At 41.5% G+C, this 107,872-nt stretch overlaps 3 protein-coding genes across 6 annotated transcripts in view; 1 reads left to right on the top strand and 2 right to left on the bottom strand.

Moving 5' to 3' along the window:
* Positions 1-3,994: 3,994 nt before the first annotated feature.
* smarcb1a (SWI/SNF related BAF chromatin remodeling complex subunit B1a) lies at positions 3,995-14,544 on the bottom strand. The gene is made up of 9 exons (XM_075467171.1): positions 14,425-14,544; positions 13,209-13,320; positions 12,037-12,166; positions 11,574-11,711; positions 9,079-9,206; positions 8,826-8,992; positions 7,706-7,896; positions 5,390-5,521; positions 3,995-4,431 (listed from the first exon to the last, which is right to left on the bottom strand). The coding sequence occupies exons 1-9, from the start codon at positions 14,506-14,508 to the stop codon at positions 4,392-4,394; spliced, it is 1,122 nt and encodes a 373-aa protein (XP_075323286.1). The 5' UTR covers positions 14,509-14,544; the 3' UTR covers positions 3,995-4,391.
* A 690-nt stretch (positions 14,545-15,234) lies between these two features.
* ralgds (ral guanine nucleotide dissociation stimulator) lies at positions 15,235-96,193 on the bottom strand. Of its 4 annotated transcripts, none has more exons than XM_075467169.1 (18): positions 95,597-96,193; positions 39,740-40,044; positions 38,068-38,142; positions 35,689-35,882; positions 34,224-34,348; positions 31,556-31,771; positions 31,363-31,466; positions 31,193-31,277; positions 27,560-27,637; positions 25,642-25,728; positions 25,516-25,548; positions 25,296-25,417; positions 23,923-24,018; positions 23,540-23,747; positions 22,248-22,322; positions 21,081-21,347; positions 20,876-20,990; positions 15,235-19,387 (listed from the first exon to the last, which is right to left on the bottom strand). In XM_075467169.1, the coding sequence occupies exons 1-18, from the start codon at positions 95,657-95,659 to the stop codon at positions 19,212-19,214; spliced, it is 2,424 nt and encodes an 807-aa protein (XP_075323284.1). In that variant the 5' UTR covers positions 95,660-96,193; the 3' UTR covers positions 15,235-19,211. The 4 variants fall into 4 exon arrangements, with proteins under 4 accessions (XP_075323284.1, XP_075323282.1, XP_075323283.1 ...); XM_075467167.1 differs by lacking the exon at positions 95,597-96,193 and adding an exon at positions 84,402-84,699; XM_075467168.1 differs by lacking the exon at positions 95,597-96,193 and adding an exon at positions 74,855-75,242.
* A 4,013-nt stretch (positions 96,194-100,206) lies between these two features.
* Positions 100,207-107,872, top strand: part of ptgesl (prostaglandin E synthase 2-like) — an 8,314-nt gene continuing 648 nt past the window's right edge. The window contains exons 1-7 of the mRNA XM_075468904.1: positions 100,207-100,536; positions 101,239-101,427; positions 101,600-101,655; positions 102,073-102,225; positions 104,388-104,588; positions 104,667-104,784; positions 107,254-107,872. The exon at positions 107,254-107,872 is cut by the window's right edge and continues 648 nt beyond it. Of these exons, the coding sequence (XP_075325019.1) occupies positions 100,246-100,536; positions 101,239-101,427; positions 101,600-101,655; positions 102,073-102,225; positions 104,388-104,588; positions 104,667-104,784; positions 107,254-107,400 (1,155 nt within the window). The 5' untranslated portion in view covers positions 100,207-100,245 and the 3' untranslated portion in view covers positions 107,401-107,872. The remainder of the gene's footprint in view (positions 100,537-101,238; positions 101,428-101,599; positions 101,656-102,072; positions 102,226-104,387; positions 104,589-104,666; positions 104,785-107,253) is intronic.

The following is a 107,872-nucleotide window of genomic DNA, read 5'->3' as shown; positions in this document are numbered from 1 at the left end:
ACAAAATTGTAAACAGCCGGTATTTTGTCAGGTTTTCAACACATTGGGGATCTAAACGACTACTTTCTCACCTGAAAATGTTTCAAATGTTGCTAAAGTTTACAGAGTTTAGAGCTTAAGCGAAATCAGCTTCAGGCCGGCTGATTTCGGCTCGGGCAGGAGCGAGATGCATTGTGGGTAAACGCTCTGCATACTGTCTGACCGATGAGTATGCAGTATGGAAGTATGTAGTATGTAGTAGGCAGTTTCGAACACAGCCATAGTCTTCTTCTGCTCTAAAAGCAGTCAGACTGCGGTGGTCAAATAACCAAACTGGAGTCTTTCCACCCAATGGGACACAGCATGTCATCTACGTCTGCTACATGTTTGTTCAGATTAAAGTAAAACAGAAAGAAAGTGGAAAAAAATCAGCTGGCTAACCTTAGCTCGTCTCAGGCCTGTAAATCCTGAGACTTTTCTCCCATCGGCTGCTTTTTCAGAAACTCAGATCCATGATCCCATTCGCAGCCCAGCAGACACCAAACGGCACCTTGTGTTTTTATCTATGACAAAAATAAAACACAAAAAAAAGAGTAAAGAGCTCAAACTCCACCCTACATCATAGCTGAATGTATTTATTTGCTGTGTTATATTTTGTAATTCTAAAAGAACTGAACAGAAAAAAGCAACAATTATTGTTAAAAAGAGCAGCTTTTTTGCAGTCTACATGAAACCACCAATTAAAAGTAATATTATTTTGAGTGTGAGTTGAGATGTTGAACTGTTTATTTAAGCTGTGAGAACACCCAGAGGCTTTTTGTGTTGTGCTGCCAAGAAACGATGAAGAAATGGGACTTCTCTCCTGCACCAGACGGGATCATTTATCATCCGGGCAGTTAACAGAGTCTCTGCTCTGGATAAACCTTCAGTTTTCCCCTAGCCCGTCTATCCTGCAGTGATGATGCTGAAGTGTAAAAATAGAAAGATGCAGGAAGAAAAAGGTGCAAAAAGAGGGAAGGAGAATGTGCTCGATGGCAAACTTACAGCAGATTTAAACACTCTTACAGCATTAAAACTAGGACGAGTTAACTCGTTAATTATTTAACGCCAATAAAAAAAAATTGTATGGCGCATTAACGCAGGTTTTATCATTTATTTTATTATTGCAAAAGTCTGTTGCTCACAGGCTTTTATTTTGTAAAAGTCTGCACCTAAATAAACAACAAAGTTAAGGTAATTAAAACAAAAGCATGAGTGCATCAATAAATCATGAAATTAAGGGTTGATTAAAGAACAATGTAAAAAAAGAACATTGACATTGAAGTTCCTCTTAATCCTTTCCAGTTAATGAAATCGGGGGAAAAAAATAGTTATTAACTTTTCTGCTTTGCTTCGATTAGCTTGATCTGTGTTTTAGCTCCTTACGTTTTCCTTTCTGGGGAATGAATAAGTAAATTAACAAATATATGAACACATAAAAACAAAGATAAACACACATACTGACCAGAGACAGTGGGACTTTATTGCGTTTATACTGTCTGAATTTAACTTTTGTTAAAAATACGTTAAATGCATTTTAGATACAAATAAAAGGCACAGAATTATATTATCTTTGATTTTTATGTCACTGCAGACAGTATGAATCGATAATTATGAGTGTTTTTTTTCAAATCAACTTAATTTGATTTGTTAAGTTTAGAGCTGGGCGAGTTAACTCGTTAATTATTTAACGCCCATAAATATTTTATCGCACATTAACGCAGGTTTTATTATTTATTTTATTATTGTAAAAGTCTGTTGCTCACAGGCTTTTATTTTGTAAAAGTCTGCTGCTGTCTGCTGTGGAACAGGAAAAGAAAGTAATCGGCGGATCCACCAAACATGGAGAAGGGTACGGAACTTTTACTCGGCCATTTTCATTTTAAAGTTCTTCCAGACGGCGGAGTCGACAGAACCAAAGTCATCTGTAAACACTGCCAAGTTGAATTGTCTTCTCAGCGTAGTAGTTCCAGTCTAAAATATCACTTAAAGGCAAAACACACAACTGATAGCAGCAAGTCATTCAAGGAAACAGACAGTGGAGCGAGGCTTCTACATAAAAACTACAGAAAGATGCTGATGTTAAAAGTGTGTTTGCACAACAAATGTTATGGCACTTTCATTCATATGGCAGCACATTTAAAATAAAGCTAAATGCTAAAAGCTATACACTACTTTTGGATTCATTTTTGGATTTTGCGTACAAATGTGATTAATCGTGATTAATCAGGGAAATCATGTGATTAATTAGATTAAACATGTTAATGGTTGCCCAGCCCTAGTTAAAACCAAAGCAGGTATTTCTAAGTTGCTTTTGGAGTGAAAGCACCGGGCCGGAGCAGAACTGCCGACGGCCTGAAAACCCGGCGGCTCCCTCTGCACACGCTGCACTTTCACCCGCTGCCTTTGTGAGCCGAACACTGGCAGCAAAATGGAAAATGCTTAGCAGCACAACACGCAAACAAGCCTCGGACAGACAACAAAACGCGCGCTTCATGGTCCCCCCGGGCCTGCTGATAAACCAGCGTGGGTCCCAGTCATCTCTAAAGGGTCTAAAGCAACATTAAAGTTGGACAGAAAACTGCTTTAAATGAAGAATTCTTTCACACAAATCCTTCTCATCTGAATAAAACTGCAGCTCACATTAGTTTGCTTTAACTCGGCATGTTTGGCAACAATTGTTTTAATTTATTTCCCATATTTAATGCTGATAGTCAGCTTCAGAAATAGATAATCCAGTATTTTACAAATGTTGAGTATAACTCATCAGTCATACGAGGTGATACTGTTGGTTTATTTTGCTTTAGCTTTTCTTTATATTGAGAATTGTACTTTTATTTCACAGTTAATCATGAAGGTTAAGCTTTTATATAAAACTTAGAGTTTGCATAAGTTCATTTATCTGGTTTTACCCAACAAGTTATCACGAGAGAAGCGACATCACAGGCTTGGAAATTAGCAGTTTCTGAGTGAACATCTAATCTGATCGTTGTTAGGGCAGTTTGAGGAGGATCTATAACATGGAGGCAGGGCAGGAGTGTGGATCTGTTTTCTGCACAGAAAAACAGAAAAACTTTACTCTGCAGAACTGAATCACTTATTCTATCCTTCTGGGGTCAGGACGTGATTAAAAACAAGCTTTCATATCTGAAACAGTCTTATGTGAAAGGCTGAATGCTCACAGTACAGTCTGTGTAAAGTTTACCAGCTTTAATAGTTGTTCGATTCTGTGACGGACCTCTAAAAAAACCGTCTTCTACGGAAGCCCAGAGCGGACGTGGTACGTATAAACTTGTTTTGGATGGTTTTATCAAGATAACGAGTTAATTTACCGATGGTTTTTCGCCCCAGTCCGAGTTCCAGCCTCGTTTTGGCGTTGACGAAAGTAGTCCTGGCTAGTTAGCTGGGATCACAAAAATAAAGCAGGCAGTGATACGAAGGGAGAGAAAATAGGACCAAGCGATTGTGAGGTCTGACTTTTCCTGGAGAACGATTTTGTGATGCAAATGTATTACTCTTTTGAACGCATATTGTTTTGAAAAGCAAAACGCTTTATTTTTGTGGCCCCAGCCAACTAGCCGGACTACCTTCATCAACTCCAAAACGAGGCTGGAACTCTGCTCACAGGACGCAGCAGGGGGTAAGAAGATGTTCATAAATGATGTTGCTAATATGGGATGTCATACAGCTTCATGTCAAAAGAGGCGAACTATCCCTTTAGAATAGAATAGAAAAATACTTTATTCATCCCCCAATGGGGGAAATTCAAATTAGTCAAATAGCTCAAAAAATGATTTACAATGATTGTATATTAACAACAATAATAATAATACCAAATCTAATAAAAATACTACTACTAACAATAATAATAAATGACTATATAAATACATTTAAATAAAAAATAAGATGTTTTAAGTCTTTAACATGTTTCAATCCAGAAGAAACGTTAAACGTGTTAAAAACCAGACGGCAGAAAAGTTCTTTCATGTTCTTTTTTTTTTTATTTTGTAAGAATTATTAAAATGTACAAAAAGACAACAAATACAACAAAACAATATATTATCTGCGACCGGTGTGTGTGTGTGTTTTCTCCCTCTGTGGTCGGCGGGTAAAGAGAGTCAGTGGTCAAAGAGAGCAGCTTCTCCACGGGGGCGGGGCTTTAACTAACGGGGCCTTCGACAAACAGAATATCAAGAAAAATAAACAGAAACAGAAACACGGCGAGCGGCTGATTGAGATCGCACGCCGAGCAGCCGGGAGGAGGACTTCCTGCGCCAAGATGGAGGAGCATCTCCGTTCCCGATGTGGCAGACCGTGGCAGCGCCATGCCTCGATCACACGCCTTCCTGTAGGGGGCGCCGGTGCTGCGGCGTCTACCACGCAGGCGCCGTGTTCGCCAGTCGCCTCATTCGCCTGTGGAGCAGACAGGAAGTGGACAAACCGATGAAACACCGAGCTGTCTCGTCTTTTTATTCAACTTTAACGACAAACTCTCGAATCAGGGATCCTTCATCTGCTGATTAATTGATGATGAAAAGCCGGAAAAATGGGAAAATGTCCCATATATTTAGCAAAGTTCACATATTTTCCTCTAAAAACCACAGGAGGTGATGTCATCGGGACGTTAAACAGCTGCAACATCTCACACCCCACAAACTTTAACAATAAAGCAATAAATGATCAATATCATTCACTGCATGAGTATCAATAAGCAGCATCTCTAAATATTTAGATTATCTGGTTCCAGGCTCTGAAGTATATTATTATTATTATGGTAATATCTATGGAAATGAGCAGAATATTTATATTGTGATGACATCACGATGAGCTGCCAGCTGGTAACTTTTAGTCAGAACGCTCTGGAAACATTTCTATCCGTATTTATTTCACCAGCTGTGCTCCTTTCAGATACTTTGGAATTTACATCATGACAGAAAAAGATTTTTATCTCTTCTGTTCGTGCAGAAAAGTCATAATTTCAACAAATCTATGTGAAAAACATATTTCCATGATATGTGAATATCAGCAGGAGCTGAACTTTTATGAAGTTATTTCAGTAAAAGTTAGACACTAACAGACCCGAGTTAAAATAACCAAATTTTATGAGCTAAATATTTATTTTAATCCAGAAAACTGTGGATGAAGCGCTCAAAATAAAACTTAGTTGCATCCCTGCTGGTAAATGGACATCATTCAATCCATGAAAGTTCTGGAAAAAACATGAATCCAGGCGTTGCAGCTGCAGCACATGTCAAACATCCAGCTGTGCCCTAAAACATCCAGCTGTGCCCCAAACATCCAGCTGTGCCCCAAACATCCAGCTGTGCCCCAAACATCCAGCTGTGCCCTAAAACATCCAGCTGTGACTCACCTTGTGTTTCTGTCCTGGTCTCTGATCTTCTTCTCCATCTCTGCGTCTGTCAGGGTCTCCAGCAGGGGGCACCACTGGTCAGCATCCCCCGTGTTTCTGATGGCGATCTCCACCGTGGGCAGAGGGTTCTCACTGCAACACACCGAGCAAACGCCTCAGTTTCACCCAGCTGAAACCTTAAACCTTAACCTGAAACCTTAAACTTTAACCTGAAACCTTAACCTGAAACCTTAAACTTTAACCTGAAACCTTAAACTTTAACCTGAAACCTGAAACCTTAAACTTTAACCTGAAACTTTAACCTGAAACCTTAAACTTTAACCTGAAACCTTAAACTACGCGTTTACGACTCCCTTTGGAGCACAACGGTCCCCCTGAGGCACATTACCGAGCCTGAAACTGCCCCGGAAACTTTGGTTTACATCACTTTACTTTACGTTCGCTCCACATTTTGAGGGCTTTTGTTGTGCGGCGTTTGCCTTTAACGTGGCTCAGATCAAGTTTTCTGCTCCGTTTGAAACTCGTTTAAACCTCCGGAGGCACGTAATCTGTACCTGAAGCCTCCGGGACAGACTTCTTTTAGTGGTTTATCGTGTTCTCCACGGCCTGGAGAACCAGCACGAAGGACAGATTGGGCCTCATGCAACAACCGTTCGTACGCACTGATTTGTTCTTAAATCGTGCGTACGAGTGATTTAAGAGAACTTTCACCAATCTGTTCGTATTTTCCGTTTTCTTTTCATCATTTACGCAGGTCGTTTACACACTTTTTCCCAAGTTAAGAGCGTTTGTAGAATCTGACGTGGCCTGTTCGTACGAGACTTTCGTACGAAAAAAGTGAGAGAAATTTAGAATAAAAATACGAAAATGTTCTTGCATGAGACCCAATGAGATGATGAAAGTAAAAAAGAGGAGAAACAACTGTTTGTTTTCTGAATGTGAGCGTCACGATGAGGCCGTACTGGTGCAGAAAACTCTGCACACTGTGACTCAGGCACAACCTTTGGTCAAACTGAGCATCATTAATCACCAGGAAACAAGCAGCAAAGCGAACGGTCCAGAAGCTTTTCTCCAGAGACCGGAGCTGCCGTCTGGGTTTTTTGGAGACGTTTCATCATTTATTTCACATCCTGTGAGACATTTCACCCAAAGAAACAAAGAGCCAACAGGGTCTGGAGTTAACCCCGTTTGACCTCGGGCAGGGAAACACAATAGAAAGGAGGTGGAAGATCACAGCCCCGGCAACAAAAACCCACAGCTTCACTCACATTAAGGCCTTCTTAGACTGAAACATATTCATCAAAGTGTGAAAACGATCATCGAACCTGAACTCAAACACGCGAGCTCGACCTCTAAGATCATCACAGCTGGAAGCAGGAAGGAAAAGTCCCATAAAATCTCTTTGAGGAAGCTCAGACGCTGGGTTTGAAAGTCTTTATCTGCTGTTCCCTCAAATCTAAATAATCATCAAATACTCATAAACTCCCTTTGAAGAGCCGTGAGGGACATTTGACGAGCTTCAACTGTTGCTATGACGTGCTTTAATAACTCGTTTAAATGTGTGTTACTGAAGTTTTCCATTTAAAATCAATCAAAGCAGAAAAGTGTCTAACACTCCCGGGCCGGGCCTCCCTGGGGTGAAACATGCAGCCGTCTCGCCTTTATATCCATCCAAGCAGATTCTCAGCATATAGTTCACTTTTGAAAGAAATTAGAAAATTATAATGAGGCTCAACGTGGTGTTTTGTCTTAGGTTTTATGACCCAAAAACTCAATATGACTTCTAATAGGTGTTCAGGGTCAGGTGATAAAAATGTTGGTGAAACTGTCGGCAGGCGGCAGCAGGCAGTGATACGAAGGGAGAGAAAATAGTGCCAAGCGATTGTGAGGTCTGACTTTTTCCTGGAGAACCATTTTGTGATGCAAATGTATTACTCTTTTGAACGCATATTGTTTTGAGAAGAAAAACGCTTTATTTTTTAAACCCCAGCCAACTAGCCGGACGACCTTCATCAACACCAAAACGAGGCTGGAACTCTGCTCACAGGACGCAGCAGGGGGTAAGAAGATGTTCATAAATGATGTTGCTAATATGGGATGTCATACAGCTTCATGTCAAAAGAGGCGAACTATCCCTTTAATGGAGTTGTGTCTAACTGGAGCATAAAGCTGCTGGCTAGACGTCACCGTTCTGAGGTGCAGCCTTAACAACCTGGATACAAGATGGCTCCTAAAACAGGAATCAGTGCCTGGAGGGCTTGGATAACAGCCCGAGCTCCCGCCCGCTCGCTCAGCTGTGAGGCGGTGGTTCCGTACCTGAAGGCGTACGTCCTCTGGTGCCAGCTCAGCTGACCCCGGATGCTGTAAGCGATGGTGGTGACGAACTCTCCGCCCAGGCCGAGCTCGGAGCACAGCTTCAGGGCGAACTTCTCCGGAGAGTTCTCCCTCTCCGACATGTCCCACTCGAACTGGTCCACCAGAGAGATGTTCCCCACGTGGATGTTCAGCTGGAAGATGTTTAATTCAGTGAGAGGTCGGCACAAACATGAAAAGGCGAAGGCTGTGTTCGAAACCGCATACTTCTCCTACTACTCATACTAACTTTTTGAGTTAGTATGCGAGTTTGAGTAAGCGAGAAGTTCCCGGATGCATACTAGATTCTCCGAAATGTTGGGTATGCATCATGAGGTCACTACTCATACTCAAACTACCCAAGATGCAACGTAACGTGACGTCGCCGATCGTCATTTCCTGTCAAAACGGCAGTTTCAAGCTAGCTACAACGAGGGTAGGTTCACTTCCTGTTTTCAAAACAAAAGCTCCAATTGTATCGTAATGGCTTTCCCTGTGATAAAAGCCAACGGGTATTTTATTTTGTGAAAATAACCGGAAGTGCGTTGCTCACTGCGGCTAGCTTTAGTAGCGCCGAATTCGTGGGAACAAAATTGTAAACAGCCGGTATTTTGTCAGGTTTTCAACACATTGGGGATCTAAACGACTACTTTCTCGCCTGAAAATGTTTCAAATGTTGCTAAAGTTTACAGAGTTTAGAGCTTAAGCGAAATCAGCTTCAGGCCGGCTGATTTCGGCTCGGGCAGGAGCGAAATGCATTGTGGGTAAACGCTCTGCATACTGTCTGATCGATGAGTATGTAGTATGGAAGTATGTAGGTATGTAGGTATGTAGTATGTAAGTATGTAAGTATGTAAGTATGTAGTATGTAAGTATGTAAGTATGTAAGTATGTAGTATGTAAGTATGTAAGTATGTAAGTATGCAAGTATGTAGTATGTAAGTATGTAAGTATGTAAGTATGTAGTATGTAAGTATGTAAGTATGTAGTATGTAGTAAGTATGTAAGTATGTAAGTATGTAGTATGCAGTATGTAGTATGCGGTTTCGAACACAGCCGAAGACATGCAGGCGCAGGGCGTCACCTTGATGATCACCCTCTGGTCCGTCTGCTCCTCCAGGATGCTGTCCGTCGGGTACGACTCGATCTGCTGCCGGATGGCGGAGGCGATGGCGGGCACGAAGGCCAGCGGGTTCAGGTCCAGATCGTCGCACAGGATCTCGGCGAACATCTCCGGAGTCATGAGCTTCTCTGAAGGGAACAAACAAAGGTTAAAGCCTCGGCTCTGATCGCTCGCCTGCAGGGTAAAGCGAGGGGAAGCGCAGGCGGGACGCTACCGTTCATGTTCCAGGTGAACGCGTCCCTGAGCTTCTGACCCTCGATCTCCATGTCCAGGCGGATCGGAACCAGGACTTCAGCCTGAGTGGCGTTTTCGTGTATCACCGCTGGATCGTGGTCGTCAAAGCTGCGCGAGACAAAGAAGGAATTAACCCACAGATAGTTTAACGGGTCAAAGTCTGACAGCATGCGGAGGGGGAGCCACTTTAACCCAGAAAAAAGCTGATTCAATGCAAAGTTCTTATGGATTTATGCTTTCTCAACATGTCGGAGGAAGTGATGGATGCTCCCGCCTCTGTGGATAACTAGGGGTGGGAATCACCAGAGACGCCACGATACGATATTAGCACAATATTTAAGTCACGATACGATATTAGCACGATATTTAAGCCACGATGCGATATTATCACGATACAATATTATCACGATATTATCGCGATGTTTTAGTCACAATGCGACAGTATCAAGATATTTAAGTCACGGTACGATATTATCACGATATTTATGTCACGATATGATACTATCACACTATTTAAGTCACGATACTATCACAATATTTAAGTCACGATACTATCAAGCTATTTAAGTCACAATACGATATTGTCACGATATTTAAGTAACGATATGATATTATCACAATATTTAAGTCACGATACTATCACGATATTTAAGTCACGATACTATCAAGCTATTTAAGTCACAATACGATATTATCACAATATTTAAGTCACGATATTTAAGTCACGATGCGATATTATTACGATGTTTATTTATCACGATATTTAAGTCACAATACGATATTATCACAATATTTAAGTCACAATACGATATTTTCACAATATTTAAGTCACGATACTATCACGATATTTAAGTCACGATACTATCAAGCTATTTAAGTCACAATACGATATTATCACAATATTTAAGTCACGATATTTAAGTCACGATGCGATATTATTACGATGTTTATTTATCACGATATTTAAGTCACAATACGATATTATCACAATATTTAAGTCACAATACGATATTTTCACAATATTTAAGTTACGGTGCGATATTATCACAATATTTAAGTCACGGTACGATGTTATCACAATATTTAAGTCACAATACGATATTATCACGATATTTAAGTCACAATACGATATTATCACGATATTTAAGTCACAATACGATATTATCACAATATTTAAGTTACGGTACGATATTATCACGATATTTAAGTCACGGTACGATGTTATCACGATATTTAAGTCACGGTACGATGTTATCACGATATTTAAGTCACGATATTTAAGTCACAATACGATATTATCACGATATTTAAGTTACGATGCGATGTTATCATGATATTTAAGTCGCAATACGATATCGCGGTATTTAGGTCACGATACGATATTTACGTCGCGGTACGATATTATCACAATGTTTAGGTCACAATACGATATTATCATGATATTGCGATATGCTGAGTATTGCTATACCGAATATCACGATGTATAGCAAAATTTTCAGCTGCAAAGGATACCAACATAATTAATCTTCATCAATATGCTTATCTGTTAAAAAAAAGTTCAGTCAATTCATCTTACTTCAAATATTTATTCCAACAAAATGGACAGCTCATTCAACAAGTGCAAACACTCAATTAAAACTGAAAAGAAAAATAAAACGTCTGTCTTTTCCCGACCACGATAGAAAAACTACAATAGAAAATGTCCTCTTTACCTGACCAACGTAACTGTTTGTATTTCAGTAAAGTGAATTTCTTCCGCGTGAGCGATGTCCGTCTCATTCAAAGTGGAGATTTCACTGCCACTCCTTCTCACTTCGGGAGACAACAGGGTTGCACAAACTGCAGGCTGTTGTTCAAGAAACCTCAGAAGCATTTTGTATGCACTATTCCATCATGTGGTTACGTCAGTTTTGAGTTTGTGGCTCGGACGCTGCAGCGTGGTTTTGCTAATCTCAGAGTGTCCAGTGTCGGTTGATTTTTTTTTTTTTGCAAGCGCTGGTTTCGTTTGCCCCCCCTCTCTTTGTTCAAAAGTCCAAAAAAAGTCCAGACATTTGATTTAAACCTTGAAGGCGCATTTATCAGTTCTCCTTCCTACATGTTGCTGTGCTCACCTATGACCTTGGCCACGTGCCAGCCAGATCTCACGAGAGCTGCGCTTCGCTGTGTTGAGCTCAGCAGACAGTGAACGGTTAGCACCATCTAGTGGACTAAAGCAGCAATTGATTTTATTTTGGTGCATAATAAAGAGTTTATTTTTTTATGTGTATGTGACCAAAATATCGATATTTGGTGTCTCTGAATCGATACAATATCGCCACGCGAAATATCACGATATGTCCCTGTATCGATATTTTCCCCCACCCCTATTGATAACACATTTTCCTGTGACGTGATTTATTTCTGCCTCACTCTGACTTCACGCTGCTCTCCCATGAGGTAAAACTGCGCCTGGTCCTTTCAAACAGAACTGCTCACCACAGGGGGAAGGTCCTCTTCTTGTCTCGGCCCAGCCGGCTGCGGTTGATGGTGGTGGAGCAGGGCACCGCGTCCAGGTGGTGGGAGCTGTTGGGCAGCGTGGGAACCCACTGGCTGTTCCTCTTCGCCTTCTGTTCCCTGGGCGACGGACCAAAACAAAGAGCCAGAGATGCGTTTACGTTAACCGTCTGCTGCCCCAACAGACCTGAACCCTCCTCATCATTTCAACAGGAATGAAATCACTGTTTTTTTAATCATCCAAGTGGCTAATGCACACATTTTTAAGTTAAATCTAAAAAGCTGAACACTGAAAAGCGATAAAATAGGTTGAATTTTAGACACTTAGCAGACATAACCACCTTTACTTCCTGTTTCTTTTATTTTATAAACATCTTTAGTGAGGTTTTGCCTTCTTGGTTGACGTCAGAATTACTGAGACATCAGGTAGAGATTTTACGGGTACCTGAGGTAGGCGGGTGGCTCGGTGCTGATGGACACAGCTTTGTACTTCTCATCGTTTCCTTCAAGGATCTCTTCGACTTCTGAGGCCTTCAACAGCGTGACGCTGGTGGCCAGCTGAGTGTAACCGTGATCTGAAGGACAAGAAGAACCAGTCAGATCGTCAATGAAGCAACAACTGAAGGTGTGAACATGAGCGGGAGCTTCCCGGAGAAATGGATCCACATTTGAATTAGGGCTGGGCAACGATTAAAGTCTTTAATCTAATTAATCACATGATTTTCCTGATTAATCGCATTTGTACGCAAAATCCAAAAATGAATCCAAAAGTAGTGTATAGCTTTTAGCATTTAGTTTTATTTTAAATGTGCTGCCATATGAATGAAAGTGCCATAACATTTGTTGTGCAAACACACTTTTAACATCAGCATCTTTCTGTAGTTTTTATGTAGAAGCCTCGCTCCACTGTCTGTTTCCTTGAATGACTTGCTGCTATCAGTTGTGTGTTTTGCCTTTAAGTGATATTTTAGACTGGAACTACTACGCTGAGAAGACAATTCAACTTGGCAGTGTTTACAGATGACTTTGGTTCTGTCGACTCCGCCGTCTGGAAGAACTTTAAAATGAAAATGGCCGAGTAAAAGTTCCGTACCCTTCTCCATGTTTGGTGGATCCGCCGATTACTTTCTTTTCCGGTTCCGCAGCAGACAGCAACAGACTTTTACAAAATAAAAGCCTGTGAGCAACAGACTTTTACAATAATAAAATAAATAATAAAACAGGGGTGGTCCGTGGCGTAGTGGGTTGAGCAGGCGCCCCATGTACAGAGGCTATAGTCCTCGCCGCAGCCGGTTCGAGTCCCGCATTGACGGCCCTGTGCTGCGTGTTGTTCCCCCTCTCTCTGCCTCCTGCTTCCTGTCTCTCTGAACTTTCCTATCCATTAAAGGCACAAAAGCCCCCAAAAAACAAAACTTTTTTTTTTAAATAAAAAAATAAAACCTGCGTTAATGCGCGATAAAATATTTATCGGCGTTAAGTAATTAACGAGATAACGCGATAATAACGAGTTAACTCGCCCAGCCCTAATTTTAACATCCAGGTAACTCATCTAAGACAGCCTTTTATATTACAGGAAACACATCAGCTGGATGAAATGCCTGCTCAGCTTCTACTCACCGTGTGACGACTCTACGATCTTCTTTCTTTCTTCTACCGATGCCAGTTTTCTCCATAGCGACGGGTACCTTTTATAGAGGGAGCCTCTGAACATGCGGAGGTAGTTTCCCACCTGAACTCGCAAAGAATCAAACATTTTGGGGGGGTTTTAATGTCAGAAGAACACTTCACAACCTTTGAATACTCATCTTAAATATCACCCACATGACAGGAGAGCAGAAACGAGTAAAATACACAAACAGACGGGCAAATATGGACATTAAGTGGACCAAAATGGCAGAACTGGATCAGAAACAATCAAATGTGAACACATGCTGGTGGTGCGGTTTGCATGAACGTAACGACAGAAATCCAAGAATAAATAAAAAAAATAACTATATTTTAAACTAATTCAACAGAGAAAGACAACTATAAGACAAAAAAAGAATTCAGGAAACTAAATGTCAGAATACTCATGTCTGACATGATTTGTCTGTTTAGTTTTGGCTTTATTGTTGCATCTGAATATTAGTTTCTTTGCATAAATCAATGAAAAGTTTTTACAAACATGCCTATAATGTGAAAAAAATCTACAGTTTTCACTGTAGAATTAATGCAAGATTCAATATAAGTGTTTCAAATGACTTTTCCATTCAAAAAGTGCATTTGTAGTATCCTGGTGAAGAAACACTTTTAATTTAATACGTGTGATCTGCGAGCTACCGTCGTGTAACAACTCCACGACAAATTAAGATGTTATTAATCCCATTTGAGCCTGTAATCTCAGTTCAGAGCTGTGCTTCAGAACCCTGCATGCGCCGAATAAACCAGTCATCTGTACAGGGTTGGTGAAATAAATGGGATTGAAAAGCAGTCGTTTAAACCACCTCGTAGGAACATTTGCGTAAATTTAGCTCTTTGTTTGGGTCTATGCTGGCAAAGTAGCATTCCCTCGCATGCTAATGCTAAGCTAACTGAGACGAATGAAACAGGGGACCCTTCCAGAGACAGACAAATGTGTTTTAAGAACAAACTTCACACTCTTACACCCTCATATTGATCAACATATTCGACCCTGTTCTGAGGCAAATCAATGAATGACCCTTCACGCCCGGCCTAGCAATCAGAGCTAAGCTAAAAGCTAGCGGCTAACGGACCTGCTGCCAGGTTAAACCGCCAATCTCTGCCTAAATACGCAAATCCTCAGAAACAACAGCTTGGGACGTGAAATACTGACCTCGGATCCAATCATATAAAAGTCTCCATCCTCTTCGAGCTGAAATTTGACCGGTTTTTGTCCAAACGTCTTGCTGAGCGCCATACTGAAACGAAATAACAAAGCTAAGAGCCACTGCGCAGGCGTGAGAAAGCAAACTCTGTCGCAGTCAAATGACGAACGACTTAATCCCTGTAACAATCAACGAATAAATTAAATAATAAATAATAATACTGATAATAATAATAATAATAATAATAATAATAATAAATTAAATAATTTAATTTGTGTGTTTCTGTAAAAATCAAAAATATTTATAACATTTATTTAATTGAAAATAACCAAACTTATTATCATATTGCAAATACGGTGGCCCCCGAGGCTCAAAACACAGCAATATTAACGCATCTTCTGATGGACTTCCACTCAGAAATGGTTTGATTTGAGCCTAAAATCATTAGTTTTCAGCATTCAGTCTCTGTAAAGATGGAAAAATGTATTTCACAACCGGTCCTTCACCAAGCTGAGATGGCAGCAGATTCTTCAGCCTTTAATACCTGGGAAATGTGATAAGATTGCAAAGAGTTTTCTTTTTTAAAATAAAATAAATAAAAATACCCGCACAAGTCTAAATGGGTCTGAAATTTAAGGAGCTGTTTGGAAGGATTTTCCAGGAATCTCGTCCGCAACCAGAGAGCCGTCAGTGGAAACTGGAAAGGATTTTAAAACCCCCTCTGGGTGAGCCGTGTCCAAAATGTGGAGCAAATACACCCAAAATAAGATGGTTGTAAAAAGGGAAACATGCAGGTCAAAGCATCAGGACAGAGAATGTTCAACAAAAGAAATGAACAAACTTTATTTAAGCTGTCAGAGGAGACGAAACAAAATATTTTCCTCCTCTTGATCCGAAGAAAATGCAAAAAAAATTCACATTTTTATTTAATTTCTTTAAGTATGTTTTACAAAGCCAGAGAGTTCAGCTGCTATAAATACATCCGTTTGATTTCCTTTACAAAATAAAATCAGGTAAATTAATCTTTAAATCTTTACTGGGGGGGCTCGTTGGTGAGAACTCCTTCCAAACAGTTGGAAAAGCTGCCGGAGACGTCCTCGTAAAAGCTGGCGTGAGAAGATTAGGAGCGAGTCTGAAGAAGGGAACAATCTAAATCTGTGTCAGTTTGGGGTCCTAACAGGTGCCGAAACTTCTGCCTGTTCTGTCATGAAGAGTTTGAATTCATTTCCGAGTCTTAAAATGACCAAAAAGTTGCTTCATGACGAGACAAAACACAACATTTTACTTTTATAAACTTAATGTTTATTCATATATACATGAATATATTAATCTATAACCAAGAAAGGAGGGAATGTACAATGCAAAACAAATCGTCTATATACAAATCAATAAATAAACAAAGACGGCGTATTTTTTCTACACAGGTTTTTGTGTTCTCGAGGGGGGGGGGGAGTAAACCAAAGATGAAACTGCAGTTAGAAAAAGTTCTGAAATCCTTCTGTTGAAATGGAGAATGGCACCTGAGCACAGTTCAGGAGAACTAAACGAAACAAAGACGATAAACACACACACACACACGCCAGCTGGTTTCCAGTTTGGATTCTTTTTCTTCTTGTAAACTCAGCCTTTTTTTTTTTGTTCAAACTCGCACAGAATCGGGGTCAAATCACGAAAAAGGTACGTCATTTTCAACACGGAGGCAAAGACGACACACACACACACACACACACACACACGGACGGGTCCATCACATCAACCTCACGGGGGTCAGAAATTCATCAGCAGACGGGAAGCTGCTGCAGAAACTCTCCAGAAGGTTTTTAACTCGAACCAAACGGAGCAGAACGGAGACGCTGGGCTCAGGGGATGTTCGGAGACGTGGTTAACACCAGCAAAACGTGGATTAATCCACCACTTCGCCTCCTTCAGGGCAGTTAGAAGCAGTCTGAAGCACTAAAACAGCTCGTTTCGTGGGAGTTAAGAGTAAAAAATAAAGGATAGTTCCGCCAAATCTTTCCCAAAATGGAACAAATCGGTTAGAAAGTGACTTTTAAAAACATTAGATTCGTCATCGACAGTCTGCAGCCAATAAAAGACATCAAGTAGGAGTGGAAAAAAGACTTTGTGATGCATGTAGCACAAAAAAAACCGGCTGTTTTACTTCACTCAGAGCCGTGGTTTTAATCGTTTTAGTCTGCAACACACTGAATGTTCGCCTCTTTGGTTTTTGCTGACTTGGATGAAACGTTTGGCTGGAGTTCAAATCTAAAAAGGTGGAGTTTCTACATCAGCTCCATCCGCAGCTCCTGAAACAAACAGTCGAATTCTCCACAGCGAAACAGGTCCAGGCTTATTATTTTTTTATGTTTTTACTTTTTCCAGAGTGTTCTCACCCTTTTTTTTTTTGCTTTTTTTTTTTTTAATAAAAATGTGACAACAGTAAACATAGAAACTTGATTTTTTAGTTTTTTTTTAACCCCCCACTGTGAAAGACGAGCGGCCTCATCTGTTCATTTTTCTCTGATTTCGCTCCGACTTTTGGCACGTGTCGGGCCGAGCCTGCCGCCGCAGCGCTCGACGGGACGCGAGAGGGCAGAGTGAAAAGGTCGAAGGTCACAGTGTTCAGCAGCGTCCCGCCCGCTGCTCATCACCACGTTGCTTCCGCAGGCGTTCGATGTTTTGATCGATAAAATCGTTGTGGACTTCATGCAGATGGAAACGACGACGAGAAGAGAAAAGAAAAGAAAAGGCAACGCAGGTAGTGTTCTGCACGGCGATGTGGGGAAAATCCAACCTTTCACCCGTTCAGTGAACACACCCTTTAAAGGTGATTTCCCACAAACCCACTGTGCACTCAGCAGCTCGGCACGAAATTTAAGTGCCAGAACAGCAGCGACAAACAGTTTCAGGAGGAAAGTTTTACCCGGCAAACCCGCCAACATTCTCCCTGCAAACTGCAAACTAAACCAGTAGAAGAAGAAGAAGAAGAAGAAGAAGAAGAAGAAGAAGAAGCTTCTGGTCGGGGGCCTGAAAACCCTGAAAGCTCTCCATGTCTTTTAGCTGTTGGAAACATTTTTGAGGTCCCAGAAACATGGGGGGACACATGCTGGAAAGTGCATCGGTTTTTTTAAAAACAGCTTCTTTTTTTTTTAGAAACAGTGGCAAGAGTTTGAGGTTGGATTTTTCCCTTAAAAAAAAAAGAAGAAAAGAACAGAAGAAGAAAGAAAGAAAGAAGAGCATCGTGTCTGGGGTTCCACGCACAGCCTCAGAACTTTTAAATGTGCGTTTGATACATGAAAATCATCAATATCTATTATTCCTACTGTTAGTAAAGGCCCAGAGAGGAGCTGCTGTCAGCAGCCGACAGGAAAGTGCTGCTGATGGATGTGAGCCGCCATGTTGGATTTACTTACTCAGGCGCAGTGGGAGGAAACCTGCTCAATAATTATTATTATTTATTATTCTCACAAACGTTCCTCCTGTGCAGGTTTCTGTGAGATGATGTCACAGTGGATTATTCTGATGTAAAAACAACCTGAAGAAGAAGCTGAAGCAAAAGATCAAACTCCCGTTTTGGTGACTTTTCAAAGAGAAAAAACAAGCCAGTTATTAAAGTAATGTTTAAATCGCATGAATATATTTGGGGTAAATACTGTTAAGTTGTTAAAAATTCAAAGAAGTTGGCAGTTTTAGGTAATCGGTGGAAAGATGAAGTGAACCTGGCGTTTTTTAACTGGTGAATGTTTGATTTTTTTCTTTAACTTGCTGCTCTACTCAGCTCTAATTGTAGGTATTCTCAGAGTTATTCAGGAGTAAATATTTTGCTGTTCCAGCAGCAGGTCAGAGCTTCTGTTTGCTTCCAACATGGCGGCCGGGTGGCGAGGAAAGAGAAAGAGATGGGAAGCAGCACCATAATCAGAGCACAGAGAGAGATGCAAACAAAGTGCTCAAAGCTAAATCAAAAGGGTCAAAAGTGTTGATATCGTGATGAGTCTATGAACAAAAATCACATTTCAAAAGAATATACTGCACAGATGGTGTTAACTGATATATACACTCGGCTTTTTTTTAGTTTTGTTTTCAGCTCGTTTTTTTCTGTCCCAGTGAAGAAGTGCGATCAGTCCGTCCTTCACAATGTAGTGGTTACGATTCGTTAATACAAAAAGGAAAAAGACAGCGGCGCCCGCCGGGTTCTGACGCCACATCGCAGTTTTTTTTTTCCAACACGGCGGCGTTCAGGAGAGCTCGGGATCCGTCCTGAAGCTCCCTGAAGAAGAGGAACACATTCCAACGCCTGGCAGGGAACACACACACGTTTGTGTCGGGTCACAATGGCGTCGCGCTGTCCGCTCACGTGGTCTCAGGAAGGTTCGAAGGATGAAGAGCGTGATGCGGGGAGCGGGGAAAATGAAGGCTGCCAGAAGATTCTGGGGGGTTTAAAAAGAAAGTGCAAGCATCCGAACCCAGGAAGAAGAGCCGACTGGGTGGCGTTGAGATGTAAACGGTTGTAAACAAAACGTAATGATCAGGAAGTCGAACGCTTTCCCACCAGCTCAAAAAGTCCGAGCCGGAGTTTAAACTCCTCCAAGGGTCCCGAAGACATGGCGGCTGCAGCTAAGTGCTAAAGTGCTCCTCCGCCTCTCCTCTGACATCTTTGTCCGAACCCAAACTCCGACGCTTCGGGCTACACGCCCCGACGCCAAAACGCCACTTCTGAGGAGCGGAGACCGGTCGTGGGGGGGTTTAAGGGGGGTCGGTGGGCAGGAGGCAGAAAGTGGCGAGTTCCCCCCCCCCCTCAGAAAATCCCTTTGGCGATTTTCAGTCCCTTCTGCTTCATGCGCGGCAGCGTGGAGCTGGCCACGTTCTTGGCCCGCACCGGCCGGGCCGGGCCGCGCTTCTTCAGCACGAAGTCGTAGTTGGCAGTGGAGTTCATGGCGTAGAACACGTTGGCGTTGTCCGGGATACGGAGCTCTGCGGGACAAGAAGAGACAAAACATGCAGCCAATGAGGAGCTGATGAGTGATGAGGTTTAATTTAGGGCCGGGCGAGTTAACTCGTTATTATCGCGTTAACTTGTTGGTTATTTAACGCCGATAAATATTTTATCGCACATTAACGCAGTTTTTTATTTATCTATTTATTTTATTATTTTTTGGGGCTTTAGTGCCTTTAACGATTTTTAGGGATTTTAACTTTAACTATGTCCGATTTAAAAAAAAAAATAAAAAAATAAATCCTTAATTTCTGAATCCCCTTTTAAAAAGACCTAAGAACATCGTATATTAATATTTTTTTCCACTTTTTTTTCCTCATAAATCTTTTATTCCACTTCAGCTCTGATCATAACTACCAAGTTTTCAATTATTTTCAAAATGAAAAATCCCTAAAAATCAATGTTGTTGCTGATCATTGACATATCCCAGACCATAATTATCCCTGCTCAATAATTCCACTTTGCATTCTATATAATTAAAATATAGCAGTTTTTGTCGTTTTTTTTTTTAAACAGAAATTGGCGTTTACATCATATAAACCTGTATTTAAAGGGTTCAATTTTGGAAAATAATTGAAAACTTGGTAGTTATGATCAGAACTGAAGTGGAAGAAAAGATATACGAAAAAAATATATAAACATAAGATGTTTTTAGGTCGTTTTAAAAAAAAAAAAAAAAAGGGACAAAAATGTCCCTTTTAGGAAAATTAAGTTCCAGTCTAAAAAAATATATTAAATAAATAAATAAATAATAATAATAATAATAATAATAATAATAATAACAATAATAATGATAATAAAATATCACTTAAAGGCAAAACACACAACTGATAGCAGCAAGTCATTCAAGGAAACAGACAGTGGAGCGAGGCTTCTACATAAAAACTACAGAAAGATGCTGATGTTAAAAGTGTGTTTGCACAACAAATGTTATGGCACTTTCATTCATATGGCAGCACATTTAAAATAAAACTAAATGCTAAAAGCTATACGCTACTTTTGGATTCATTTTTGGATTTTGCGTACAAATGCGATTAATCGTGATTAATCAGGGAAATCATGTGATTAATTAGATTAAACATAATCTTTTCCCAGCCCTATTTTCAAGTTGTTTTCCACGGAGGAAAAAAGTGATGTTTCCGTACCTTCTTAAAAGGTAAAACAACTTAAAAACATCATATGTTAATCATTTTTTTCACTTTTTTCCCCCATAAATCTTTTATTCCACTTCAGTTCTGATCATAACTACCAAGTTTTCAAATATTTTAAAAAATTTAACCCTTTAAATACTGGTTTATATGATGTAAACGCCAGTTTCTGTTAAAACACACACAAAAACTGCTATATTTTCAATATATAGAATGCAAAGTGAAATATTCTATGGGGGATTATTAGGTCTGGGATATGTCATTGATTTGAAATTTTTTAACCGTTGCCCAGCCCTAGTTTTATTTACTGTAATTCACCTTTGTCCTCTGAGATTTTCTGCATCAGCTCGTAGTCCTCGGCCTTCTCTCGCTCCAGGTTGTGTTTGATCATGGCCTTCCTGATGACCGCCGGCGTCTTGTCCTGACTCGTCACCTGAACCACAGAAGCAGAACGTCCCACAGCTGCATCAAAACTGCATCAAAACTAACCCGAGCGTTTGTTTTTCCGCCGCTCGTTCCTCACCAGGATGCTCTTGTACATGTTGCCGTTCTCCACGTCCAGGCTGACCCTGATGATGCAGCAGTCGTCCACCTGCTGGTTGTAGAGCGGCAGCGACAGCGTGGAGTAGTTGGACACCACCGACACTGAGCGTTTGTGCGAGCGCGAGGCCGACAGCGGGGTGGAGGAGGAGACCGAGGAGGAGGAGGCGGTGCTGGAGCCCGAGGCCGAGCCGGAGCTGGAGCCCATCCCGGAGGTGTCCAGGGACGACAGCGACGTGCACTCCCAGAACTGAGGGGGGCGGCGGCAGAGCACAGGGGGGGTTACAGGGCTGGTACAGAGAGTCGTTTTTTAACAGACCGTCATCACATAAAAGCAAATCAAATCAAATTTATTTGTACTTTCCTATCCATTAAAGGCACAAAAGCCCCCAAAAAATAATAAATGCATTAAATAATCAACGAGTTCACTCGATAATAACGCGTTAACTCGCCCAGCCCTAGTTATTACTTAACATCCATCAGGGGAAAAGACCAATAAACTGTAAATGTTTTAAAAATCTGGCCCTGAAAACCAGATTTTATGTTGATTTCCTCTGACATGAGGATTTACTGGATTATTCTCTCATTTCCCGTCATAGATGTGTTCCTACTCGGGTGGTTTTGATTTACAAATTTAAAATCAAATCAAGTTGTTTTCTTTAGCACATTTCATGTACAAAACAATTCAAAGTGCTTCACATGAAATAAAAGCATTGCAGCAGGGAGTGGAAGAAGCATTAAAAATACATAAAAGAATATAAAGAGAAACAAATAAAATGATTTAAATTAATTTAAAAACAGATAAGTTCAAAGATATCGTGCAGATTTCATGCATAGACACATGAGAAAAGAAATGCTTTTAACCTGGATTTAAAAATGTCTCCATTTGGTGAAAGTTTAAAACTTAAAGAGCTTCAGTTTCTCACTATGAGGGTTTTTTCTGCTGTTTAAATTAAATTAAATTAAATTAAATTAAAAATACATAAAAGAATATAAAGAGAAACAAATAAAATATATTTAATTAATTTAAAAATAATAAAAGCTTCACGTGTTTCCCATAAAGTGCTTTTCCTTTTCTAACGTGGTGTAAAACCCATTTCTGATCAGGTTTTCTGCCTTACATAAAAGCAAAAATACACATAAAACTTACCGTTGAGGTGGTGTCTGCTGCCGAGGCTTCTCTCCCCAACGCAGAGACGGTTAGTTTCACAGAGGGAGTCGACGTCTGGAGACGGACAAAGGAAGAAAAAGCTCAGTTCAGACGTGTCTGCAGCCTCTTTTAAAGCAAACCGACTGTTTAACGACAATAATAAGAGGTTTTAATGATCTAATAATCAAAAAAAGATTGATGCAGACGCCATTATGTCATCACAAATGATCGCCTTTGCCCCAGTGAGGGGATTAACCCTGATTTATCGTCTGTTTAATGGTGCATGGAGCCGTCGTTTCCAGAAGGAAAATCAAAATGCATTAAACAAGACTCGAATCAAGTAAATTAGACAATAAACTTGTTATAATAATATTTCCTGAAGTGATAAATAGGGTCATTATCTGATAGAAAACAACCGGACATGTATTTGTTTTTGGTCATCTTCTGCCCCCTGCTGGCCATTAGATAGAATGCAGGTGTTAAAGCTTTTATAAACAACCTACATCTATATGAACAAATATGAAAAGCATGTGCGTATCGAGCTGTGGGGCGACTTTGGGGAACAGTCTGGAGACAGAAATAAAACAAAGTGCAAACATAATTCTATTTAAAAGAAAAGTATAAAAAATATTTTTTAAATAAGTACGTGGAAGAGGGATAAATATATGAAAAGAATAGGGTTAATGGTTATATTGTAATTTAATTAGTATATGGTATATATCTATTTATGGAGATAGTTATATATTCATATTTATATTTACAAGGATATGTGTGTAGTATATATTTATTTATATATTATTTTTATATATTATTTATATATATTTATATTTATTTTTGTGATTATATATTTATTTAGATATTTAGGAAGTGTATATAGGGCATATATTTATATAGGTGTATTGTAGTTAGGATATTTACAAACTGAAGAGTAGTTAAAAAGGGGCGGGAAACTAAAAAAGTATTGTACTTCTTCCCATTCCTTTTTCCAACAATGTGCGGTGTTTTGTTATGTATGAGCACTTTATGGGATTTAATTTTTTATTATTATTATTTTTTTTAATTTCTCTTTCTCTTTCTTTTGTATGTACAAATACTTACATACATTTTGTTTTTTATACATGTTCGAAAATAAAAATCTATCAATCAATCAATCAATCAATCAATAAATAAATATATGTGAAGTAATAAATCTGACTGATGCATTACAAATCATTTTAAGTCCATTCATCATTCATTAATACGGCCTAAAACTGGATTAAATCGATTGAAAACTCTTTTGTTTTGTTTTTTACCTTTCTCTCGTGTCCCTCTGGGGAGTCGGACAGGAAGCTGGGGTTCACGTCCTCCAGGTCGGACCCGCTGGAGCTGACGGAGGTGACGCTGAGCGCGTCGCCGCTGTCTCCGCCCCCCCCGCCCCCTCCTTGGTATGGTCTGTAGTGCGAGTGGTCGAAGGACTTGGAGTGAGAGCCTGCGCTGGAGCCGGCCTCCGTCAACTGCCGGCTGAACGGGAAATCAAGAAAACGGGACTCAGTCACTTATCTCAGAGCTTTAGATGGTCATGATGTGCTCAGAAACGGATTTAATTTGCCCCGAAGCCCACATGTGGGGACATTCTGTGCAGAAATGATGCTTTCCCCTCCCCGATCGGCACATTCTGGGTCCGATCGGCACTTACTCGCTCCAGCGCTTCATGATTCCTCCGTTCTTCTTGGCTCTGAGCGTGTTGCTGGCTGACTCTGACAGAGGCTCGATCTCACAGGACAGATTGTAGCTGCAGCAGGAGGAGGAGAGACAAAACTTTATTTAAACAAACAGAAATGATCTCGTTATAATCGCTACTTTTAGCCGATTTAATTCTGACCATCAGCGTCACATTTTGATGAAAGCAGCACTAAATTAGCTGAAAACACAAATGTTTTAGTCTCTTAGTGTCGGTAAAGAAGAGAAACTGAATGTTTGAAGAGCATCAAACTCAATTAATTCAAAGCTATTAGAAAAAAACCTAAAATTATTGATCAAAAACTAGGGCTGGGCGAGTTAACGCGCTAATTATTTAAGGCCGATAAATATTTTATCGCCCATTAACACAGGTTTTATTTATTTAATTAAAAATAATATTAATAATAATTAAAATTAAAAAAAATGTTTTGGGCTTTTGTGCCTTTAATGGATAGGAAAGTTCAGAGAGACAGGAAACAGGGGGCAGAGAGAGGGGGAACGACACGCAGCACAGGGCCGTCCGATGCGAGACTCGATCCGGGGCCAGCTGCAGCGAGGACTACTTAATCACATTTTAACTAATGATTTTATCTGATTTTATCTATTGTTCTCATTTCTTTCTTTTTTGTTTAAAATTTAAATCATGCTTTTTATTTTTACTGTTTTAATGTATCTGTAAAGCACTTTGAATCACCTTGTTGTTGAATTGTGCTGCACAAATAAACTTGCCTTGCCTCTTGTACATGGGGCGCCTGCTCAACCCATTACGCCACAAACCACCCCTGTTTTATTATTTATTTTATTTTGTAAAAGTCTGTTGCTCACAGGCTTTTATTTTGTAAAAGTCTGCTGCGGAACCGGAAAAGAAAGTAATCGGCGGATCCACCAAACATGGAGAAGGGTACGGAACTATTACTCGGCCATTTTCATTTTATTATTTCATTCATATGGCAGCACATTTAAAATAAAACTAAATGCTAAAAGCTATACGCTACTTTTGGATTCATTTTTGGATTTTGCGTACAAACGTGATTAATTGTGATTAATCAGGGAAATCATGCGATTAATTAGATTAAACATTTTAATCGTTGCCCAGCCCTATCAAAAACACAATGTTGCATTTAAAGTCTCGACCTTCAGAAAGCCTGGAGAACGCCTGCTTTAAAGGATTAACAAAAAGTCTGGCTGCAGAGAAATGAGGGTGAACAGAGCGCTTTTGGCCGCATTTCTGTCTGTAATATAATTTAATCATCTCTTTGCTGGTTTATTTGCACAGAAGAAACAACAAACTACTGAAAGATGAAGATATCAAGAAGCTTCTGGGTTTACCTTTCCGCCTCGCTGAGCTTCTCCACGCCTGCAAACCACTCCCTGAAGTGACCGTCCTGCGTGAAGCTGTAGTTGTTTGAAGCCAGCTGGAGCAGTTTGATCTGAGCGATCACCTCAAACTCCTGCGAGCAGAGACAGGAAAGCAGATAGTTTTAGTCCCACCTGCAGAAATGTTCCTCTCCGCCAACACTTCCATCAAAAACAGGGAACTGTGGGTCACCTTTCTTCTCTTCTCAAAGTTGATCAGACCACCCTGAAGGAGGAGATTAAAAAAAGCATCAGCAATGATGGTGGGATTTAAAAAAAAAAAAAGCTGCAGGAAGAGGAGACAACACCAAACTCTGACCTCAGTGTAGTCCTTCATGGCAGTGTCCATCATCACCAGGTCTGTGAGGAAGGTTCCCAGGTAAGGGATCGTCCCCTGCATCACTCCCTAATCACACAGGGACAGTCAGGAGGTAAACATGGGCTGTGTTCCAAACCGCATACTACTCTTACTACTCCTACTAACTTTTTGAGTTAGTATGCGAGTTTGAGTAAGCGAGAAGTTCCCGGATGCATACTAGATTCTCCGAAATGTTGGGTATGCATCATGAGGTTACTACTCATACTCAAACTACCCAAGATGCAACGTAACGTGACGTCGCCGATCGTCATTTCCTGTCAAAACGGCAGTTTCAAGCTAGCTACAACGAGGGTAGGTTCACTTCCTGTTTTCAAAACAAAAGCACCAATTGTATCGTAATGGCTTTCCCTGTGATAAAAGGCAACGGGTATTTTATTTTGTGAAAATAACCGGAAGTGCGTTGCTCACTGCGGCTAGCTTTAGTAGCGCCGAATTCGTGGGAACAAAATTGTAAATAGCCGGTATTTTCTCAGGTTTTCAACACGTTGGGGATCTAAACGACTACTTTCTCACCTGAAAATGTTTCAAATGTTGCTAAAGTTTACAGAGTTTAGAGCTTAAAGGGAAATCAGCTTCAGGCCGGCTGATTTCGGCTCGGGCAGGAGCGAAATGCAATGTGGGTAAACGCTCTGCATACTGTCTGATCCATGAGTATGCCGTATGGAAGTATGCAGTATGTAGTATGCGGTTTCGAACACAGCAATGGAGGCTGCAACCAATGTTCCCTCTAAGGTGCGCACAAGAAAATCTATGCAACGCATAAAATAAAATTCACCATAAACTTTTTAATTAATATGTAATACTCAACCTAATCTAATTAATTAGACCGATAATGTGTTTTTCTGTAACATTTTTCAATATATCGCAGTGAGTGACAGGTGTTCAGCCAATGATACGGTTTACATACGCTATGCAGCCAATCAGAGCACTGATGGAGCATATGTGCCCTGCCCATACGCGCCGTGCAGGTTAGCTAGCTAACAACAGTGATTTTTGCCCTTTAATTTGTTGTGAGATAGGTGTTTAATGTTAATTTAGTCTCTCCAGTACTTTATTTTGAAGGTCAGCTTGTGTATGAAACAGGAAATGTGCAATCTTCTTTAGTTTTCAGTCAGCCACATGTGAATAAGTTCATCCACTGCAATCTGCCGTCTGTAAGTTTTGATTTAATATTCAGAAGTACAATTTATTTAAGCTTTATTTGTGGAGAATCTTTACAGTAAATGTGAAGTTTGATGACAATATGATGCCTATGGGTTCATATTAGTTTGTTTAAAGTAAACATGGTATTTTGATTTTCTGTTTGACTTTTTTTAAATAATGCTAAACTAAAAGGAGCAATTTTATTTCTGTCCTACAGTTTTACTCCATGTTAAAACGTGTACGTGGTTCATCAAATTAAAGTGGAGCTAAGGAAGCTGCAACCTGACTTATTCATTCGACTGGAGTTAGGCTTAGACACACACAAGGAGAGCAGAATAACAAGATTTCTGTCTTTTTCATTTTAAGCGGGCCAAATCGCTCATATTAAAAGTAAACTAATGAAAATCGCTGCTGTGATTTGATTCTTTTAATAAGCAGTGTAACTTGCTATGATCCTAAGGTTGTGAACAGGTGTGTGGCCACAGCGTGCACATCTGATGCTGCTCACAGTGGTCCTCAGTGTGCGCAGGGAGCTGGTGTGTCTGCCCAGACACATGAAAAATTAGAGGGAACATTGGCTGCAATTGACATTAAGGAGTTCAGATCAAACAGAGCGTCTGAATGTGGTATGAAGCGGACAGACTGCAGTGCCTCCTTCCGCCTGCAGGTGGCAGAAGTGAGGCAGAGAGCTGGGATGTGCAGCGGGTGGACTCACCAGGTCTCTCTGCTGCTGGTGCCTCCTCTGAGCGCGCTTTGGGTTGATTTCCAAGGTTGCAAACTTGGAGGTGCCCTCCTGCAGACAAGCAACAAAAAAACAAAAAAAAACAGCTTTTGTTAACTGAAAAAAGAAGTAAAACGCTTATAAACGCTATTTATTACCAGCGCCTGGCAGCCAGTGAAGGAAAAAGTAGATTTACTGCTCTAATGAAAGAACAGAAAAATGATGAGACAACAACTTATCTTACAGTTCATGTATGTAAAGAGTAAAAGAAGCTTTATTATCCAGCCACACCGGGTGAAATGAACGTCGTTTCCCTTTAAAAACAATCTGGATCTGGCCTGGAAGTGAAAGAAATGTGGCTTCTGTGCTCAGTTTGGTTAAAAGGGAACCTTCCTGCATGTTGCTTTGTTTAACAGAGCCTGGAAAACTTCCACAAGCTTCCACTGTTCACCCCCCCCCCATCCGTCTGTTTTTCAACAGTTTTACGGCTGAATCGGAGCACGACATTCGAGGAAAAACGAGCGTTAACTCCTCGGATAAAGTAACCGTCACAAAGCACCCAGCGAGCAGCTGAAACCTCATTCAGGGGGAAAGAAGCCGAGAAAAAGTGGGAGGAAATCCACCTCCTGGCATTCCCTTCACATTCCTCCGAGTGATGCAACACCGGGACCCTCTGCAGCTCTGTAACTGGATCAGGCCGAGCGCAGCCTGGCCCGAGCAGATAGAGGAAGGAGGAGGCGACGCCCCGAGCCGTTATCGCCACCCGCCTCAGGTTCCCTCTGACGTCAGCGGGGATTCCCTCAGAGTTCGGCGTTACATCACCGAACCCCGCAGGTTAAAAACATGCGGCGACACGTTCATCCCCGTCACATCGACCTACTCCAGATCTTCAAAACACTCAGATCTCTCCGTGTTCGTGCAGATGTTTGCACCACATCTGGCTCTCATCTTACAGCTCAGTCCTGCTGCCACCGGAGCGCCTCATCCGGACCAATCCGCTCGGGAAAATAGTGCCGACCGAAAGCATCTGTTATTCCCTTTGTGATGTTAAGAAAAGTGTAATACAAATAAAGTTTGTCCAAATGTGAGTTTGGATCATTACAGAGTTCAGCTTTCATTCTTGAAACTCTTTGTTTTACAGCTACTTAAAGGGATAGTTCGCCTCTTTTTGACATGAAGCTCAGAATCAGAATCAGAAAAGATTTTATTGTAGTAATTTTCACATTAGAAGGAATTTGTTCTGGTCTGATTGGTGCAATAAAACAATAAATATATAATAATAAATAAATAAAATATAAAATAATAAAAATATATGTGGACAGGGGACTGCTCGGTCTACACAGCAGGCACTGATACGAAGGGAGAGAAAATAGGGCCAAGCGATTGTGAGGTCTGACTTTTTCCCGGAGAACGATTTTGTGATGCAAATGTATTACTCTTTTGAACGTATATTGTTTTGAGAAGCAAAACGCTTTATTTTTTAAACCCCAGCCAACTAGCCGGGACTACTTTCATCAACACCAAAACGAGGCTGGAACTCTGCTCACAGGACGCAGCAGGGGGTAAGAAAATGTTCAGAAATGATGTTGCTGATATGGGATGTCATACAGCTTCATGTCAAAAGAGGCGAACGATACCTTTAAGTAGCTGTAAAACAAATAGTTTCAAGAATTAAAGCTGAACTCTGTAATGATTCTTCTCACATTTGGGCACGTCAGGAGGACTTTATATAAAAAAAATCATAATAAACTTAATTTGTATTGCACTTTTCTTAGTGTAAACTTTCCCTTTAAGAGGACCGTGAGCTGATTTTTCTGATGGAAAGCAGGAGTTCCTGTTCTGTCGGATTGTTAATATTCATATTAAAGTATGATTCCCAGTTCTAAAGAGCGTCATTTTATCAGATTATTGAGCTGTTTTTTAAACAAAGTGATCGAGATAAGGAGCTCTTAGAAACATGTCGATGGGACCTCAGGAGTTGTTTGTGTCCCTGTTCAGACTGAAGAGGGCGCGACAACAAACCAAGGACACATCCTGACGTAACTGGCTGTTTTTGGGGCTCGTGTTTGGGTTTATGCAACATGTTGACCGTCCTCAGTCCCGTTTCCCAGCGAACGAGCTGCTGCCGTCCTCGTGTCGAGTGCGTCACCGCGAGCTGCAGAGCACTCAGGTGTCCACGCCGCTCTGCATCCAACCCCCATAAATCACAGTAATGATGACAACAATCTGTCAGCCACCCAGGAGCGGCGCACGGATTCGGACCGCCGGTACGAGGTGTGCTGGCGGCAGGATGTTCCAGATGTGACGAAGGGCGACGGGGAGAAAGGGTCACGAGGCCGAGCATCCTGCTCAGCTGGCACATTATGCAACTCACACAGGTCCAGCACCGCCTTAAATGAGTCTCACCTCATTTAAGGTGCTTTTTACGTGGAAATGAAGCTCGTTACCGTGGAAACGGTGAAATAACTGCCAAAGGATCAACTTTAGTTCCTCCTTTTAAAGGAGATCGGATGAAATATGTCATTTATCAGTTGGAAGACGTAAAACTAATCCTTTAATATGATTTCATATCACTAAATTACTCACGCTTCTCTCTTTAAATCTGTATTCTGTCCCCTTTTCTTTCAAATACTGATGAAAATGAGAATTAATTTCCATTTAAAGCCAAAGATTTAAGCTGTAAATAGTCTTTTATCTCATGAAAATGCTCAAAAAGGTGGATTTAAGACTAATAACACCCGAGAAGCAGAGTCTCACCTCACTCATTATGCTCTACGAGTAAATGTCCGCTGATTCTGAAGCTCGTTACCGTAGAAACGGTGAAAAAAACTGTCCAAAGGATCAACGTTAGTTCCTCCTTTTTAAGGAGATCGGATGAAAAAGTGTCATTTATCAGTTGGAAGACGTAAAACTTGGTAACAAAACCAAATATTGTTATTTAGGGCTTCAGTTTTTTTTTTTTACGACTGATCGAATGAATAGAATAAATCATTTGGCTCATAAACAGTTCCTAAACCTAAAGATAACTTATAAGGAAGCTGGAATCAGCTCATGTGAGAATTCATTTCCATTTGAAGCCAAAGATTTAAGCTGTAAATAGTGTTTTATCTCATGAAAATGCTCAAAAAGGTGGATTTAAGACTAATAACACCTTGAGAAGCAGAGTCTCACTTCACTCATTATGCTCTACGAGTAAATGTCCGCTGATTCTGAAGCTTGTTACCATGGTAACGGTGAAAAAGCTGCCAAAGGATCAACGTGGGGTCATAAACAGTTCCTAAACCTAAAGATAACTTAAAAGGAAGCTGGAATCGGCTCATTTTCAAACAACAGCTTTAATATTTTGGTGATTAACTAAACTGTGATGTTCTAATCCTTTAATGTGATTTCATATCACTAAATTACTCACGCTTCTCTTTAAATCCTGATTTATACTGATGAACATATGAGCATTAATTTCCATTTGAAGCCAAATATTCAAGCCGTAAATTGTCTTTTTATCTCATGATTCTAGTTTCCTCAGAGGCTGAGAGATGAGGACTTCAGTGGATGAACGGCTCGCCGTGTGAAAATGATCAAAAAGCTGGATTTAAGGACTGATTAACACCCCGAGAAGCTGAGACTCACCTTCACCAGGAGCTCCCGGCTCAGCGAGTAGTTGTTGTCATCTGAGAAAATCTCCGACAGCTCGCGGAAGGTTCTGAAACTTTCCCTGAGGGCAGAGGAGGCAGAGGTCAGAGAGGTCAGAGGTCAGACTCTCGGGCTTTTCAGCCGTTAAACCGAGGCCGGAGACCCACCTCGACACCTCCTCCCAGGTCCTCTTCAGGCGGTGGATGGCGTTGCACTGCAGGGCGGAGAGGATGGCCCGCAGCGAGGAGAAGTTCTTCAGGATCCGGCACTCCTGAAAGCAACGAGAAAAGCCAGAAACCGACTTTAAAGCCACGCCGAAACTACTTCAGAGAGCATAAGGAGCGGAGAGAGGCCGCCTACCCGCGCCACGTCTATCCAGCGCTCCAGCAGCCGCGCCCTCTGATTGGGCTTCAGCGCCGGGTTGCTCAGGCAGGTGGTGATGACACAGTTGGTGACGGAGTTGAACTGGGCCACGGTGGCTCTGATGGTGGGAGCCAGGTGCTCCTTCCCCTTCTTATCCCGCTGGGACCAAATGCCCCCCAGGCAGTGGTAGGGCACCACCTTCTTAAACAGGTCCTGGGGCAGACAGACGGTTCAAAAAAAAAAAAATCAAGGCGAGGCAGGTTTATTTCTGCAGCACAATTCAACAACAAAGTGCTTTACAGAGACATTAAAACAGTAGAAATAAAAAGCAGGATTTAAATTTTAAACAAAAAAGAAAGATATAAGAAGAATAGATAAAATCAGGAGTTAAAATGTGATTAAGTTTTGAAATACTATAAATACTTTGAAATATTTTACTAATACTTTGTACATATATGTTTATTATTTTACATTTTATTACTTTATTTTATTATTATTATATTTTTTGTTTTTATTGCACCAAACAGACCAGGCCAAATTCCTCGTGATGTAAAACTTACTTGGCAATAAAATCTTTTCTGATTCTGAAACTCAAGCTTCAGATTCAACTTCAAAATTCAACAACAAGGCGATTCAAAGTGCTTTACAGATACTTTAAAACAGTAGAAATAAAAAGCAGGATTTAAATTTTAAACAAAAAAGAAAGAAATAAGAACAATAGATAAAATCAGGAGTTAAAAAGTGATTAAGTTTTGAAACTCAAGCTTCAGATTTGGAGCTTTATTCAAACGCAGCTGAAAATAGGTGTGTCTTCAGCCTGGACTTAAACACACTGAGTGTTTCAGCTGATCTGAGGCTTTCTGGGAGTTTGTTCCAGACATGTGGAGCATAGAAGCTGAATGCAGCTCCTCCATGTCTGGTTCTGACTCTGGGAACTGATAGAAGACCGGATCCAGATGAGCTGAGGAGTCTGGAAGGTTCATACTGGGTCAGGAGGTCACTGATGCATTCTGGTCCTGGATCATTCAGAGCTTTATGGACCAGCATCAGAACTTTAAAGTCTATCCTCTGATGGACAGGCAGCCGGTGCAAAGACCTCAGAGCTGGACTGACATCCAAGGAATTGGATTATTTTATAAATAATTATGATTCCAATGAATTGAATTCCAATTGGCTTGAATTGGACTTTATTATTTAAGTGCCTTGAGATGAAATTTGTTGTATTTGGCGCTATATAAATAAAAATGAATTGAATATGGTCCACTTTTTTTGGTCTTAGTGAGGACTCGAGCAACAAAAAAAAGTCAAAAAGGACGTTTTTACGACAGCAGAGAGCTGAAACATGAAGTCTGAAAGAGTTATGAGAGATACGTCCATCATTTAGGCTTTTCTGGGGACCGAGGAGGCTGAGACGCCATTTTAGGACCCTGAATAGGTGTCTCCTACGTGGAAACCTTTTATCAAGTGGCCCAAACGTGCCAACACTCACTTTATGTGTCCATAAAGGCACGGAGGACTTCTCATTTCTCCGTTCCTCGCATGCCTTTCTCACATCCTCACCCGGAGCGACACGAGTGGAGGGAAATGAGGAGATAAACCGGACTCAATAAAAGCATTTAGAGCGACAACAGGAAGCGAATACGAGCCGAGTCTCGGTTTCTGTCTGTTTTAAGGTCAAACATCGGGCTGGAATTCTCAAATTAAAACAGGATGAGAAACGTTTCCATCACTGGAAGTTTTCTGATCCTTAAATGTCAGAAAAGGGGCAGATGTTAAATGTAGCGAAAGCTGTGGGTTATTACACTGAATTAAGAGATGTTTGTTTAATTTCTTTAATGACCAGGTTGGATTTCTTTTAGGGCTGGGCAACGATTAAAATGTTTAATCTAATTAATCACATGATTTCCCTGATTAATCGCGATTAATCTCATTTGTACGCAAAATCCAAAAATGAATCCAAAAGTAGACTTTTACAACAATAAAAGCCTGTGAGCAACAGACTTTTACAAAATAAAAGCCTCTGAGCAGCAGAATTTAACAATAATAAAATAAATAATAAAACCTGCATTAATGCGCGATAAAATATTTACCGGCGTTAAATAATTAACGAGTTAACTCGCCCAGCCCTAGTTCTTTGCTGATTTGACTTCATTTGTTGTTGTTATTTTTCTTAAAAGTGGTGAAATACTGACTTAATTAATCAACTTAGTTCATCTTTTAGAAACTTGATTGAGTATAATTTCAGTAAGAAAACTATCTGAAGGCCCACGTGCATTTTTAAGTGTGGCTTTAACAAAAATAATTAGATTTTTTTTTTGTTTGTTGGCACAACACTCTAACCCCTGCTGTAGTAGCATCCTGCTAGTATTGGCTTAGTATTAAAGTATTAAAAATGATTATATTCCAATAAACAGTAACCGTGAAAAACACCCTTTTATTTTGCGACTCGCCTAGTGGTGAAACTTTAGGCAAACTGTAGGAGGGTGTACTTTCTTTTGTACATGACTGTGTAATATTTCGCACAAAATTCCTATTTATCATCTAAAAACCAAAGAATTGATAGTTTTCCATCATGAAATGTCCGCAGCAGTCTGCCCTGTTGTTGAACAGTAAACAGATTAAAAAGAGAGTAAATCTGTCCTTAAGGGAAGGAAAACGTCCTCACCGCGTCCATGAGGGTGAACTGCTCTGCGACCATGATGGGGTCGAACGACAGGAAGCTAAAAGCAGGAAGTTCGTCCTCAAAGCCGCTCTCTTCCTGCGTGGCAAAAGGACAGCCGACGTGTTCCCCTGAAGAGAGAGAAAACAAAACTGTTATTTTCCACCTGCCTCCAATCCTCGTCCTTTCTTTGACCTTCGTGTTCGTTTCATTCTCCCGACGGAATCTAATCGTTCAGACAAACGAGTTCTCATCGTTCCTAAAAACCAGAGGTGGGTAGTAACGAGTTACATTTACTTGAGTACGTTTTTGAAATAATTATACTTCTAGGAGTAGTTTTAAATCTCTATACTTTTTACTTTTACTTGAGTAGATGTGTGCAGCAGAAACTGTCCTCTTACTCCGCTACATTAGGCTACAATGAGCTGGTTACTTTTCTTCTTACCTCTTTGGTATTCTACGCCTCATTATTTTTATCCCCCCGCGTACGCCTCATTTTAATGTTTTATTCTGACAGAGAGAGAAACTTCCGCCAAAGGCTCTACCACCTGACTGTGTTCCACCAATCAGACGCAGCCGTGCAGTCTGGTCACGTGACCGTACTCGATCTCAGCGGCGGGACGGGTTAGCTTTAGCATTAGCAGTTGTAGCAAACAAAGAAAGAAACAGATGAAAAATGTCAGAACCAACGGTGGGAAATGAAGACGCAGACGAGGCCTCATACTGAAAGCATGTTTACCTTACAAAGAGTGAGAAACAGCAGCTACATTATGTGTCTTCTGTGTCAACCAAAACAAACGCACATTTCAGCAGAAACTCAACATCTAACCTGAGGAAACATGTAGCGCTAAGTTTCCTAAACTCGTTTTTTCCCCCCATGGATAGGTGAATGTTTGTTTTTTAGGTTACATATGGGTTACACATGTTTTAAACATTTCCTAAGTCTCTTTTATTTTTTATTGAAGTTCTTGGATTTACCTGGATTATTTTAATTTAAGCTATTTTGTAATTAATCAATTAATTTGAATTAATTTTATCAATTGGATGAACTCTAATTTGCCTAAAGATGATTATTTAGTATTTTTGTCTGTCTGATTGAATGCTTGTGTTAACAAATAAATCAGACGTTACTCAACAGTTACTCAGTACTTGAGTAGTTTTTTCACCGAGCACTTTTTTACTCTTACTCAAGTAAATATTTGGATGACTACTTTTTACTTGAGTCATATTATTCTAAAGTAACAGTACTTTTACTTGAGTACAATTTTTGGCTGCTCTACCCACCTCTGGTAAAAGCAAACTGTTCTTCAACAGCAAATGTGACGACATGTGAACAGACATCGTGTCTGCAGTCATATGAAACCTTAGATGGATTAATGAGCCTATTCTCTGGTTTTATCTTTAATCAGCCACAGCTTTAGCTTCTATCGGGGCATCCAGGAGTCCCCGCCCTCCTGTTCTGCCTTCGTACCGTCAGGATCAGGCTCACACTGCTGCCGGCGGTGGAAGTGGGCCAGCAGGTTGCGTGCACGGCGCTCCAGGTCCGAGCCGGGGAAGTGGTGGTGAAGGTAGGACATGAGCTGGTGAAGACATTCGTAGTTCGGAGGGCTCCAGAAGTCCTCAGAGTACTGGTCCAGCCACGCGCCCAGGATGGAGGAAACAGTGCTGAAACACACAGAAAAAACACCAGATCCAGCGTCATATAAACTGGAAACTAGGGATGGGAATCGAGAACCGGTTCCCAGTGTTTCAATTCCTTGGAATCGTTTGGCGATTTTGCAAACGATTCCCTTATCGATTCCAGTGGGCGCGAATGACGTCACCACGCAACGTTGCGTGGCGAGTCCAGCGCAGCCAGCAGTCTACAGTAAACATGGCGCCCAAGCGGTACAAACGCTCGAAAGTTTGATTACACATCCCTAAAAAAGACGACAACAGGGCAACTTGCAAAGTGAATATTTCACCAAAAGGAGTAAAGACTACCAACATTTAATAACTTTGAATGAATGATTAACGTTGGTGAATCTGAACCCAGCAGCAACGTTAGCAACGTTAGCATGTCCTCGGCTAACACTGCAGGTAACTAACTAACAAACACTGCCTATCATGTTAGCACCATTTGCCTGATTGTAAAAGCTGCTGTTAGTAACGGTTAAGGTTAAATGAAAGCCTTCTCAGGCATTACATTTAGATGAAATCATGAGAGACAGAGCCTGACTGGCTCAGAGCCAGAGGCTGGTGGTACTACCCCCAGTTCACCTCTACCTCCAGCTTCTCCTTTCACCAGAGCAGGGAAGAGTTAAATTAACCAGGCCATGATAGACCGTTGTTGGGTTTGTGAGGTCATGACTCGTGTTACTTCTAAACTAAACAAAGTTGATGCTAATCGACCGGTTTGTTGTCTTTTTTCTCCAAATGAGAATCGATAAGGGAACCGATAAAGAACCGAATCGTTAAGCAGAATCGAAAATGGAATTGGAATCGTAAAAATCTTATCAATTCCCATCCCTACTGGAAACTGGACTGTAAAGGATCCATCCGGCTTAATGCGCTTCAGTTAGGTCAACGAATTCAATGAATTACTGACGCTGTTCGGAGAAAAGTGAACTGAAAGCATTTTCTGGGGTTTCCCAGTCCACTTCCAGCATGTCAGGGGGGATGTGCTGCTGGAATGAAACTGAGAAACTGAGCCTTCCCGACAACATTTAACAGATAAAAGAGATGGAGAAAAACGTAGGGAGGGGCATCTGGAGCCTAAATGGAACCTGACAACCAGATGGACCCCAGCGGTAACAGTTATGTGGTCGTTTCTGGTCAAAACATGTGGAAATATTATATAACCTTTCAGAAGGTTTAGAAGCATGAAAGTCGTGGCTTCGTCTTAATCTATGGTTTTAAAGTTGGGTGTAGTTCTCTCTCAGACCCTGAACTGAGCTTTAAACGTTCAACAGCTACGTCCAACATTAGAAAACTCATGCAAACGGCTTCAGTTATTTAAAGTTCTGCACGGATTTCATGGGTAAACGCTCAGGAGGCAGAAGATTAGGTCAGCGGTGGGACAAAATGTGCGTCAACACGTCAAGATTTTACAAGCGAATTCAACAACTTGGAGCGACTCAAAGCGCTTCACAGAGACCACAGAAGCATTAAAACAAAAATGACACCGTTATCGCTCATCTGCAGTGGAGAGAAACTCACGAGTCAGCAGAAAAACAGCAACTTATCAGCACCAACAGACACTATGACCAGTATACTCACACAGGAGCTCACTTGGTCGTGCTTTTGGAGTTAAACGATGGAGCTCCAACCAATCAGAGGCCGGGATGAGCTTACTTTGGTCCCAACAGCCTCAGTAATATCCCATCTAACCTCCCAGTTGACAGTGCTGGAATCTCTCTGTTGGCTTTCAGTAGAATTCAGAACAAATCTCTGTAAAAACGGACCCCCCCGTGGACTCTTTTCTGTCCCGGTTTTAGTTCCCAGTTCCTCCAAAGATTCAGTCCTGGTGGGAATGTGTTTAACTTCCATAGCTGCTTCAAATCTTTACCATGTGAGGTCATTTGGAAAGCTGGATGTCAAAGCAACGCTCACTGTGTTTTTCACCAAGCCAACGCTTCAAAGTGCCGTTATCGCTCTTCTTTTTAACAATTTATGACATTTTTCTCTGTTTATCAACTCCCTTTTTTTTTTTTAAATCAAACTCGTGCACAATCTGCCCCCTCAGTCTGACAGGAAGAGAAGAATAACCTGCCAACTTTTCAACGGGCTGACATCTCTTTAACCTGCGGAGGAGTGCGATGAGGCTGGGCGCCGTGCAGGATTAATAGCAATAAAGCTGCGGCACACTTACTTCCTCAGCTCTGTGCAGTCGTCCTGAGAGACTCTGTGTGCTGTGGCTGCAGGCACATTTTGAAGCTTGGCATACCTGTAAGACAAAAGTCTCGTTAGCAGAGATTATGGGAAAAAAAAATAGGCCTGGGCAACGATTAAAATGTTTAATCTGATTAATCACATGATTTCCCTGATTAATCGCATTTGTACGCAAAATCCAAAAATGAATTCAAAAGTAGTGTATAGCTTTTAGCATTTAGTTTTATTTTAAATGTGCTGCCATATGAATGAAAGTGCCATAACATTTGTTGTGCAAACACACTTTTAACATCAGCATCTTTCTGTAGTTTTTATGTAGAAGCCTCGCTCCACTGTCTGTTTCCTTGAATGACTTGCTGCTATCAGTTGTGTGTTTTGCCTTTAAGTGATATTTTAGACTGGAACTACTACGCTGAGAAGACAATTCAACTTGGCTGTAAATGCAGGAGTTTTTTTTTATTATTTATTTTGAAATACGTGCTTTTATGTTGAAACCGGAAGTAAAACAGGAAGTAGCGCTGGTTAGCTCCGTGAGCTTCACACAGAGACCGAGGAGCACCTGTTGCGGTGATGTTACCTGCTAGTTTATCTTTATTTTATTCCTCCATGCTTCGTGGTGTTTGCTGTAACTGTGTGAATCTGATGCAGAGGAGAAGTGGAAGTTAAAGAATCCTAGTTCTGACCGTGAGGAATGACTCTGCCGTTGGTTGAGAAGCAGCTAAAGTGGCCAGTATTACTTTGATTATTTATTGGTACCAGCGACAATGCTAAGAATGCTATTTCTTTCATGATTACAACAACTAATGTTGTCTTTTACTTTGTTTACTCGAACATTTAGTTCTACGGTGTTGATGTGGCGTTAATAAACATCTGTGGAAAGAACCGGAGTCTCGCATCCAATCAATGGGCGGCATAATGGCAAGAGTTTACAGGTTTTTTTTTTGTTTTAACAATTATATACATAACAAAACTGTTTACCCAGGGGAAGAAAATAAATAAATAAATATAAAAGTATAAATGTACAAAGAAACGTATAGAAACATCATGCATATAAAATGCATCACTGTAGAGCAAAACATTATTTAAATAAAACTTTTTCCAAAATAAAGTTTGTTTTTAAAGCCTTAGGCATTTCTAAACCATTGATGTCGGTGCTGTATTGATATAGTTCTTTAAAAAAAAGTGTCAAATTTGGTTTGCTGTCAGTCCATTTCCTTTTGTGGATATGAAATGTACCTAAAAATATTGGCAGTGTTTACAGATGACTTTGGTTCTGTCGACTCCGCCGTTTGGAAGAACTTTAAAATGAAAATGGCCGAGTAAAAGTTCCGTACCCTTCTCCGTGTTTGGTGGATCCGCCGATTACTTTCTTTTCCGGTTCCACAGCAGACGGCAACAGACTTTTACAAAATAAAAGCCTGTGAGCAACAGACTTTTACAAAATAAAACCTGCGTTAATACGCGCTAAAATATTTGTCGGCGTTAAATTATTAACAAGTTTACGCGATAATAACGAGTTAACTCGCCCATCCCTGTAAAAAATAAAAGCAAAGAAAACACACAAACTGAATCATATTCTCATTTTCTTTCCTTCAAACTTGGGCTATTCCAGTTGAACCCTTTCTTATTTTGTCCTGAGCAGCCGTCCGTACCTGTTCAGCAGGAGATCCAGCACCTGCTTCGTGGTGGCGAAGGACCGGTAGGTGCAGAGGAAGATGGTGACGTAGGTGGAGTCTTTGCCCCTGAAGGCGGACACCATGTACTCCACCAGCCGCTCCAGCGTGCCGGCCTTGATGGTCCGCACCTTGCAGGTCTCGTAGAGGCTCAGGGCGGAGTCCGTGTCCACGCCCAGCCATCGCTGCCCCTTACTGGCCGACTGGTGAAGCTGCACCTTCCTCAGAGTGATGGTGAAGATGGCGTCCTCCTCAGCCTCCTCGCCGATCTCCTGCGTCGAACTCTGAGAGAAGAAAAATATTACGTTTTACTCCAACTGGGACTTTTCTTTGAGGATGATTCCTGTCGTTGCATTTCCCAGGTGGACTTTCATGTTGAAAGAAGCTCTTCTTCTATGGTATTTTACACAGATTAGAGGGAGTCACGGAGCAGAATGTCTCATTCTGGGGGCCGAGTCCTTTAATTACAGCCATCTGTGCGAGCTGCTTCTTTTATTTTTGGCCCATCTCTCGCTGAGTCATGCTTTGAGAAACATGTGCGCGGCCGTGCACGAACAACAATAGCGTGTTGCTAAACAGAGCTTGCTGGATAACTGGGGCAACAACAACAATCTGCAGCCTGTACATACCCAAACCGTGGAATTAACACAAGCTGCTTGTTGCTGAATGTGGGCTCTGTGGGCTGCTGTGTGTCACCGTTACAGCATGAAAAACAACCAAACAAAAGATGGAACAAAATCACGACAGAACCGTAACCGATCCCAGCTTTAAAACATGCAGAAATCCAGTTTATTTGCAAACCCGAGCAGGTTTCTGACGGCTTGGAAGTAAAAAACCAGCGCCGCTGAAGCTGCCCGAACCGCGAATTAGACCCAGCAAGGTCTGGGTAAGAGTTTAATACTCATTTTAAGCAGCTTTAAACACGATAACCAGTTTTTGAGCGCTTTCTGTCACAAAAAAACCAAAGAAATTAAGAAAAATGAAGAAATTAACCTCTAAAAACAATTTTTGAACATTATAGAAGGTCTTTATGGCCGCAGTTACAACTTAACCGGCTAATTTGTTGCTCTAGCTCTTCCTACAGCTGTGGGATGCATCACAACATGTCCTGCACATGTACAGTCACACACACACGCATTTGTTGTCATGCCGAGGAGGCCACAAAGACGCCATCCAAAACCCACAAAAATGCCGAGCAGCCAGAAGGAAAACGCTGCGGTGTAGGGCTGGAAACCCAAGTTGTGAACTGCGGTATCTTGGGCCCCCCCAGGCGCTCCGGGGCAGTTTCAGGCACAGGAATGTGCACAACAAAACGTCAAAATACACCTCATACCGACTGAGAGGCACGTAGCTTTGAGGTTCACAAACTTCTGCAGCACAGCTGTGGAACCAAACTGTGTCCAACGCTGTAATGCTGCGGTTAGAAAATCCGGCTTTTATCAGAGCTAGAGACAGTCTGAAGACGCCCAGAGGCCATTTCAGCTCTGGGTGCCGGTGCTAAAAACACACTTTACGCTCAGAAACGAGTATCAGCATGAAGCCAAGAAAGAAATTTGTACATTTCTAAAACAAACTGGACAAAATAAAGCAGATTTCACCTACGAAGGCCACGTTTTTCTCTAAAACTCGATGCAATCAGCTGAAAGCCAAACAATTAAAACTATGAGGGATTCTGGCTGCCTGCTATCGTCTTACCAAGTATATTTGTCTCATTTCTAGTCAAAATATCTCATTACACTTAATATAAAGACACAACTGCCTACCAAGTTCTATTTCAGCCAGATATAGGGACTTGTTTGAAGACAATACATCTGGAATATCTTGTTAAATGAAAAAGTCTTGAAAACAAATTGTTTTGAATCACATATCACATGAAACAAGCTTTTTTTTACATTTGAAGAGGTTTTTAAGCTAATTTCAAAATCACTTTTATCTCAAAAGTCCTAAATATCACATCTTATTTCAAGAAATTTTGACAAGCCGATTTTCACTAGTTCCATTGGCAGATTTATTTGCTTATTTCAAGCAAAAACGTCTCGTATTTGTTGTTTTTCTTACTTATTTTTGGAGGGGCATTTTTTCCAGTGTGGAAAAGAACTCAGAGGAATGCGTGTCCAATCAGCGGTTTACATCGCTGCTGTAAAATAAACCTTGACTGGTGCGCTGAGTTAAGATACTGAATCAGCGAGCGGAGGCCATGATGGAAGGACGGCCCGCACCGCGGCGTGCCACAGCCGGCTCGTCACGGCCATTTAAAGTGTATACTTGGAGCATTAGTCATTGCTCCAGTGTATTCCCAAACCTCTAAGGCAGAGATACTCACTGCGGCTCCTCAAGCTTTAATTGGTGGCTCGCACTCACATAGTAGCTTATAACAATATGGTAACAATAACAATACATTTTTCCAAATAACACACAGTGAATACTGCACAGTATTAAGTATTTTTATTAAGTTTGCATTTTTGTAGTATTAAGTATTTTTATTAAGTATTAATTAAGGCTTAATGGTGTTTCCTAAAGGGGGCTCTGTTAAACCTGGCAACGCAGCCCGCTCAAACAACCTCACACTTGACCGCAGCGCACGCTAGCTCCTTTAGCCAGCGCGAGATGCAGGCACAATGGATCGGTTTTTAATTAAAAAAGGGCAAAAAGCAGCACAGAAACCATGCTCATCCTGAATGTCTCACTATGATTACAACAACAAACTACAAATACAACATGAAGAAAGTCGAGGACATGCACGCCAGCTTCCGTTCATCCCAGTATTAAGGTAAATGTGGTCTGAATTGAAAATGTATTGGCTGTGTTGTTTCTTTTTTATCTGTAGAAATGCATATTTGCAAAAGGGGACTTTAGTATGTTGTCGTAAAAGTGGCTCTTCCCTTGATTTTGATCTACCAATGTGGCTCTGGTGAAATAAATAGTGAGCATCACTGGTTTAAGGTCTAACTCTCTACTTTACTGGCAGCTTTTTCTTGTTTGTTCAGGATCTATTCGGTAAGAAGCTCCTCCGTTGTGCCGTTTGCTGCCATGGAAACAAGCTCTAACGAGCATTTTTTTCATAAGACACATTAAGATGATAAAGCATTATGATCTTTCCAAAAGCTCTGCACCATTCGTGTTCGGCGTTCACTTATTTTCTGCTGGGTGAAGGTCGACGTTTATATTCAGCCGTCATTTCTCTGCAAAATGACGGCAGAGGCACAAAAGGAGGGATTATGAACAGATAGAGGCACATAAGAGCGCCTCAGCTCTGCAGAACACGGACCTGATTAATGGCAGCGGAGACCTTTGCAGAGGAAGGGTGCGTGTGACAGATAGAAACAAAGTGCAGTAAATCCTGAGCGGGGTGAAGGCTGAGGCCCAGCTGCAGCTGAAGGCCTTGAACACCAGGAGAGCTGCTTATCAGCCCAAAACACAGGAGGCCGCGCCGCTATCAAGCTACCAAGAATGCAGCGCTCAAGGGCAACGCCGCGCTCCATCCGGCGAGTCAATTCTGACAATAATGCTCCTATTCATGCCGGCTCAGGCGGGGACGAGTGTTGCCATGATAACCCAACTCTCACTGCTGCAGAATGACTGGCGGGCCATCGATTCTTCACCTGAAAACGGGCTCAAACACGGAGGAAAATGGTTCTTTCTGGCCTCTGGATTACTCACAGAGACCTAAAGTTTGTTTGTTCACAACAGAAAAGTTAGCAGCTTTCACTCTGGACACTGTCAGCTGCAGTTTTAACAGGTTATTGTAAATAAATCTCAGCCTTTCACAAACAAACAGAGCAGAAACTCTCTGGAGGTCTGAGGAAATTCCCAGCGAGCTGCTCAGGAAGCTACGGCACTTTCTTCTTCTGCTTTCATTCCTTTGGCCTGACTCAAAGCTTAGTCAACCATCTGTATCGTCCTGGTTACAAACGGGAAGCGGCTTTTAAATACGGGTTAAACACACAGAATATTTTGGTAAAAAGAGCCGCCCCTCATTTCTTTCTGTTTTGCTTCCAAGCAGACGGGTTTTCTTTAGCTGCATCTGTGAGAAACAGCAAAGATAACACAGTCTGACCGACAGAAAACAGTTTTCAGATTTCACTTTCAGGGTTTGATAGAGAGCGATAAAGTTCTGCTACATCTCTGATTTCTTTATGTTTTGCTCCCAAGCAGCCAGACTTTCCAGCAATCTTTCAAAGTGGTTTTCATCAACAGTTCTCCAGCTTTCTGAAGGTCTTTCAGAGTTTTTCTTTGGACATTTTCTGCTTTTTCACTCATTTTCAGTCCAGTCCTTGTACCTGATGTGTTTTTTCTTTGTTAAGCCACTTAACTCTGACCTGTGTCCCATTTCTTTAGCTGCATGTGTGAAAAACAGCAAAGATGCCTGAATGGTTCACAGGTAATGTAATATTGTAGAATATTTAGAGATGTTGCTAGCATTTTTTTTTTAAAATGTCTTTGATTTTATTTGAGAAGTCATAACAACGAGAGAAAACAGTTGAAATATTTAATGTGATCATATAATAATGTGTAAAAAGTTTATAAATATTCTGACAGAGTTTTTCTTTAAAGATTTAAAGAACAAGTCATTTACTCCAATATGAAAAACAAGTTTAATTTAATTTGATTATTTGATGTTAAGGTGTTGTAAATATTATAAGAAATGTTTCTTAATTAAAAAAAAATAAGAATAACTTTAAGAAAATCCCACTTTTTAGTGGAAATAAATCACTATAATCGCAGCATTTACTCAGAACACCTTCGAAAGCAGCAAATCTGAGAATAACTGAACATATCCTACTTTTAATGCAAGTAAATATAACATTTTAAAAAAAGACTTATTATACTATGACAGGCTGTTTCAATGTGGGCCCAGCATTTGGTCAAATTACAGCAATAAATTAGCCTGGCTGACGCGTCCACATCTCGATGAGACGGTGGTCTGGGAACTAGGTGTGCATTTTCTCGTATTTGAGGCGTGGTTTACGAATGCCTAGAGCCGTTTATTGGGCGCTACGAATGTCTATCAAATGATTTCTGGTTCTTCCCATGCTGCTTTGCTTTCATAGCCAATTGTATCACTTACACCAGATGACGACAGAAATTCGACGAGGAAGAAGAAAAAAAAAGTAAAATAAAAGTAAACTTGCGCTCTAAGCTACTTAAAACTCTTTCTAAGGCTGCATCGAACGGTAACGTTGTGTCCGCTGCCATATTGGATTAACACTCTACAAGCTTTAGTGTAGCGCATAGACGTCGTCATCGTCTTGCTGCCCCCCCCTAAAGAAAGGCCTAAATAACTATCTCCAGCAGATGAACAGGATCTGAAAGTGATGTCCTTAAGAAAGAGGAAAACATCCAGCAAAGACCTGACACAGGAGCTGAGAGATGCATCTGGACCTTCAGCTGATCCGTCTGCTGTTGGCCCAAGCCTCATCAGAAATGGGCTCCATGGAAGGGTGGCTGTCAGGAAGCCGTTCTTAAGGAAGGGAAACAGGGAGAAAAGGCTGAGCTGTGCCAAAGGACACAAGAAGTGGGCTGAAAATCAGTGGCAGCAGGTCTGATGGAGGGATGAATCCTCCCCAGAGCCCGGAGCTCAACATTACTGAAGCAGTGTGGGATCATGTTGGCAGAGAACGGAACAAAAGGCAGCCCACATCCAAAGAAGAGCTTTGGGATGTCCTTCAAGAAGCCTGGAGAACTATTCCTGAAGACTCCTTAAAGAAAGGACAGAAAGCTGTCTGAGAGGGTTCAGGCTGTGCTGGAGGAGAAAGCAGCTCAGAGCAGATATTCACTTTAAAGCTTCATTTGTGCCTTAAATACTGTATTCTTCAGGCCCCAGGATCTGCTGGAATTCCTGACATGTTGGCTTAAACTTGGGGGAAACCGGGTTGTTTTAAATCAGAATGGAACCAGGAAACGCTTTTCTTCACACTCGTCTTCATTTTCCTCATCGAGTTCCCACATTTATTTGCCTTTCTTCCTGCGTGTGATCTAATAATCTCTCAGAAGACTGTGGGTGTCACATATTCAGTGTTAACGTGCAGCTGATATCTTCAGTAGTCAGTACAGTAGTCAGCCTTTATCCCATAAAATCACACATGCTCAGTATTTGCAGCTGGAAACAGCAAAGGCAGAAATGACTTTTACTCACAGAAATCTCTTTATTATCGGCTATAATCTGCAATAATTTCTCTTTTCTGGGTGTTCTCCAGAGGAAAAAAGGTACAAATTTAATCACTGCGTGTTCCAACAGAGTTTTCAGACACATCTCTATTGTTACATGCTGAGAAGTAGCTGTTTAAATGTGGGAGAATTAAATCCCAACAACTAAACAAACGCCCCACCGCCGGGAGAGAACTTCCTTTGAAGAAACGCAGTCTTGAAAGCAGCTTAAAACGAGCATTTGATGATGTTTAATGTTTTAAATACACGAGCAGAATAATCTGACATTTATACTCACTCACATCATTCCTGGCCGCTTGTGCAAGTTTTTTAAAATAAAAGTAGGAAATGATAAAACTCCGGCAAAGTCCACAGGAATGCCTGGCATCCAGAGTCGGCCTCCTCCACACTGGCTGCGTCTCTTATCTGATCCACGTTCACCTACACCGTCCGGACTGCGAGCGGCCGCGAGTGCAACTGTGGGCTGGAGGAATGCGAGGCCGATCAAAGTGTCAGCAGAGACCGATGAGAAGCTTCCAGAAAGAGCAGAAACATGTCGTAGCACCCAGAAACAGCAGCTCACCGGCTTTAATTCACATGATAATATCATAATTACGTCATTTATATGGAAGTCCATCAGCTTAAGATGCCACCAACAGCCACAGGCTGAGTTTTTTATCCGTGAAGCTGGTTTAATGACCCACTTCTGCTGTGAGACTATCAAGAGTTGGTTCAGCCGTTTAACCATAAACGGATTTAAACATGATTTAAACCAACTAATATCTACAACTCTGGTAACGTGTGTGCTTTCAAAAGTGTTCTCCATCATTTTATCTGCTCCACTAACCACCTATCAGTGCATTTTGCCTCCATTTGCCCTCTCTCCCACATTTAAAAGGCTTTTCTCTTTCATTAAAGCTTCTTTTTAACGTTTAACCCGGACTAAGAGATCTGAACACATCACAGCAGCTTTAAAATCTTTACTCTGGCTTCCAGTCAGTCACAGAATAGACTTTAAAAGCCTGCTGATGGTTTACATCTGTGATATGTTCAGAGAATATAAAGCCAGCAGAGCTCTGAGATCCAAGGACTCAGGTCAGCTGGTCCAGTCCAGAGTCCAGACTAAACATGGAGAAGCAGCATTTAGCTGTTATGCTGCAAACAAGTGGAACAAACTGCCAGTGGAGATTAAACTTTCACCAAATGGAGACATTTTTAAATCCAGGTTAAAGACATTTCTGTTCTCATGTGTCTATGCATGAAATCTGCACGATATCTTTGAACTTATCTGGTCTGTTGCTTGTTTTTAAATTAATTTAAATGATTTTATATGTTTCTCTTTATATTCTTTAATGTATTTTAATGCTTCTTCCACTCCCTGCTGCAATGCTTTTATTTTATGTGAAGCACTTTGAATTGTTTTGTACATGAAATGTACTATACGAATAAATATGACTTGATTTGATTTTAAATTTGTAAATCAAAAACACCTGAGTAGGAACACATCTATGACGGGAAATGAGAGAATAATCCAGTAAATCCTCACATTTGAGGATCTATTCATCCAGTAATCATGAGGATCATGTTATTCTGCATAAATGTCAGAGGAAATCAACATAAAATCTGGTTTTCAGGGCCAGATTTTTAACAAATTTACAGTTTATTGGTCTTTTCCCCTGATGGATGTTAAGTAATAAACATCAGCAGGAATGACGACTAAAAACACACAAAAAAAAAACAAAGCTGGAATACACAGAAATGATCTTTTATGGAAACTAAATGCTTAACATGTCCTCTTATATCACAACAGGTAGACACACAATCACATCATCTGGAAGAAGGTTTACAAGATGAAAAAAATGACCCCATTTCTTCCTTCAATGGTCTATAAACCCTAAAACCAACGCTGAGGCAGAGGAAAGCCCTCACTCCGAGTCAGATCCCCTCAGGGCCCGACAGCGCCCTCCACATCATGAACCTCATCGACATCAAACACAACTGCTTTGTAAGCGATGGCTCGAAAGCCCCGCTGAGGCAAAGTCTAAATGTAGACGGGGAGGGACACTCCCTGAGCAAAGAGAAAACCTGCCCCCGAAACAGCCAAACAAAGCCAACAATGGCGTGTGTCCATTACAAGCCCGCAGCACAAGCCAGCGACTTCCCCTCGCTGACAATGGGTGCTGAGAGCCAGCCAGATCGTTTAGAAATGGGTCAAGAGACCAAAGAGGGGAGGAGGTGGAACCGAACAGTCCCAGCTCGGCGCTCTGTGGTCTGAATCCTGAGGCTGGTGCTGAGGGCAGGTCTGCTGACTCACTTTATCACGCCGACAGGGCAGCGAAAGCTAGCATGAAAACGTGGTTAACAACTCCAAGATTAATTCAAAATGTCACCTGGTAACGGAGCCGACTGGGAATCAATCATTTATTTATATATATATATATATATATATATATATATATATATATATATATATATATATATATATATACACATATACACACACACATTTTTTTGTTTGTTTTGTTTTCATTCCGTCTCGGTTTCTGTGTCAATTTATGAGATTTAACTTGTTACTTTAAATGCATTTATTATTTATTTATTACTGTTCTTATTATTTAACTTTGCTTTTAAGGTTCTTTTAGTTGTTTATAAATGTCTTAATGGTCTTGGGCCTTCTTATCCATCTGATCTGCTTTTAAATTATGAGCCCTCGCGGACGCTGAGGTCCTCAGGTACCGGCCTTTTAGTTGTTCCTAAAGTTGGAACAAAAACTTACGGTGAGACGTTGTTCCACTATTATGGAACAGCCTGCCAGAGAGCCTCAGGGCTGCAGAGAATGTTGATGTTTTTAAAAAGAGTCTCAAGACCTACCTTTTTAGTTTAGCTTACAGCTGAATTTTATTTCATTTATTTATTTATTCATTTATTATTATATTTTTTTAATTATTTTTCATTTTTATTTATTTATTTTATTCTTAAATTTAAACACATTTTTTTTTGGTTTAGTTTACTTTTATCAATTCATCCATTATTTTAAATATTTTTTTTTATTATTATTATTATTATTATTACAGTATTATTATTATATACTTATTATACACTTATTTATCCAGTGTTTTTCCTCATGGGGATCTTCCACACCGGGGACTATGCCTACTCGGTCTGTGGGGTCGTTGCTGTGGTGATCGCCCTGGTTCGGGGGGGCAGGGGGGGTTGGTATGTGTGCAGTGTGGTTGTCGGTGTGATGTTGTGTGTGAGTTTATGCATGAAGTGATTTGATTATTGGTTATCATTATGTAAAGCACTTTGTCCTGCTTTTTAGTATGAAAAGTGGCATATAAATAAAGTTAGATTTGATTTGATTTGATTAGGTTGTGCACAAATAATCCTGCGATAATCCTGAATATCTGTGTCGCACTGACAGAAATATCTAAAACAAACGCAACAACACGAACCTCATGATGAGTCGCTGGAAGGAACACATCTGCATCACATGAATAATCTGAGGCAACGTCAAAGGAAATCCACTGAAAATTGGTTGAAATGTTTCAGTCAGCAGATAGAATTATCTGGTCATAGTGTCTAAATGGCAGCCGAAGGGCCAGAACCAGATCAAATGATTATCCAAATATGTCACCTTTTTCCTTTTTCTGGGATTGAATCCTAACCACTGGACTGCGAAGGAAGAAAACTTCACAGAAAACCAAGATTTTAAATGAGGAATCTCAGGGTGAGCGAACGAAAACCTTCCTAAAACTGGCTTCATGCTTTCTCTGTCGGGTCGGTCGGGTCAGCGAAAGTGCCCGACTGAAGATAACGGTTTGAAAAAATAGTGTCTGGCTCATAGATGCCATGTTTGACGTGTCCAACGAAAGTTAGCAAACATGCTATCATCAGAACAGACGGCACACTTTAAAGGGATAGTTTCCTCTTTTGACATGAAGCTGTATGACATCCCATATTAGCAACATCGTTTATGAACATTGAGACAGAGACATTGCGTCAGCCAACATTCCTATCTATCTATCCATCGAGGAGACGGAGACTCGCGAAGACCTCAAGGGCCTCAAAGGATGCATACCCAACATTTCGACAAATCTAATATGCATCCGGTAACTTCTCGCTTACTCAAACTCGCTTACTAACTCAAAAAGTCAGTATGAGTAGTAGGAGAAGTATGCGGTTTCGAACACAGCCGGAGACTCAAGGGTTGTGATTGGTCGGCTAACAACATAATTTCCTGAATCACTTTTCCGGTTAGTTAGCTCCTTCCTCTCAGAACAACAACACCGCCATTTTTGAAAGAGTTTACTGTGTGCCGGTCAACATTTGGTCAAAAATTATTTGCATTTCAACATCAACAAGCTCCAACTCCAACAACAGTCTTTCTCTCTCGCTCGCCATCATTCACTGTGAGGAGTGGAACGGAGCCGGAAGGCGAACCATCAGTCAACGACTTTCACGATAGACGTCGCGAGATTGGGTCGTCTAACGTAGCGACGCCTACTGATCGGGAGGTGAACTGCCTTGCGTATCCGACATCCCGACGAAGAACTTCGAAAGGTTTATCAGCCTCTGCGTGACCACGGAGACGGATTGACGGATAGCGATGGAGAAGCATACCGAGGTCTTTGCCCCCCTTTGAGCCTCTAGCATGGTTGCCGCATCTGCTAGCGCGAGCGGTGTTGATGATGTCATGATTTCGTGCCGGCTATATACGGTGGCGCAAGTCGCCAGTAGTTGCACTTTTCTCCTTCACAGAGGTGTCGCTGCTACGTGAAGGTTACCGCTACTCTACAACCAGGAAAGTGGAGAAGAAAACAATCAAGAGCAGGAACACTGTCATCCATGATGCTGCTGCAGTATCTGGAAGATGAAATGCTTCGTGTGTTTCACGAAGTTCGTGAGCCAAGACAATTCAGTCAATAGAGGTGAAGGTCTGAAGCCCCCGGCATCACCACTTGGAGTCTCTGCCCTCTTCTTTGCCTTCACGTATCTGTCCCGTAGCTTCTTCCACACATTCTTACAGAACTCTCCCTCTTTCCCCAAAGTTCTGCCAATCTCTGTCCACCAGTTTTGGGAGTTTACGTTGCTCCCTGTGCTGTTTCACTGCAGTGTCGTACAGCTGCCTGTACAAACGCACCTCCTGACTGAGCCTGGTCTCTCATTGGTCCATCCGGTTAGTCGTTCTCGGCACAGCCAAGTTACAAAAATCTGTAAATCAGTCTTAAGCGCCAAGCGATTGTGAGGTCTGACTTTTTCCTGGAGAACGATTTTGTGATGCAAATGCATTACTCTTTTGAACGCATATTGTTTTGAGAAGTAAAACGCTTTATTTTTTAAACCCCAGCCAACTAGCCGGACTACCTTCATCAACGCCAAAACTCGGCTGGAACTCGGCTCACAGGACGCAGCAGGGGGTAAGAAGATGTTCAGAAATGATGTTGCTAATATGGGATGTCATTCAGCTTCATGTCCAAAGAGGCGAACTATCCCTTTAACTGTATTTGTGGCCCTTTGGTTGCCTTAAACAGGATCTTTTGTAACTTAGTTTGTTTTTTAAAGCTCATAATGTGCTGAAAACTACTAATAAAATGTCTAATTTGTATCCTGTTCCAACAACTTTCCTCTGAGCTCCTCTTTCGCCACGCTGACATCATTTTCTTCACCAAATTACCAGCAGATCACAGGATCTATTTATGTTTTTTGTCACCGCGACACGAACACCAAGAGAGACGGCTGTGAAATCAAGATGAGAGCCGGCCGGCCGTGGGGCCAAAGACGTCCTGATTAGGTTTTATAGATGACCTCATTCCTAACATCCAACAGTCAGACGATTGTTTGCTTATCCAACTCTAACAGGCACATTTAAAACGCCATTATAGACTCAAAGAGACGGCAGGAACGGCGCTGAATCAAACGTTAGGGGAACATATCGATGAAACTCTCACTGTGGGTGACAAAGCTGCTGTGACAGTTATCAGTAACACGCACCAGCAGCTGAGCCGGCTCTGTCGGCCATCATTAATCACACGCATGTTTGGAGTTTACGCAGAAAAACAATCCTGTGTTTGCCCGATCCAAACACACGACTTCCTTTAATCTCTGCGTTGGCCTGCGAGCTGATTCTGATAAATATTTTCAGGGTTCTTTTCGCCGTCAGTCAAACACAATCTCAGCTGGAGCTGCTTTTTCGTGCTTGTTTTGGAGCTTTCGGAGCATATTTGGAGTCAGAGGAACCTTGGACGTGTCAACGTTTCCATGAAGCGGCTCCAGTCTGCAGAAAGCTCCAGAACAAACAAACGACTGGACCGGGAGTTGAAATTGTTGTGGTTCCGAGGCTCAAAACGAGGCTCGACTTTTGCTTTCCCTGAAATCGGAGATGGAAATTTGCCTTTTATGGGTATTTTAAAGCAAAAACGGTGAAGCGTGGCTGAACATATGGCGTGATATTGATGATAGATTTATTAAAGACTCGTAGTCCAGATCACATAGAAAAACAATCAATTATAAAAGTACATAAAAAGAACATTCATAAAAAATAATAATAAAAACATTCCTAATCTTTTAGGAGCCAATCATACCAATGTTTCCAATATACAGAAGTATATCTTACTGCACTATAGTTAATGTTAGTCAACAGTAGGATAATTCTATCATTAGACTCATTTAGCCGGCAAATAAATGTATACATAAGCTTCCTTAAAACAGCCATCAAAGAGCTGACATTCGCAGACACAAACAGTTCACTGCTCCATCTGGGCTTCTTTAACAAAAGTCGTGGGCTGTGTTCGAAACCGCATACTTCTCCTACTACTCCTACTAACTTTTTGAGTTAGTATGTGAGTTTGAATAAGCGAGAAGTTCCCGGATGCATACTAGATTCTCCGAAATGTTGGGTATGCATCATGAGGTTACTACTCATACTCAAACTACCCAAGATGCAACGTAACGTGACGTCGCCGATCGTCATTTCCTGTCAAACCGGCAGTTTCAAGCTAGCTACAACGAGGGTAGGTTCACTTCCTGTTTTCAAAATAAAAGCACCAATTGTATCGTAATGACTTTCCCTATGATAAAAGGCAACGGTTATTTTATTTTGTGAAAATAACCGGAAGTGCGTTGCTCACTGCGGCTAGCTTTAGTAGCGCCGAATTCGTGGGAACAAAATTGTAAACAGCCGGTATTTTGTCAGGTTTTCAACACGTTGGGGATCTAAACGACTACTTTCTCACCTGAAAAAGTTTCAAATGTTGTTCAAACACAGCCTTAATGCATCATTATAAGCCACCTTCCATCTCTGAAGGCTGGCTTTTTTTTATAATTGCACCATAAGTGTGCCGTATACAGTGAGGTACAAGATGATCTAAACAAGTTCAGTTTAACTTCAGAGCAATATCCAAATTTCCCAACTAGAACATTAGCTTGAGCATATAATCTTAGAATTATTTGTTTATTTATTTATTTATTTTTTAATGTAGCACTCTGAGGTCATTAAGTTGATGTAAAGTCCTTTATAAATAAAATATATTATTATTATTATTATTATTATTATTATTATTATTATTATTGTTATATAACATTCGAACCTGACGGTAAATGTCAGCACATGACCGAGAAAAGTTACTTCATTTGAGATTTTCAAAAAGCCCAGACGGCTTAAAATGAGGAAAAACCCTATATTTGTCTTCTTTAGTGCGACATATCAGAATGACACTTTTTTTCGAATGACTTGGCGTATTATGAGATTGCAGCAGAAAGCTGAGCTGTTACATCTCGGCTTTTTGCTTCGTCACAACCTGATGTCAGCGTTTTTTTTTTGTACGTTTGATAGCCCTGAAACTCATGCAGACTTCTGCTGGACGTGTGTTTTAAGATGCCAGAATAAGCTGAAACATGAATATCATCAGCAGGAGTCACGTGCACGAGTACAGTCAGCATCGGAGGTATGTGGCCCGAGCTGGAAGAGAAAAGGTCTCCGAGTGAAACCTAAAACCACTCAGCTTAGCAAAATAAAGTAAAGACCTCCACCCACCCACCCCCTCCACCACCTCCGCTATGAGAGCAAGATAATCCTGCTGAATCAAATCAAATCCCCTCCAGAACATTCTCCCGTTCTGTCCTGCAACAACGACTCAGTCGGGGTCTCGTCTTCTACCAAATGAATTACCTCTCAAAATGTGAAACTTAAAGCGACATCAGAGTGAAAAGTACCAGAAAAATGTCCCATCTACACTGGAAAAAATGCCCCTACAAAAATACGTAAAAAAAAAAAACAACAAATAAAAGACGTTTTTGCTTAAAATAAGCAAAAAAATCTGCCAATGGAACTAGTGAAAATCGGCTTGTCAAGATTTCTTGAAATAAGATGTGATATTTGGGACTTTTGAGATAAAAGTGATCTTGAAATTAGCTTAAAAACCTCTTCAAATGTAAAAAAAAAAAGCTTGTTTCATATGAAATGTGACTCAAAACAATTTGTTTTCAAGACTTTTTCATTTAACAAGATATTCCAGATGTATTGTCTTCAAACAAGTCCCTATATCTGGCTGAAATAGTACTTGTTAGGCGGTTGTGTCTTATATTAAGTGTTATGAGATATTTTGACGAGAAATGAGACAAATATACTTGGTAAGACTTTGATTTTTTCCAGTGTAAGAGATTTAAAGCTTTCAAAAGTTTGTTTTCCCTCATCTGTGAGCCAAAAGCCAAAAACCTGAGCTCACAGGAGTCTGCAGCCCAGTGCGGTCCGGCGGCCCCGAGATGCTGTGGCAACTACAGATGTTACCGAGTCAGAAAATAATCAATATAATCAATCTGTCGGCACAGATCAAACTGCACTAATCGCCCGCTTCCTGTCTGGACGAAACGACGTTTCTTTCCTTTTAGAGGAAGATCTACGCGCTCTGATGGATTTAGGTTTGATTTTCATGCAGCCGGCATGTCTCCCAATCTAATTTTATCCTCCCTCTAATTCGACTCAGATGGGGAGTCTGAAAAAGGGAAACTCCGTGCAGATCGTTTGCCCTTGTGGCTGATTAGCAACTCCTGAAAATTCTGCCACACGGAGGGGAAAAGAAAGTTTGATTTGGATCTTCTCTGCTCTGTTCCCGTGTTTTTTTTTTTACCTCTGCCCGATTATAAGTGAGCACCAGACAGACGGCAAGCTGCAGAATCAGACAGTTTAAGGGAAACGGGAGAGAAAAATAAGTATTTTTCCAGGCCTCCACATTCCTGCTGCCGTCTGCTACTGTCATTCAGCTCGGCTGCTCGGCTGCTCCTCAGAACGAGCCGCAGACACAAAAGCTCCTCTGTGCCGAGTCGGATGCTTCGGCCCCCGTGTCTTATATCTAATACTGATCATTACAAGTTTCTGCCCCTCAGCCTACAGCGACCGTGACAACCTCCATTTCTGGGTTTCAGCAACAGAAAACTGACTAAGTCACAGTTTAGTTTTTTTTACTCTAGATCTGAGTGGATAAAAACAACATGTTGAGGCATGCAGCGTCCTGAGAACCCACGGGACATGAAGGCAACGGCTGTGTTGGAAACCACATACTGCATACTGATCGATCAGACAGTATGCAGAGCACTTACCCACAATGCATTTCGCTCCTGCCCGAGCCGAAATCAGCCGGCCTGAAGCTGATTTCCCTTAAGCTCTAAACTCTGCAAACTTTAGCAACATTTGAAACATTTTCAGGCCAGAAAGTAGTCGTTTAGATCCCCAACGTGTTGAAAACCTGACAAAATACCGGCTATTTACAATTTACTTCCGAAGAATTCGGCGCTACTAAAGCTAGCCGCAGTGAGCAACGCACTTCCGGTTATTTTCACCAAATAAAATACCCGTTGCCTTTTATCATAGAGAAAGCCATTACCATACAATTGGTGCTTTTGTTTTGAAAACAGGAAGTGAACCTACCCTCGTTGTAGCTAGCTTGAAACTGCCGTTTTGACAGGAAATGACGATCGGCGACGTCACGTTACATTGCATCTTGGGTAGTTTGAGTATGAGTAGTAACCTCATGATGCATACCCAACATTTCAGAGAATCTAGTATGCATCCGGGAACTTCTCGCTTACTCAAACTCGCATACTAACTCAAAAAGTTAGTAGGAGTAGTAGGAGAAGTATGCGGTTTCGAACACGGCCAACGTTTCTGTCATGAGACGCTCATCATTTTGACCATGTTTCAGGTCTTTTGCTCCCGTGTCTTTTTGTCATTCATCGGGCGCTGCTCGCCGGCTCGGTTAAATCGCTGTTTTACACCGAGGAGGCACAGATCCTGACAGGAGGAAGCTCCCCGTCTCTGATTTTTCTGCCACTTACTCCCTTAAAACTCTGAATCGGAGACACAGAGGCGAACAGAGACAACAGAAGCCTTGTTTTCTCCTCCAGCAGCCGCAGGCCTCGTTCTTGGTTTCTAACCGAACCAGGTGACAGTTTGATGTGCTTACTGTTCAAAGCCTCTGGAAGCTGGCTCAATAAGCGGCCGTCTTTTCCCCATTTAGAAAAGCTATATGTAGCTTCAGCCACTAATCCGGCCTGTTGAGCTACATCATTTTGTAATTATGATTATTTTTAGCCGGCCTGTGCTTTTGTAAACTGTTTGGCAACAACTTTGTGTCAGCGGTGGCCTCTCAGCGCCCGTGAAAATAAGATTACAGAGGGCTGATATGTGGCTACACGGAGTCAAACAAAGCTGGCAAAGAGGGATTAATCACACAAAACACCTGACGGGATGGAAAGCTGCAAAACCGCACGCTGACACTAAATCGTTCTGTTCCAGACAAACAAATCTTCCAGAACACAGTTTGAATGAAGCAGCTTTTGATTTTTCGGGTGTTTGTTGGCTGAAATGAGACTTCTGACGAGGTCACTTTGGTCTTTAACACTGCATCAAAGTTCCTGGGTTTGTTGGCTCTGTTGTCTAATCAGAAAGACCCAAACTCCCTCTCCACAGCCGCCTCCTCCAGACCTTCAGACGGGAAACCGAGGCAGCCCAGATATGTAATCTCTTCGGGTCTCCTCTGGGCCCGACGTGCCTGGAACGACTCACCGAGGAGGCGTTCCACTCCCTTTGAAGCGCTCATTTCTACCACTTTTGTCTACAGTTTGGTTCTTCTGGGCTCCTCCCACAGCCTGAGACTTTACCCGAGGGTTCGACCAAAGATCAGCCAGTAAAGGGATAACTTCACCTTCTGATTCAGCTCCTCCTTTCTTTGCAGAACTCGAGTAAAAACGCCCACAACACTGTTCAGCGTTTGCGGCGCTGAAGCACGCTCGGCTATCTAAAGACTTATAATAACACGGATGATGTTTCTTTAAGGTGGAGCATCAAAGATTCAGGATCAGATCAAACGTCCCAAAAATGAGGAATGAGTTTTATTGCTGTAGCGAGTGTAAAACCGGCTCTTTGAATGAGCCGCTTAGGTCCCTTCCGTGGATGTATTATATTAACTGGGTAAGGGCCAACAAAATGGCCGCCGTTGATTTCAATGGAGTTGCTCGCCTGGCGCATACGCTGAAAAAGTTTACTTCCCTGCCGCCTGCCGACAGCTGCACCTGTTACGGTGTTTGCTGCTCGGTCTGCACAGTCTACACAGCAGGCAGTGATACGAAGGAGAAAAAATAGGGCCAAGCGATTGTGAGGTCTGACTTTTTCCTGGAGAACCATTTTGTGATGCAAATGTATTACTCTTTTGAACGCCTATTGTTTTGAGAAGTATATCGGATGTCATACAGCTTCATGTCAAAAGAGGTGAACTACCCCTTTAAACTGGTAAACTGAGACTTTTCTATCATCCTTATGTAAACGGGAGTTTCTTGGAAAGAAAAAGGGAGCCGTGCACTCATTGCTGCCCTGATTCGGCACCTTTAGAGCAAATTACTGTTCCCATCAATGCCGATCAGAGCTGAAGCCGATAAATACCCACGACCGTCAGGTGTTGGCATGTATTACTGGGGTTTTTTGACTAAATTAAAAGCCATTTTGTGGCAGCTTCACGAGGACGACCTGCTCTCAGCTGCTGTTTGCTGATCCAACACTCTCTTTAGGCCTTTGTGTGACATGTAACAATACAAAGAACAGGTGGAGAAAAATCTCCATTAACTGGGGCACCGGTTAGATCACCGATCTGCTGTTCACCCCCACACAGCTGTAACTTTCAAAGCTTCCACTCCATCCTCTCTGCCATACGATACAGTGCACACAGGCTAATGTGGGTGTTGGTTTCATGGAGTCACGGGGATCAACAAACGGCAGAATCCGGGCCGCACCGGCACGTCAGCCCCCAGCGAGTCCTCACACTGTAACAGGACCGCCGCTTTAAGCAAGCAAGGCAAAGAAAGAAAGGCAGCGATTGTGGTGGAAACCCCTCGGCCACTTCAGGAGGGGGGATTACGCGTTGGGTAATTGTGTTAGAGCAGAGGATTAGATTAGAGCAGAGAGACGAAGAACGCACGGGGTTAACCACGGCAAACCAAAACAAGGTGGGTTTGAATAACAGGCTGCCGGTGGTGATATCAGTCCACGTTTGACTGATGACAAACAGAGAGTCAGAGGAAGAAGAACATACCATCCTGTCCCCGTGGACACAGATGAGCTTCTGCATGTGGTATCAGTTATGGTGTCATCCTGGTCCAATCCCAGGCTTTACATAAGACTCAGAAGCACGATTACTCACCCTGCCTCTTTATCTGATTGAATGAGTTGGATGTGTGGAGCACAGCGATGGGGAATGTTCCACATTATTCAGGTTTGGTCCATAATAAAATTTGTAAATTGCACTGGAAAAAAATCAAAGTCTTACCAAGTATATTTGTCTGATTTCTAGTCAAAATATCTCATTACACTTAATATAAGACACAACTGCCTAACAAGTACCATTTCAGCCAGATATTTGTGTTTGAAGACAATACATCTGGAATATCTTGTTAAATGAAAAAGTCTTGAAAACAAATTGTTTTGAGTGGGATTTCATATGAAACAAGCTTTTTTAGACATTTGAAGAGGTTTTTAAGCTAATTTCAAGATCACTTTTTATCTCAAAAGTCCTAAATATCACATTTTATTTCAAGAAATCTTGACAAGCCGATTTTCACTAGTTCCATTGGCAGATTTATTTTGCTTATTTCAAGCAAAAACGTCTCGTATTTGTTGTTTTTCTTACTTATTGTTGGAGGGGCGTTTTTTCCATATCGATGAAGACAATAACTGACAGTTTATGACATACTGTAGGGATAATGCATCATTTCTGTGCGCTTGGACACACGTGGACTTTGGCTTTGCAAATTTCAGGCATGCGAGGATAAAGCAAAAACATTAAACGAGTGCTTTCAGGCTGCAAAATGTCAACAAAGTGCGTAACTTGGGGGTGGTCCAATGTACAAGAGGCTATAGTCCTCGCTGCAGCTGTCCCCGGTTCGAGTCCCGCATCGGACGGCCTTTTGCTGCATGTTGTTCCCCCTCTCTCTGCCCCCTGCTTCCTGTCTATCTCCAACTGTCCTATCCAATAAAAAGGCATAAAAAGCCCCAAAAAATACTTAAAAAAACAAAAAAAGTACGTAACTTGAGCCCTATTATATATCTAAAAGATGAACGTTTGTGCCGTGCAAACACATCACCACATATTCACGTTTCGGACTGTTGTTTGGACAAAGTTAGCTATTTGTTATGCTAATAATGAGGCTAATTTGCTAAGTTTTAGTCCAAAAAAAACCATGAATCAGTTGGTTGGGTGACTGACTTGCATAGCAATCATTAAGCACCCAACTCCAGCTGGACCGCCGCTCCCTGGGAATTAATGCTGGGAATTTTCTGGATGCTTAAATGGATTTTCTCCAGCGCACACACACACAACTAACCAGTATTTACAACCCCAGCGGAGCTGAAAAGAGTCAATTCATCAACAGGCGATCAGCTGAAAATAGTAGTTATCCTTTCTTTAGGGGGTTACTTTCAATCTCTTTGGATACATTTCAGGCAAAACAATGAATCTGCTGTTTCTCAGCAGCAGGTCAGTGTTTCCTTTAATAACCAATTGATTTACTGTACACTGGGATATATATGGAGTTTCACATAGCTGACACAAAAAGAGCAAGCAGGGCTACAGAGTACAAGGATAAAACATATGTGGTGTGATTTAAATATCAATTCATGGCATTTGGTGAGATCTGAGGGGAGGTTTCAGTCGGCGTGCGGTTCGATTAAACTGAACGTGCAGACGGAGGAGCGATCACCACAAGGGCAAACCTGAAAAAGCAAGTCATCCTGTGACATAAGGCCCGTGCCAGCATCTCAGAGGTGTTGTGTCCTGCTGTATCTATGGTGTTATGGTCTGTTTTTAACTGTGGCAGCTTCCTGAAACTGTACAATTAATCTGTATTGTCAAGCCGCAATAACTATACAATGACGAATCAATCAAATATGATCTAAATTCATATTATAAAACTAAGAATTCATGTCATGATGTCACAATTAATCACCTGAGGTAAAAACAAGGACAGAGGGTTCAAAAGTGAGGATTTTAAAGCAAAGAAATACCACGAGCTAAAGCTGTGAAATAGTCTCCATCTTTGTTTTAACCTTGTAGCACCCACAGTTGCAGATATGCAACAAGCTTTTTAATTATTTACATTATTTATATACATTATATTTTTAGTTACATTACATTATTTGATTTTTAAAATTTACATAGATTATTTACATTCATGTGTAATATTTTGTTACATTACATTTTATGTAAAAATGGGTGGGAATAAACCAATATTTTTGGTTTATTGGCAGTTGCATATCTGCAACTGTGGGTGCTACAAGGTTAATTAAAGATTTTGTTGCTTGGTTGTAAATAAACCATTTAAAAACAAAAAAATATCTCATTCCCTGGATTAACTCACAATCCTGATCCTGGACCCGAGATCTGCTCCATCATCCTCCCAGTCCCAACACAACAAACCGCAGCAGCTAACGGACCTCCGCCGCCCCTCCGCCCCGCTTCTCCCCCACCCTCCGCCCTCCATCCTCACCTCCACCAGCGGCAGGTCCGGGTCCAGGTGGGTGAAGCTGTGCAGGACCACCGGGCTGCGGTCCTCCACCACCTCCAGCCTCACGCCGTCCCAAATGTTGCGCACCCTCCACGAGGAGTCAAACATCTCGAGCAGCTGCCCCGGCTTGAGGCTGCGCGCCTCGGTTTGCATCCCCGGGAAATAGACCATGGATGCCCGCGGAGCGGAGCGCCCAGTCACAGCGGCCACATTTCAGCGCCTTTTAATCCGCGCCGTTCGATAGAAGCGTCCCGGCTGCTGTCCGGAGCTAAATCTGTGAGGCGTCCGGGATGCTCATGACTCACACTGGGGCTTTTCCAAGCCCCGCCCCCAGCCTCCTGATGCCTTAAAGACCATCGGAAATACCACCGCTAAACAATCAAATCAACAACTGACAACTAACCGGTGTTATTTCCACATATTTCGTGGTAATTCTTTGTGTTACGCTGCTGTGTTTGACTTTAACCAAATATCGTACACTTTTCTGATCTGATCTGCTCTTGAAGTAAATTAAACTTGCCTTGACGAATATAAAACACATAAATGATTAAAGATAACATTTTAGATTTGATTTGTTCTGCCGTGTTTAATAGTTTCGGTGCTTCTTTGTGTTTTCTAATTCATTAGACTGACCGGAAAAGATTTCGTTCTGGAGATCAGGGGCGTAGCACCAAATTTGGGGCCCCAGGAACAACCACTACCATGCATATTTGAACCAACATCGACCCTATGTTAGGCTTTTGGGACACTTGTATAGGCTAATAGTTATTGTGAAAATAAATACATTTAAGACAAATATGGCTTCTATATCACAATTATATGGTAGCCAACAAAATAAGAGATTATTTTTTTAATTATTTGACTTCGGCTGCTATCACAGTGGTATGCAACGGAATGTGAATGGGATAATCAGTTACTGTAGGCTGTAATTTTGACATTTGGGCTCACACCTTTCTTGGGAAAGATATCAGTCAGCAGTTGCTTTCCTTCATTTTGTTTTCTCTGTCTCTCTTGCCTTTCTTTTCTTTCCTGAAAGCCTTTTTTTTTTTTTGGATGACATCTTTCATGTGCCGGCTGCTGCGTTTAATGCCTAATAATGAAGTGAGTGAAATTTATTGCGCATGTACAATCAAAAGTCCGCCAGAGGGCGGACTAAACCAATGCGCACTTGATAATGGGGGTGTCTGATATAGATTATAGCCTATTTGCAGGCTGGGATATACATTTCAACAGATGTATTTCCAGAGAACATTGGATTTGCATAATTTACCAACATATATTGACATTATTTTAAAAATGATTTTTAAAAAACGAAAGAAGAAGAAAATTTCCCTTAGGGCCCCCCCTGTAGGCTGGTCCCAGTGAATCAGTCTGACTTTCCCCCCTGTTCGACGCCGCTGCTGGAGATACACTAGAGGAGAACACGTTAAGATATAATATCCACGCCCAGGACCCAAACAGCGACCACCATAAAGGTATCGAACACCGACAGTCAGAGCTATTTCTGTAAGACATTTCTTTACTTGGACAGGTTAACTTTTACAGCTTGTACTCTGTGAGGCGCAGATGTACGAAGTGTCCCTGAACGCAGCGTCCACTCCTCCACTATGACTTCATGCCTTTGGGAAATGATGGCCGTGTTGTTTCTGCTCTCACTATGGCAGCAGGACAGTATGGGAAAGGAAAACACTGAGAGGTGCAGTTAAGTTGTTTAAATCACATAATTACAGAGAAGCAGCAGCAGCTCGGCTCACTGCAAACATCAGAGAGTCACAAACTCCTTTAACTAAACCCAAAAACTGTTTATAAATGCACAACTATTTCCATTTTATGCAACTCTGCAAAACCTGACAGAGACATCATGAACTTTACTTCAGTTTTCACACATATGAGTTATAACTTACTTTGTAGATATAGAAATAGACTAGAATAGAAAAATGCTTTATTCATCCCCCAATGGGGGAAATTCAAATGAGTCAAGTAGCTCAAAATAATTAGAAATATTTACAATGATTGTATCTTAGCAACAACAATAATAATACCAATTCATATATTTAATTCATATATTCATACATATCATATGACTGTAAATCTTCTTAGGAACTTCAGAACATGATTATCTTTGGATATTCATGACAATTATTTATAGATGTTTTTTTATTTTGTTGTATTCTAAAATTATTCAAGAGTATAATTAGTGTAAGAAGCGTTACATGGGCCGGATTTAACAATGTGAATGAGCACAATCAGAGCTCTCATTCAAACTTGTCATAATTTCTATTGTTTAATAAGAAATTAGAGCCATGAAACTGATAAAAGTCGCATGGGTGAGCTGTATGTTACGGGTTCGTATGTCCTCTTCTCTCCAGCCCTGCTCATAAAAAGGCTCCAAAGTCTCCTTAAATTAAACAAACACTAATAAAAAAGGGCAGATTTCCGCTCTGACAGCTTATACACACTCAGGATACTATTATATTACCGACCTTTGTCTTCAGACTATTTGCACTTTATTTGTCTTTTCATGGACGCCACAAAGCAAATTCCTGGTTTCCATCTGTCTAACGTAGCTGTGATCATCTGTAAAGCTGCGCTTTGCAACTTCTGGCCTCGGAAAACACCCTCAGATCCTCCCAACACAGCTGAGTCAGCACTCAGCACCAACCACAATTAAAATGTTTAATCCAATTAATCGCATTTGTACGCAAAATCCAAAAATGAATCCAAAAGTAGCGTATAGCTTTTAGCATTTAGTTTTATTTTAAATGTGCTGCCATATGAATGAAAGTGCCATAACATTTGTTGTGCAAACACACTTTTAACATCAGCATCTTTCTGTAGTTTTTATGTAGAAGCCTCGCTCCACTGTCTGTTTCCTTGAATGACTTGCTGCTATCAGTTGTGTGTTTTGCCTTTAAGTGATATTTTAGACTGGAACTACTACGCTGAGAAGACAATTCAACTTGGCAGTGTTTACAGATGACATTAGCCCCTTTCACAGTGCGACCCGCTACCTTAGCGGGTCCAAATTGCACCTTCGACCCGCGTCGAGCAATGTGAACGCTTGGCGTGTCAGGGTGACCCGTGTCGCCTGAAGCCGAGTTCAGGGGGTGTTGCCTAGTGGCAGAGCGTCACACGAAACACATAAAATGCTGGGCGTGTACAATGACGTAGGCACAAGCCATGCGTCGGAGGTAGGGTGAAATACACCTGTCTGCATTAAATTTTTCAAACAAACGATGGCGGGACACCTTGAGATATCGTTTATGCAATTGTATATGCAGTTCATGGAGATGTTACTTTACGGTGTGTGGATGGTTACAACGTGGGATGCCGCCGATGAACATATGCGGAGAATACAAGAGCACTATAATCTCCAAATTGAGGAAATCCAGCTACAATTTGAAGCAGAAGAACGCGAACACCGTCCCCTGAAATGTGGCGGTAAATAACGTCCTCTGCTCGGAGGCTGAGGAGCTCGCGGACCTCCTTGTCTCCCCAGTTGGCCATATTAAAAAATGTCTCCAACTTGATGTAGGCTAAAACAGAGTAAAACTTGTCCTCACCTGTCGCTGTTGTTCTGTGTAGTGGCACTTTCTTTCTTGAATTTCCAAATACCACTTAGAGCTGCAGACACAGTAATTTCTTCACGCGCACGACATGACAAGTTCTGAAGGTTTAGGTGTCTTTACTTAGAAAATAAAAAGGTTACAAAATCACTTGCCGCACGGTAAGAAAACTATATGCTCCCGTGCCTAACGCAGCTCTGAATAAACTGGCTGCACGTTCTCAGTTACGTCACTCTAAGGGAGCGTCATCCAACATTTTTTATATCAATAATCATTTTCTTGAAATTAGTAATTACACAATGACATGAAATAAGAATTAAATAAAATATAAACTGCAACTATAAATTGTACATATTTTTTCCACATTCTATATTTTCTGGCTTATGGCTCTTACAGTGCTGAATCAGCTGTCCATTCTGTCTTTTAAACTCCTCACGTCACGCCACGCTCACGTCCGACCCGCGTCGATTGTGTTCACATCAAACTCGGCTCGGCAAAAAGACTAGGGTCCGACGTGGGTCGAAAGGCGAGTCGAGTTGACGCGGCAGCCCGGGTCGGTAGTGTGAACGCAACAGCGGACACGCTAAATTTGCGAATTAAACGCGGGTTATTCGGCAGTGTGAAAGGGGCTTTTGGTTCTGTCGACTCCGCCGTCTGGAAGAACTTTAAAATGAAAATGGCCGAGTAAAAGTTCCGTACCCTTCTCCATGTTTGGTGGATCCGCCGATTACTTCCTTTTCCTGTTCCACAGCAGACAGCAACAGGCTTTTACAAAATAAAAGCCTGTGAGCAACAGACTTTTACAATAATAAAATAAATAATAAAACAAGGGTGCAGCTGGCCCCGGTTCGAGTCCTGCATCGGACCTGTGCTGCGTGTCGTTCCCCCTCTCTCTGCCCCCTGATTCCTGTCTCTCTGAATTTTCCCATCCATTAAAAGGCACAAAAGCCCCCAAAAGAATAATGGAAAATGTTTTCTTTTTGTTTTTAAATATTATAAAATAGAATAAAACCTGCGTTAATGCTCGATAAAATATTTATCGGCGTTAAATAATTAACGAGTTAACGCGATAATAACTCGCCCAGCCCTAATGAAAACCTGTAAATTGTAAAGATAATAAGCCAGAAATCAGGCCCTTTTCCAGGGTCATTGGATTCTGAAACGACCCAACGAGCACATTTCTTTCACACGTGATCAGCTGTGATAGTCGCAGCTTTATTTATTTATTTATTTATAACCAGAACTACAAGTACAGACTCTGTGCACATTGTGTTGTATAATGTAAATACAGCCTTCTGTACACACGGCAGGTTACAGCATCACTCGCTCAGCAGCACTTTAATACCATCTGTCTGAACTTTCTGTACTTTAGTTTAGATGCTAACTGTGTTTCATTGGCTCTGTACTGTATTCTACTCTAAAAAAATCATTAGAAATCCAAGTGCCACCACCTCAACAAACAGAATCAGGTTGCATTTTTTGGTTATTTTCAACCGTTTTTTTGGCACTGCTCCTGAAATATCCACCACGATGGAGCCAGTCCTGAGACGTGACTCAACTGATGCACCGAAGCCGATCTGTGATGGATTCCACAGCCAAACACAGCAGAGGACGTCTCAGCAGGAGGTTTGGTGGATTTAAGTTCCTGCACTGCCTCCTACTGGCCAATGTGGGGAACACAGCTCCTATTTCACAGTCAGAAATCCATCTGATCTGAGTATAAGACTGCTGGCAGGGCAGCTTTTTAAATGAATTACAAGCTCAAAGCACTCCAGCCTTTCACAGATAATCAACGATGAACTTTCACTGATGACGTTTATTTCCTAAAACGTGCAGCATGCTTGTGGACGGGGGCTACATCATCTTAACTGACACTTCCTGCAGACACCAGCAGTGAAAGTGACGAAGTGAATCTTTTCTGAAAAACATCTTCTGCAGCAAATGAGGCCGAATCCAACCACAAACAGGCCTGACCTCCCAGACCTTTCTCATCATCGGGTCGCTGTGCGTCATAACTCACAAATCTGCAGCTGCTGGGGGGGTGGGGGGGTGTATGTGGGAGAACAGGAGGGGGAGGAGAAGTTTCAAAAGTTGAATTATTCAGCAATGTGTGGATTTGAACCAGAGTACGAGTAAAAAATGTTTATTTTCTACTCTTTTAACGACTCACTTTGTGAGTTTTTCATGCCGCCATAACTCACAGTTACAGTAGAGTCTGTTTTTAATGAATAAGTCCATTAAAATTACAGTTTAAAACTTAAATTAATTGCTAATTAATCTGATAAGAGATAAATTGTTTGGAATTGAACAAAAGAAGCTTTTTAAAATGGTTTAAAACAGTTCAAATAAAAAACCCTTTTTCTAGAAAATTGATTATTAATTAAAGGATCCCAAGTCTGTTTTCAGTGTCTTCACAACTAAGAAATATATAAACTTTAGCAACAAAATAAAGAAATAAAATCTCACTTCAACAGTAGCATAACTAGAAATAGTCATTTTTAGACAATATCCACTTCTATAAAATGCCATTTCAGTTGGCATTAAATAAACAAATAAACCAATCACTGTCTGAGGCGCTGTTAGATGCCACTGCTTCCAATATTTTCTGCATTAGGTGTTCAGAGGCGGGGTAAACTTAAAAAAAACAAGTTCCACTACATCACTGAGCCATGATTACAGACCCGACCAAAGAATGTTGATTAAAAAAAAAAGCTGTTTAAGTTTCCATTTCCTGTTTTCATGTAGGTTTGGCGTTTGCTTCGTATGCTTCTGGCAGAAAATGGATGAGGAACAATCAGATCAAAATATCTCTTTTTGTGACAAATGCTTTGAAAAAGGCGGTGAAGACGAATCTTATTAGAGTTCAATGTGACTGAAACCTGTTGCATCTGCGAGGCGAAGGCCGCCGTCGCTCAGAAGTAAAGCATTCTGAGGCAGAAAGTACCCATAAATCACTGCTCCGGTGCATAAAAGTGCACAAATTAACTTTGGTTAAAAAGATATCTGTCCTGCAGAAACGCCAACTCAGGCTGGATAACTAAAGAAAACAAAACGGAGATGTTGGAGTTCGGGGCGCCAACTTTGAGTCGGCTGTGATTTAGGAACGGCTCTTCTTCCATCTGCTTGGAAATCAATAGCAGAGGATGTTGTTGCGCTGCTGCTGTGGCTCTGCCGGCCGATGCTCCGACAGGCTTTACTGTTCCCCGAGGAAGGCTGACGTCAACAGTCCGCATTACTCTCCCATTCTCTCACACATGCACAAAGAAGCACTCACGGCTCACTCAAATGGATCCAGAGCAGCTGAACGAAGACGAAGGAGGGGGGGCTTCCATCAGGAAATCAGGGCAGTGACATCAGAAAGTTATTCTAAAACAACTCAGAGAAGTTTTTACCTCTTACTGTCAGTGTGCCATTTAGCAAGGCACTACGCCACCCCCCAGTGGAGCCTCACCAGCCAGCATCAGAAGCCGGTTAAACTGAGCTGCTGTTCCCCAGAGCGCCACAAAATCTAATCTGCCAGTGAGACGTGCAAAGTGTGGAGTTATGCAACAACAAAAGAACGAGACGGAGATGTCTTCTGATTCTCTAAAGCTGCAACCATTAACATCTTCATATAAATAATAAACAAAGCGATTCCATCTCGTGTTAAAGGGAATTATCCATCAACTCTGCATCTCGATTTATACAGCACAATTCAACAACAAAGTGCTTTACAGAGACATTAAAACAGTAGAAATAAAAAGTAAGATTTAAATTTTAAACAAAAAAGAAAGAAATAAGAAAAATGGATAAAATCAGGAGTTAAAATATGATTAAGTTTTGAAATACTATAAATACTTTTAAATATTCTACTAATACTTTGTACATATATTTTTATTATTTTACATTTTATTACTTTATTTTATTATTATTATACTTTTTTGTTTTTATTGCACCAAACAGACGAGGCCAAATTCCTCGTGATGTAAAAATTACTTGGCAATAAAATCTTTTCTGATTCTGATTCTGAAACTCAAGCTTCAGATTCAACTTCAAAATTCAACAACAAGGGGATTCAAAGTGCTTTACAGATACTTTAAAACAGTAGAAATAAAAAGCATGATTTAAATTTTAAACAAAAAAGAAAGAAATAAGATAAAATCATGAGTTAAAATGTGATTAAGTTTTGAAACTCAAGCTTCAGATTTGGAGCTTTATCCAAATGCAGCTGAAAATAGGTGTGTCTTAAACACACTGAGTGTTTCAGCTGATCTGAGGCTTTCTGGGAGTTTGTTCCAGACATGTGGAGCATAGAAGCTGAATGCAGCTCCTTCATGTCTGGTTCTGACTCTGGGAACTGATAGAAGACCGGATCCAGATGAGCTGAGGGGTCTGGAAGGTTCATACTACAATGAGCTGGTTACTTTTCTTCTTACCTCTTTGGTATGGTACGCCTCATTATTTTTATCCCCCCGCGTACGCCTCATTTTAATGTTTTATTCTGACAGAGAGAGAGACTTCCACCAAAGGCTGTACCACCTGACTGTGTTCCACCAATCAGACGCAGCCGTGCAGTCTGGTCACGTGACCGTACTCGATCTCAGCGGCGGGACGGGTTAGCTTTAGCATTAGCAGTCGTAGCAAACAAAAAAAGAAACAGATGAAAAATGTCAGAACCAACGGTGGGAAATGAAGACGCAGACGAGGCCTCATACTGAAAGCATGTTTACCTTACAAAGAGTGAGAAACAGCAGCTACATTATGTGTCTTCTGTGTCAACCAAAACAAACGCACATTTCAGCAGAAACTCAACATCTAACTTGAGGAAACATGTAGCGGTAAGTTTCCTAAACTCGTTTTTTCCCCCATGGATAGGTGAATGTTTGTTTTTTAGGTTACATATGGGTTACATATGTTTTAAACATTTCCTAAGTCTCTTTTATTTTTTATTAAAGTTCTTGAATTTACCTGGATTACTTTAATTTAAGCTATTTTGTAATTAATTCATTCATTTTAATTTATTTTATCAATTGGATGAACTCTAATTCACTTTTTTACTCTTACTAAGTAATTATTTGGATGACTACTTTTTACTTTTACTTGAGTACAATTTTTGGCTGCTCTACCCACCTCTGCTGAGACCAAATTAAAGCCGGACTGAACCTGACCGGATGCGACACACTTTGCACAGCAGCGTCTGTGGAGCATCAACATTTCCAGCAAATACACGTACTTTAAAAAAAAAACATTGGTCATATCCAGATGGTTTCATCCCCAAAATCTTTCTTTTTTAAAGATATAAAAGGTTTTAGGTGAAAGTTCACCCAAAAAAGAATCAAACTTAAGGATTTAGGTGCCTTTTTTTTTTTACAGAAAGCCTCAGGTAGTTATAGGTTATCTGTCAACAACTGAACCAGATCTACCTGATCAGGTCTTCCACCCATAAATAACCATAAATATAGTGATTTATCACTTCGTTTTGGGCTCTATGAATACTTTGGAACTAACTAACACTCAGTTTGGTATTTATAACAATAAAAAGAACAACACAACCGGGTTTCCATTCACCAGTGAAGCGAATCTGAAGCGATCTTTGTGGGAAAGTCGCAGAAACAAAGACATTTCCACTGATTGTTTTTGAAGGGAATAAACTACAAAGTGCTGCATAGTGTTCCCAAAGGGCGGCGCTGTGGATTACAGTGATAGTGGCTGTGAAATCCTCGAGCAGCTGCGGTGGACATCCACAAGAGGACAACGGAAAGAGAGGTTTTTTTTAACATCTTAATGGAAATCTGGCTGAAAATAACCGTCCAAAAACTATTTTAGAAATATAAAATATTCAGTGAATAACACACAGAGTAGGGGTGTTGTGATATACACACTTGATGACATCATAATCTGAGCTAAAAAAAACAATCAAAGCATTATTAAATGGAGATTGGTTGCGTTTGAGTCCCTTTTTCCACTGATAAGAATATTCATTATGAATCATTTTGGCCATAACTTTGGCCATTTTGGTTGTGAAAGCCTTAATATAGAGGATGAACACTTAAATACATCCAAAGAAGATGGTGACAATAAGTGCTTTTGAATATCAGACGTGTCAGGGAAAGATCTATCAAACTATCAATGAGCCTAACATCTTATATTCTTCTCTAAGGGTCAGCGTTGGTACATATCTTGAGACTCGGGCCCTTACAACCACTGACCAAGTTGGTAACCTCGGAGTGTTGCTAGACTCAGATCTGACTTTCAGCAGCCACATCAAAGCTGTCACCAAGGCAGCTTTTTACCATCTCAGAAACATCAACAGAATTAAAGGTTTCCTCTCCCAAAAAGACCAGGAGAAACTCATCCATGCATTCATCTCCAGCAGACTCCATCACTGTAATGCTCTGTTAACTGGACTTCCCAAAAAGAGCATTAAACATCTGCAGCTCATCCAGAACGCTGCTGCTGGAGTTTTAACCCGGACTAAGAGATCTGAACACATCACAGCAGCTTTAAAATCTTTACTCTGGCTTCCAGTCAGTCACAGAATAGATTTTAAAAGCCTGCTGATGGTTTACATCTGTGATCTGTTCAGAGAATATAAACCCAGCAGAGCTCTTAGATCCAAGGACTCAGGTCAGCTGGTCCAGTCCAGAGTCCAGACTAAACATGGAGAAGCAGCATTTAGCTGTTATGCTGCAAATAAGTGGAACAAACTGCCAGTGGAGATTAAACTTTCACCAAATGGAGACATTTTTAAATCCAGGTTAAAGACATTTCTGTTCTCATGTGTCTATGCATGAAATCTGCACGATATCTTTGAACTTATCTGGACTGTTGCTTGTTTTTAAATTCATTTAAATGATTTTATTTGTTTCTCTTTATATTCTTTTGTGTATTTTTAATGCTTCTTACACTCCCTGCTGCAATGCTTTTATTTTATGTAAAGCACTTTGAATTGTTTTGTACATGAAATGTGCTATACAAATAAATTTGATTTGATTTGATTTGATTTGATGGTTCATCAGGTGAAACACGAGCGTTGCCCTGAAGCGTTGCCCTGAAGCGTTGCCCTGAAGCGTTGCCCTTAAAGCACCTGAGTGCAGCGGTCTGCCCCTACAGCCTTTTAACCTTCGCCGCTTCTATTTTAACTCTAATGTATTCTACTGTGAGGAGCAGGCCTTCAACAAACCCTCGATGACACTGATGAAGGCTAAAAGTACGAGTGTGTGAATCATGTCCGGGGGTAAAACATCTCCCAGGACGGCGTTTTTTTTATTCTTTTTTCTTTTTTAATCCGACGGTCGTAATGAGCGGTGTTCGGAGAATGTTGGCCCGCTGCCCCTTCCTGTTTCAGTCTGACGGCTCTTAACAGGAGCAGACAGCCGAGGTCAGACGCCTGCACCGTTTTCGTGTTGCCGTGAAGCCCGAACACTGTAATGATGGTAAATGGGATCAGATTATAGTCCGGGAGGCGTCTATTCTTTTATTTCAGATGCTCTGCAGAGGGGTCATGCTGAACTCAACAACCAGCCTCAGCGTTCTGCTCCTGCACTTACTGCCTCTCAAAATCAAGCTGGAAAAAATAAGGAAATCTTTTTTTTTTTTTTTTAAACAACCTGAACCAGCCCCTGATCTGCTTAAAGGGATAGTTCGCCTCTTTTGACATGAAGCTGACTTCAAAATCAAATCAGACCTCACAATCGCTTGGCCCTATTTTCTCTCCCTTCGTGCCACTGCTTGCTGCCGCCTGCCAACAGCCGCGCTTGTTACGGTGTTTGCTGCTCAGTCTGCACTTCGGTCTGCGCGGTCTACACAGCAGGCAGTGATACGAAGGGAGAGAAAATAGGGCCAAGCGATTGTGAGGTCTGACTTTTTCCTGGAGAACCATTTTGTGATGCAAATGTATTACTCTTTTGAACGCATATTGTTTCAAGAAGCAAAACGCTTTATTTTTTAAACCCCAGCCAACTAGCCGGACTACTTTCATCAACGCCAAAACGAGGCTGGAACTCGGCTCACAGGACGCAGCAGGGGGTAAGAAGATGTTCATAAATGATGTTGCTGATATGGGACGTCATACAGCTTCATGTCAAAAGAGGCGAACTATCCCTTTAAGCCAACTGCTGCTTTTTGATAAAATTCACATTTACTGGATCATAATGTGGCGATGGCTCAGGCATAAGGGACGTAGCTCAAGTTAGCCATTAGCATCAGCAGAAAATCTGCCTAAAAAAGAAAATTTAATGTGCAATGATGTTATAAACTGAACTTTACATTCTTTATCCCGGTACAAGTCTTTGAGAACAAATGCTCACAGCCACCAGTTTAACAAAGCGGTCAATCGTAGCGTTTCATCTCTTTTTCATCAAAAGCAGCGCGTTCAAACAGAGTTTCAAAGCCACTAAAACAAGCTGATTAAAGCCTATCCCATTACCCACAGCTCTCTGAGGGTTCCAGTGTATTCAGAACCAGTTCAGCAACAACCACATTATGGCCTCAAACTGTATCCTGCAGGCTGTGTTTGGACCACACTTTCTTCTAAACTTTCTTAGCTAACCGTGTTAGTTTATTACTCTTTAATTAAACATGAACCCTGGGTGATCTCCCAGCCGTCCTGCAGATGGTTAAAGCCATCAGTCTCATCTCTTTAAGTCCAGCTGTAGCTCTCAGTTTAGGAGCCTCCATCACAACCAGAACCGACGGTACAATCGCTGAACGCGTTTCTGTTAACCGTTAAATACTCTTTGAGCCCAACATGCAGCCGTTGGACGTTCCCATTGGTGCCGACAGGAGTGGAGGTCGATAAATATCCAACTAACGCAGAGCAGTTTGACACAGTGCAGATAAAAACAGCACCAAGAAGGAAGATTTAGCAGCTTTTAGACGAGTGTTAAAGGGTTTTATTGCAGGTCACAACTGTCCAAAGTGTCCTTTAGTCATAGAGCACAAAGGTGTTGCAATACTAGGGCTGGGGAACAATTACAATGTTTAATCTAATTCACATTTGTATGCAAAATCCAAATGAATCCAAAAGTAGTGTATAACTTTTAGCATTTAGCTTTATTTTAAATGTGCTGCCATATGAATGAAAGTGCCATAACATTTGTTGTGCAAACACACTTTTAACATCAGCATCTTTCTGTAGTTTTTATGTAGAAGCCTCGCTCCACTGTCTGTTTCCTTGAATGACTTGCTGCTATCAGTTGTGTGTTTTGCCTTTAAGTGATATTTTAGACTGGAACTACTACGCTGAGAAGACAATTCAACTTGGCAGTGTTTACAGATGACTTTGGTTCTGTCGACTCCGTCGTCTGGAAGAACTTTAAAATGAAAATGGCTGAGTAAAAGTTCCGTACCCTTCTCCATGTTTGGTGGATCCGCCGATTACTTTCTTTTCCGGTTCCACAGCAGACAGCAGCAGACTTTTACAAAATAAAAGCCTGTGAGCAACAGACTTTTACAAAATAAAATTAATAATAAAACCTGCGTTAATGCGCAATAAAATTTCTATCGGCGTTAAATAATAGCAAGTTAACTCGCCCAGCCCTATACAATACAAATGTTATATTTTATAGCAGCAGCGGAAAAGATTAATTTTTGGCAGCAACTCAAAGTATTGCTTTACCCTAAAGTAACACCATGCTTCCTCTACCTCAGCAGGTACCGTTTCTGCCAGCAAGTCCGTGTATCCACTCAGTTTGGTCCAAAGCTCGTTCCCACCCACCCGCTGTTTTCCTTTTGTGGCTAAATAAGATGATCAATGATATCAATTTCAAGAGGAAACGATCGTTTGTATTGTTTGTTTTCTTCTTTATATTAATAAAGAGCTTTGTAGCTCGTTCCCACCAACTCCTCCGATGTTTTCAGCCATTACTGCTCGAAGGAAATAAAGTAAAACCAACACAGCGACCGACATTTTGCTCGTTTAATCAACCGACCGAAGCAGATACAGCGCCGTACGTCACCTTCAGCTCTGTGCCAATCTAACATAGAGTCGTGCATTAAAGGTTACGTCCTGAAAAACTGTGCCGTTGCTGTGAGGAAGAGTACAAAAACAAGCTTTGTCTGATATAAGTTAGTGCTTTTTCCACAGTGCTATATCACCGTATTCGTGTTAAAGAGAAAATAAACCTGCCGGTCACTCCTGATGTGACCCAACCTTTAGAAAGTAAAGTGTAAGAGGAGCACACAGGTATATTTTATCAGCTTTTATCAGTGGGAGAAACTGCCGGCTGGCAGTTCAGTCCTTATCAAAATGTCCCCAGAGAGTCGAACATCAAACAGCTCAGTGTGTTTACAGCTGATCTGTGTGGCTGAGAGACTCGGCTGTGTCTGTGAATCACAATAAAAAAGGTCCAACCTGTCTCCTGGCTGCCTGGTAATTATCCTCCCCGCTGTGGTAGACACCTTTCTGGACCAGCAGCCCACAGGTCCAGCGGCTCCAGCACAACATAACGACTCCAAGCCTTTCAGTTGCAGATGATACTGAAGCAAAAACCCATCCAGGGGCCTCCGGGGCTCCTACTCCCCTCGTCACAGATTGGCCGACCCCCGCTGTTTACTTTACCAGCTGTGTCAATAACGCAGAGAACAACACTGGAAAAAATTAACTTATTCTGGGAAAACGGAGCGCGGGTTTGGAGAAGCTCGGCAGGTCCGTCCATGTCTGTCAAAGTTGAAGTAAAACCCACTCCGTCATGGTGTCGAACCGCAGCAACACCGGAGCTCAGCCACGTTTCAGCAGCCGCGGCAGAAAATGAAAGCTCAAGATGAAGCAATAAGAAACTCTCAGGGACTTCCTGGTTCGACTGAACGGGAATTACCTCAAAATACCACCAGTGGTCAGTCCGGTTTTCCAGCTTCACATTACCGGCATGGAGAGCTCTGCTCCGTTTACCTGGAAGAGTAATAACTCCGTCATGAGAGCAATGCACGAGTGGAAATAGGTTGTTTATCTCTGGAAAGTTTGGTGAAACAGTCATTAGGGCTCCTCAGGCTTTACTTTAACTTATCTTTTAGAAAAAAGAAAAAACGGCACTGTACCGTCAACATTCAATACTTTTTCTGAATCTTGATAAATATTGGAGCAAAAATCAATTTATTAAAGTAAAATTTTAAGATTTTTGGAGATTCACGTCTCCGGTTCTTCAGTGACTGAGAAATGTGTTGTTTTAGTGGACAGTTTTAAGTCTTTTTGGAAATACAACAGGTCTGAGAAGCTTTGTTAAACTAAGCCACGGGTCGTGATGCACTGAAGAAGCAGTACACACAATATCAACATGTGAAGCATGTTAATTAGAGAGATTATTGCTTCCTAAATCAGGGTAACAATCAAACATGTTCTGAAAATGCTGAGCTCTTCAGTTTAAGCTAAAATAACACAAATAAATATAAATCAAAGCAAAGGGGAACAAGGGGACCAAGACGCTGAGATAAACCTGAGCCTGTCAAAATGATCAAAAATAAGAAAGAAGATAGACAGCAAACCATACTTTAGAGGGCCTTAAACAGTAATCTGTTGGGAAAAGTAAGAAATAGAGTTTGACATTTGACTTATGGGCGGTGGTGCACACTGAGGCCAGACAGGCCATGGAAACGTACCCCTAAATAAATACTAATAATATAAGAGTGGTACTTCAAAAATGTCTGACTGGCAATTAAAATGCTTTATGGGAAGCTGCAGAAACATAAAAGGACTTTTGGTTTTTCCCCAAAGAAAAAACAAGCGAGTGACTCGACCATCAAGAGATTAACAGGATGTCATTGTTGGTTATGCAAGGAGAGTTTTTCCTTTTTTCCTCCACAGATTCACTCTCTGCTTCCCAGTAACAGACGGCTACAAAAAGCAGCTTTTCTTTCACCAGAGTGCAGCAGTTTCAGAGAGCAGCCTCTAACAGCCCTTGGATTTATGCCCCGTTATTATTTCAGCCAGCAGAGCCATTCAGGTGCTCCTCCAAGGTCCTGGCATTTAAAAATGCTTTCTCATGCCAACTGCAGCCAAGCGGGGGAACGCAGCTCTGCTCCGAGGCAGCCTGACAACCGTTGGCAAGGCTGAGCAAACACAAGCTAGCTGTCGTTTCTTTAGAAAATTAAATTACACTGTCAGAAAAATTGTTCCGCATACGTTTTACCGACTGATCCACGTCATCAGACCGAGTTTCATCTTTCCCGTTCATTACCCTGACCTTAAAGGCTGTTTGTAGCTGTCTGTCTTCAAGCTGGCAAATTAGAGGCTGCCGTCCTGATTCACAGCCACGTATGCAACGTTTCTGTTCTCTGCTGGCAAAAACTGTCCATCAAGCTGCTCAGATAGCACAAAGCAACCTGATAATTACGTATGTCCACAACCCTACATACGTCCGTGGAACTTTTCCTACTCCTGATGGGCACAGCTGACTCAGCAGAACCTTAAAAAACACACGGGACAATCTATGGCTGTGTTCAAAACCGCCTACTTCTCCTACTTCTCCTACTACTCATACTAACTTTTTGAGTTAGTATGCGAGTTTGAGTAAGCGAGAAGTTCCCGGATGCATACTAGATTCTCTGAAATGTTGGGTATGCATCATGAGGTTACTACTCATACTCAAACTACCCAAGATGCAACGTAACGTGACGTCGCCGATCGTCATTTCCTGTCAAAACGGCAGTTTCAAGCTAGCTACAACGAGGGTAGGTTCACTTCCTGTTTTCAAAACAAAAGCACCAATTGTATGGTAATGGCTTTCCCTATGATAAAAGGCAACGGGTATTTTATTTTGTGAAAATAACCGGAAGTGCGTTGCTCACTGCGGCTAGCTTTAGTAGCGCCGAATTAGTGGGAACCAAATTGTAAATAGCCGGTATTTTGTCAGGTTTTCAACACGTTGGGGATCTAAACGACTACTTTCTGGCCTGAAAATGTTTCAAATGTTGCTAAAGTTTACGGAGTTTAGAGCTTAAGAGAAATCAGCTTCAGGCCGGCTGATTTCGGCTCGGGCAGGAGCGAAATGCATTGTGGGTAAACGCTCTGCATACTGTCTGATCGATGAGTATGCAGTATGGAAGTATGTAGTATGTAGTATGCGGTATGTAGTATGCAGTATGTAGTATGTAGTATGCAGCATGCAGTATGTAGTATGTAGTATGAAGTATGCAGTATGTAGTATGCAGTATGTAGTATGCAGCATGCAGTATGTAGTATGAAGTATGCAGTATGTAGTACGCAGTATGCAGTATGTAGTATACAGCATGTAGTATGTAGTATGCAGTATGCAGTATGTAGTATGAAGTATGTAGTATGCAGTATGAAGTATGTAGTATGTAGTATGCAGTATGTAGCACGCTGTATGCAGTATGTAGTATGTAGTATGTAGTATGTAGTATGCCGTATGTAGTATGAAGTATGCAGTATGTAGTATGCAGTATACAGTATGATCCCAATTCCCTCTTCAGCTCCTCCTAGAAGCACACCCGCCCTCGAGCTATCCTTTCCAGCCACTACGTATACGTCACATTGAAGACGTACCTCTCTCTCGTGTGGCCTTGTTTTTCTAAACTTTCCCTCCTGCTCTGGATTTGGTTGCCCACTCTTCTTTCTGTTAAAAGCATCAGCAACTGATGATCGTTTGTGACGCCTTAACGGGCGAAGCGGCAGCTGAGACTGACCAACAGCGTTAAGAAACGTACAACATTAGGCACTTTTTAAAGTAAATACACTCCATCTGTGATGAGAACTGTATCATTATTCAAAGCCATAACTCAGGAAAGGAAAAGCCTTGATAAATATGATGATAAACTGCAATTCGACTGCTTGGTGGAGGCGTAACAGCTGCGAGGCAATGCAATCTAAAACTAAAAAACTCCACGAATGCTGCTCCTTGTTTTTTTAATATTGTGTTGACTCAGAGAAACACTCACACTGAACATTATCAACACGGCTGCAGACATTTCCCCCGTTTGACAGCTCGAACCACAGACCTCTGCTTATCCTCGTTTTATAAAAAGAAAGATGGTAAAAGACTCAGAACAGCAATATAAATTCTAAATGTTTGAATTCATCAAACTTTCTGACGACCAGCGGCTCAGAAACGATGTGAACTTACCGGCATTATAGTCGGAAGTTAAAGTTCCACAGTCTGTTTGAAGCCCACCTCTCATTTAAATGAGATTTACAATTCCAGCTAACTTTGCTGTGTCGTACCCAGAGGTGGGTAGTAACGAGTTACATTTACTCGAGTAAGTTTTTTAAATAATTATCCTTCCAGGAGTAGTTTTAAATCTCTATACTTTTTACTTTTCCTTGAGTAGATGTGTGCAGCAGAAACTGTCCTCTTACTCCGCTACATTAGGCTACAATGAGCTGGTTACTTTTCTTCTTACCTCTTTGGTATTCTACGCCTCATTATTTTTATCCCCCCGCGTACGCCTCATTTTAATGTTTTATTCTGACAGAGAGAGAGACTTCCACCAAAGGCTCTACCACCTGACTGTGTTCCACCAATCAGACGCAGCCGTGCAGTCTGGTCACGTGACCGTACTCAATCTCAGCGGCGGGACGGGTTAGCTTTAGCATTAGCAGTCGTAGCAAACAAACAAAGAAACAGATGAAAAATGTCAGAACCAACGGTGGGAAATGAAGACGCAGACGAGGCCTCATACTGAAAGCATGTTTACCTTACAAAGAGTGAGAAACAGCAGCTACATTATGTGTCTTCTGTGTCAACCAAAACAAACGCACATTTCAGCAGAAACTCAACATCTAACTTGAGGAAACATGTAGCGCTAAGTTTCCTAAACTCGTTTTTTCCCCCATGGATAGATGAATGTTTGTTTTTTAGGTTACATATGGGTTACATATGTTTTAAACATTTCCTAAGTCTCTTTTAGTTTTTATTTAAGTACTTGAATTTACCTGGATTATTTTAATTTAAGCTATTTTGTAATTAATTCATTCATTTTAATTTATTTTATCAACTGGATGAACTCTAATTTGCCTAAAGATGATTATTTAGTATTTTTGTCTGTCTGATTGAATGCTTGTGTTAACAAATAAATCAGACGTTACTCAACAGTTACTCAGTACTTGAGTAGTTTTTGCACCAAGCACTTTTTTACTCTTATATCAAAGTGACAAAGACAAACACTCACTATAAAACCGAGGGAACTCACCTGCAACGCCTCCTGATAATCCACTTATCACTAGTTTACCGACAAAAACAGTCTTTTTTTCCACTGAAAAAGGTCCCGAATATTCAGCAAACGTGATTCCCACAGTTTACCATTAAAGCATCACAGATAAGCCTCATCTCTCCAGTTTGTGTGTGTTTAAATACTCTCAACACGCCGTTTCACCCTCCGACTGAAGACGTCCACCGGGAACACCTGGACCAACCTTTTAGAAAAGATGAGTAAAACCTTGAATTAAGACGTTAGCCTGTGGTCTGATGGTGTTTTTCCAACTAATAGGTCACACTTACAGTCATTTACGGGCGTGGATTTACAAAAATGAATCAGTTTCAGTTTGCTCAAACATCTGTAACTCCGTCTGAGTAACACTGGGAAAGAAATTCAGAGCGTTCGCTTTAAAAAGAGAGAAAAATCCGACATTTTACTCGGTTTGTTTCTGGAAAAGCTGTCGTTTTGCTGGGAACTGGACGGGGTTAGATAGACCCTGACATCAACTGAAGTGTAACAGCATCTCATCACATCACTATAACAACTTATATTATCACGTAAAGTGCATTAAGGCGGTCAAAAATGGCTGAAACATACCTGTAAAAGAGCGCTGGTTGGCTTTTTATTTGCGAATAATCAGCGTAGCCACAGCGTATCATCACATCTATCCCAGCTCTTCCTTTCCTGGGTCACGGCTTAATAATGAAAATAATGAGACAGTTCTCTTCGTAAATAGAGTGTATTCATTTAAAAATTGCCCAGCGTTTAGATTTCTTATTGCTTTTAAGAGCCGAACAGCACTTGGTGTACTCTTTCAGCTCCCACTTCATCTCTGAAGATGAGTTATTCATTCTTTTAAGAGCAAAGGTTTAGTTTTACAACCACACAAACCGTCCAGACGATCAAACCTCAAAGGGGCAAAAACAGGCAAAAAGAGGAGGAAGAGTCAGAAAACAAGGTGGAATTAAGCAGGGGAGGTATGACCGAAGACATTTTGATAGAAAGAAACAGCTCATAGCTGTAAATAAATTTAATTTACACGGAATTCACTGACATTTAGGCACCAAAAACAGCCAGGTTTCCATATTTTAACCAAATCTTAAGACAAGCATCCAAAAGAAATGGAAATTAACGTGTGTTTCATCCATGACTGTGATGTGGATATAAGTTGGTTACAATAAACAGCTGGAGGCATCAAAACTGTCTGTTGGGAACTTATTTCCTCGACCATCCAGCCGACAACTTTTCCTCAGACTTGACAGAACTCTTCCAGTTCAACGTGAAACTGATCTTCACGACTACATGTCCTCATGCAACAACAGACCAACTGCAGCGAGCACGCAGGACTTGGTTCGACTCCAGAGGAGAATTTAGGTCACTGGAAACACAATCAGGTGTTGAAGCCCAGACACAGAGCTGCAGAGAGCGGAGCAGCAGCATCCAGCTGGCAGCCGAAGGTCCAGCCCTCACACTGACAGCGCAGCAGCGTATCAAATCTAATCAAATATCATCGTTAGGGCACATTTCTTACAGCCGCAGGTGTTCTGCACATGTGCTGAAGCAGTGTTTGTGGTCTTTAACGACAAGATTAACAATAAAAAACCACTTAACTCAGAGACTGGAGAAAACAGTCAGCAGAAAACACCTGGCAAGAGTCTAAGTGGAGTCAACTGCCAGAGAGAGCTGCACTCAGAGGCTGAATCCTGAAGGAGGCCGAGTGTTTCTAAAGTCCAACTGCATACAAACACACCCTTCTGGACAATTTCAGTCAGTTTAAACCTGAAACTCAACGTTAAAAACCAGTTTAAACGTTAAAAAACAGTTTAAACCTGAAACTCAACATTAAAAACTAGTTTAAACGCGAAACTCAACGTTAAAAACCAGTTTAAACCTGAAACTCAACGTTAAAAACCAGTTTAAACCAGAAACTCAACGTTAAAAACCAGTTTAAACCCGAAACGCAACGTTAAAAACCAATTTAAACACATAACTCAACGTTAAAAACCAGTTTAAACCCGAAACTCAACGTTAAAAACCAGTTTAAACCAGAAACTCAACGTTAAAAATCAGTTTAAACCCGAAACTCAAAGTTAAAAACCAGTTTAAACCCGAAACTAAACGTTAAAAACCAGTTTAAACCTGAAACTCAACGTTAAAAATCAGTTTAAACCCTAAACTTAACGTTAAAAACCAGTTTAAACCAGAAACTCAACGTTAAAAACCAGTTTAAACCCGAACCTCAACGTTTAAAACCAGTTTAAAGCCGAAACTCAACGTTAAAAATCAGTTTAAACCCAAAACTCAAAGTTAAAAACCAGTTTAAACCCGAAACTAAACGTTAAAAACCAGTTTAAACCTGAAACTCAACGTTAAAAATCTGTTTAAACCCGAAAGTCAACGTTAAAAACCAGTTTAATCCGGAAACTCAACGTTAAAAACCAATTTAAACCCGAAAGTCAACGTTAAAAACCAGTTTAATCCTGAAACTCGACGTTAAAAAGCAGTATAAACCCAAAACTCAACGTTAAAAACCAGTTTAATCCGGAAACTCAACGTTAAAAACCAGTTTAAACCCGAAACTCAACGTTAAAAACCAGTTTAATCCGGAAACTCAACGTTAAAAACCAAATTAAACCCGAAACTCAACGTTTAAAACCAGTTAAATCCTGAAACTCAACGTTAAAAACCAGTTTAAACCCGAAACTCAACGTTAAAAACCAGTTTAAACCTGAAACTCAACGTTAAAAACCAGTTTAAACCCGAAACTCAACGTTAAAAACCAGTTTAAACCTGAAACTCAACGTTAAAAACCAGTTTAAACCCGAAACTCAATGTTAAAAACCAGTTTAAACCCAAAACTCAACGTTAAAAACCAGTTTAATCCGGAAACTCAACGTTAAAAACCAATTTAAACCCGAAACTCAACGTTTAAAACCAGTTAAATCCTGAAACTCAACGTTAAAAACCAGTTTAAACCCGAAACTCAACGTTAAAAACCAGTTTAAACCTGAAACTCAACGTTAAAAACCAGTTTAAACCCGAAACTCAATGTTAAAAACCAGTTTAAACCCAAAACTCAACGTTAAAAACCAGTTTAAACCCAAAACTCAACGTTAAAAACCAGTTTAATCCGGAAACTCAACGTTAAAAACCAATTTAAACCCGAAACTCAACGTTTAAAACCAGTTAAATCCTGAAACTCAACGTTTAAAACCAGTTTAATCCCGAAACTCAACGTTAAAAACCAGTTTAAACCCGAAACTTAACATTAAAAACCAGTTTAAACCTGAAACTCAACGTTAAAAACCAGTTTAAACTCGAAACTCAACGTTAAAAACCAGTTTAATCCAGAAACTCAACGTTAAAAACCAGTTTAAACCTGAAACTCAATGTTAAAAACCAGTTTAAACCTGAAACTCAACGTTAAAAACCAGTTTAAACTCGAAACTCAACGTTAAAAACCAGTTTAAACCCAAAACTCAACGTTAAAAACCAGTTTTAAACCTGAAACTCAACGTTAGAAACCAGTTTAAACCTGAAACTCAACGTTAAAAACCAGGTTTGATGCTCAAAAGTATGAAAGTATTCAGACATTCAGGGCCATCCGTCGGCAGAAATGTGATTTAATACTTCAAAGAAACCGTGAGAAACATTTCTTTATCAAGCCGACTTTGTGCACAACAGCGTCACCATTTTGACAGAAACTTCCAGATGCGGTTTCCACAAAGCTGGAACATTTCTGTGTGACAAAGCAGACAGAATTTGGACAAAGACGTCCGTGTTTTTTAGTTAAAAGTCGATGATTAAATAGGTTTCACCAGAGGGAATCATCTAAAAGGGAAGCATTTCAGTCAAAGATAAAGAAACTTAAGATGCTGATAACAAATAAAACAGAGCGACTGACAATGGGAATGAAAGGGAAAGGGAGAAGATTTGTTTTTTTTTAGTCTGAGGATTCATTATCTAACTAACAGGCGACGCGGCATCATTACAAACATGATCAAACATGTCAACATTTCAGAGGCGCACAGCCTCCTCTGCAGGGAGATGGTTGCCCGGGTGTATGAGGACTGGTGGCACACGCACACGCATGCACACGCATGCACGAATGTAGGCCAACATTCAGACGGAGCATGTTCTGAGCAGCCTGACAGCGCAGGTATGAACACTGATGGCAGAAAGATACAGAAAACACCCGGTACAGATAACGAAATTAAGCCACAAGCAAATCCAGGCGGGAGAAAAAGCCACCTGATGCCAACGCAGATAAGGAAGCTCCTACGACCTACCGACTTAAATACAATTAAACACGATCTGCGTTCAAGCCACAACGAGGCGGTGATCACGCAAGCATCAAATCAGATCAAATCAAATGTATTTGTAGCACATTTCATGTACAAAACAATTCAAAGTGCTTCGCATAAAATAAAAGCATTGCAGCAGGGAGTGGAAGAAGCATTAAAAATACATAAAATAATATAAAGAGAAAGAAATAAGATCATTTAAATGAGTTTAAATAAAAAGCATGGCATCTCCGCTGTGCCGTACCTGACCAACACGCACTCGGATGATGATTGTGCTGCTATTTTTAGACGGAACATGAAGTGTTTTTCTCTTAAATATACATCCAACGGTCTGCAAAAAGGAAATGTATGCTTCCACACAGGTTACAGTTTAACGTAAGCTCACACACACACACACACACACACACACACACACAGGCAGGCAGCCTCTCTGGCGTCGGAGCTCACCAGGTCGTCCAGGATGCTGACGGGGAAGTCGAACATGCACATCTTGACGGGCTGAGCGAGCGCTCTGTGCAGGCTGAACAGGGACTTGGTGGTTTCCATGCTGCACATTTAAAGCAGCTTCACGGCCGCCGCTCGGCTGCTCCCAACAAACATACGCAAAACAAAAACAACAACAACAAAAAAACAAAAGAAGAGGGAACTCCCTTCGTCTCCGGACTGGCTGCCTCTCACCGAAGAAGACAGAAAAATGAGAGGAACACCTCCACAGCCTCCCTTCTCCCCCCCGTCCACTCCCCTCGTCTTAACCGTCAGCAGCTGCTCGCTCCTCTTTCCGTCTTCTGGGGGTATTGCCCAACAGCTCGGCAGCGCTCAGCTGTTATGCCACGACCGCATTGTGTGTACGTTCTTCTTCTTTTTCTTTTGCTGTGACATTCAGACCGAAGTGCTCAGGCTCGTCACAGAGGAGTCCACCAGAAACAAGCAACGAAGAGGAGCTGCAGCAGGTATCCAGAGCCCGGAGATGCCGTCTGAATGTCTTCTGCTTCGTTATGCTGCAGCGATTTAATCAAGAGGGAAGGACTCGCTCCGTTTTCTGCTCCCGTAGAGCCAGACTGCCTGTGTGAGCCCATTAAAGATGAAGCAGGGCGACCGCTTCTGATTCAGCCTCTCATCTCATTAATGTCACCGATAAAATGTGAAAGCCAGACATTCTGGCGAGGTTCCCGGCCTCGATTTTTTAAAAAAAATTGTTTTCTTTTTTTGTTAACAATCTGTTGTGACGGTTCGAGTCTGGATGAGGTCTAAAAAAAATAAATAAATAAAAAATCCTCCACATGATGCGAGCTGCCCTCTTTTATAGCTGTTCTTTAAATCTTTTATGGCCTTTTTTGCTGCTCCGTTGGAGCACTTTTTCACTCGCTATCCTTCTTTCGTCCCTTAAAACGGGACGCCGTCCTCTCGCTGTCCAATGCCGGCTTTACACCGATCGACATGCAGCTTAAGGTTTCCTGTGAACACACATTTTAAAAAAAAGGACTCCGCGATGCTCTGATGGATGAGAGCATACGGCCTGCACATGTGCAGAGCACAAACCCACAGATGTGATACATATTTCAGCTGGTGGTTTTGACCAAAGAAACACAGCAACGTGCCAGGAAAAAAAGACTAAAAGGAGAAAAGTCTGGTCCAGCAGACATGGAGGACCTTTAAAAAATATCTGAAATCATTCAAAATGCATCAAAACTACATGTATTTGCTCTATAGTTGCAATGTTAATGTGTCTACTGGCAGCACCCGTGTTAAGTTTGGATGAATAACCCAACGATGGTGTGAAAGCTGCAGAAAAACTACGTCAAAACAACCCAAGTTCTGTGTCTAATATGACTCTACATGAAGGAGGAAAAAGGCGAATAACAGAAGAAGTTACTTCTCCTTTCTTGGCTGGGCAACGATTAAAATGTTTAATCTAATTAATCACATGATTTCCCTGATTAATCGCGATTAATCGCATTTGTACGAAAATCCAAAAATGAATCCAAAGTAGTGTATAGCTTTTAGCATTTAGCTTTATTTTAAATGTGCTGCCATATGAATGAAAGTGCCATAACATTTGTTGTGCAAACACACTTTTAACATCAGCATCTTTCTGTAGTTTTTATGTAGAAGCCTCGCTCCACTGTCTGTTTCCTTGAATGACTTGCTGCTATCAGTTGTGTGTTTTGCCTTTAAGTGATATTTTAGACTGGAACTACTACGCTGAGAAGACAATTCAACTTGGCAGTGTTTACAGATGACTTTGGTTCTGTCGACTCCGCCGTCTGGAAGAACTTTCAAATGAAAATGGCCGAGTAAAAGTTCCGTACCCTTCTCCATGTTTGGTGGATCCGCCGATTACTTTCTTTTCCGGTTCCACAGCAGACAGCAGCAGACTTTTACAAAATAAAAGCCTGTGAGCAACAGAGCAAAACAACAGGGAGAAAGTTCTGAGCAGACACAGCAGCGAGCTTTCTTTAGGTACTCTGTTACAAGCAGATGTGTTCTCACCTCTTTTCTTTCGTCTACAAATTATATTTGTTGTATTTGTTGCTGAAGAGCTTTGAAATGAACAAGTTGATCCGTCTGCTGTTGGCCCAAGCCTCATCAGAAATGGTCTCCATGGAAGGGTGGCTGTCAGGAAGCCGTTCTTAAGGAAGGGAAACAGGGAGAAAAGGCTGAGCTGTGCCAAAGGACACAAGAAGTGGGCTGAAAATCAGTGGCAGCAGGTCTGATGGAGGGATGAATCCTCCCCAGAGCCCGGAGCTCAACATTACTGAAGCAGTGTGGGATCACGTTGGCAGGCTTTTAGTTGCTTCTGAAAAGAATCTACACTTTAATAGACCCTTAGGTGTTTTTTTGTTTTGGCTTCGTGCAGTCGAGGGGTTTCCCACGGCACCAGCTTTGACTCAGAGCGCCCACACCTGCAGTCCACATTGATATCTTGATATTTTTCTCTACATCACATTGCAGCCTGAACCTGAAGGCTTGAGCAGCCCACATTCTGAGTCAGACTCATCGTATGTAGGTCACCTGGTTTTTAACAGCTGAAACGCTGATAAATAGGAAGTAAGTTTGACCTAAAAAAAAAAAGAAAAGACACCGTCTGAGAGCTGAGCGAACGTGACTTTACTTTGTTTTTGTTTTTTAATCTCACCGCTGATCAGTTGTGCTGTTTTGACTTCAGTGAACTCAGCTTATTTCAGGGTCAACAATCCATGCTGTGTAATCATTAACCACCGCAAAATAAAACCCGATGATCCCTCACTCGCCGCTGGCTCTTCTTTCCTTCTTGCACTCCGGTAATATTTGCATTTTTACAAGACAGTTGGTCTAAATAATTCAAGTGCGTTGCTGGCTTCAAGTCCAAGCATGTCGTCTCGGAGGGGCGGGGGGTGGGGGGATTCAAACAGGAAACAAAGGCTGAATTTATTGCTGGTTCAGAAACAAGTGACGTTTGACACTACGTGGATTTAAAAAGCACAGCAGGGTGAAGAAAAGCTTTAAAAAAAAAAAAAACAGATGGTGGAGGAAGAAGCAGCGAAGGAGCAGCTCGAGGAAAAGAGCAGAAAAAGGCTCCGAAACACCACCGGGGACCTGCTTTCAGATGCAGAGGCCGTCCCACGGCTGAAAATGTAGGAGAGCGGTCGTCATGGAAACAGGGAGGCAAAGCCAGCTCTTCATAGAGCCACATAATATCACACCCTCCTCCTCCTCCTCCTCCTCCTTATTCTCACCCTCCCTCACTTCTTCCACCGATACCCAGCTGCCAGCACAGGAAGTCCGAGTGAAACCTGCAGGTCCACTTCCTGCGGACCTGTTAATAACACCACGGAAGAAGAAATAAAACGTGCGTCATCTCTCTCAGTCTGCAGACAGAGGCTGGCTTTTTAATCAGATTTAAATGAAGTTTTACGTCCGCTGCATTTTAATGTTCGTCCCACTTCAAATCGTTTCACCGCAGACGGAGTATTCCCTGGAACCGACGAGTTGGAAGATGTCATGAGCACAGAGTGAGTCGACCTCATCTCCTGACAGCGTGTCAGCAGCGGCGGCACAATATGTGCTCGGAGGCTGACCAGCAGCTTTGTTTTTCCTGACAAAGATGCAGCTCACGTCTTACATTGGATAAAGAACACGGAAAATCATACAACGCAATGATTTATTCAACAAAAACTACGTCAGAATGCAGAAGCAGTGTGTGAAAAACAACTTGAGCGGCTGGAAGAGGCAGTAATAGTTTCTGTGGGTCTGGACCATTGATTCTTCTCTTCCTCACACATTCTGCTGTAGATCTGCTGCTGTGTTTGGGACCTTTGTCCTGTTGGTGAGCCAGTTTCAGCCCAGCTTTAGCTGTCGGACAGTTAGTATTTGTACTGATATGCTGTGTTTGGTTTCCTCCAAACGTGCTGCTGTGCATTATGAGCAAACATCTCCACTTTGCTCTGGTCTGTCCAAAGGACATTGTTCCAGAAGTCTTGTGGTTTGTTCAGACGCAGCTTTGCAAACCTAAGCTGTGCTGCCATGTTCTTTTTAGAGAGAAGAGGCTTTCTCCTGCAGCCCTTCCACACAAGCCATACCTGTTCAGTCTGTTTCTAACTGTGCTGTCATGAACTTTAACCTTTAACATGCTAACTGAGGCCTCCAACAGCTGGCTGTAATCCCGACTCCCTGGTTTCTGTTGTTCTTTGTAGGATCGACTGATTTCCATTGCATATACACCAAATGAGCTGTTTTAGCTTCCAAATCTCTTCTCTTTGCATCTTTGCAGAGCTGAGGAATGAAAGTTTAATGAACTCTGAGTGCCAGCAGATGATGTGAGCGTCCATATCTTTTAATATGAAATTAATCACAACAAGATCCTTCTTGCCTGGAACACTGTGGAACCCGAATGTTCCCCTCCTCAGCCCACTTCTTGTGTCCTTTGGCACAGCTCAGCCTTTTCTCCCTGTTTCCCTTCCTTAAGAACGGCTTCCTGACAGCCACCCTTCCATGGAGCCCATTTCTGATGAGGCTTGGGCCAACAGCAGATGGATCAGCTGAAGGTCCAGATGCATCTCTCAGCTCCTGTGTCAGGTCTTTGCTGGATGTTTTCCTCTTTCTTAAGGACATCACTTTCAGATCCTGTTCATCTGCTGTAGATAGTTCTTTAGGCCTGACACTTCTTCTTTTGTCCTCCACTTGTCCAGTTTCCTCAAATGTTTTAAGGACACACTGCACACCATGCTGAGATATGCCAAGTTTTCAGCTAGCTGCTCTTTGGGAATCACCTTGTTGGAGCAGAAATCCTGTTTTCTGTCTGTCACACTGTGTTATCTTTGCTGTTTTTCACACATGCAGCTAAAGAAATGGGAACAAATCTTAATTCCAGTCTAAAACCCACAAAGAGCTTCTAGATTATTAATTTCTGCTGGCATAAAACAGTTTAATCATTTAATTTATATTAATTGTTCAATAATTAGTCATTAGATTGTATCTTATATTCATTTTTAATCTTATTTACTTTTTCTTGATGTTGAATAAAATATAATTCTTATCGTCTGTTTTTTTCCTACTTTTAGACGTGATAACGTTAAAAAAAAAATTTATTAGGATTTTTTTTCTTTTGGTAACTGAAAGCAGTTTTAACTTTAATGTACAAAAAAGTTGAAACTATGAAGCTGTTTTTCATTGATGAAGCTAAAGAAATGGGAACAAATGATGTGTCTCTGTGACAGGCTGCTGGGAACAAAGTGCCTAAAGATCCAGTTTAAAATGGCTTCTTTGCTAAGTTGTCTGTTCTGTGTGGACTCAACACTGGTTCATCCCTTGAGTTAGGAGCCTTTTTTCTGCCTGAATGATTCATAGGTCAGAGTTAAGTGGCTTAATAAAGAAAAAACACATCCGGTACAAGGAATGGACTGAAAATGAGTGAAAAAGCAGAAAATGTCCAAAGAAAAACTCTGAAAGAAAGCTGGAGAACTGTTGATGAAGACCACTTTAAAAGATTACAGGAAAGTCTGGCTGCTTGGAAGCAAAAAATGAAGAAATAAGAGATGCATCAGAACTTTATTGCTCTCTATCAAACCCTGAAAGTGAAATCTAACTTTAGCAGCAACTAACTTGCATCCTGCTGCTTCCTCAATGACATCGAAATGTAATCAGAGCAAAGCCAGAAGAGAAAAATACAGTTTTCTAAACTTTATGCTTATTTTTTTTTTTAAAGTTTTCTGCATGCAAAGCGCCTCTGATTCATATCCTGACAGGCCTCGAGTCGCCATGACGACACCCACAAGTGTTTACAGCATCCGCACACTTACATATTAGAAATGCAGATAAGTGTCGGCCACGTAAACAAGCACAGCCGACTGAACAGCTGACGAGACGAATCTGAGTCTCTGCAACAAGTCGAAGCGTCAGGCCGCTCCTGCACGTCGCAACACTGTTGATACACTTCTCCACAATACAAAAAAACGCTTCTTTAGAGCAAAGATTCCAAGGACGAAGCCTTCCTTCCCTGCACACAGAACGAATGCTTCTGAAAAAGGAAACAAAAAACCCCTCGAAACTGGAAAAAAAAAAAAAAAAAAAGTCTGATTGTTGTCACATTCCATCAGACAAAGAAGTTCAATCTGCCTGGAGCGAAGTCGAGCTTCCAGAACGGAGCGTTTTTCAGCTTATCTCCGACTCCCACGTTGGGTTTAAAGAAGGAGGCTCATAAATGTTTCCAAAAAAAAAAGATACACATCAATAACGGCAGCGACGGGAAACAGGATTTACACGAAGGGGACAAAGGAAGAATGAGGCTGTTTGCTGTGAAACCGGGGCGATGTGTGCGGAGGGCGAAGCAGTCGCTTTAAAGCCAGCAGTGGGACGCCTCTCGTTCCTCTCGTCCTGCTCGCCTCGCAGACAAAGCTCGCCATTGACCTCTGACACCGTTTCAGCTTGTTTACTCGACGATTCCTCGCCGAGTTGTTGAGTTTCCCAACAGCACAAAGGAGCCCGAAGCCCGTTTTCAATAGTCTAAGATGGAAAACTATCCTTAGAAAATGAGAATAAAGTCCAGTTTCGTGGCGACGCTCGCTCCCTCGTCTTCCTCGCTCGTCCGTGTCATTAGAGATTTGAGCAACGTGACATATTCTGGGATAAATCTGTCACTAACCAGCGGCTTTCAACACATTACGCTTTCCCTGGAGGCCGAAAACGAGCTTACAACCGGAGCATCATTTAAAATTACTGGTGCCTGTATAATACTTGCTAACAATGCTATTTCTGATACTTCGGTTTAGAAAATACAATAAAAAAAACACTCTCAAAAATCTAATTTTGTCTGAAAACAAGCAAATGTACAAGAGCTGCATGGAAGTAACACAGTTTAGTTTACAGATACGAACCAGGAAGCTCTTCAGCAGCTTTTCTCTTTGGTACCCTCGACGCTCTCGGCTCCGGACTTCGTGTTTGTGGGGCTAAAACGGTCAAATTCCCCCCTGAAGGAGACGTTCTCTTCCTGTCAGCTGACCAGATACAAGTTAAAGGCTTAAAAAAGCCAGAGTGAAAACAGAAGGAAACTTAATTTCTAACCTCCAGCTCGTGTAAGCTCATCATTGTTGGTCTACTTTTGGTGTAAGCTGCTCATAAAACTCAGTTCAGGCTGGTTTTAAGGCGGCCTTTCGATGTCATCCTCAGTCTTTAGCCCGTTTTACGCAGACTGCGTCGCTCATCTGCGTTTTCAACCAACACGTGAGCCGCTGTCACTTCCAAACGGGAAAGCAGGGGAAGCTGTGGCTGAGAGTAACCATGGCGATGAGGCCAGAAAACGTACGGTTCATCGTAAAACTGCTTTATGGCAGCAGCACGAATGTCTCTGATGTTTCGTCTGCACTTAAAAACGCAGCTGTGGCTCAAAGCTGCTCATTGGTTACTACTCATACTCAAACTACCCAAGATGCAACGTAACGTGACGTCGCCGATCGTCATTTCCTGTCAAAACGGCAGTTTCAAGCTAGCTACAACGAGGGTAGGTTCACTTCCTGTTTTCAAAACAAAAGCACCAATTGTATGGTAATGGCTTTCCCTATGATAAAAGGCAACGGGTATTTTATTTTGTGAAAATAACAGGAAGTGCGTTAGCTCACTGCGGCTAGCTTTAGTAGCGCCGAATTCGTGGGAACAAAATTGTAAACAGCCGGTATTTTGTCAGGTTTTCAACATGTTGGGGATCTAAACGACTACTTTCTCACCTGAAAATGTTTCAAATGTTGCTATAGTTTACAGAGTTTAGAGCTTAAGGGAAATCAGCTTCAGGCCGGCTGATTTCGGCTCGGGCAGGAGCGAGATGCATTGTGGGTAAACGCTCTGCATACTGTCTGATCGATCAGTATGCAGTATGGAACATTTGAGGCCCCTAAGAAGTCAGATACCGGTTCTCCTCCTATGTCTCTGCTGATTGCCGACATACTGCATCTTTAATTTCTCAGAGAGAGCACGGCTGAGGCTCCAAACACGTGCAGGATGTGCGTTCCATTAAACATGGCCTTATCAAAACGTTCTATTAATAACATGTCACTGTGTTCACATCGTGTGAAAAAGCTCCACGCATCTTTCTCCAGGGCTGAGGTCATCCTATTTAGGCTAACATTTAATAATATATATCAATTTCATAATTAATAGATGACACGTTTCGATTGGGGTCACAAGATAAATCTAAAGGAGATATAAGATGGCTAACAGGGAAAATTCTGCTACAAAAGGTCTCCCAAAAAACAAAACCATGGGTCAGTATGTCACGCAGGCAATGAAGACCTTTAATTACACCCATAAAAAAAGTTTGTGAACCCTGAGAGCAGCTTCATATAAGGCATCAAAATGGCTTTAAGACAATCAGGTGGTGACAAAGTGCTGCCTCAACGTGTCTGTGTTTTCACATGTCACCACGGCAACCAGAAAAATGGCTTCCACTAGGGTGAGTGAGTGTCTTTCAGCCCCAAACGGGATGTTTTTAACCTTAACCAAAGTGTTGCTGTAGTTTAAAGACAATCAGGTGATGACAAACGCGTCTGTGTTTTAACACGTCACCACGGCAACCAAAAAAATGGCTTCCACTAGGGTGAATGAGCGTCTTTCAGCCCCAAACGTGATGTTTTTAACCTTAACCAAAGTGTTGTTGTAGCTTAAAGACAATCAGGTGATGACAAACGTGTCTGTGTTTTAACACGTCACCACGGCAACCAGAAAAATGGCTTCCACTAGGGTGAATGAGCGTCTTTCAGCCCCAAATGTGATGTTTTTAACCTTAACCAAAGTGTTGTTGTAGCTTAAAGACAATCAGGTGATGACAAAGTGCTGCCTCAACGCTTCTGTGTTTTCACACGTCACCACGGCAACCAGAAAAATGGCTTCCACTAGGGTGAGTGAGTACTTTCAGCCCCAAACGGGATGTTTTTAACCTTAACCAAGTGTTGTTGTAGCTTAAAGACAATCAAGTGACGACAAACGTGTCTGTGTTTTCATATGTTACCATGGCAACCAAAAAAATGGCTTCCACTTGGGTGAGTGAGTACTTTCAGCCCCAAACGGGATGTTTTTAACCTTAACCAAGTGTTGCTGTAGCTTAAAGACAATCAGGTGATAACAAACGTGTCTGTGTTTTAACACGTCACCACGGCAACCAGAAAAATGGCTTCCATGAGGCTGACGGTGGCGTTAATAAGAACGTATCTTAGCCATAAATAGTCAAACCAACAGTGCAGGAGCAGCACTGGAATCAATTTTGGTCAAAAAGTGATGTTTTTTTCCCAGAATTCACTGGGCACTCCAGTATACAAAGAACCGACACTCATACAGACACACAAACGCATCACATCCACACTCTGATTTCTTTGGTCAGTATCAAAATTAATTAATCGATATTCACAGGAACTCAAATTGAATAATTCTCTGCTGAGAATAATCGGAAAAGCGTTTTCCTCTGCAGACACACGTCTGGAGCCGCCATGTATAATTAATGTGTCAGCTTTTGTTTATGGTCATCGGCGCTGCGGTGGGAATAAACGAGAGGAAGTAATCATACCGCCTCCACCAACAGCACAACCTCCCTCCCTCCGTCCCCCGAGTTCTTGGACAGAGGAGGTTGTGAACTCCACCAGCTGAGCGGCGTTTTCCTAAAGGGCCTCCGGTCTGCAGCTGAGAGCGTCAGAGGGCCACGACAAACAGAAAATGATCAATAAAAGATGTGCTGCCAACCTGTAAGTCTTTGCTCACCACTCTAAACAAAACCCCCCAAAACCAGGAAGAATCCAAAACCAGCAAAGTCAACAAATGTCCTTTTCAATGGTTAATCGATTCAGAGCTCAGGCAGTCAATCGACAGCAAATAAACCGATAACTTTTCGCTTTTTAACCTCGTTGACGCCGTGTTTAGATGGAAGAACGACTGGAATATCAAAATCAATGAAGTGAAATGAGATTTAGATGATTGAAAAATGAATTAGTTGTTTGAAAATGGTGATTAATGGGCCGTTTAAGGCCTGAATATGAGAAAGACCGACCGATCAAATGGGAGAATTAGACGTGTGAGGAGGAATTTGCTCATTTTTCAGTAAACGATGAATAAACACAAAGGTTTTTGAAAACTAAATGCATATATTCTGGCTCTAACTGGACTGAGCACCCATTGCCCTACAGGATAACACACACACATATATATATATATTAACTGGTGACATATTTTCCTCTTTTTAGCATCCACATTGCAGGAACCGAGTGCGACTGAACTTCTTAGAGCTCTAAAGAACCGTTTCTGACTCCAGTTCAGACTTTATGATCTGCATCTTGGGTTTTCTTCCCTTTATCCTCTAAGAACAGCTCATCTGGAGTTATTCCACATTTTCTGAAACCTTAGAATAAAGAAAAATTAACAATATATTGAGAAAAATGAAAAAAAATACCCAAATTTATCAAATCAAAGCTTCAAAGAAGTACTAGAAATGTTCACTTACAATGACCAAACGCTAAATCGTGGAACTTTAAAGATGGAAAAGTCAAACAAAGTAAATGTTGAGTGGATTTACTTGAGCTTACTTTTTAAGATTCATTATTTAGTTAATAAATGATCCTGTAATAAGTCCTATTCATCCAATCAAAAGACCTTGTTCTATTCAAACAATTGTCCAGCACCTAAAATTCTTCCTTTGCAATGATTTCCAATGAAAAATGGTGAATATTTGTCAGATTGTGTCCTTTAAGTGTTGCAGTTTGGCTTCATTGTTTGGATTTGTCCCTGAAAAGGTTACAAGATAATAATTCTATTTGCAGGGACATTTGACATCCTCATCATTTCTCATCGGTTGCCAAAAAAGGAAAATATTCTGGATTATGAATGTGGGATAAAAGTCCTCATTCCAGCTGCTTTTCTCTTTTTATTTTCATGTTTTAATGGCCTCTGAGTCATTGTGTGAGCCACCATTCCTACTATAATTAACACCAGCAGGAGATGAAACGGGCCAGAGAATAATTCACACAAAAGCTAACCAATCACCTGAAACCTTTATGGTACCATTTCCACTTGATGGGATCCAGGCGGCAGCAGGGGTGCAGAAAGCCCACTGACTCACACACATGCAAATGAGTCCAGGTGTGCATTTAAACTGAACCGCTGGACTCGATGCTCTCAGCTGGTTTTCTTACCTGTTTTTCCAGCATGATCATTCTCTCAGTATCATGACCTTCATGGAGTGAGTGTCCATGCATCAGCCAGCATCTTCACGGATGAGCGAGAGGAGAAAAATGTGGGGGAAAAAAATGAAAAAATGAAGGTTACCGATGCTGTCGGCTAACTGGTGGACCGCAGCGATGCTTTATCCTTCAGAGAAATGTCCTCGGTGGCACCAGCGTGTCTTGGCATCCATAAAAAAGAGCTTTGAGGGGGTGTTTTAATCGTGGAGGAAAACACCACGTCGGTCAGTGAACTGGAAGGAGGGGGGGGGACACAGCCCCACCGAGCTGAGGGCTAGCTGGTGTTAGCGTGCTAGCGTTAGCTTAGCTAAACCCAGCGAATATCAGAATTTTATTTGTCCGCTCGTGCGCTCGTCCATCGCCGCTCCGCTCCCTTCCAGTCACGCTCGAAAAAATGCGTGCGGAAGGTGTCCTCTGGCATCGGCTCCCCCCGAGAAGAAATTCGGCATCCCAGCGGAGTGCAAGAGTGAATCCGAGGAAAAGGCAGAGATGATGTGCTGATCCCGACCGCTGTGACACTTTAAATGGATGCTGCTGCTGCTGCTGCTGGCGGAGGGAATCTCCGCTTTCAGCAGGAGAAGACGCTGCTGATTCCGAGGAATCACTGGGAATAACGACGCTCCTGAACGCGTCATGAGACGCAGAGAAACCGGCGCTCCTGAACAGACCCCAGCTCAGTTTTTAACCCGTCCTTCATGTCTTTTAAACGTTTTTTACAGTTAAAAACAGCTGTAATCTACGAAAGAGTATTAGGGCCAGGCATAAGAAAAAATAATAATATTTTGCCTGTCGAGATTAAAGTCAACATGTCGAGAATAAATGTCGACTTTATTCTCGACAGGCAAAATATAAATATTTTTCCTTATGCCTGGCCCAATACTCTTCCGTAGTAATAGCACAGTGTTTTATTGTGGTTTTTTTGTTGTTCGTTGTGATCAGTAAAAAGTTTTTCTTTTCGTGTGTTTACTGAAATGTCTTTCAAAATCAAATCAAATCAAATTTATTTGTATAGCACATTTCATGTACAAACAATTCAAAGTGCTTCACATAAAATAAAAGCATTGCAGCAGGGAGTGGAAGAAGCATTAAAAATGCATAAAAGAATATAAAGAGAGACAAATAAAATCATTTAAATGAAATTGCGTTTCCCCATACTCCAAATGTGCAGCAACATTATAACACACACAAAATACACAACATACAATATTGCACACAGGTAAGACAAATAAACACAACATGTACAGACGAATGGACGGGTAAATAATTAGAGGTAGATAGTGATGTACAAAAGGTGCAATAAGTAAAGTGCAGAGTGACAAAAGCAGCAAACAGTGGGTGTGTATTTTCATGTTTATAGAATTTATAGACTAGATATCAAAGATATCGTGCAGATTTCATGCATAGACACATGAGAACAGAAATGTTTTTAACCTGGATTTAAAAATGTCTCCATTTGGTGAAAGTTTAATCTCCACTGGCAGTTTGTTCCACTTGTTAGCAGCCTAACAGCTAAATGCTGCTTCTCCATGTTTAGTCTGGACTCTGGACTGGACCAGCTGACCTGAGTCCTTGGATCTAAGAGCTCTGCTGGCTTTATACTCTCTGAACAGATCACAGATTGTAAACCATCAGCAGGCTTTTAAAATCTATTCTGTGACTGACTGGAAGCCAGAGTAAAGATTTTAAAGCTGCTGTGATGTGTTCAGATCTCTTAGTCCGGGTTAAAACTCCAGCAGCAGCGTTCTGGATGAGCTGCAGATGTTTAAAGCTCTTTTTGGTAAAGTCCAGTTAAAAGAGCGTTACAGTGATGGAAAAAACAACAAAGTAGTCTTTGTTAAATATTGGGTTGTATTGTTAGTTTTTTGTTTGTTTAATTGTCCTTTGTTAAAGGTATTTAATTAAGTTTTTGTCAGTTTTGGTTTAGTTTTTCTGAATTTGTTCCACGTTTTTAACTCTTTCTGTGTGGATTTTTGTCTCCTCTTAGGTGTCAGCGCTCACTTTTGAATGCTTTGTTATCCCAGCTCACAGATTTCAGCTCCCAGAACACTCCGGGGATGTCATGTTTTTATGTTGCAAGAACATTCCCCCCACAATTTAGCTTTGGCTGACACATGATTCACCAGGGAGGTTTACTACACAGCGAGTTCAGCCCAGCCGGGGTTTCTCTGTGTCTGCTGACTTGACAAAAACCCAAACCTCCAGCATGATCTTTCTCTGTTAACTTCAGGCTTTGCGTTTCATTTAATGCTTCTTCTGCCAATCACCTGACACTTGATTCATAAGCGGAGCAAGCTGAATGAATGGAGATGTGTTAAAAAGTTAAAGGGATAGTTCGCCTCTTTTGACATGAAGCTGTATGACAGCCCATATTAGCAATATCATTCAATATATAATATATGAATATAAGCTCATGGCAATCATGGCATGGAATTATGCGTTTTATCCACCAGAGAAAACAAAAAAGTGGATTTTTCTTCTGTAAAATGTTCCGTTAGGCCCGTCACACACATACTGGATTTAAATGAGCCTTTAAAAAAACGTTTAAGGCAGTTCAGGTGCCAAATGTGCGTCGCTTTGGGTGATGAAAACTGACTGAAACTCGTCAAGTAGCTTAAAGGGATAGTTCGCTTCTTTTGACATGAAGCTGTATGACATCCCATATTAGCAATATCGTTTATGAACACTTTCTTACCCCCTGCTGCGTGCTGTGAGCCGAGTTCCAGCCTCGTTTTGGTGTTGACGAAAAGGAGGCCGGAAGAATCAGTAGTTAAAATGTGATTAAGTTTTGAAACTCAAGCTTCAGATTTGGAGCTTTATTCAAACGCAGCTGAAAATAGGTGTGTCTTCAGCCTGGACTTAAACACACTGAGTGTTTCAGCTGATCTGAGGCTTTCTGGGAGTTTGTTCCAGACATGTGGAGCATGGAAGCTGAATGCAGCTTCTCCATGTCTGGTTCTGACTCTGGGAACTGATAGAAGACCGGATCCAGATGAGCTGAGGGGTCCCAGCTGTTTGAAATGTTGCTGTCTGGCAGGCGCTACAGATGCTAACAAGCAAGGAGAAACAGGACTGAATAACAGACGTGTTGCTTGTTTTGCATCTCGGGGTGTAAAACAGTTCGAGGTCTTTGTTGGTATTTGACATTTTCTGCATCTCTGTGTGTTGATTCTACTTATTTATTGTATCTCTATCTCTTTGTGGTCAATTTGCATCTCTTAAAAGAACATTAGGTCTCTCTTTGTGTTTATTCTACATCTATTTGAGGTCATTTTGAGGTTGTCTAAGCATCACTTTCTGGTGATTTTACATCCATCCATCGTGTTTTCCTTTTTCCCATCAGTTTTTGGTCATTTCTCTTACTTTGTGGCAGCTTTTTTTTTTCAGTCTGTTTTGCATTTCTGTGTGCATACAGTTAACCTGTTTCTTCTGTTTCTGGTCATGTTGCATCCCTTCATGCACGCTGTGTCTTTTTGTTGAACATTATTTTGGAGTAGGGCTGGGCAAAGATTAAAATGTTTAATCATGATTAATCACATGATTTCCCTGATTAATCACGATTAATCGCATTTGTACACAAAATCCAAAAATGAATCCAAAAGTAGCGTATAGCTTTTAGCATTTAGCTTTATTTTAAATGTGCTGCCATATGAATGAAAGTGCCATAACATTTGTTGTGCAAACACACTTTTAACATCAGCATCTTTCTGTAGTTTTTATGTAGAAGCCTCGCTCCACTGTCTGTTTCCTTGAATGACTTGCTGCTATCAGTTGTGTGTTTTGCCTTTAAGTGATATTTTAGACTGGAACTACTACGCTGAGAAGACAATTCAACTTGGCAGTGTTTACAGATGACTTTGGTTCTGTCGACTCCGCCGTCTGGAAGAACTTTAACATGAAAATGGCCGAGTAAAAGTTTCGTACCCTTCTCCATGTTTGGTGGATCCGCCGATTACTTTCTTTTCCGGTTCCGCAGCAGACAGCAACAGACTTTTACAAAATAAAAGCCTGTGAGCAACATACTTTTACAATAATAAAAGCCTGTGAGCAACAGACTTTTACAATAATAAAATAAATAATAAAACCTGCGTTAATGCGCAATACAATTTTTATCGGCGCTCAATAATTAACGAGTTAACGCGCCCAGCCCTATTTTGGAGCCATTTTCTTTTTATTAAATAAGTTGAAGTTTGTTTAGCTTTGCTTGTTTTATATCTTAGTGATTCTCTGTTATTGTGTTGCATGTCATTACTTCTTGGCTGTAAAAAATGCTAAAACAGTCACTTCAAACTCTCACAGGTCAATTTAATTCCCACTTTTTGTCTCGTCTTCTTGTTGCTTCTTTTTTCTTTTCTTTGAAGCCTTTTTCAATCAGTAAATAGACATTTCGTGTACCTTTATGCAGAATTTACATGTTTTTTTATGATATATTTGTCGCATAAAACGTTGCCCGTCTCACACTGAGGGCAAAGTGTCAAGAACTTTTATTTTTACGATCTTTGACCAATGGCAGCTCACATCCTGACAGGCTCAGCTCAGGGCAATACAACCCTTTACTGAGCTCCTCCGTCGTGGTGCATTGTGGGGCTTTATGTAAACTCAACATGGCAGCCGCCTGCGCCAGAACCGTCAGTAAGGTCGGCTTGTCTTTTCTGGAGACTCCAGCCGCCCGCCGGTCCGGCACCGTCTCCTACCTGCTGGGCAATGTGGGCACGCACGGGTCCCGGAGGTCCTACGGCACCGGCGGGCCCGGGTTCCGGTCCAAACTCTTCTCCTCGGTGCGGTCGGGAGGCGGCAGGGTGCTGGGCTGCGCCTTCCTGCTCGGCGGAGGTTTGGGTTTGTATCAGACCATGAAGCTGTCCGTGCAGCAGCACCTGGCGGAGGAGGAGAAGAAGGTGAGTCCGGACCGGGAGAACCGGGTCTCCGGTGTCTGGGGGGGTCGGTTCCGGGCTGGCTGCAGCCGCAGGACTCTCATGTCTGCAGACAGGGTCACCTGAGTGCCAGCTGAGGTCGAACTGCAGATTTTACTGAATATCTGCAAACCAACAGTGTTTAAAACTTAACTTATTTTACTTCCATGAAAGTTCTGGTTTTAAACACACTTTAAAGTCCAGTCGGAGGTTAAAAGTTGCCCGCGTGTCTCTGTCAGACTGATAAGAGCTGAAGAAACCTCTGCAGATGTTCACGTGCACTTATGAGATCTCAGCTTTTTAAACACCCAGATGTTGAACACAGCCACTCGCATCTGTTTTTTTTTTAAATTTTATTTATTTATTTATATTTAGGGCTGGGCGAGTTAACTCGTTATTATCGCGTTAACTCTTGACATGAAGCTGTATGACATCCCATATCAGCAACATCATTTATGAACATCTTCTTACCCCCTGCTGCGTCCTGTGAGCAGAGTTCCAGCCTCGTTTTGGTGTTGACGAAGGTAGTCCGGCTAGTTGGCCTGGGTTTAAAAAAATAAAGCTAAATCAATTGATTTACACATCTGTTTTTTTGTTTGCCCGATGCTGAGGACGAACCTTTGGAAATATAACCTCAGGCTGGTGTTGAACCAGGAGCCTGAGCTTTCCTCTGCTGCCCCCCCGCAGGCTTCAGGAGGCGGTCTGAAGCTGACTCTCTACCAGTACAAGACCTGCCCGTTCTGCAGCAAAGTGCGGGCGTTCCTCGACTACCACGGCCTGCCGTACGAGATCGTGGAGGTGAACCCGGTGATGAGGCAGGAGATCAAATGGTCGGTCTACAGAAAAGTGCCCATCCTGATGGTAGATTCTGAGCTGGTAAGGCGGTTAAATCTCTCACCTGTTGGGCTTTAGGAATCAGCTCGCTAAAAGCAAACGCATATTTACAGGCTGTAGCGTTCAGAATCGGGCTTTAAATCTCTTTTTGTGCATTTAAATGTGGGGAAAATGTGCAGCCTTCTCAGTGAAACTCTCCATTCTTCATCCTCAGCAACTGAATGACTCTTCGGTCATCATCAGCTCCCTGAAGACGTTTTTAACCAGCGAGTAAGTAGAAGCTTCCTGCCGTCAAATATCTGTCCCCTGCTGCCTGTTTGGTTGTTAAAATTAACTAAAGGGAGAACGAGCCACATAAATGAACCAGAAGCAGCTTCCAGCTTCTCAAATATGAGAATTTTGATGTATTTCTTTGTCATAAATGATAAAATGATCAGCTTGGACTGGACCCCGAAACCTCGGGATAATTTAATCTTTTCCTTTTCCGTTTACAAAATGTTTTGTTTGTTCTTAAGCTCCTCAAAAAAAGTTAAATTCTTTACAAAAGCAAAGCTAAAACTTGTTAAATTGTGAAGAAATGATTAAAAAGAACGGTTAAAAACCGTAAAACGAAGCAGTTTTAAAACAAACTAAAGGAAAAACTGAGCAACGATTGAAATAGTTTGACTTTTCTCCTTTTTCCTGCAGGGGGAAAAGCTTGACCCAAATCCTTTCGTGCTACCCGGAGATGAAGTCTTTGAACGACAAAGGGAAGGAAGTGACGGAGTACAACAACAAGTACTGGCTGATGCTGAGCGAGGCGGACAACGGCGTGGTTTACCCCCAGAAGGGAATGCAGAAGTAAGGACAAACCGGTCCCAACTTTGGTTTCCACCCCTCGACTTACCCGTCCTCTTCCTTCTGTTCTGTCACATACACTGGATGGGAAAACCGCTAACATTAGCCTCTCTGATGCTGAAATGGGAAAACCGCTAACATTAGCCTCTCTGATGCTGAAATGGGAAAACCGCTAACGTTAGCCTCTCTGATGCTGAAATGGGAAAACAGCTAACATTAGCCTCTCTGATGCTGAAATGGGAAAACCGCTAACATTAGCCTCTCTTGTGCTGAAATGGGTAAACCGCTAACATTAGCTTCTCTGCTGAAATGGGAAAATCGCTAACGTTAGCCTCTCTGATGCTGAAATGGGGAAACAGCTAACGTTAGCCTCTCTGATACTGAAATGGGAAAATCGCTAACATTAGCCTCTCTGATACTGAAATGGGAAAACCGCTAACATTAGCCTCTCTATTACTGAAATGGGAAAACCGCTAACATTAGCTTCTCTGATGCTGAAATGGGGAAACAGCTAACGTTAGCCTCTCTGATGCTGAAATGGGAAAACCGCTAACATTAGCCTCTCTGATGCTGAAATGGGAAAACAGCTAACATTAGCCTCTCTGATGCTGAAATGGGAAAACCGCTAACGTTAGCCTCTCTGACGCTGAAATGGGAAAACAGCTAACATTAGCCTCTCTGATGCTGAAATGGGAAAACCGCTAACATTAGCCTCTCTGATGCTGAAATGGGAAAACAGCTAACATTAGCCTCTCTGATGCTAAAATGGGAAAACCGCTAACATTAGCCTCTCTGATGCTGAAATGGGAAAACCGCTAACGTTAGCCTCTTTGATGCTGAAATGGGAAAACCGCTAACATTAGCCTCTCTGATGCTGAAATGGGAAAACCGCTAACAATAGCCTCTGATGCTGAAATGGGAAAACCGCTAACATTAGCCTTTCTGATGCTGAAATGGGTAAACCGCTAACATTAGCTTCTCTGCTGAAGTGGGGAAACTGCTAACATTAGCCTCTCTGATGCTGAAATGGGAAAACCGCTAACATTAGCCTCTCTGATGCTGAAATGGGAAAACCGCTAACATTAGCCTCTCTGATGCTGAAATGGGAAAACCGCTAACGTCAGCCTCTCTGATGCTGAAATGGGAAAACCGCTAACAATAGCCTCTGATGCTGAAATGGGAAAACCGCTAACGTTAGCTTCTCTGCTGAAATGGGAAAACCGCTAACGTCAGCCTCTCTGATGCTGAAATGGGAAAACCGCTAACAATAGCCTCTGATGCTGAAATGGGAAAACCGCTAACGTTAGCTTCTCTGCTGAAATGGGAAAACCGCTAACGTCAGCCTCTCTGATGCTGAAATGGGAAAACCGCTAACGTTAGGTTCTCTGCTGAAATGGGAAAACCGCTAACGTCAGCCTCTCTGATGCTGAAATGGGAAAACCGCTAACGTTAGCCTCTCTGATGCTGAAATGGGAAAACCGCTAACAATAGCCTCTGATGCTGAAATGGGAAAGCCGCTAACATTAGCCTTTCTGATGCTGAAATGGGTAAACCGCTAAGATTAGATTCTCTGCTGAAATGGGAAAATCGCTACCACTAACCTCTGCTGAAGTGGGAAAACCGCTAACGTTAGCCTCTCTGATGCTGAAATGGGAAAACCGCTAACATTAGCCTCTCTGATGCTGAAATGGGAAAACCGCTAACATTAGCCTCTCTGATGCTGAAATGGGAAAACCGCTAACATTAGCCTCTCTGATACTGAAATGGGAAAACCGCTAACGTTAGCCCCTCTGATGCTGAAATGGGAAAACCGCTAACATTAGCTTCTCTGATGCTGAAATGGGTAAACGGCTAACATTAGCCTCTCTGATGCTGAAATGGGAAAACCGCTAACGTTAGCTTCTCTGATGCTGAAATGATGAAGTTCTTTTCCTTGAAGTTGAACTTTGAGGGGCATAATCTGCTCATTTCGGACCGAACACACACACAAAGTGTAAAAAAAGGTGCCTGGTGTAATAATTAGCCTGGAGACATATTTGTTTATCCAGCTGCTTGACACTCGGAGACGTTTTTATCCATTAAATATGTCGCTTTCACGCACAAATTCTCCTAAAAGCACCATTTTAAACCGATTATTCACAGACTGTCGTGTCTTCTGTTTTCAGAGAGGAGATGAAATGGCGTCAGTGGGCTGATGACTGGCTCGTGCACCTCATATCGCCCAATGTTTACCGGACTACCGGCGAATCCCTGGCCTCCTTCGACTACATTGTACGCGAGGGCAAGTTTGGCGCCGTGGAAGGCTTCTTTGCTAAATACGTGGGTGCTGCAGCCATGTTTGTGATCGCAAAAAGGCTGAAAAGTCGGTAGGTTGAACCCCCGTCCGCCTGGTTTGGATCTTCCGTTTGGAGGCGAAAGTGTTTGACTTTTCCCTTTGTTGACAGACACAACCTGCAGGAAGACGTCAGGCAGGATCTCTACAAGGCCGTCAACGAGTGGGTGGCCGCCATCGGCAAGAGCAGGAAGTTCATGGGTGGAGATCAGCCCAACCTGGCAGATCTGGTGAGGAAACGACCTCCATTTTTTTATTTTTTACCTGATCCTTCAGAGCAGGGATGGGCAACTGGTCCTCACTCAGTACGGCCCGCAAATAGATCAATAATAATTTAATAATTAAAAAATAAATAAAAAAATTGTAATTATACTGTTGACTGATAGCGGGGCCCGGGCCGCATTCCGCAACAGCGAATAGGAAAGTCAAAGAGCCATGGCCACAAGCAGTGGCAAAAAGAGAAAACTTGACCGAGAAAAATCGCATTTTTCAGCCAAAATAGGAAGAAGAGTACCTCTTCAGTTTTGTTCTTTGTTATGAAGGAGTTCAAATTCCTTTTTGCACTTTTTTTTTAAGCAAATGTTTTGTCTTTGTTTCTTATTAAAGGGATAATCCGGAGTAAAATGCACTTTAGATCAATTTACGGGATGTTGGGAGTACATACGTTGAGTTGACATCAAAATCATGTCATTCGGATGTGTTTTGAGAATTTCGATTTGACCGTTTTTAGCCAAAAGTCGTTAGCCTGGAAGTGATGAGGGACATATGAAGTCACCGCTACAAAACGCTATTTTTATACCTCTTCTACAGCTCCAAACAACATAACACTTACGTGGTAGTGAGTAGAGGGTCCCTAAAGCCAAACCAAAGTGTCCCGAGGTCTTCATGTGGTCGGATAGAGAGTCCAGAATGAATTTAATCAAGCCAGTACCTTTCCGGAAATGTCTCTGCTGCAGCTGCCGCTACAGACCGTGGTGAAGTTGGTTTGATATTGGATATTCGACAGATATTCACAATAAGGAAATAAGGTATCTTTTTTTTCAAACCAATATCAAACCAACTTCACCACGGTCTGTAGCGGCAGCTGCAGCAGACACATTTCCGGAAAGGTTAATTCTGGACTCTATATCCGACCACACGAAGACCTCGGGACACTTCAGTTTGGCTTTAGGGACCCTCTACTCACTACCACGTAAGTGTTATGTTGTTTGGAGCTGTAGAAGAGGTATAAAAATAGCGTTTTATAGCGGTGACTTCATATGTCCCTCATCACTTCCAGGCTAACGACTTTTGGCTAAAAACGGTCAAATCGAAATTCTCAAAACACATCCGAATGACATGATTTTGATGTCAACTCAACGTATGTACTCCCAACATCCCATAAATTGATCTAAAGTGCATTTTACTCTGGATTATCCCTTTAAGGACGTGTTAAAATGCATTTATATGCAGAAAATAGTTGTACGTTGGTGCAATAAACATACAGATATAAATTCATATAAAATGTGTTCTTATTGAGAATCATTTGTAGCGTCTTTCATATCCAATTATTCGAAGTGCGTGGTCATGTGGCCCTCCAACAGGGTGGCCGCGGGTCCTTAAAAAGTCGTAAGTCAATTTTCCTGAAAATAAGACCTTAAAAAAGTATTAAATTGTCTTAAATTCAGATTGCATGGGTCTTAAATATTTGTGTATTTTTCTTTTTGCTTTAAAGGAACAGTATTTTTTTTAAAAATATATATTTACTTGATTTTATAAGCATTTGTTCATGGGACTTAAATGTTCTGAAGATATAGTAATAAATTTAATTTAGGACAGTGATGACACTTTTGTGATCTTTTCTCATGACACACATTTAGCCGATGTTCTTAAACTCAACCGTCATTTTACCGTTTTACTGTCAGTGTGTTTACTTGGTATTTCCATCGCACGTTTGGTCTTAAATTTCATTCAGAAGTGGTATTAAAAGGCCTGAAATGGGAAAATCGCTAACGTTAGCCTCTCTGATGCTGAAATGGGAAAACCGCTAACAATAGCCTCTGATGCTGAAATGGGAAAACCGCTAATGTTAGCTTCTCTGCTGAAATGGGAAAACAGCTAACATTAGCCTCTCTGATGCTGAAATGGGAAAACCGCTAACAATAGCCTCTGATGCTGAAATGGGAAAACCGCTAATGTTAGCTTCTCTGCTGAAATGGGAAAACAGCTAACGTTAGCCTCTCTGATGCTGAAATGGGAAAATCGCTAACGTTAGACTCTCTGATGCTAACGTTAGCGTTAATTTAGGACAGTGATGACACTTTTGTGATCTTTTCTCATGACACACATTTAGCCGATGTTCTTAAACTCAACCGTCATTAGTCATTTTACCGTTTTACTGTCAGTGTGTTTACTTGGTATTTCCATCGTACGTTTGGTCTTAAATTTCATTTAGAAGTGGTATTAAAAGGTCTTAAAAAGTCTTAAATTTAACTTGTTTATACCTGTATACACCCTGAGATATACATTCATATAAAATGTGTTCTTATTGAGAATCATTTGTAGCGTCTTTCATATCCAATTATTCGAAGTGCGTGGTCATGTGGCCCTCCAATGATAGTGCTGAAAAAATGTTGGCCCTCTTTATCATGGAAGTTGCCCATCCCTGCTTCAGAGCGATGAAAAGTTGATCTAAAAATGTCCTCCTCCTCCACCCACAGGCGGTGTTTGGCGTCCTCAGAGTGATGGAAGGCCTCCAAGCGTTCGACGACATGATGGAAAACACTAAAGTCAAGTTTTGGTACAAGCGCATGGAGAGAGCGACGCTCAACCACGAGGGTCTGTCGCAGCGAGCCTCCAAACAGTGAACAGTGAAACTCAGGATAGACAGTGACCTGCATCTGGAACCAAGAAGGAGACCTGCTTTGTTAGTCGGAACCTCAAAAGGTCCGGGAACCACCACCGCTAAGGCTCCGGCTGACCTCCTACCTGCAGACATTCAACGCTGAAACATGAAAATACCGTCACCAGATGCTTAATTTCACCAGTGACAAAGCTGCTTTGTGGGAAATCGTCTTACGGTTGTCTCTGGTTTGTAGTGGCCTCTAGTGGTCAACAGTAAGAACTGCACGCAATAAGTTAGCCAGAATATATTTGATCTTTCATTTTTTCTGCAAATAGGTTTGATTTATTCTCTTCCTGGGGAGTAAAAGACGCTTCTTTGTTGTTGTTCTTGCTGTGAAAAACTTGATTCAGTTATTTCCAAGTCTGGAATAAGACCTAACAACAAAAAAACCTCATTTTTCTGACATGAACAAAAAGTTGATACTGTAATTTGGA

The sequence above is a fragment of the Odontesthes bonariensis genome, chromosome 6 (genome assembly GCF_027942865.1).
Source record: "Odontesthes bonariensis isolate fOdoBon6 chromosome 6, fOdoBon6.hap1, whole genome shotgun sequence".
In the NCBI taxonomy this organism is placed as follows: Eukaryota; Metazoa; Chordata; class Actinopteri; order Atheriniformes; family Atherinopsidae; genus Odontesthes; species Odontesthes bonariensis.
The sequence above is the reverse complement of the archived record's forward strand: the minus strand, read 5'-3'. Positions and strand labels throughout refer to the sequence as shown.

Bases quoted from the DNA above. Each gene is read 5' to 3' on its own strand.
- smarcb1a (XM_075467171.1), bottom strand. From the start codon at position 14,508: ATGGCGCTCAGCAAGACGTTTGGACAAAAACCGGTCAAATTTCAGCTC. The intron at 5,522-7,705 runs GTACGGAACCAC...GGTGTGTTGCAG, and splicing joins CAGAGGACGTACGCCTTCAG to TGAGAACCCTCTGCCCACGG. The intron at 4,432-5,389 runs GTGAGTCACAGC...TCTGCTCCACAG, and splicing joins GACCAGGACAGAAACACAAG to GCGAATGAGGCGACTGGCGA.
- ralgds (XM_075467166.1), bottom strand. From the start codon at position 61,126: ATGGTCTATTTCCCGGGGATGCAAACCGAGGCGCGCAGCCTCAAGCCG. The intron at 31,278-31,362 runs GTGGGTCTCCGG...CTCTGCCCTCAG, and splicing joins ACCTGGGAGGAGGTGTCGAG to GGAAAGTTTCAGAACCTTCC. The intron at 19,388-20,875 runs GTGAATTACAGT...CTTGTCCCGCAG, and splicing joins GAAAATCTCAGAGGACAAAG to AGCTCCGTATCCCGGACAAC.